At 42.9% G+C, this 140,909-nt stretch overlaps 6 protein-coding genes across 6 annotated transcripts; 2 read left to right on the forward strand and 4 right to left on the reverse strand.

The window, feature by feature from the left end:
* Nucleotides 1-4,247: 4,247 nt before the first annotated feature.
* LOC307262873 (serine/threonine-protein kinase N1-like) lies at nt 4,248-22,423 on the reverse strand. The gene is made up of 22 exons (XM_080043879.1): nt 22,186-22,423; nt 19,657-19,957; nt 19,025-19,170; nt 18,755-18,875; nt 17,355-17,500; nt 16,409-16,622; nt 16,054-16,248; nt 15,299-15,408; nt 14,059-14,202; nt 13,782-13,857; nt 11,950-12,091; nt 11,312-11,402; nt 9,638-9,729; nt 8,697-8,769; nt 8,417-8,508; nt 8,095-8,271; nt 7,875-7,937; nt 7,679-7,755; nt 7,337-7,479; nt 4,818-4,925; nt 4,542-4,622; nt 4,248-4,452 (listed from the first exon to the last, which is right to left on the reverse strand). Exons 1-22 carry the CDS (start codon nt 22,273-22,275, stop codon nt 4,249-4,251), a joined length of 2,886 nt encoding a protein of 961 aa, XP_079900005.1. The 5' UTR covers nt 22,276-22,423; the 3' UTR covers nt 4,248.
* A 23,979-nt stretch (nt 22,424-46,402) lies between these two features.
* prr36b (proline rich 36b) lies at nt 46,403-75,132 on the reverse strand. Its single transcript, XM_080043401.1, has 5 exons — nt 74,887-75,132; nt 59,409-60,136; nt 58,966-59,047; nt 50,738-50,982; nt 46,403-50,257 (listed from the first exon to the last, which is right to left on the reverse strand). The coding sequence occupies exons 2-5, from the start codon at nt 60,025-60,027 to the stop codon at nt 47,496-47,498; spliced, it is 3,708 nt and encodes a 1,235-aa protein (XP_079899527.1). The 5' UTR covers nt 60,028-60,136; nt 74,887-75,132; the 3' UTR covers nt 46,403-47,495.
* Nucleotides 75,133-81,586: 6,454 nt separating this feature from the next.
* Nucleotides 81,587-88,395, reverse strand: mcoln1b (mucolipin TRP cation channel 1b; the record flags this gene model as incomplete). Its single annotated transcript, XM_080044591.1, has 13 exons — nt 81,587-81,718; nt 81,943-82,149; nt 82,960-83,082; nt 83,190-83,291; nt 83,399-83,548; nt 84,682-84,788; nt 84,919-85,018; nt 85,200-85,296; nt 85,432-85,513; nt 86,103-86,259; nt 86,557-86,724; nt 86,885-87,129; nt 88,353-88,395. The coding sequence occupies 13 exons, from the start codon at nt 88,393-88,395 to the stop codon at nt 81,587-81,589; spliced, it is 1,713 nt and encodes a 570-aa protein (XP_079900717.1).
* An 895-nt stretch (nt 88,396-89,290) lies between these two features.
* trappc5 (trafficking protein particle complex subunit 5) lies at nt 89,291-92,863 on the reverse strand. The gene is made up of 3 exons (XM_080043829.1): nt 92,813-92,863; nt 91,046-91,320; nt 89,291-90,403 (listed from the first exon to the last, which is right to left on the reverse strand). Exons 2-3 carry the CDS (start codon nt 91,313-91,315, stop codon nt 90,107-90,109), a joined length of 567 nt encoding a protein of 188 aa, XP_079899955.1. The 5' UTR covers nt 91,316-91,320; nt 92,813-92,863; the 3' UTR covers nt 89,291-90,106.
* Nucleotides 92,864-94,251: 1,388 nt separating this feature from the next.
* On the forward strand, nt 94,252-98,258 carry pglyrp6 (peptidoglycan recognition protein 6; the record flags this gene model as incomplete). Its single annotated transcript, XM_080043625.1, has 5 exons — nt 94,252-94,318; nt 95,561-96,394; nt 96,791-97,001; nt 97,100-97,394; nt 98,166-98,258. The coding sequence occupies 5 exons, from the start codon at nt 94,252-94,254 to the stop codon at nt 98,184-98,186; spliced, it is 1,428 nt and encodes a 475-aa protein (XP_079899751.1). The 3' UTR covers nt 98,187-98,258.
* Nucleotides 98,259-100,646: 2,388 nt separating this feature from the next.
* On the forward strand, nt 100,647-120,846 carry wizb (WIZ zinc finger b; the record flags this gene model as incomplete). The annotated part of the gene is made up of 16 exons (XM_080043358.1): nt 100,647-100,754; nt 101,178-101,382; nt 101,640-101,715; nt 102,428-102,567; nt 102,657-104,321; nt 105,543-105,971; nt 106,644-107,027; nt 109,361-109,495; nt 110,409-110,948; nt 111,488-111,931; nt 112,373-112,888; nt 113,909-114,484; nt 114,576-114,787; nt 117,205-117,451; nt 118,293-118,458; nt 119,356-120,846. The coding sequence occupies 16 exons, from the start codon at nt 100,647-100,649 to the stop codon at nt 119,690-119,692; spliced, it is 6,180 nt and encodes a 2,059-aa protein (XP_079899484.1). The 3' UTR covers nt 119,693-120,846.
* Between the last annotated feature and the right edge of the window lie 20,063 nt (nt 120,847-140,909).

The raw sequence follows: 140,909 nt of genomic DNA on the forward strand, positions 1-140,909 counted from the left end.
AGTGGAGAGAGAGATGGCGAGCAGAGGAATAAAAGCCTCCTAGGAGCGTAGATGGCAACAGGAAGGAACGAGAAGGAGGAGGAGGGTGGACCTCAGGAGTTTGACTGGCAGGTGAAATGTGCACACACACAAACACACACACACACCCACACACACACACACAAACACACACACACACACACACACACACACACACACACACACACACACTGACCCTCCGAGACTTTAATGACACGGATCATATTTTCCATTTGTTCTGCCTTTTGAGTTCAGATGTTGCATTTTGTTTCATTTAGTTCAACATTCTCCTGCTGAGCATCCATTCCCAAAGAAAACAGCGCCATGAGGAGGAAATATGACCAATAAAGCACCAGATTCACATTCACTCCTATTGCATGCCATACACTAGCAGTGCCTACTCTTTTGTGTCATGCATTTATATACAAAATCACATTTGAGTCCATTTTAATTTGATTGGATGGAGGACTATTTCAAATCACACTGTCAAAATGCTACTTTTGAAAAGGGGAACAGCTTTCTGAAAGTCATATAGCCTAGTGATGCCTATATCAAAAGGAATACTCCTTTTAGCTTCTGAATGTGACTGGCTTTTGACTGTTATAGATCGTAAGTATGTTAGATTTGACTTATGTGGTTCAACCAATCATCCGAGCACTTGTATTCATTTTCGCTACTTGCCTTATGTGCAAATAGTGGAAATGAAAACAAGTGTTATGATGGATGCAGGAAAGGGCCTAAAGCTCTCAAGGTGTATTATGGGAAACATAGGATTCAATCCAAACTAGAAGCTAAAAGTAAAGATATCTCATCCTCTACTGAAACGATTTCTGGCAGTAGGCCTACTTCACTTTACTCGCCGGAGTGGCCCCTTTAATGTTTGATAAGGTTCACACAGGATATCCAAGTGCAGTTATGGTGGCTGTACATGGTGGGTGTGCACTGAATTCAATTTATGTTTGTGATTAGTTAGAATTTGGACTTGTTTACTTTCCAAAAATGACGAGGGCTCTTAGAAGTGTTAGATAACCGTTCAGATCGAATTTAGATTTCTTCATATATTTTTGAGACTTTTTGTAACAGCATGTGTATGTCTGTCTCTAGTCTACGTATCCAGTTTCACTCCCACTAAGGGGTTCATTCCAGGAATGTTTTTAATGATGACCGTCAATAAAAGCAGCTGGTCCGCGGCCGGTCTCTATTCATAAGCACCAAACTATTCACCCACTATTACCCAGAGATGGAAAATATCTTTGCCAAACTGCTGCTAAGCCGGTCAGACAATTTTCATCCTCATTTGTCTGAGTGTGTCTGTGACAAACAAAATCCATCTGATCATTTCTGAGTTTGAACATTTGAAAATCAACTGACACAGCTTCAAAAGGCTGTGTTCACCGTCCTGGTGTCAGTGTGACCTGTTAACAAAATGACATGTCCAGCTAACTGCTCCCAGGATACCTTGGTAACTTCTATACAACCTGTCACCATGCTGAACTCATGTCATGTGGATCTATGTGACAAAGAAAAAAGGATCTGAGCATCTTTTTAAGGTGTTAAAATTCTAGTTTTAGTCTGCTGTGAACATCCGTCACTAAAACCCCATAATGCGAAGGGTCTCATAGTCTTTTTGTCTTCCTCTCTGAACATCAAACTGACAATACTCAGGTTGAAAGAAAACAACATCTATTCTCCTCTCAGCTGCTGTGTGATCAGATGCTGTGCTTTGGCCCAGGAGTTGCAAACAGAGAGGAAAGAAAATCATGTAATTTCCTGTTATAAAAGAAGAAATCTCAATTTATACCTAATGGCATTCACAGTAAACCTACTATGCCTACCATTTTGTCAAACAAGAGTTTTCTTTGAGATGTACACACAGACTAGGTCGGGTGTTTACTGCACTCCACTCACTGGCTGCGGTTAGTATAAACAAAAGTTTGACAAACTTTAGCTTGAGATCACTTAGTGTGCTTTTAAAGAAGCTACAATATGGTAAAAGGTCAAGGAGACCGCACAATAGGAAATATCACAGTGACCTTTGACCTACACAAACTTATCAGTTCACCCTCAAGTCCATGTGTAAGTGTGTGCTAAATTTGACAAAAATCCCTCAATGCATTCTTAAAATAATGTTCTCTCAAAATATGAGGTCACAGTGACCTTTCCCTTTGACCTCAAACATGTAATCAGTTTATCCTTGAGTCAAAGTGGACATTTGTGCAAATTATGAAGAAAATCCATCAAATCTTTCTAGAGATATTGCGCTTGACTTCACGTGAGGTCACGGTGACCTTGACCTTTGACTTCCAAAAGAGTGGACAACTTTTTCACCAGCTGGTGGCACTAACTGAAAGGCCGATGTTATTTCAAATCATCTTGACAGGAACATTTCATGACAATCCATAAATATAGTTCCATCTTGTAGTTGTTGAGACATTTTCAGTCTGGACCAAAGTGGTGAACAGACAGACGTTACCATCTGTTGAGCCATACCACTTGTGTGGATTGTAAATAAAATGTGAAATTGCAAAGGGAGATGTGTTCAAATGGTGAACATGGCGACTTCCCCTTTTTCTCAAAAAGTACTGAGAATGTGACAAGAAAAACTGCTAAAGACAATAAATGATCAATGCTTCTGTGTTGTGTTATTCACATCTTTACTGAGTCACGGTTCCAACACATTTCACCATCAAGTGACAGAGAAGGAAACACTGATGGGACCAAGAAATCACAAAAAAAAGAAAAACATTTTCTAAATGTTTTTTTTTGTCATTGAAAAATTATTGTAGTTAAAAATCTGTGTAGTACCGAAAAGATAGTGGAAATAAAAGATGATGGGGATGTGTCCAATGTTAGACTGAGCAGTGAGCACAGAAACACATAGGCTGTGTCTTGATTCAGGGGTTGCGGTCTTGGAACCGGCCTCGTAGGCTGCATTTGAAGACCGATTGCGTCATAGCGGCGCGCAAAGGCTGTCCCATTTGCAAGGCTCCTTGCAAGGCTCCTCATATGCGGTCGTGAAATGCAGCCTTCGTTTCACGGTTTTGAAGCAGTTTTGAAGGCTGCATCAGATGTATCCTTCGTGGCCCAACATATCCCAAGATTCATTGCGTTTTTTTCAGAGATTGCATAAAATAAAATAAAAAATAACAAAACAGCAACGTGTTGCTCCATCTTCTTAACTTTTATCTTCCTTTCTTTTTTTCTTGTACTTTTTTTTCTTTTCGTCTGGTAGACAACTTATTTTTCTTTTTTCCTCCGCTGACAGGGCTGTCTCCGTTGGCAGCAATCAGGGTTGCTAGGCAGCACAGGAGCGGCGAGTCGTCACGCAAGGTAACGGCTTGTTACGTAAACCGGAAATGCTCGTAAACGGAGACCTGCGGAGACCGTCTCGTTTAACAAGGCTCGTTGGCCTTAAAACCGGCCTTAAAATCGGCCTTCATAGGCTATAGCCTTCATAGACCGCGAGACTGCGTCCTACCAAGTGCGTGGTCTCTGAATCAAGACACAGCCATAGAGCAAGACTCCACTCGCTCTCTGTGCCATTTGCTCTTCTTTTCTTTAACACAGAAGGCTTTCTTTCCTCTCACTCCCCCTTGTGTTCATGTAAAGGTTGTGCATGATTGTGGCGGATGTGGATACATTCATGACTGAGGCAGGGACACCGAACACAGCAAAACACACACGTAGAGGCGATAAACAGCAGAGATAAAGGGACGAGAGACCAGAACAAGTTCGGGAACAAATTAAACAAAATGCCTCCTGTCAGAATAATCACTTTTCAATTTGTTTTTTTTGTCTGCTGTCTGAGCACTTCAGTGCTACAGAAACAGTTTTTTATGATCAATGTGTTGCCAGATAGGACGAACAGCAGGATTCATCAGCTCCTCCTCCATTTACATAATCTGGATTATCTTCCATTATCACCGCAACTTCCTCTTCCACTAAAAGCTACGCAGTGTCACAGATTCGGCAGCTAGAGGTCAGCAGATCTGTGACTCTGTGTATCTGTGTGGGACACGCGATCAGACAACGCCGGCCTGACCCCCTGTTCACGCCAGCCAGTCCTTCATGCCGTCACAAACACACACAGACAGACAGAGTGAAAGAGGACAGAGTAAGAGCGGTCATTGTCTCTCTTTGTACGGGGCCAGAGTCAGCCTTCACTTCTCATTCTCCTTTTAGAGTCTTTGGCTGGCAGTGGGCAGCTTCTAACCCTGTGGCCTCTGGACCCTAGCAGAGGTCGGACACATAGTCAAAGTCCTTGAAGAAGTCCTGTTCCCTGCGGGCCAGGGTGCGGCGCTCGCGGGGCGGCGTGAGGGCCGGCGGCTCCGCTGTGAACTCCACGTCAAAGTTGCTGACGTCTTCTTTCCCTGCGATGGTCGGGACGAACGGTGGCCGGGCCTTCCTCTGGAGAAGAGCCTCCCAGTCCACACCCTTAAAACAACATTTACATTTAGTGACTCAACAACACGCGCTCTAGGTAGACCTCAGATTAACATGGAAAAGAAAGAGTTGACACTCACCCTAAAGAAAGGTTGTTTCTTGACATCTTCAGCGTCTTTTTCTCCAGAGCCCAGCCGTCTTTCAGGATTCCTTCTCAACAGCTGGCAGCCCGACAAAAATGAAAATGGAAGAAATACTCATTTATCATATAAATACATAATTCATACAGTAATATCAGTTAGACAAGTGATAAGATGCTAAACATGTATCACGTGTGGAGCTTATATGTGCAAAAACACAGTGGGGGAGTGTGAGTAACGCGGTAGGATTAGGTGACAGGTGAAGAAGAGTCTCACCCGTCTCATGATGCCGATGGCTTCGGTGGAGAGGAAGCGTGGGTAGCGCACTTCATCGTTCACTATGCTGTCGAAGACCTCCTCCTCATCGTCACCTGGGAACGGAGACTGAAGGAAACAGACTCGTTCATTTGCATTGCACTACATATCGTTACCTTTGTTAAATGTGTCTCCAACAGCATCAACCTCATGATATATACATTAAATATCAGTAAATAAAACCAGATTATAAGTAAGATCATAGTGCTCCTCTAACACTGGACAATTAGTGCCAGCGTTTCTATCTATCTATAAAGCAAGAAACGTCTGTCTGTGTGTATGTCTGTCTGTGTGTGTGTCTGTGGCTCGCATATCTCTCTGAGTTTTAGTCAGATCGGCATGAGCTTCTGGATATTGGATACAGCACGAAGGTGTGCATCCTTCATTGTGAAGTTTTTAGAAGTACAAAGGTGTGCAGCCTTCATCCTTCATTGTGAAGTTTTTAGAAGTAGGCTACATGCGCACACTGAAGGCCACAGTGAGAACGGAGCATGAAGTAATCTCAGAATAAACCCCGCCTCCCTCTGAAGAGCGGGACACACACAGGAGTCCGCACACAGCCCATGCACACAGCCTACTCTTACTTCCTCAACAACTCCTCACTCCTCACCTGCTCCACCTGTCCGTTTTAGTGGTAAAGACTGCACTTTACGCTATTTTCACTGTAATAATACAGCACGGGCTCGGATGCTTCCACAAAAGGTTTTATATCCGCCCAAGTCCCACACACACAGCTGACTGCTACTGACACGTTAACTAAACCGAAAGCCGGAGCGCAAGTCTCCCCCCAACACACACACACAGCTGACTGCTACTGACACGTTAACGTTAAAAAAGCTAAACCGAAAGCCCGCAATACCTAACAGTAATGGTAATGGGGTTGACCATGTTGTCATGGCGTGCAGCATAGACTCCTTTTATACACAGTGCAGCCATTTAGGCTACTACATAGGCAACTGATTGTAAGTTTGAGTGCATTGTGCAGTATGGATGGCAGTTTGCAGGGTATCAGATTGTATAGGTAACATATTCTTCTTTACGCTTCAACACTTAATTAATTACCACATTTTGTGTTTCATTTCACTTAACAAATCACATGGAATTAGTTTGTGGTTATCTTTACTGTTACACAATACACTAAGGAATGTTGCCCTACTCTATAGTAAGTTACTGATAATAACCTTTAACAGTGTAAAATTAGCCATCAATGATAGCAGCCAAATGTGCTGTCTAATATCTTTCTTTGTTTACCTGCTAAATACGGGCACTGCACTAGTAGTAAAAAACACATTTAGATTTCCCATAAAGACCATTGCCTCCAGGCCCAAGAAGGACGCTGTCTACCTTTCCTCAACAGATTTTTTTCTTGTTTTCTTTCTTTGCAGACAAAAACAAACATGTTGACACTTTCTTTTCCCTCTAAAGACATTTGTTCCTGAATCTCTGACTGAAGATCAATAGTTCAGATCAGGTTTTGAGCCAGAAAGCAATTTTCTTTTTCTTTTGCTTTACAGGATTAGTTTGACATTTTGGGAAATGTGCTTATTTCCTTTCCTGCACAGAGTTTGATGGGAAGATCGATAGCACTCTCAAATCTGTCCAGTAAACGTTACTTCTAGTTCAATCTGATGGGACATTTTCTTTGCTGGGCCCAGTGACCTCCTGCAGTCTTTGCTGGTCACATGGCAACTGTTCCTAGACAATAAATAGACAGACACATAGCAGTCCCCCCCCCCCCTTCCCCCCTCTCTTATGTTTTGTAGCTTGTTTGTGTAATCCATACAAAAAACCCAATGTGTAATCCATGAGCTTTGGAGGTGCTGGTGGGTGGATTAGCAGTTTCCACTCTTTGTGCTAAACTAAGCTAAACTAACCAGCCTCATATTTTGAGTACAGACATGCGGATGTTATCAATCTTCTCATTCAACACTGAGCAAGAAAGTAAATAAGCGTTAATGTGGTAGATGTCCGAATCTAGGCATGTAGGTTTTTCTTTTTTATTGCTTAGAAGTTTTATTTAGTCTTTGTTTCATTTGAACATGTTCAACACATTTACTATCTATCTATCTATCTATCTATCTATCTATCTATCTATCTATCTATCTATCTATCTATCTATCTATCTATCTATCTATCTATCTATCTATCTATCTATCTATCTATCTATCTATCTATCTATCTATCTATCTATCTATCTATCTATCTATCTATCTATCTAAGCATATTTGCTTGATTTTAAATAATGAGAAAACTACTCTCACTATGTATTCTTTTTTTTCTGGGGGGTGGGGCTTTTTATGCTTTTATTAGACAGTTTGGAGAGACAGAGGTGGAATTGGGCAGAGAGGGGAATGATATGCAGAGAGCGACCACGGGCCGGATTCAAACCCGTGGTCTGCTGCTTCTGAGGACTGAGCCTCAATGCACGGCCATTCTGACCACTACACCACAAGCGCCCCCATCTAACTCTGTGTTCTTACCTCACCGACCAACATCTCATAGACGAGCACCCCGAGGCCCCACCAGTCCACTGCTCTGGTGTACGATGTGTCTGTCAGCACCTCAGGGGCCAGAAACTCAGGGGTCCCACAGAATGTACTGGTCCTGTCACCGTAACCCATTCCTTTGTCAGAGAAACAAGTTTAGAGGAAAGGAAAAGGAGTTGAAAACAGAAAAGTATTGACTGTGATGTAAGCAGACATATGTCAATGCTTGGCAAAATAAGGCAAGTACACAGAGAGTTCATTACATTTAAGTTGGGGAACTTTTCCTCTTCTGGGATTGTAGAGGGCTGATATGATGAGTAATTAATGGACACTCACCTTCTTTGCAGAGCCCAAAGTCTGCTATTTTCACAAAACCCTCGGTGTCAAGCAGCAAGTTGTCCAATTTGAGATCCCTGACAAATGAAAAGAAGGGGATTGATGCCAAATATGCCAAACAGTGTTGTGAAAAGAGATGGAGCGTGTGCTGTACAGTGTAAGTACACTACAGTATGCTGCATGTGGGAAAACTCACCGATACACAATCTTATGGTCATGAAGGAACTGCAGACCCAAGACCACACAAGCTGAATAAAACCTGTCGGACAAACAACAGACATACAGACAAGAGAATAAAATATACACACGCTTATGTTATATAACTATATTTAGAATATATTGACACGTCGTACATTAATAGCTGCATGGACACAGACACAACGTTTGGAACTTTCCACACACAGAGCAGGACTCACACAGCGCGTGGCTCGGTAAAGACGTCGGCATGGATGTGCATCATGAGGTCTCCTCCTGCCGTGTACTCCATGACAAAACACACATGTTCGGGCGTTTGGAAACATGCAAATAAGTTGACCAGGAAGGGGTGGTGGGAGCCGTTGACGGTCTCAAAGATCCGCTTCTCACACATCAGACTGGAGACACACAGAGTGGGGGAGGGTGGTTTGATGACGAGACTGATTAATGCACGAGGTGTAATCATGAGGTGACTGAGCTTATTCTTGTAAATGAGACTTTTTGGTCGAGGTCACAGAGCGCTGTGCAATGAAATACAGCTACCTTTCCACTTCGTCCCTCGCCACGATGTCTCCCTTCTTCAGTGCTTTGATGGCGTATACGCTGCCTGTCCTTTTGTACTCGGACAGCAGCACCTGACAGATAGCAAAGAGTATTTTGCATGAAACATTTACATAAAATATTCTGAATGATGTTATGGTACATTTCTGATATACAGTGGAGGGAGATTTGCCTTTCGGATTAGCATTAGTTATACAGTAGTACTTTGTGAGAAAACAGATTACTTTTGTTGATCCTCTAAGGTCAAATGTTGTTAGAGTACCTTCCCAAAGTGTCCCCTGCCGAGCACCGCCATCATCTTGAAGTCCTGCAGGCAAAGTTGGCCTCTGCTGGGTCTGAGAAAGAGATTACAGGCAGATTATAGACGGTGCATGCCACGAAACATTAGGGGTGACCCCAAATAGTTGTCTTTTTCGAAGATTCAATCAAAGAATCTCACAGTCGAATGGTTGCAAAATGTGGTTATGAAACGAGGATCACTCCATTCAGGCGATATGGAGGTGGTGAATGTCTGATTGGACATAGAATGGCTTTGTCTCTCCCAATAAATCATGATACATCGCCTATCGTTGTATAAATATCAGCCTATTACAGCCCAATCACTTTTAATAAAAAATCTTATTATAAATGATAACTTTATGAACTATTAACAATCCCTTTAGTGTGTGTGAAAAACATCACTATAGTAGATTAAGTTAAAAATAAACTGTATTTGGGTGTTTCAGTCCCTTTGTCTGGGGTGTAAAAATTGAAGCCAATGTCGCAAATGAGAATATGGATCAATGAGCGGAAAAAAAATAATTCGACCAATCAGAAACAACTTTGTAAATTCTTAGTCAGGGAAATCCCTACAAAACATACCACAAGATACTGTCATATTTTAACGTGCATACTGATTCACACTATATGCTAAACCTACTTAGCATCCACAATGTGTTTTGCTATGAACAGCTATTCAAAGAATCCAGCACAGCAAAGCATTTTTCCTATTATTTAGCGACATATGTTGTAATCCACATTAATGATGACTTTGCTTTACTAGCAGGTGCTAAAACAAGTCACAACACAGGACCATATTGCACGTGGGGGTGTGTTTGTGGTGTCAAGCTGTGTTGGCCATATTGCAAAAGGATATGCTCAGGTGTGGTTTCTATGTGCATGTGTGTGTGTTGGAGAGAGATATGTCCCTGTGTGTTTGTGCACCTGTGTAAAGAGTTCTGGGAAAGCGATCTGGTTGGCTGCTCTTGAGCAGGGGCATCTGGCCTGGACAGGGGTTCAATGACCGGCGTCCGTTCCTGTGAAAAATAAAACGCAGAAACGAAAGAGGGACGGAAAAAGTTAGAACACTAGTAAAATGGAATACATCGAGGCAAAAACATCAGAAAAAATAAGAGGACAAAACGGTTCCTAACATCTGTAAGGACCTTCAGTCACAGACAGATAGACACAGACGTGGAAGCTCATCCTGCCCGGTTGCCAGATCCGCTGCTGGCCAGCTTCACTCCTCCCCTCTCCCTGTCCTCTCCACTCCCATCTCACAGCTAATTACTTCACTAAAAAACATCAGAGTAATTAATCTCATAATGCTGCGACCCCGTTGAACACACCATCTGCCACATGTCCCCTCTGACTCACTGTGTGCTCGTCTAATTCTGTGTCGCCTGCTGCTCTGGTCGCTAAAAATTCAAATTTGCTTTTTTTTTGCATTACAAAAATAAAGCACTGTACTGCCAAACCATGACACCCAAGAGCCACTAAGTAATGTAATAATTTAGAATATGAGAAATGTGTTTCTTAAAAGCAAAATAATTGTGGTAATTGTTTGATTTTTTTACATGCTTGGCTGTGTAAAATGATTCTTGCAAATTATTTTGATTTGAACAAACTATCTGCAAGACTAAGTTAATTTTTGCTAATCGCATTAACATATTTGAAAAAGCAAATCTACAGTAAATAAAAGAAGTTAACATATGAGTGATTACAGAATATAATTTATGCTGGAAATCATATCTAAAACAAAGCAAAGATGTCAAAGCTTCATTATACAAGTTGTGCTGTTCCCTTATTCTTCCATTCATTTCTTAATGTGTGGAAATGTACAGGGGTAAGGAGATACAAAATATACACAAATCTTTTTGTATTAATAATGGTGTTTTGTTAGCCCTTCAAGGCTGGGCATATTGTTTATGCATGACTAAATATAATGAAATCAATCATACAACTTAACCCAACGTTTATTAAATTTAATATAGTTCAGAAATATGACGACTGTATTTATTGGAAAATGTGAAGCACACTTTGTAAGTTTAAACATTTTCTTATGTATTTATTTAGTTTTATAAAAAAGGTTAGCAGCACTAAGCTGCAGCTTGAACCTACATTTTTTTAGGGCTTGCATTGTGTTCTGTTGTTGCAACTTTTTTCTCTTTTCTGTTATCCCAAATTTTAAGGTCAGTTTCATCTGACTCAACATTTCCTCCTCTTCTTTCTCACTCTCCCACATTATTGCCCAGATAGCTTTCTTCACACTGGGAAACTAACACAGATTTGGCCTTGATCAAATTAAAGCTCCCCTCCATCCAATTATGTCTCATTAAAGCTGTCTCCCTGAGTTTTCAGTTCTCCATTTCTACTTAATTATCCTCCCCTTTCTCTCTCTCTTTCTCTCTCTCCGGTCAGGCCCCAGCAGCACACAGTGTGGTGGCCTATGACTAGAGCATTGTTTCCAAGCCAAAGGCTGCAGGTAGGAAGTGAGCAGAACAGTAACATGATAGTGTTAAGATGACCATCTTTCCCCCCACCATCTAAAAACCCTGTCTGCTTCCTTTCCTCTTTGGCCTCTGTCCCTCTCCCTCTCTCTCTCTGTCTCTCACTCACCGAGGGAGCGGGTGTGTCCACCACATCGCTCCTGTGATCAGATTTAAGTGGAGAGTCGCCGTCCAGATTCAGCTTTTCCACTGAGATTTCTCTGCAGCGGGCACACAGACAAAAAAAGAAAACACATCTGAAATTCAATGTTGTGTGGGAAAATCATTAGTCTGTGAAAATGTTGCATGAGCAATAATACTTTGTTGAGGTATCAAGCTTTTAAAAGTAAGTAAACAGAACGATTTAACCAAAAACAAGGATGTTTCTTAATTTATATTCAGTGATTTATGTAAAAAAAAAAAAAAATTACAGGGATAACATTTCAGCCAAGATACAGACATTATCCATCACTATATTATATATATATATTATCCATATTGATCTGGTCAAAACATTGATGATTAAATTGTTATCATGGCATATTATGTGAACAGTAAATAGCTGAACAATTAAGAATAAGTATACGACTACTTTTAGCCCCAAACTTGTGAAAGTTTGCCCCTGTGGTTCAATTCTTCACTCACAACCAACTTAATGCCTCTTTTCTAACAAAAATTTACAAAAAAACAATCAACATATAAAAACTAATTATATGCAACAAAAAAAAGTTTAACCAGAGAAGCAGGCTCTATGGAACAGTTACATACCCTGTGCCATGTGTGAGTGTGCTGCTTGTGAAACTGGGTGTGTAGGCAGGTGCGTTGCTTCCACTGGGGATGGCATTCCTCAGCAGGCGGACCCATGTAGCGATGTCTACATTCATCTGACGGGCACGTAGGAAGGCTTTACCTGAGACACAAAGAGTGAAGTATAATTGGGTTGATGAAAATAAAAGCCTAACTTTATTCAGGAAAGGAAATAAAGGCTATCCATTCATGCTAAGCATCTGATGGAGAATGGTATCCTGTAGCTTTAATAATGTGAGACAGCTGAGTTGGTTCAAGGTCAGGCTAGGTTTGTATTTCCTGTAAATGTTTATAATCCCAGTTCCAGAAAATAAGTGCATGGCCATAAACAATTTATCTGCAACGGTGCTTCTCACCCACTTCTGCTTGTAACTCCTTTAAAGGCATCGCTGCAGAATGAGTCATTTTTTGCATGAAGCTCATTTTACTTGTCACAATAACCCCAATAATGTCACAGTGATGTAATCATGGTGAGCTGAGCGTGGAGACTACACATTTGTAACAGACAGGCTGCATTTCAAACTGGAAGAGGCATTTAGGAAATATAAATATCTAATGAAAAACACTGTAGTGGCACTATGGGAAATGTAAGGTTCAGTGATTCTGGACTAAAAGGCAGGATATAATAGCAGGGCTGTACAGTGCGACAGTTTTGATCGCATTTGCTACTGAAATTGATCACGTGCGATGATGAATACAAATCCATTCGCACTCCTGCGACAGGTTGCTAATGAGGAGAGGCTGTCTTTGAAACACAGAGGAGCGCTGCACAACACTGCTTAGAGGGCTCTACATTAACACTGCGGGTAAATGAGTCTTAGGCAAGTATGTTATTGAGTCCACCCTCCACTTTGATATGTGTCCTCGGGATCTGTGCTCGTGCAGCGATTCTAGGTATAAAAACTTCACCTTCGGCAATTACCGGAAGGAGACGGCACATTACCGCAGTTAAGTTAGCGCATGTACAAACAGAACATTTCCTATGCGCCTTCACATTAAAAGCCTGTTAATAGCCAAACGTGAGTTGACTTTTATTTTGAAGCCGGTAAGAACTGGAAGTTAGCGCTTTTTTCTTGCTTGAAAGGCAACTCCTTCAGCTGCAGCGAGCAGTCAACAGTAGCCTAGTCTATTTAAACAGATTTTTATATAGGCCACTAAAAAGCTACTCCCAACACATTCACAACGACCTATTTAATTTATCCTAAATTGTACCAATATGTATACTTATTTATTTAATAGGCTATGTTTAATGTTTTAAAGTTTGGTTTTAATTAACAGAAGGACATTATAATAATAATAATTCTGAATCAGCAAAAAATTGCAATTGGCAGGTTAGATTCTTTTTTCTAAATTGCAATCAGTGCACCCCTATTAATTTTTCCATAATTATTACTGCACACACTAGGATATAATATTAATTGAGAATCTCAAATGAGACCAAGATGACATGCTCAAAGGTAATTAGAGTGAAATGCAAGGGTTAAGGTTATGCAAGTTTTCGATCATACTTTGTGTGCTACCAAATTAATTTTTGTGCTACTGAATTTTTTTGCTTGCTAGCACCAGTGCTACCACCTAAAAAAATAAGCGTACAGCCCTGAATAGGCTCTGTGACTTTGATTTGGACCATTCTTCTAATAATCAGTCCCTTGCAGTGTCCCCATATATGGGCCTGAATTAGACCAGCAATAAACTATTTACCAGTGAATAAAAAAAAGTGTAGTGTATTAGTTCCGTTATAGTGTTTTGCACTTGGGTTAAGTAGCCGGCTGTGTGTGAACAGTTTAACATACTGTGCTGTTTAGAGAAGATGTTCTTCTGCCTCTGGAGTCTTCGGCCTCTCGCTATTACCGGGTTGAAGAAAGTCACCTAAGAAGAAAACAATATGTAAAAACAAACTGCATCTATAGTACGTGTATGTTAGTGTTCCATGTTGGATATTATATATGAACTTTTACATGTCACATGAACCACCATGTTTGTACCGTAGCTAGAAGCAGCACATGTTGGCTTATACTGTATGTGTATGTGTGTTGTGCGTGTTGCCTGTTTTTTGTCTGTGTTCTGCACCTCAGCCAGCAGCAGCCCCTGTGGCTCCAGTTCCAGCTTGACTCTGTGTTTTTGGTTGTCCAGGAACTCTTCTAGCTTCAGGTACTTCAGAGCACACAGGGAGCGGTGATCTCTCCAGTACACCGCAATCTCCATCTCCCTGGACTAAGCACACACACAAATCACCAGGAATGTAACATGATAGTCTGAACGCTGGTCCACCATCATCTCTTTCACAGTAAGATACAGTTCCTGATGTACATAACCCTGAATGGTTAGAAATACTGTATATGAAACTTAGCATTGTTTTTAATATCTATTTAAATTTTTTTTGAATTTGAATAATAAAAAATGGTTGAAATTCTACTTTTAAAAATATAATTTGCAACTTAAACCAAATGTTTTTCAGTAGCCTAATAGCCATACAAAAATGTCCTTTCGGTAATTAACTGTCAATATAGTTGTTTTCATTGTTAGTTGCAGTCCACCTTTCCTCCATTCCACGCATACAAGAAATAATGCAGCATGTAATAGTGTTTTACGGGTATCAGCCTCTCTGTTTACTGTAATATGGTTGCATCAGAGCAGCTGCTAATTATAACTCAACATTTTCTACTGCTGTTGTTTCACAATTCAAGAATTCACCTGGTTAAACACAGGTTGGTTTTTATTGTGGAGCAGTCATGTGAAATGCAATATATTTGTCATTAACGCTGACCGTGATCATTCATCTAAAATGCATCTACAAAATTGTTTGCAGGGAGTAATGGACCAAGAAGAAGCATCCACAGTGCTACTAGATAAGAAGAGCTGCAGGCAACAACATGCACATCTACAACCTCTTAGAAAGGTAAGCAACATTACTTTCAGCCTATTGAAAAACTAATCATTTGTGCTGCACTGAAAACAGACACACTAGTTTTTTATGCTACATTTGAAAAGTAGCCGATCCAATAGTGTTTGTCATATTAAACCCTACTCCAGTAGCCATGATGTGGTGTTGCTTTTTACAGTATATAATCAGCATGTTTGGATTTCCTTTTTTCTTTCTATCACAAACCAGTGTTTAGTTAAATAACTTTTACAGTTAACTAAGTTGATCATTGTCATTTTGCTGCAGAAAAGCCTTGATGTGTGTTAGGACATAAATCCAGCTAAAAAACAGCATGTAGCAGCTTTTCTTTTTGGACCAGTGCAATATGATCGAAAGTTTAGCATGTCAAGTCACGCTGTGACAGGCTGACAGTGTGCTGTGTCTTACTCTCTCCAGCTCTACAGTGAAGCTCTGATCCCAGGCCTGCTCTCCAACTGTTCTCCATACTGTCTGACCCACCACCGTGTTCTCCAGCTTCAGCACTGCGCTCACCTCCGCTGTAAACACACATACTGACATTTAACAAGAGCTACAATCCTTTTTGATTTACTTTCTGTGGTATTCATTATAGCCATAGAAGGTAGGTGTGTGAGGGAGGGGAAATACATTACCAATAAATACCAGAATTGTGTTCTTTAAAGGCAGACTTAGCAACATTTTAATTAAAATATAAATGATGGAGTCACACAAAATGAATCACTCTCAATGATCACTTCTGCCCCACTAGAATATGTGGTGGTTTGTTTATCTGCACAGTCCTCCTCTCTGGCTGTATTTCAAATAGTAACATTTGTTGGTATTGTTTTGTAAACAGAGGACTCAGGTCTAAGCTCCACCCAAGCTCCTCCCTGCTACTTCGCGGGCCCAGAGCACAGAGCCGAAGCCACTCCACTTCCTTGACTGGGGTTAGATTTGGTTAACTCAGTGGCTAACACACTGATATGCACTGTATGTCAAACTGGAAAGTGGTGTCCTCGAACGTGGAGGGACGGCTCCCTGTGACTCTATATTTTAATTGTTAAGTGAAATAATGTGTTTAAAAGGGGTAACAAGTAATACTCAAGTGCATACAGCAGAGGATTCCACACTATACATAAAATACACTTTGAATAACTGTTCAAAATAAGAAGGGAATGACTCACAGGAGAGCTCCTCGGTCTTGCCGGGGATCTTAAGGCTCATGCTGCTGGTGCTGCGGCTGTAGAGGCCGCTCAGTTTGAATGAGGAGCGTCCATCTCCGGGAGAGTGAGAGGGGAGAACCACAGGGTTCCCTCTGCTCCGCCCCGGGACCACCTCCAGCAGCCCCATACAGCCAAGCAGATGCACCTGAAGAGTACCTGGAAGGAAAAAAATGTCTCTTTGATATGAATAACCTTGATTTCTAAAGATCGCTGCCATAAAAAAAAACTCCATAGATTAGATTCTTCCCCTTGACAAGAAACAATGAACTAGTAAAAAAAGCACATTTCAACTATATTTCCACAGATCTGTTTGTACCTGTGAGTGGGGAGGGTTTGCTCATTGTGCTGTATTGGTTATGGACGTAGGGGGTGCTGTGGCGGGAGCTGAAAGCCGAAGAGGAGGCCAGCACCAGCTCCTCTTTGATGAGACAGGCCTTGGGATGATCCTCTGGAAGCTCCAGCAGCCTCTGCTCCAGAGAACACCGGAGGAGGTCCAGGCGCTGGGAGGACTCACTCAGGCCGCACTGAGCCTGTAAACATCAGTCAGTCAATGAGAGTTTTGTTATCTTTCTGTTCTTATTTAGTGGGGAAATTGTTTTTTTTTCAGCAGCAATACTGAAAGGGAAATGGAAAGTACAACCTCACCATTAAAATGTGCTGACATGCAACAATAACGGAGAATATGAGAATTTTACCAAAAAATCTACGAACTAAGAATCTAATTATTTTATACTGATTACTTAAAGGAAAAAATATACATTTTGGGAAACGGTTTATTTGCTTCCTTAAATATGTATTCCCTAAAGAGGTGAACTATTATATTACTATAAATATGCAGCCTATAAGGCTATCAATTGTTTGGTTTAACACAAAACTAAATATAAACATGAGTTTATATACTGTATAAGCTGTATACATGTATGTATGTATACAGAAAAGTGTTATTTGTAAAACCAAATAAATATAAATGGTTGACTTATTACAAAAATATCAATACTATAACATGTGAAACTTAATTTTTTTTTTTACATTTGCAGTCTATGTGCTTTTCTGGTGTGTATTAATGTTTAAAAAATCGTTTTAGAGCATAATTGACACGACACTAGAGCAGTGGATTGAATTTATAATAATAATAATAATAATAATAATAATAATAATAATAATAATAATAATTATTATTATTATTATTATTATTATTATTATTATTATTATTATTATTATTATTATTATTATTATTATTATTATTATTATTATTATCTGACCTCAGCCATGGCTTTTTTGTCTTGGACTTTTCCTGCCCCCAGCAGTCGCAGTATGTTCTTGGCTCCCTCGGCCATGGCGTGCTCCACACGGTAGTGATGCCACAGCTCCTCCACACGCAGCTCCGGTCCACACTCGTACGCCTTACCTGGGACACAGTGACGGTTTTAGTCAAAAACATTTGGTGTAAACAAGCTATATGTGCAAGAGAATTTACTTAAAGTCCTATTTGGAAGTCGTTGGGTGTTCTGCACGGATATATCTACATAGCATCAACATTTGATTAAAATATATTAACTAGGAGGAGAATTGAATGGGTACAATACAAAGAAACTGGTGCTTTGTAACAGTGATCCATCTTAAAGTTTGTTTGTATGGTAGGGAATTTCTTCTTTTTCCTTTCACATAAGTGTGTGTCCCGTTAGAGGGATTCTTCATTGGCTCAAATATTTACTCTTAAACCTGAAAAATAATGTTTCTTTGGCCACTTAGGAGAAGCAAAAACAAGCTGTGTATCACAAGAATGACATGTGTCATTCATATACACTCCATATATGGTGAACTTGTTGCTAACAGTTGCCATGTTTCATGTCTCGCTTTCAGTCGTGTTTCTTGAATTAAAGCTAATGGCCACGCATGGAATGTAAATCCTATACCCACCGTGTTTAGCTCTGTTTTGGTCGTCCCTAACTTATTAGAAAATATTTGCAGCTGAATATTATTCTTAATGAGTATAATGTTTCAACCAGCTTCCTGCTATGGCGGAAAACGACTGTGATGAGATTGGTGAGAATGAACCAAAATCAGAAAAGCAATGAGATGAAAAACACAAAAAATAAAAATAAAAGGCTTAATAAGAGTTGAGAGGAATTACTTTAGCTTTGAAGACAGGACTGAAGAAGAGAGTGAGGTAAACCAGACTCCTATTAGAGGCTTGAGCCTATATCAGTCAGCTCGCTGTGCTTTCTGGGATCACTGTTGCTCTTTCTGCTGCTCTTCCTTAGCTGTGTTTTAACTCCCCTGCTGATTGTCTTTTTGATTTCACTTCTCCCTGTCGTCATCTCTGACTCCGTCCTTTCAGTCTCACTCCCCTCCTGCCTCCTCTCTAACCTCTGTTAAATGAGGCATGGCTTTTAGTTGTTGCACAACATCAAGGGGAAGCAGGAAGATCAATAGGGCTCTAACCTGAGCGAGGGAGAGGGCAGTAATGGACAGCGCGCGCGCGTGTGTGAGTGTGTGTGTGTGTGTGTGTTTGACTGGAAAACTGTTCACAAACGAGGATTGATCCATTACTACCCACATCATAAAAAATGCAGTGTTTATAAGCTGAAAGAGTGCCAGGTGGGATGAAAGAAGAATTGAAAGATTAGAGAGAGGATAAAAACAAAAATAGGACAGGTACATTGGTTGTCCTCAGACTGCTCCGTGGCCTGCATGGCCTTTCGGATCTGCATGCGGATGATGTCGATCTTTGTTTTGCCGTCCTGCAGCATCTGCTGAGCCGACTGGAGCATCTTCTTGTCCTGTGGAGGGACAAAAAGTACAGGAGGAGATCAGGTAAGAGAGTAAAGGGGACACATACTACATTTTAAACAGAGGTGGGCGGCAACGGACACAGTAAAGTAGATACAGTGAATAAGACTTATGGCTGACGGTCGAGCCAGATGAATACCTTGGTACCTCCATTAAGATAGATTGGAATCATGTTCTCTGCTCCCTGTTTGACCTTCAACTCAATGTTTAGCTGTCGCTCCAAAGCTGCGATGCGGTGCTGGTTTGCCGATGTCCGACTGACCGACCCCGGAGACTGGGGAGCATCTGGGCAAGAGGAGATGTTGTTTGGTAAGAGGTATGTGTACTGTTTGTGCAGCTGTTAAAATATCATCTTTGTCCCCCTGGTAGCACAAGAAGTTACATTAACATATAACATATTTGAGGCCATAAACAACCTCCCTCCTCATCTTCCAAAATACATTGTTTCCTGCCCTTGTGGAATACACTGGCTTCATTGTATGCCAGTATGGGACAAAAAAGTCTTGCTTGAGAGGTTACCCATGGTATTGAATATTTTTTTGTTTTTCTCTTCTTTTGGTTTGTATACATTTTTCAAGGCGTTAATTCAGTTGCAAATGGGTTAAACAAGCGTGCAAATACAGGTCTGTATCCCAACCCTTACTGTTGTGTTAAGAAGCGTTATGAGAGAAAAGGTAGTAGTAATGTAAAACATGGTGGGAATTGATAAAGACGGTAATGACATTGATGGCCCATCTGTCTCACCACTTCTCTATGGTAAATATACAATACCTTTGTTGTCATCAGGGCCCTTGACCACAATGTGTGCATCCAGCTCCTGCAGCTGTGCCTGGAGGGACTCCAGCTTGCGGTTGGAGCTGCGGAGCTGCGAGTCCACCTGCTGGGCATTCTTCTTGTCAGTGGTGGCCCTGCGCAGGTTCTCCGCGCCCTCCTTGATCTTCAGCTCTTTGCGGATCTCCCTGCGGATCCTCTCGCGGTGCTCGTCCAGTCGCTGCTGCACGCTGGAGTCTGAGAAGTCAGAGTTCTGGTCCAGACCCAGCTGCTGGAGCACAGGCAGCCCGCCCGGATCACTCTGGACAAGGAGTAAAAAAGAGCAGGGACAGATGGTTAAGGAGAAGGCACAAAAGGAGAAGGATATAGTGGGAAAAGACAAGAGGGATGCAATGTGAACCTGTGACCAGGTGACCTGTGAATAATATGCAACAAATATGGAAAAGGGAAGTTAAACTATTTTTAGCCCACTGTGTATGAGGGGGATTATTCAATTTGAGTTGAAACTGAAACCGATTCAAAGGGTGACATCTCCAGCTGAGAGCCACTGAGCCGAGGTTATGAGGGATAAAGCTGCTAGAAGTCCCCTGCACAGTTCTGATGAAGTGAAGCACTGTGGGATCAATAGTGGTGAAACAGCAGCTGTGAGTGAATCCTCAACATGTGAAAGCAGCAGAGCTGAAAATGTGAGTCAAAGCAAAGGTAGCGCTTATCTGTGTGAAGAGCTGAGTGCTCACATCAGCAGATCAACACTAACCAGATGACAGCAGATGAGAACAGCATTAACACACTAAAATCAATCTGCATCCTGTTTTCTGCTGGATCTGTCACAAGTAAATATACACACAGAGTGCATGTGTATAAAAAAACTAAATTACACAATCTTGGATTATGCAATTTTTGCAATTGTCACACCAGAGCACCCAGATTTCTCAATAACAACAGGTCAGAATTGAACAGATTTCTAACCCAGAATTCATGTCTCTATATATCAAAACGTTGCTGTGATTTCCCTTCTGATAAGTGGCTTGATAGCCTAGACACACACACACACACACACACACACACACACACACACACACACACACACACACACACACACACACACACACACACACACACACACACACACACACACACACACACACACACACACACACACACACACACACAGCCCCATTTCACTGCACAATGCAGCCAGCCATGCAGCTTAGCAGATCTGATTACAACTTCTTAGGTCTCTGTGTCCATCCAGCTACATGCAGGCAGGGGCTACAGCTCTGCTCTCATTAAAGCCATAATCCATCTACAACACAATACGGTGAGGCAAGGCCCGAGCAGCCGCCCAAAACAAATGGCACAGGCCAAGGGCTTGCTGGATTTAAACTAAGGCATTAACGCAAGGTTGTATTGCACAACGTTGAAGCTACGTAACTAAGCATGTTTCACAAACAGGTGTGAAACAAAGTCATGAAGACTAATGACCAGATTCAGGACCAAGTCAAACATAAGTCTAGCATTCAAGTCAAACCAGGCAAGTCCCAAAGTTTGAGTTTTGAGTCATGTAAGTCAAATGTTAAAGAAGGTTGGAAGTTGATGCGCCTGTAACTTTCCATCTACAAGTTTTGCAACATCGCTTTCTGTTGACCACTACACCTGTTTGGTATTAAAATATCTATATTATCTGTAATATTGTTACAACTGCTACTCAGAAAAGCAACGGTAATGGTTCACTCCTGCAACCTGATTGGATGGATGCTGTCAGATTGGTTCAAAGTTCAAACAAAGTGGATCTTGCGAATTAGATGCCACTTTCCTGAAAATGGACAACATTAATTCAAGAATTGAAGGGACATTTAATATTACATACTTTTTAAAGTTTCGGCTTTGGGGAAGGTATTGAATACTTTCAAGTCAAAAGCCTAAAGTGCCAATAGGAGTTTCAAGTCTTAAGTCATCAAACGTATGATTCAAGTCTGACTTGAGTCCACATCACTGCTATTAAAACTGAAAAATTTGTTATTTTGTCAAGGAGTTTGATGTAGAGGAATCACAGAGGCAACATCTTATCTTTTGAACCAATAAAGACACTGACATAAGTGAAAGCACACAGACATGAACATTTTGGAGTAGTGCAGCATACTGTATATTTGTTATGTGTCAGGCCTAAGACGCTGTCGGTACGAGCAGCAGCGGCCACAGCTATTCAAGGCAGAAGAGAAGCAGAGGCAGTAACACACCATGAACGACAGGAAGGGAGAGTTTGTGCTGTGACGCACTCCTGCTCCACACAATACAACTTAATCCCTGGTGTTTTACAACAAAGGGCCTCTGGAGCGAGGTGTAAGACACAGCGGGGCAAAATCACCACAGCAGAATGAAAAATCAAGTGATTTGTTGTCAGACAGGGGTTTTTCTTTACAGGAAGTGAACGAGGAAGCTGACAGAACGAAGAAAGGCAATAGTAATGGATGGAAAGCAAAAAAAAAGGCGGCCATGTTGAGGCCTGATCCGCCCAGAGTTGCCTACCGAAGACTCTGTGTCACTCTGCTCACTGTGTACAGGGGAATCAACCGGTTGATCCCCTGGCAGCTCCTCCAGTACATCCCCACTGTCCATGTTTGGCCTCCTTCTGGCTTGGTTCCCGGCCCCCTACCCGTCACACACACAAACACACACTCAGCACTGACAACAGCGCCAATCAGGCAACACCGAGTGCTATTCCTGCCTCCGCAAACTCCAGGATGTCCTTCCCGCCAGGAATCAAAAGCCAGTCCAAAAACCAGAGCGAGTGAACGAGGCGGAGGAGAGGAAGAGAGAACGGCACAGACCCGAGCCCCACCTCGCTGCTTCCTGTTCTGCTCTTTGCCAGATAGTGACTGAGGCGTCATGCACTTTGTACATACACACACATTCGGGTTGTTTTGTAAGTGAGAGAGCTCACAGCTTCCTGCTACTCCAAAAGCTGAGAGAAAGGCAGTTGTGATAGATTGTGGTCATGTTAAATGGACGATATGGCCACATATACCGTATATTTGAGTGCGTGCACGTGTGAGTCTGTGTGTGTGCTTGCGAAAGTACAATAAAAAAGTGCAGTATTATATCCATTTTCTACATGCAGGTGAATTTAGAATGTAAACAGAGTAAAGGTTAAAGGCCAAAACATTCTGCAGAAAGGGATTCAACATTTAAGCATGAGCTGTACAAAAGGACAGGGCTTCATGATAAGTTATTTAATCAGCTAGCCGATCTCTCTAAACATGAACACCCAAAATACATATTACAAGGGGGATTCACTTCTTAACCAACCTAAATAATCCAAAACATAAGGCATCAGTGCATTGTGTTCTCTTATGCCCTCTCAATATAACGCAGCGCCAAGAGGAGTCAAACTGCTGAGTGGATCTTTTGGAAGCTTCCGCTAAAATGTAAAATTCACAGGGAGAGTGAGGCAACAAGCCGATTGGTCTCCTCATGAAGGAGCAGAGATCACACACACACACGGGCAGTGCTGACTGATGGCAGAGCCCGGCTTGTGTCTGATGGTTACAGACGTTTCCATCGCTGTTTGACTTCTGTCCTCCCCCTGTCAGTCAGAGACACACAGGGTCACAGGCTTATCTGACTCAGACTCTCAGCAGTGCCAGGTCACTGACCCTACGACCCCCCACTGTGTGGCAGATGGCCCTCTCCCTGGCTCCCTATCTCTATCTGTCGTACCACACTTACACAAAAACTTACACAAACACACTGTGACACACACATACACACTGTGACACACAGACACAGTGTGGCATTGAAAGAGGCACCAACACGTCTAGTTCTCCTTATTCTCCCACACTGCCATAGGGGAATAGGAAGTGAAATAACATGAAGTTGAGCCTATGCAAAACACAGACATTTTTTTTGGTTAGCAACACACTGATAAAAGACATGAATGCTCTGTGTCCCATATCAATGAGCAGGTAGGTAGTAAAATATGTCCTTACCGAGCAGCTGTGGCTGTCAGTGCTCCCTCTGTGTTTTGGACCAGTGGCTGCAGAGAAAGTAGCCCCCATGCATCCATACCGTCTCACCTTTCCAAATATGGCTGCACTGTCATTAATAACTCCACAGTAACGAAGCAGAACACGCAAAAACTTTAGAACTATTAAAAAATGGCTGCTACAATGCCTTGCTCACTGTGTCTGTGTAGTAAATGCAGTAACTAAAACTGTGCTGACCACAGTATCAGGAACTAAGATCACAATCGGTTTATATATACGGCTCTTAAAGTTACAGTCTCTCCCTGTTCACCTGCTTAGGATTGACCTGGAAACCAATACCTGGAAGGAACACACATTTGCGTTAATTATTTCCCATTAATCAAGAAAAGCATCGTACGATGTAAAGCTTTAGAGCTTCTATTGCTTAAAACAGCATAAAAAAATCACTGTGATAGAAAATTCAAACTGTACAGTTGTGTGCTATAAAGCTAAACCGATGAGCTGAAAGACGCCAAAGAAATCTGCAGAGCAGAGAGAAACTGACAGAACCCGGTGATAAAACATTGATTACAATTGCTTAAAGGTGCTCTGAGGAACTTTACATTCTTGTTCATTCTTGCACCCCCTTTGGACAAAAGCGGTAGTCTTTTTACTACGCCAGCTGTAGTTCCTGGGTGAGCGTACCAATGAAAAAGGCATAAAGAAAAACTATATCAAAATAACATTGTTTGCACTGATGGTCTAGTTCGCTGTTACATGTATTTTATGATTTTCAGAGGAAAATTTGACTGTTTCAGAAATATTCAAAAGTTCCTCGTAGCACCTTTAACTATAAACTGGAGTTCAACTAAATTTTTGTCTAATTTCTCCATAAATAAATTAATGGAAAAAGTAGAGCAATAATACTAAACTTTCTCTTTTTTCAGTTGGTCAGAGTTTACGGCTTTGCTACCTGTCTCTGTTTTATGTCAGTGTTAACGTAATATCTTTGAACTTAAGACCGCCTGACCATCCGATAACCTGGCCTAGCCTAGAGCCTAAAGCCGTCTAAACTGATAACAAAGAACATGAACGATCTGTATTGTTGGCCTAACGTTAAAGATTCACAGCTATAGTAGGCTACAGCAGTCTTATTCTCATATTGGTCACAGAATGTTTGTGAGAAACCAATCTGGCTCAAACACAGGACTGTGATCCGACCGTTATGAACAAAAACAATTTCCGGTGTCAATGATATTGTCTAGATTTCTATTCTTACATCTCTACAGCCCTTCTTATTCTCTCATCTCCTTTTATTGGTCCCTCCTTCCTATTTATCTTCAATCTGTCATACTCGGTCCTCTGTCCCATATTTTGGTAAGCTGATTTCTGCCCTGTGCTGCCGGTGGGAGACAGAAAGCCATCACTCTGATTAAGTTTTAATGTCCAGCCCTGTCAGCTCCTCTGTGTCTATATATAGAGATGAGGTGTCCACTTTGCTGGGGTGGAGGCAGTGGGGGACCTCTCCAGTTGCCAGCCCAAACTCTGTCATTTTACTACACATTCATGCACTTACTCACTAACACCTCAATGCGTAATTCACACGCAACAATTATAATTATGATGGGGCTTTGGACTGGACCTTTAACCCAATTGTTATAATGTTGTGTTGCCAAAAATAACAATCATTTATTAAATGTTCCCTAAGCCAGATATTGCATGGATGGATGTTTTTGTAGGGGAAGGGGGATTACCAGGATGTGGTACTGGTGATGAAAAGTTGTTTTATTAGGAAGAAGGGGATTAAACAGCAGAACAAAAGGTCAGGATGATTCCTTTTTTTAAATACAGTCTATATACATATGTGTCCTTGAAGATGCTGCAAGTGTCCAATGTTCGAAGCAACAGAGGCATACAAAGAAAAGGAAAACTTGGCTTTAGTGGGCCAAACTGAACACTAACTTATTCACTACTTGAAAAGATGAGCTATAAGGAAAGTGAAGAAAAAAGTTGAGGTCAGATTTCTCTTAATAGTGCCATGCCATGTGTGTGTCCGTGTCGCACACTAATACACTGCATCTGAATGAGAAAGTGAGACAGACGGAATTTGGGAGACGGACACGCAACTTTAAATTCTCCTCACATCCTGATGTCTGCACACAGCCTCTTTCAGCAGGCAGTGGATGGGATTTGGGTTAAAAGGGGGTGGGGTGGGGGGGTTGTTTGGAGGCTGGGTGAAGCAGGGGGGTGGGGGGTAACAGAGAATTCCAATTAATCCGTATAAAGAAGCGCACGCACACACACACACACACACACACACACACACACACACACACACACACACACACACACACACACACACACACACACACACACGTATCTATGCCACTGCACAGCAGATAAAGTAAAGCAATGGATACCAAATGAATGCTATAAATAATTTGCTCGGACGGAGTAAAAGCTTGAGCACGAAGACACATTAACACTTGTATTGTACGTAGATCGGGCACGCACACACCACTAATGTACTGTAACCGGTCTGTAATGAATAAAACAGCATAGTAAGGCAATGTCAGCTGGATGAGGAGAGCACTAACAGGAGGAAATGTTGCTCCTCATTATGTCAACACAGCAGTTCAGAGGGAAGTCTGCGTACAACAGACTGCAGAGTTAACTTCAGGACAGAGCTACACTCAGTGAGCAACAGACCAAGCTCTGATGTGGGTAACTGGGCCAATTTGACTGTAGAGCAGCAGAAGCATGACCTGTGTATTGTTGGTTTCAACAATTCATATTTTGTTACACTTGGAGCTAAGCAGGCTAGCCGTTTCCCATCCGGATGATATAATCAAGAGTGATCTCAGATTTGATTTACAGATAGTTCGTGTTAACAGAGAGCCAAGGTTCAAAGATTTGGTGTTTGAAGTTTCAAGATGTGAGAATTGAACAGAAAATTAGAGTCTAACGTAAAATGCTTTCAGGTTGCATTATGGGAAGTGTAGGCTCCAGGGGGTTAGGATATCTATGACTCTACTTTTTTTTATTTGTCTTATGCAGTAAACAGACTTTAAGTGTAATACTGAATCCCTGCAGTTCCCCTTTAAGACCTGGAGGACACAAAATTCAAAATAACCATAACCAAATTTCCAGCTAATGTCTAGTCTACTATTACGATTTCAACTCTGGCCCTCTATGAATGAGTAAAGCGCTTACAGAATGTACCTTGGACTGAGTGTGTGTTGCCCGTTAATCCTTAAAATCCTTCATATTTCAGGTCTGTTGCCAAATCTCTTTTTAACCGTTTTACACTCCAACATGGCTGTACGCATATCTGCTGCACTGCCAGAACTTGATGAAGACATCATGTGCATGAGCGGAGAGGACTCTCCCACTCTGGGTTAACAGGAGAAAGACTGTGCAGAAGAAGGTTGGGCGAGAAAGTGTGTCTTGTTTGTGTGTCGGTGCACATCTGTCTATGTGTGAGTGTATGTGTGAGTGTATGTGTGTGTGTGTGTGTGTGTGTGTGTGTGTGTGTGTGTGTGTGTGTGTGTGTGTGTATGGGTGTGTGTGTGTGTGTGTTTGTGTGTGTGATGCAGCAGCGTCCGCTCCACAGCTGAGGAGGAGCAGATCAGCATGAATGGCATCTTTGTGAAAAGGTTGATCTTCTCAAGAGACTTCAGTAAATGCTATGTGTTTGTGTACCCGGCTTTGTGCATTGTGAACTCAGACGCAACAAACAGTCACTCTGTTCAGGCTCTAAGGAATAAGGCAGCGTAAATCTCCAATAAGAAAAGCCCTGCAGTCCACTTACTTAATCTGCTTCTGTCATGCATGTGCAAACAGCAGCTTGAGAAAAATTAGACAGGTGAAACACTGAAAAAAGCTATGAAAAGCAAATGTTTCTGGATAGTAAACTTAACGAGAAAGCATTTAGCCTGGTATATTCAGGCTGAAATGTCTCTTGTTGAAAAGAAACAGCAAGGGGCAGGCACTGGCTAGCTCAAAGGTAAAAATGTATTTGTCATGTACAAAAAATGCAGCAAAGTCGGCCTACAACAGTCAACCTGGATGAGGATATTTCTTAGAGAAGTAACAAGACTCTGCATGGCGTCAAATGGATGGCTCTTCTTAAATATCTGGTCACATTTCCAATTTCTTCCATGGTTTTCTAGAAACAAGGGGTGACACTACTTCCCCACTGGCACAACTCAATCCAATGAAGCGTGAAAATAGGGAAGTCCTCTTTGGAGAACTGTAATCTGAACATGTCGTTAAATGTTTAATTCAGTGAGTTTTCATATTTGGTTTCTACCAGGTTCAGCGTAAGGCTTGCACAGTGCAGTGTGACGAGGCCATGATGCCTGATGAGTGATGGATGGAGCCACGCACTGACACAGTCTGATGTGGGTATTTGCTGAAGCCATCCACTCCAGCCATCCCTATTAACTGAATATGTCCTACACTTTCTTCTTCTAGTGACATGAGCCCAGCACAGGGATAGAGTGAGCGTTAGAGATGGTGTCCGGCCAAGCTTATTCATTTTTCACTCTATAGTGAAATAGACGTGTACATAAACATGCACACAGGTACCCGGGAGTCAGCAAAGTGGTGAGTAAAAAGACATAAAGTGCTGCACCATGACTGGCTAAACATAGATTTTCCCGTGTTGTATTCAACCCTGGATGTTCCATAATTCAGCATCTTACAGGCCTGAAATCTCACAGGAATCCGACAGCCAGAAACATGAATGAATACAACTTCAACCAGATTTAATGCATTGGCATTAGCATGTCTTTGGGATTAATCCAAATTGAGATGTTGTGTAAAATCATCCACCATCCATAGGAGATCTTTTTATCCCAGAAAATCAAACACATCTAAATCTGCGGTTACTAAGATTTCCTCCCACTGTGATGTCTTACTCTTGAATCTGGGAAATAGCAGGTCAACTGACATGCTTGATGACGGATGATATATTCTTAATGCAATATTCTCCCAAAGTCACCTACATTGGTTTAACAGAGGACACAGGAAGCGCAAAAAGCCCCTCTGTGAAATGGAATGGTAGAGCATGCAGGCAGGATGGTAATGGACATGGAAAGCAGATTAAAGATGATTATGGCAGAAGAGCTGAGGGGGATAAGAGGTCCATTCCATAATGCAGATGATTATCCTCTTTAGTGATGCAGTTGATTACGACAACATGTCCCTCATAAACACAGGACCAGAGGGAAAAAACACACAAGCAGCAGCACAAATGCTTACAGACCTGCATTATTTGAATTACAGTATTAATGACATAAAACAAAACTCCAATACTAAGTTCACTGTAGTTTAGAGCCTGACTGTAGTGGCTTATTCTGCAAGTACCAAGTTATTTTTTGTTTTTTTATTAGTTCAGCTTCTCATTTAGGTTCACGCAACTGTAGGTATACTGTATTTCAAGTGTTTCGTCTGGAATTATTCTATATTTTTCTTATTGTTGACAAATTCAGTAAAAAGCAGCATGTTAGCATGGTCATTGTCGGCATGATAGCATGCTGATGTAGGCTTTTAGCCAACAGCATGGCTGTATTTATTGAACGTTCTATGGTTCAGAGAAATAAGCTTATTTAGGTTTAACTACACGGACGATACTTGTGAAAGGATCAATTCATTATTAGTTTTGTTGTTCTCATTGGATTTGTTAAAAATATAGACGCCTTAGTTACCCATAATAACTAAGAAAGGAGTTGAACCTTCATGAAGCAAATATAAAAAGCTGAAATTGTATGACGAGCCTAAAGATCCAGAAGAGGATCAAGTCAGTGTTCATAAAACTGCTACACTGCCCGTGACAAATCACAAGGCAGCAGCTGCAAAGATGACACACTTTGCAGTTGAGTGGGAAAACTACCAGCCACACGGCTCTTCAGAACTTTCTCCTTTCTGTCTCTTCTCTGGACTTTCCCTCAGTAGACGGTGCTTCACCCTATTCATTTAAGACTATTTATACTCCTCCAGTTACAACGCTCATAATCTCCTGTGTATTGTTGGCGGTGGTAAAAAAAAAGAGGCAAACTCACAATGGCACCTGGCTGCTATTTGGGACTCAGTATCCCACTGTTCCCGCAATTCAGCCTCAGAGACTTTAGTAACAACAATGGCTACAGTTTGGGTTACAACGTGAAGGGTAGGCTTGTTGTTTTGGGCTACCCTCTGTCTCTCCCTCTCAAGAAGGTAATAATAGCAGTATTTCTCCCCTGTGTGTCTGACCTGTATGGCCTCCGGGCTGACAGAACAGACAGTCCACTGTTGCGGACGAGCCCATCGCTGCACCTATGGAGCCTCGGGTCTGTGCTCCCCTTAAACCCAACACCACAACACACAGGCTATCACATGACCCCGGCACAGTGCTGGGATAACTCATCCCGTTTGCCTCAGGTGTCATCACAACCAGGTCGCACAGCGCAGGCTCCCCTTTTTCTCTCTACTTCAGTTTCTACTCAAACAGCATGGCTAACCTCATAATTTCTTCCTCATACATCATTTTACTGCATACGTTTTTAAAGGCTTGGTGAAGCAGTGACTTCTGACCGAGCTACTTGGGTGAGCTACTGTACCTGGTAAGCTCAGATCTAACATGTTATGTTAGACAGTCAAAATAAGTTCCCTATCTTAATTTAAGTTTGTCTGCACTTTGCCGATTAATCCCTTGGCATTTTTTGTTGTCAGGATGGAACATCATCTTTTTCAATTACAAGTTTTATAGAGAAGCAGGAAAAGCTCTCAGGACTACCAAGCTCGCTCACTGCTTGCTGCTTGTTAGCTCGATGGGTAACTGTACAATACAAAGTACATCACAGTTTATTCAGAAGACATGTCTGTACCATTGGCCTCTGTGTTTTAACAGAAGTTAAACAAGATTGTATGATTTGAGCTCTCCAGCTCTCTATTCCACCAATGTTTTTAAATGATACAATTTCCGTGTGTTTCTTGTATTTTTTAGCCGAGTTAAACTTGTCTGCTGAATGGTTTCATCTACTGTATTTGACAATCAAACCTAAACTACCACGTTTTATTATTTGAGGTTCAAGGTTCATCCTTGACTTTGGAAACTGTCAAGGAAAAATCTATCTCCTGATCACAAGATATGATGAAGAGCTCGACCAGATCAGCCACTTAATGAACCTTAGGTTGAGATTGTTTGATTATTTTCTAATAGTCTAGTAGTTTATTACCTATCCCGATTTGTAATGAATTGTTTCAAGGCATCAACAACATCCAACAAAATAATATGACATTTTCAGTTAAAGTCACTAAGCACAAACATCATGTTTGATATCTTCACTCTCATATAGCTCTACTTTTATTCTATTCTTTGATTCAGTATACAACCTCTTGTTGTTAGTCCCTTTTACCTTCATTCAGCGACAAACCCAGGTCAGACACCACAGCGTAAGCTATTTCACAAGCACCACTGAGCCTGAGTGCCCACTGGCATTACAAAACTGCTTTTGGAACCAATCAATGCTCAGTTCCCAGGCGAACACATGGCTCCTAAATGGCTACTTTCCTTTGTGCCCTTCCGACTCACACTGAGAGAAATATAATTTCCAGATTGAAATCCCGATATGTTGCCTCTGACAACGTAACACTATTTATCTAACTCAGATTCTTAAATCCTGTAATAGCACAATGCCTTAAAGCCATTAAATACTCTCACAACCAGCTTAGTGACTAAAATAACTAGCACTTTCACTTTGTCTATCCTTCACCAGTTCCCCTGTTGTATTTTGTTTGTTATTTTCTTCCCTCTCTTGGCTTGGTATCAATGATAACTAATCCTCTGGAAACCTGGTGGATGGCTGGCCTTTAGCAATAACAGCTGGCATTGACTGTCAACGTAATGGAAATGGGCCCGGTGAAGGGTCAATAGAAGCGGTCTGATATTGGAACACAGGGAATCATGCACTAGCTCTAGCTGGTGCATGATTTTTGTATTAACACATTGGCATTTAAGATATCAGCATTCCACCCTGGCATGAATAGTGACTGCTAAAATGCATCATATTGATGAGCTATAGCTTGGGTCTAGACCAGTGGTTCTCAACCTTTTTTGAGCAAACGCCCCCCTAACCTTACCGAGATACTCTAGCGTGTAATTGTAATTTTTTAAGTGATTTTTAAAACCTATACTCTTACTTTTACTTTGAGTATGTTTATTGTGAAGTATTGTACTTCGCTACATTTTATATCACCTGCGTTACTGAGTAAAAAAATAGATAGGGAAAGGAGAGAAAAGAAAAGAAATATCGCGGGGGGCTTTTATTTTTACGGCACAATACCGGAAACTAACACAGTGAATGATCGACAGGAGGAGTTAACACATTGCGACTACATGATAACAACAAACATTGCTTTCCTTTATCATTAAAACAAAATAATCCTAGTTAAACTATCATTGTACCGCACGTGAAGACGTGAAGGCTTTTAAATGCTGCAAACCTATCATCCAGCCGTGCGATCGGCCCCTCCCTCACCTGATAGTTTAGCTTTCAGTTTACAGTGCAGAGTGGGATGGAGACGGTGCGTGTTGCCAGGGCTGCTGTACAGGGCTTCAGTGAGCCTCTCGCGGTGCACAGCGTTTAGTATATCGTCCCTCTCCAACATATGAGGGTTGTGTCTTTAACATGGTTCTGCTTGTGTGTTAGTTAACTCCATGCTTTGGCTGATTACTCTGTGTTTTCTCCACCTCAGAGACAATAGTTAGTTTAAAGGTGCAGTGTGTAATATGACATCATCAAGAAAGTTCTAGAAAGTTCTTGAATGCAACGCTCCCTGGGTAACCCCACCCCTTTAGAATAATAACAGAAGCTACAGTGGCCTTCAAGGACAAGAACAATTCTAAATTTTAAACAATGCACCTGATGACATTCCAACTATGACACTTTCAAGATGGCGGCACTAGGCCTTGGTCCAAGATATGCAGAAATATGGACATATATGAGACCCTTTCTAAGGAAAAAAATAATAATTCAAAAAATGTTTTTCAGCTGTTATGCACTAAATTAAATGTGCTTATGGATATTATAATTACTTTCTACAAAATCTGCTAGGAAATAAAACCCAAAATTCTACACACTGCAGGTTTAAGTTTGAATCTCGCTGCGCTAGCATTAGCATTAGCAATATCAGTAAACGTCATTATACTAGTCTGTGATTGGCTGATTCCTCTGCCGCTAAGGCTTTGATTGGCTGGTTGTTCTGACTCAAAGACCTCTGATTGGCTGTCTGCAGAGCCTTCTCTTTTCTAAGGCTGTGACAGTCAGCAGACCGCAAAACATTGGAGAGAATAGTTAAAAAGAGGTCGAGGGGTTAGAAACATGAAAAGTTAAAATAGGCTGTTTATTTCAGGTAACCTATTTTTGCAGTCCCCGTACCGCCCCCGTTGAGAAACCCTGGTCTAGACGGACCCATGGGTTTTATTGTTGAATGCCATTAAGATGACCCATAAATGGATCAAAGCTGTACTGCAACAGTTATAAGCTTGTCTACTGGTGTGTCTGGAAGAGAGACAGATTTCTGCACAGTGTGTAATCCTGGATGTTGGGGGTGGATGGGGGGGGGGGGGGTGTATATGCCTGTGTGCGAGTCTGTGTGGGTGACTGTGGGCACTAATGCCAACCTCCAAGGAGGTTAGAGACACAGTCAAGTCCACAGTGTCTTAATCCTATTATCCAGAGCAGTGGCAGCTGGAGACACACATTATGCTGTGTGTGATGCAGCCGGACTTCACTGTGTCATGTTACACATGTGAGACCATTGAAAGACCTCGGCCAGTGGCGCTTTTTTTTTACGCGGTGAGTAGGCTCAAAAGTCTTCAGATGTTATTAAAGAAATGGACACAAAGTTGCCTCCACTCTCTTGGACAATCAATAAAAAAAAGTAATTTAGTCTGGAACTGGAAGCCGTTTTTCCTCACAAATGAGAGAAGAGGCAGTAGCTCCTCTGACTTGTGAAACCGATAATGACGACAGGAAACCAACAGAAATAAAGAATTCATGAGAGGGCAGCTGCAGAGTAAATAGCCACCTCACATCCCATGTTATGTTATCAGCTCAGTGCAGACTGATTCTTGATTTACATTCTTTAAAGCCATCTGAAGGAGAAGGTGGGCCAATATTAATGCAGCAGTGAACAAGACAGAGGCAGGAGAAAAGCACTAATAGTTAGGCTACACTTTACACTAATGGACCGCCTTTGGTGCATATGAGGATTGTGTGTTTTTAACAGAGTGAGGAGGGGGGAGAGGAAGAGGATAAATACAGGGTCATTTCAGTTGTTTTCCTCTGTGAGCCGTGACCTCCAATAGGATGAGGCTAGATAACAGCCCTGATGAGGTATTCAGGAGAAATAAAGGGAAGAGAGCGATCAAGCCTGCTCAATCACCCCCCTGCTGCTGTGACACCGTCCACTCTGACAGGGACAGCCTATTATCATTAGCAACACGGCACCTTGATCTCAATCAGCCTGTCTGCTGGTCTGTGGTGATGATGACTGAACCCTTGTCATCATTGCAAAAGGAGGCGGAATTAATCTCACCAGGCAAGAACTGCTGAACGGTTCCCCAGGTGTTATAGGTTCAGTAATTCAGCTATAAACAAGGAGTAAATGTGTCATCAACACAGCATGGCCGAGCTACTTCAATGTTCTAGTGATGTACAATATAATGGTGAGGTTATAGATTATGGTTAGGAGACAACAAATGAATATCTGAAAACCTGCATTACAGACTGGTGCATGGTTTTTGAGAGGCGTGCATTTACCAAAAGATGCTTTTGAGTTGCATTTTGGGTAATTCACTTTAATTCTGAAGCGTTCTTTTGTGTCACCCAATGCTTGTGGAAGTGCAGCGTTTTTCAAGGATCAACCTGCCGGAAACAATGTAAACAGTGGTCATGGTGGAATGTGGCCCATATTTAGCTGTTGCTGATGATCCCTGAACCCACATAGGCAGCGCAGCTTTTCCAATAAATACTTCTCATTCAAGGAAACGACTTAATGTCAAGGAAGAAGCCTTTTTTAGCTCACAACAAATGATTCAGCAGTGTCAGAGTGTCAGATATATTGTGCACAGGAAGAAGAAGTGAGTAAGCTGATTTCTGAGGAAATGGGAATTACTTGACTGACTGTGCCTTACTTGTTGCTCACGGGCTGCGGGAACTGACTGCCACACAGGTTTATGCGTGTAGATAGAAAGCGGTTTGCGGTTGTAACGCAGTCACACATCAATCAAATCTATCTATAACACATTGCCATACCAAACTACTTCAAATTAAACTAAACCTGTGCAGTTCCAGTTCTGGCCATGCGTGCTTCTACTTTGCGCTGTTACGGTTGCAATGGAATCTCGTTGTGCTTTTTGGCCATTCCAAGCACCAGTACTGTAACAACCCCTCTATAACAGGCCTGAAGCTCTGACACCACATTGCCCCCCATGATTAATCCCTGACTCCCCCTGAGGGCAACAACTAATGGGTCACAAATGGGAAGTCATTGCATTTAAATTGGGAAATGTAATTTGTGCCAAGGCTGTAGTGGAAGTAGCAGTGTTTTTTTTATCTGAGAAATCTGAGAAAAGTGTTGGGAAGAATTTTATTTAAGTTCATCCTAGTGTTGCTGTTTCTATTTGTTGATCTCTAATGGTTTTAGCACAGACGTTCAGAAAGGCTGCAGCACTCTTTTTCTTTTGCAGCCCTATTACTCTTCTTTACACATTCCATTTATAATAAACTAAAAAAAAAAAAGAAAAAAAGATGGCTCTCACTGGCTTTATACTTCTGCTCCACTTACTGTACACATTTGGGTCTAGGGCGATTGCCAGAGCCCTCCCTCCCACACCTGGTGTGGAGGCAGGTTGTTAAGAAGATGGTGGGCTTATTTTCTCGGTTCGTCTGAGTCATGTTTTCATCTTACGTGAACAGCAAACAGCAGGCTGCCTGGCTGGTGCCATTAGTCCCCAAAGGAAAGGAAGGTTATTAAAGACGCCATCAATGAAGATCAGCTGGTTCCAGTGAGGATTTGCTGCTTGTCTCTGTTTAACATCATTATTTATGAACTGAATCATTTTCATGGATGTTTGAAGACTGGGAGGTTTTCACAGATAATGTACACAATTGCGTTTACCATTTTATATTCAATAGCCAATTATACCAGCAGTAGTCAAATATAATGGCAATTTAAACGTATCATGTGTTTAGCATTTGAAACTTTACCCATTCAATGGTCTGAAAGCCAGATTATCTCAGCTTGATTGAATTTTTCAACTTTTTTTATTTGTCCATTGCCTAAACCTTAATGAGGTGAAATACTGAATGGCTGGATGAGTTTTTTTCAACACTATCCCTCAACAGACATAAAAACAAAGTGAGTATTTCCAGCAAAGACATTCTAACATCACTGAAGAAATCATCAAGACTACATTCAAAACATCTTCTGTGTGTGTGTGTGTGTGTGTGTGTGTGTGTGTGTGTGTGTGTGTGTGTGTGTGTGTGTGTGTGTGTGTGTGTGTGTGTGTGTTTGTTTGTGTGTGTGTGTGTGTGTGTGTGTGTGTGTGTGTGTGTGTGTGCGGTGTGTGTGCGTGTGCGCGTGCGTGTGTCAGTTTGTGTAGCGAAGAAAAAGCAAAAGTTGTGAAACTCACTTGTAGCTCGTTGTTATTGGCCATCATGTGCCGCGCAGACATCCAATTAGAAAGCGACGCCAAGTGAAGTATTAATGTTTGTCTCACTGTATAGGCGTCAGATCATTGTAGAAACAACAGTTGAGCTCCACCGGTGGTTAAATAGGCTTAAAAACAGCCCAGCGTGGGATGTCCTGCAAAATAATAATAGAAATAGAAAAATCACTCAATAGTCCCAGCGGAGTCGCAGTTTGATGTAGCCTACCGAGTTGCACAAATGAATACAATATTTACGTGATGACGTATGGATGCGCAGGTGAGCAGAGAGTGGGAGACCATCACCTCCTGGTAGCAGGATGTCAACTCTTAGACCCCGGTCTGTCTGCATCCCGCAGCGCAGTCTGTCCGGTAGTAGAATGAGAGCGACCGCTGCTTATGGCTCTCATCCTCAGGGGGGGAAAACACTGTGAGGAAACCCGAAACCTGCCGGGATCACCACCGCCGCCGCACTCCGCTCTGCTTATTGGAGGAAAGTGAGTCCATCATGCCCGCGTCGGAACTGCCTGCTGCTGATCGGCTCTGCGGAGAGTTGCGAGCCGGCGAGTGATGCTGGTGAGGACGAGGGAACAACTGTTAAGTTAGTTAAACATTAGATGTGACTTCCGGTTTCAACCTCCAAAATAAAACGTGCATTGAATGATGTTTCGCAACTAAAAGGGGGACGCAAGACGAAACCTAAATAAATAATTAAAATACACCGTTGTATTTACGACTACTTTGGTTCATATGAAAAAGTTACTGTAGTTTAGCTATACGAGAAAACGTATGAAAAGCTACTCAAGCTCATGTAGGTCTAAACAATTAAGCTAGCAGTCACCGAGCTAATTAGACTACTCACACATGGACCAAATAAAAGCACGGCACACAGCTAAAAGTCAGAGAAGCATTTCAGGTAGGCGGCAGGCCTAGTATTCGGAAGTTCCTACAAAACGCAAATAAAACTTTGAAGAAACAAATTTATAAACAAAAAAACTACTGACGAATTTTGGCAGCTTAAATGCCACCCTGGTGACAGAGTTTGGGGTGCACCACTCCGGTCTGCAGGGGCTACCTCTGCCAGAGTGCGCTCGCTCGGCTTGGTTATATATTTTTTTTTACAGTCTGCACACACATTAGGCTGACTATTCAAGAGAGTAACCTACCATATTACATTACATTATAAAATGGACAGTTTAGGCAATGGTGGGTTGCTCATATGGTTGCTCCTGGTCGGTCCTCCAGTCCAGAAGAAGTGGGCAAGACATCTTTTTTTCTGAATGGAAGTTCACTTTTAAAGTCTCTGTATAGATGCATAGCCTACTTAATATCATTTTACCTGAACTCTATAGGCTATTCCAAGTTAAATTGGCATTAAAATCATTGACTCCTCTGGTGGGTTTTAAACAGAAATTTCCCTATTGCACAAACGGACACTGGGTAAACCTGTTTTTTTTTAAATGGCAGGAGAGATTTGTGCGCTTTTATTTTGAAACCGCCCTTCCTGTGTTCCTGTGTTTCTGCTGTGACTGTCGGTGTCTGTGTGCAGCTTGACGCAGCTGTGGACGGGCGCAGGCGCAGACCTCTGCGTCAGCCGCGCGCCTTCTTCCATCAACCTGAGACCTGTTGATCACATTTTTGAACATGACAGAAGAAGGCTCCAGGTTAATGACCCAAGATGCAGACTCTAAATATCATGGCCAGAATAAACTACCCGGGGTGCCCCATGCGAGGCGCCTTCATGTGTAAAATCATCTCCATTAACTCTGATAATGAGGTATTGTGTTCAAAAGCACTTCAGCAGAGCAGAGGACATTGTTGTTAACTCATGGCAGACACTGCTGTCATATCAAATATAGCCTTTTGTAGCCTATATGTCACATTTGTTCTCTCTTGCAGTGTCAGATGGCCCTCATCTGCTGTCAGCTAATCAGTACAGAGAGGAAACCCGAGCAGCTTGCATGGCACATTACAGCAGATGGATGAATGAAGGCCTTATTGCCACTGGAAGAATTTGCCATGCTTAAGACGGCTGCAGCAACAATATGACCACTGTATCACTGAATTCTCTCACAGGCGAAAGGAAGAAACGCCCCGAAACGTAAGCGTGCAGACTACTCACTCACTATTTATCACGCTATCAAAATCCATGTGTTTTTTTTATGCTGTTAAAGTTTTTCTGCTGTGGTATGTTGTGTGTAATTTTAGTTTTATGCTGTCTACAAGCTACATTTCTATAAAGGTGAAGTAAGCGGTTTATTTATGTTAATATAAGTGTTAAATAGCTCTTTATTCATACATACAGTGATCACTTTCATAATGTGCGCGTGTCATAAAGCCGATTTCTCAGTCCGCTGCTCTGCATGTAATCGGCTAATAAACTTTTCGGGGGATCCCAAAATTAATATCCAATCACAAGAGAGAACAGTACAAACCGACACCCGTCTCACTCATGGTCTCACTGCCGGTGGACGCCAGAGCGACAGATGGGTGAATTTATGCGCCTACAATGGCGGAGCAGGTACAAATCCTTCCCAATGTCGGTTTTGATGGTTTTTATCATGTTTTTATGACACTTATGGATCTGAGATGATGCTAGATAACTTGCTGCTTGAAGACCGCAGTGCATTAATGTGTCGACGTAGGGACGAGCGAGTGGGGACTGCTAACTGCAGTAACTGACAGGAAGTTAGCTAAAAGAACCATTCCGCTTACAGCACCTTTAAAGAGACAACGCATCAAACTGATTTCATCCTGGATTTCATGTCCACCTTAGGTGGATTCAATAAACTACCATCTATTATTTTTTATAGTCGTCATAAGTTACCACTAAAACATGACGTATGATCGCTGTATTTCTTTAGGATAATTGAAAGTCACATCTGCGTAAAAAAAAAATATGTTTTTCGTTTCAGTTCATTCTTCCCTGAGAAGTGTAGGATATCATCATGATCAGCTAGTATGTGCGTAAAGCTTTAATAAATCCAGTGGTAGAAGAAGTAGCCTAATCACATCCTTTACTTACTAAGTAATTAAGTAATAATTAAAAAAAAGCCAATGGCCAATGCAATGATCTAAAAACACTCCATTACAAGTAAGAACACCACATTCAAATTCCTACTTGAGTAAAAAAGTGGAAATATTATCAGCCAAATGTGCATGCCTCCTCTATCAAAGTATCAAAAAAGTCTATAAAAAAGGAAGTTTACAGAAAATGACCCCTGTGATTAACCTATTATATCTGATAGGCCCTAAATTAATTGGCTAAATTAAAGCCCAAGTAGGCCTACCTTGAATTTTTGCTTAACTTAAATATAGTCCTACTTAAGAAAAATGAATAGAAGGTGTTGTTATGCATCTTTAAAAGGCCAGTTTGTAGCTTAAATGTTCGCTTACGTCCATACCACCCTGAACATGCCTGATCTAGTCTGATCGGGCCTGATTAGAACTTGGATGGGAAACTGTCTGGAAACAGTCTACCAGGCTAGGCCTAAGGTTTTTCTGGACAAACAGTAGAGGGCGCTGCTGCTTGTTTACTGGAGATACAGCTTAGAAAAACAGAGCAGCTTGCTGTTTGGAAAGACAAATGAAAATGCTTGAGTGAAACAGATGAACGATAAAGAGCGTCTGTTGCAGGGGTGGAATGTGACTAAGTACTGGAGCATTTGACCTTTACTTCAGTCAAATAAGCAAAACCACACAGTGAAAATCCACTGCAAGTAAAAATTTGTGCACTCAAAATTCTCTGAAATTACTAAACAATTACTAATGTATACTTATATATGTTTCAAGTATAAATCAGAATCACCGTCACTCATTCACATTTGAGTATATCTCTCGCTTTTTCAAAAGTCTTAATCTTTTCAGTACTATTCTCTGTGTGGAAATAGGCATGGCAGAAGGAGAAGCATGTGGACTGATAAAATGCGTTGAATTCCTTCCCTTTCATTTCTTCTCTTTCTCTCTTATTTTTGTCCATGTAAAGTGCGCTGGAAAAACATAAGCGGACATAAGCAATGCAACACAAGCATGGATAACAAATTTCAAGCAACTTTTATTGGGAGCGGTGATTTCTTTTCACATTTCATATTGAAATTCATTTTGGCTACTGGCACAAGATCACAAAGAGTTCCTGCGATACAAAAGAAGACATTGGCAAACATTCACAGAAATAAATACTTTACTATTAAATATGTAAACACATATAAGACAATTAATTGCAAAAGTACACAAAAATATCAATGTAAAGGGACTTGAGGCACTGTAGTTTTATCATTATAACAATAGGTGCACATATGGGTCCACTCTCATGAGTGCATGCATTATTATAAGTTAGTTGTTCTTGCTCGTAAATATTCGATTAAAAGTCTTGATAAACTAGTAAAAACTCTTAGATATGACAATATATAGCTAGTCTTCATATTTTTTTTTTACACAAACTTAAGTTAAAAAACATGCATAGTTTGGCTGTAGCATAAATAGTTAGAATATTTAGAAAACTATATTCTGTACATGCTGCCTCCAAATGTCATAAATATTAATTTGGGGTCCAAAGAAGTCCTCGGAATCATATAAAATGGTGGATTGTGCTCATAGTAGCAGTGCATAAAAGCAAAGGGTAATAGGACAGATCTGAATACAAAACACAGATGATGTATTGGGATTCAACATCACAGGGACGTGCAGACGAGTTGTGCAGCCAACAGGTGGCGGTGTTGTTTTACTTTTTTTTTTCCAGACTGACCTCACCTACCTCGTTCAGACACAAAGAGGAAGAAGACAGGTGCTTTTTTTCTCTCTCTGCACTCCAGACATTTCAGAATCACAGTAATATATATGAGATGTTCTGATAAGTTCTGATGAGCTGATTTTGCATTCGTCATAAGCATGTTCCAAAGCCTACTGTATATAGGTAATTGTACAAATCACAAAGCAGAGTGAAACAAACAGTAGGCCTATAATGAAATGTAGAGGGGAAAAAAAACTGTATTATGTTACAGTGAACAGATGATAAATATAAAGCATGGAGTGGTACTCAACCCCTCTCCCACCACCATCCCCATCCTCCCTTCAACCCCCTCCTGCTCCCCACTGGTTGCCTTTCCAGAGTGGTGCATTGTCTCATCTCCCTCCAAAACCATGACATCACCGGTAGCCTCGGAGACTCCCTGAATAGCTGGTGGATGCAGGAAATGAGGTTACAACTTTGGTATGTGAAAGAAAAGACAACAGCTATGCCCCCCTTACCTCCCATCCCCCTTCTACTCCCACCGCCAGCACCCTCACCAGTCCAGCACCCTGCTATCCTTCCCTCCCCATCGCAGCCGAACAAGGAGGGCCTTCTTCTCTCCCACGCCCCCTCTTCCTCCATGACTGACGCCTCTATTAAGTCCATGAAAACCTGGTTGTCCAAGTGGAGGGTTAGGGTGGGTGGACGGTTATATCACAGCATCATCTACACATAAGCCTTTGAACACTACACTATTAGACGCACATAATAGGATTTTTAAAAACATCTTACTTTGAGGATATGTCTGAAGTCCACAAACACATAAATACATGAACATAAATCTGCCACTTACCCATATAAATAATTTGGCCTACACAATAAATGAAGAGAAAATAAATAAAATAGTGCAATTTGTCATAGCTGAATCTCTCATTTGAGAGGATGACCAATATTTGGCCTTGGTATATTTTGTCACGCATATAAAAAAAAAGCTATACAATGGAGCGCAGCCCCACAAAAAAAACGACAACAGTGTTTCCGAAGCAGTTACAGTGCATTTCAGAGTTAGACAGCTGATGTTGAGTTATTTTGGTAAGGAAACATGCTCTAATACTGTGAGTGTGCAGTGTGCAATAGCCGTATCAGGGTGACAGATATCAGTGACATGGTGCATCTACAGCAGGTTTGTTCTAATGAGAATAAGGATGTCGATGTGAAGTCGATTTGAGGTCAAGCTTGAATGGTCATATGACCGGTGAAGGGATTAATTATGTGTGAACACTCATCTCATCCTTAAAATCCCTGTATGGCTTCAGATATGACTGCAGTGTGTGATATGTTTTACAGTAAAATGACCTTCTTCCAATAAAAATACCGGTACATATATGTCAGTCTTATGGTGAATTGCATATGCATGAATTAAGGAATACTTTGGAATACTGGAATATCTGGAAATAAGGTTATTCTCTCCTTGGTGGAGAGTTAGATGAGAAGATGGATGTCTGTCTATTAAATATAAAGCCAAAGCCAGCATTTGGTTAGCATAGCCTAAAGACCGTAAACAGGTGAAAACAACTAGCCTAGCTCTGCCCAAAGTTTAAAAAAAGAATCCACCTTCCAGAACCTCAAAAGCAAATCAATTAACATCCAAAGTGTAAAAAACGTCACTAGTTTTGGACAAGGACTTTGCTGGACTTTTTTCTTGGCTATGAAAAGTGAATCTCTGTTCAACTGCTCATTAACCATTCGCAGTGAAGCAGAATTTTTGAACTTCACTTCAGTTTTACTATGGATAAAAAAATTAAAAAAATAATTATAACAAAAAGAATACAGAGGTTTTATGTGTGAGCTTTAAAGGTACATTTGACAGAACCAGACACTCTGTGCTAAGCTAAGCTGCTGGCTCTGGCTTCACATTGACTGTACAAACATATCAGTGAAATCATTCCTCTCTACTTGCTAATTCTCTGACAGCGACTATGTATGTTTCCATAAACGTGAGACAACTCCTTTAATTGACCTATTCATTGGTCTGATCAACTTGTTGGTGAGTTGTCTTTAGTGCTGGGTCTCCACCTCCACCACGGTCCAGTCTCCGGGCGGGGAGCTGCCCTGGCTGTCGGGGGAGTAGCTGCTGACTGAGGTGACGGTAGCGGACGGAGGGCTGAACAGAGGCAGCAGGTTGGGCCACATGCTGCTCTCCAGGGGGCTTAGGGTGCCCCCTGACCCAACAGGGAGGAGCAGGAGAGGAGGGCAGCCTCCATCTCCAGACAGCATCAAGGTCTGGTTGATGAGCTGCTGCACCATGTCCACCTTCTTGTTCCATTCCAGCTCCTGTGGAGGCGTCGGACGCTGGGAGCACAACACCCTCTTCTCTACCGGCTGTGCGTTCCTGTTCTGGTGCTGTCCCCTAGCCTCGTCCTCCTCGTCGCTGGTCTCCATGGCTTCGTAGATGGTGCAGAGCCCCGAGGATGGGGAGAGCATGATTCCAGTGGGGCTCCTCCTGAGCTGTTGCTGTTGTTGGATTTGTTTTTGTTGCATGCGGTACTGCTGCTCCAGTTCTAGCTGCCACTGCAGAACCTGCCTGCGCTGCCGGTGCTCCTGCTGCTGCTGCTGGAGCTGCAGTTGGAGGAGCTCCCTGCGCTGTTTCTCCAGCTGCTTCTGCTGCTCCAGCCTGAGCCGCTCCTCCTCCAGCCACTGCCTCTTCTGCCTCTCCTGCTCCTGACGGTGCTGCATCTCTCTCAGCTTCTCTTGGTGCTGCTCAAGCCTCCTCAACTGGTCCCCGCAGTTACGGGCGTCAACGCAGGTTTCTATTAAAGGCGGAGAGGTCGCGATCTCTGCAAAGTGTTCCGCAAGAGTCGGATCAATGGGCCTCCTGTTTCCTGGGACCAGTGCCAAGTAGTGGCCATTTGCTATAGGGACGGCGGTAGTGTGGTTTTGGTTCTGGTTGTCTTCCTGCGAGTGTGTTTGAAGCTTGTGATCTTCATCGGCTTCATCCGTCTTCTCGTCTCCTGTGAGACAGTCAAGATCACTTGGTGCATCCATTAGAGATGCATGCATAGAACGGGTGGTGCAATGACAAGGATCAGGAAGAAGATGCCGGGCGAGACAACCCTGATCGTGCATGTGCTTCGCATTTGTTTCTCTCCTGCAGATCAGTCTGGCCTTTCTCCAATTTCCTTGGTGAGGAGCCAAGCAGCCAACCCGGCCTGTGTTAGTGGAAGGCATCTTCTGATTGGTTCATGTAGTTGTCAGTCAAGCCTTGCAACACCAGCTGTATCCCACAAGCTTATTCTGATCCATGTTGTCTACAACTAAGAAACAAAGGCTGTGTTCAAAAAGGCATACTAACGTCCTCCCTCCTACATACTCAACATGTATATATACTCCATACTGTCTACTTAATGATCAATTGTGTATGCGAGGTTGGTCGGACCGTTTACACTGAAGTATACAGAAGCAATAAAGAATTTTAAAAAATGACGTTTGAAAAGACGCAATGCATTGTGGGGCGGTTGAGTAGGAAAAGTATCCTATCGATCCATACACACAATCTTCCCGGAATTTAGTACTCATCCGGGCATTTCTCATCCTACACAAACTCGCATACTCAAATTGACGTCAAAATGAGTATGAGTAGGAGGTTAGTATGGCTTTTCGAACACAGCCAGGGGCTGCCTTCTCCTTACGGGCAGAAAGTGGGGAGGGCCCCGTTTGACTGCAGGCTAGATTGACGGCTACATAAACCAATCAGGGGCTTCCTTCCACTAACAGACAGGCCCGGCTCCTCCCCGCAGAGGCCGGAGAAATTCCAAACTGACCTATGGGAGATACAAATTTGAAGCTTGCCAGAAATCAGGCTGTTCTCTCCAGGCTAGAAAGAAGAGGGTTCAGGAGAGATTTGACAAGAGGGTGAAGGTGTAATAGGAAAAAAAAGGGGGGGCTCTCAAAATAAAGTGACAATAATGACAGGAATAATTTGTACTGTAGCTACAAAGCAGGAAACGGGAACAAATCATAGGGTAGTAACTGCATGAGGTTTTCTCTGAAGTTGATTGATTTTATAATGAAAAGAACTGTGTACCAGACTCATTAGCGCTGCTTTGTCCTCTTTGAATATATTGGTTACATGCAAGACAGCAGGCTACACAGTACAATACAGACGAGATGTACTTAAAGACACAAATGCAAACATGGGGATTTAAACAGAAAAAAACCATAAAGACAGACTGCTAAAGAAATGTATGATACGTGAAAATATAATAAATGAACTTGTCTTTGTCCATACATAAAACCATGCAAGGAAAAGTATGTTAAATGCAGCTTCATCACATTTTAAGTTCTATGTATCTGTATATTTTCTAAACAAAAGCAGTGGTGTCCCAAAACAAAGGTAGAAAAGGACTTTCAGAGTCTATGGAATACATTAACCATTCACAAAGCTATCAAAGTGGGGTGTGCAAGACTGACACAGGTCTGGAGTGGCTTTTCCATGTCAGGAATTTTAATTGGTGGGAGCGAGCAGGTCAGAGGAAAAAGGCTTGCGAGGGAGAAAATGTGTTTGGTCTTCTTGAGCTTCATTATTCAAGATATATTCAAATGGTTTGTATAGAGAGCAGTTGTTCATGTACATGTGTGTGATGAATGTGTGAATGGCGGTTTCCTGAGGAGGCAGGCAGATTTGAGTAGGATTCACTCTGTCCAAGTGTTTAAAGCACAAAAAAAACTTGATATGTGTATATCCTGCCAAATTGCTCTTAAAGGCACCCCGTGATAGTTTTTGTAGTGGTATGGCATTTTGTATTCAATAGTAGGTCTATGTTGTCATTGTGCGAGGCTGATCCGACAGTTGACGGGGATGATACACCTATCAACACAGCAATGCACCAAGCTAGCAACCATGGATGTAAACATTTTAGGATTTACTTTGAACTTTCGGCATCGCAAATCTAAGACAAGGAAGGAAATGTGGTGAAAAACCCAGACTGTATGTGTTTTTTTTACAAGAAACCTACACAGGTTACCTTTAAGTGAGCACCAGAAGCAACTGATGTGGTCTACTGTTGACTCTGAAAATGTCACGGAGGCATAAGCATGCTGGAGAACAGGGCACTAGGACACCATTTGGATTTCCTATGTAAATTTGTGCAAAATTCCATTTTAGCTACAACACCATTGTACAATGTTGCATCACTTCCTGTTTACCAGTCATTCCCATGGGGGAGGAGTAGGAGATGCCATGGGAAATTAGTTACGTAAACATACAAATACACAGTGACTCAAACACGGACACACAAGTCAGTTCAGGCATGCTGGATCCATAGGGAAAATAAGAAACAGGAACAATATCTTGCAATGATGTTTTAATGGAATTTTGAAAGATAACCTAGTGTGAACCATTCATTTATGAACATGTCTAGTGTAGAATTGTTTCAAAGTCAAGGTAGTACACAGTCCTTTATGTTAAACATGCAATATACTGTTGAAATAGTAAACCAAACGCCCACTATGAAAACGTTTCAGCAAGTGTAAAGCTGTGATAGTGATGTAGGACATTGATGGGTCTCATCACAAATAGTAGGCTAACATTAATCTCTTTTGAAACACAAATGATCAGCTAACTGAGGCTTGAAGCTTAGCCACTTAACCAAATGCCTGAAACACATACTGTACGTGACTGCACCACGTGATATACCTTAACCTATGCAGAGCGTAGAACCTCTTAAAGCACACATTAAAAACTTCAACTGCAATCTAACACTCCCATACCTACGGCAACAAAACTGTCAGGGCCAAACAGCCATGTTAATATCTAGCCTTTATTTTGATAGCTACAAAGTCTTGAACCAAGAACACAAACTTTTAAAAAGGGAGCATTTGACTATCGCTATGGTGCTGTTGAACATGAAGTGTGTGTACACAGGGTAGGGAGGACCAGGTTTCAACAGAAAAAACAAACAAAAAACAATAAGCAAAGATACAAAACAAAAACAAAATAATTCATTGACATTTATTCGGTAAAAACAGTAGGATAAATACACAATGAGTCCATTTCATTCCATCTGTGTTTTTTTTTCTTTTTTTTTTCTACTTTTCGGTTTAAGAGCTCAGTCACATTAGACCAATCAGTCAATACCCCATCAGGGGCTACAGAATATGCAGTGTTACTTGAAAGGAACATTCTACTAGAAAAATGGTAGTAGCTATTATACATAAAGGAGTTTAAGCCATACACTCATAACCATGACCAGAACAGTATGAAAGAGGGAGGCTTCATTTAAAAATTGCTACAGTCATTTTTTCCCCCATCTCCTTTGTTGATTTTTTTTAAATCCTTTTTTTCCCCCTTCCTTCTAAGCCATCTAACCCAACTGGAGAGAAAACGAACAACAGGTACAGGGGTAGGGTTGCGGGGACAAGGTGCATTCCAGGGGGGAATAGGAGGGACTTATACGTTACCTGCCAGAAAACTATCAGTCTTATCACATATGGTAGAGTAGTAGGGTGGCTGCTGGCTGTCGCCGATGTCTCCAGATTCCTGGGCCCCGAGGTGGTGACTGGGATCCAACGGGTCTACCTCCTCCAGGTGCTCTGCTGCCATCTTTCCTCCCAGCATGTAGTGGTGCTCATCCAGACCGGACTGGCCAAAAGGCATCAGGTCCACGGGTCTGCCCAGCAGCTCCTCTGCGGCTGCAGCAGCGGATGATGGGAAGCTCAGCTCCTTGATGAAGGAGGGATCCTTGGCCTCTTCTGGCAGCTGCTCCTCATTCTCCAGGGAGAAGATGCCCGGGCTCTTCCCGCAGCTCTCCGCCATGGAGTGGGCGTTGGAGTTGGACGTGGTGCAGTCGAAGCCGTAAGACGCCACAGAGTTAGCCGACTGAGGTGTGGCCCCACCTCCATCCTCTTCGCCCTCTCCGGCTGCTGCGTCCGCTGCCTCCTCGTCTTCATTCAGGGCGGGCAAATTACAGGTGGGAGTGGGGCTCTCGAATCCGGCGCTCTCGTCCATCGCCGCCGGTGCTTCTGGGTCGTTAATTTGCATTTCCCCCTCTGTGTCGCTTGCCTCGTCTCCTGAGGTGGAGGGAGAGGACGGGGCGGAGGCCGGAGCAGTTGGAGGTCCGGTTCCTAGCACCTCGTCGGCGGGCAGGGTCTCAGCCTCTTCCTCTTCTCCATCACCTTTCTCCAAGTGAATGCCGAGGTCCTGATCCATGTCGGGCTGGACTGAAGCCGGCACTGGGGTCTGCTGTTTGTCAGAGCGGGACTCCACCCCAGAGCTGCTGTCGTAGTCGCGGAGTTCCTCGGGCGTGCTCGTCTCACTGCTGCTGTGGGCGGCCGGAGTGTCGACAGCGTCCTCGTGGGCTGACTGACAGTGCTCGGGCTCGTGCTCTGAGTGGGGCGAGAACGGGGGAGCTCCGCTGTCCAAATGTGCATGAGCAGGGGACAGGGTAGGGGTTTCAGATTCAACCGCAGCGTGGTCGGAGACTGGGCTGGGGGAGGAGACGGAGAGCAGCGAGGCCGGTTGAGCTCCCCAGGTGTCACCGAAGGGGTTGGTCTGTCCCCAGGAGGCGGCAGGGGGGACGCACGGTGGAGGAGCTGAGCGGTTGAGGTTGTCTACACGCTCCTCCTCGTTAAAGTCGTCTTCGTCCACATTCCCGCAGCTCTCGGTCACTCCTTCACTGTGCATCTCTACGTCTTCATCCTCCTCTTCCTCCCCGAATCCCCGCAGCTGGAACCCTTTGTGATGCTCCTCCACCCTCTCTGAACTCAGGTCCATATCGTCCACACGCTCGTCTTCTTCATCCTCATCTTCCTCCTCGTTGGCCAGGGTTTCCACATTGGGAGAACCCATCATATTGCCGTCACCCTCAGAGCCGCGGAGGCTGGAGTCGACCAGGGCGTCGGAGCTCTGGGTGCCTTCCATTATGGCGGTGTGCTGGGCGCTGCTGAGGTCGGAAACACCATGCTGCCGACTGCTGGTGCAGCTGCTCACGTCTTCAGAGTCCATCCCGGACAGCAGGTCGTCCCCGTGCCAACCGGCGGAGCCAGCGAAGGCAGAGGACTTGGCTTGGAACTCTTCAGAGGCCTGAGACGTGCTCATGTCGGTGGCCAGGGATGAAGGCTGATGGCCTAGTCTCCTCTGTTCCTCGTCTTCATCCTCCTCCTCTTCATCGTCATCCTCGTTTATCTCCTGGTCTGCCTTCTCCACTGCCTCCTCCTTCTCCAGAGGTGAGAGCAGGTCCCTGGAGGTGAAGTCATCCATGAGCGAGTGCGGTTGCTGTGCCTCTGCAGATGGAGCTGTGGAGGTCGGAATACACAAGTTCTCCTTCTCTTCTTCTTCCTCCTCCTCCTCCTCTTCATCCCTTGTCTCCTGTGCCTCAAACTGTTCCTTATGGTATTTTTCCTCTTCGGTCTGGAAGTTCGTCATATTTCCAAAGCTCTGGGGAGCAAAGTCAGACGAAGCCAGCGACTGGTTCCTGTCCCAGGGATCGGACTGGACGTGCATGTCCAGCAGAGAAGAGGCGTTCTGTGGCTCCCTGACAGGAGAAACAGGGCCTGGGGGTGAACACGGAGGAGACATGACAGTGGTTCCCAGGGAAGGAACTGTGTCGTGGGCAGACTCCTCAAATTTGAAAAGGTCCAGCTGGGCTGACAGATTGGAGACTGGTTCAGCTGCAAAGTCTGGCTCTCGTACAGGTTCTGGTGTAAGTTCCCGTATTGGCTCTGGTGTCGGTTCTCGCACTGGTGCAGAGACTGCTTCTGGTGTGGTGTCTAAAGTCTTTTCTTGCACTGATTCATGCTGGCTGGACATCAGTTCCGGTTCCTCTGACGCGGCCATAACGGCTGCCGCAGATGCGATGGCTGCAGCGGCGGCTACAGCAGCAGCTATTTCAGGTTCGGAAACAGCCGCCGATTTGGGACCACGTTTAACAGGAGTTGGAGTGCTGCTGCCCACTGTTTTCTTGGGGCTGGAGGCCTTGGTTGCGGCAGGTTTGGAGCTCTTGGAAGGTGCAGGTTTGCTTTCTTGTGTTCTGGGTCGGGCGGTTGTCTTTGTGTCCGCAGACTTGCTGGCCAGAGGCTTTTTGGCAGTGGCGTCTGATTTCGAGGCTGATTTGGGGGCCTCGGGTTTTGCCGACTTTGTTGTAGAGGAAGGGCGAGTGAGGGGGGAGTCTGCAGGCTTTCTGGATGCTGGGGAGGCTGCTGGTTTGGTGACATCTAGGGAGGGTGACATAGCACAGAGAATAGTTGAATAGTGATTATGATTAAATGTTAAACTAAACTACGACATGTTATAATGCACAGGAAGACCCCCAAACTAAATACTTGCGCTTTCTGTAGTTATATGACACTGTACTCAAAATACATGAAACATTTAAACAGTTTTAGCATAAACAGATTTAAAAAAAATCAACAGCTGGTTGCAGATAAAACAAACTTAAGACGGATTCAGCAGTTTTGAAGAATCCTTCTTGTGAAAATTAGTGAATATCTACTGACCAACTAGAGACTAATTTTGTCTACTTTGGGTAAAAAAAGGCTCCTTTAACTGACAGGTAGCATATAGTGGAGATATTTACTGAATTGACAAGAAGCTTTCTCCAGAATTTCTGACTCCACCTCCACAATTTTGTATAAAAAGAAAACGTTCAGACGTGCATGCTTGTCCACCTCGCCCCTGTCAATATATATTTGTACCTTTTTTCAGAGGGGTTGTGTTCCTGGATGTTAGTGATGCTGGAGCTTTGCCACCAGAGGGGGTCGTGGAGGTTGGTTTGGAGGCAGCAGGCCTGGTAGGGGTGGTGGAGGTTTTCGGGGTTGCAGGTTTGGCTGTAGCTGTGGAGCTCTTGGCTGTACCGGCAGTGGCTGGCCGGCTCGAACCTGTGGCTGGCCGGCTCGAACCTGTGGCTGGCCGAGGTGGCGCTGATGTGCCAGTTGTGGGCCTAAAGAAACAAGACAGAGAAATACTGAGGAGAGGTACTACAGCTTATGTTCTTTTCAACGTATTAAAAGTGATTTCAATAAGATGGTGACTTTCCTATTTAGAAAGGAACAAGAGATGAAGATTTATTCAAGTCGACTCGAGCGTTTTAGTCGTCAGGCCATTCACAGCTAGGGGCAGACATCAGGTCTCTCTTTGACCGAATGCTGGTTATGCCCGTGCTAAAAGTGCCTCAGAATGGTTATGCCAGGGAGCAAGACTTTGACGTCTCACAAGCAGGCAAGGCCCTGACCTAAATAGCCTTTTGCAGATGTGGCATTAGCCCAAATCCTGTACTTGTAAACAGAACACATTACACCCATTTCAAGTCAGTACACTGGTTGCCTTTTACATTTATTGATATATATGTATATTCTTATAAACACTGCCCATTTGTGCTTGCAATGTATGAAGCAGTACAGCCCCTTGGGTCCTCTGGCACGAGGCTTTCGTTTGTGAGTGTAGCACAAGAACATTTAGTGAAGTAGCTTTTAGTTCTTATGCTCTGAGCCTTTGGAACAGTATGTCCTAGGATCGGGGAATAAGATCATTGTATCATGTTATTTATATTATCTTGTCATTTATTCTATTATATTAATCTGTTTTAATCATCTTCATAACCATTTCATTAATTATTTATATAATTTTTGCAGTCTCAAATTGGTTGTAGTTATTTATACTGCCGTATAATCAGCTTGTTCAGTCATATGTAAAGCATATGGAATTGCTTTAACCTGTATGAAAAGGTGCTTCACAAAGTTTGATGGTTTGGTTATAAACATATATACCAAGTCATGAGAAATTAGCATGAGTTAAATTATACTTCTGTTTGCAACCATCAGCCTCTGAAACCCTGGTAACAACAGGCCCAGTCCCAGTTTACTCTTCCACAGCCCAATGACAAACTCCCCTTGGGAGTTTGGAAATTCGGCATTTTGTGAGGTGAGTCACAACGGACCCCAGGGGACGTCCAAACCCCAGTTAACCCTGTCCTGTATCTCTCTCGTCTATTGCCTAACCCCACAGGGGAATGACACTTTTACTTGGGGCAGTATGCGTCAGCCTGCCTGGCCCAGAAGCTGGCTTCTATGTCACGTCTGAGCGCAGTAACCTACATCTAGTAGTCCTGACAAGGCTGTGGTGTGCAATCTCCAGGGCCAACGCTACACTAACTGCCTGATTCTAAATAAAGAATTGCGCTAGTACTGACAGAAAGAGAACAGGGAAGCACAGGGAGAGTGAAGATGGCTGGGACCATGTTAATCTTTAATACTGAAAGGAACAAAAATAACTTCTTCAAATCCCCCCAGCTGGAACCTAAGGTTGTGTTAAAAGCACACGCACTGTGTTGGAGAGATGAAGAATAGGGTAATAACCACAAGCAAATGGAATGGAAAATCGTTAGGGAACATGAAATGAGATTAGAGCCACATAAAATGAGTCTTTGGGGTAGTGAAAGGTGTGTTAATGATACAAAGGTTGTTGGATCATGCCAAGGAAGTTTTACAAATAAGAAACCCTTCTGGCTATGCATAACCACTAATAGACTCACTAGTGACACATTGATTTACTGTGTTTGGAGCTGACCGTATTTACTTGAAGAATGCAAAAGGTTCAAAACTGTTTATGAGGAAATTTGCTAGCTAATGTATAAGTGTTCTTGTAGCAAAGCAAAAATCTTTCTCATAATTTTGTGACATATGAAACAAACTGGCACAACGGTGACATGTAGGTGGCACCAAATGCTTGGCTGTACCGCAGTGATGGCTAAGCCAAAAACTTGTTAATCGCACAAAGAAGCGGACTATTAGCAGTGACCACGACCTAAGGAAAATCTTAATCTTTTGGGCCATAAGCACCCTTTATCATAAGTATCATGACCAAGAATATGCAAGAAACTGCATCTGTTCAGAAGACAGAATAACAATGACTTGAAGGAAATAGTTCATTCTCGTAAAAGAACGACTTTTATTCTCGTAAGATAACAGACTTTTCTCCGCGTAGAAATGAGTGTAAGCTCTTGAAAAATAAATAAAAAGAGACTGAGTCTGCGGTGCCTGAATTAGGGAGTGAAAGAAAAGGAAAGAATTACAGGCAAACGAGAATGGGGGAGAATGAAAAGATACAGAACCTGGCATTAGAGATGAAGCATGCTGAGAGAGCACTCGCAATAATCTTGTCTGATAAAAAAGGAATATAGATCATCCAGAAAAACAGGACTACATTTTTTATAGAGCACTGGAAATTAACCAGGCCACTGATAAGAAAGTAAGATGAGTGAAATAAGAGGCCAAGGGAGATAGAGGGAGGGGGGTAGGTACTATTAATCCAATTAATCATCTTATATCAAAGTTGTCTTCTTACTTACTAAAGAACGAAAATCTATTACAGTATTTAAGAGACCAGTAAAATAACGACTCAGAAATTGTTTAACAACATTGTGAAGTTGCCTGTATAAAAAGGGATGCATTGATGCTTCCAATTGTTGTGTAATAAGCACTGTCAGCTGTCTGACAAATAAAGCTGTGAGTAGTTGTAGTCTTTAAATTATGATAATTTGCATTTCATTTGAACTAAATGGGCAGCTGGAGGAGGAAGAAGCTGCCATATTGTTTTCACGGCCTTGCTGAGAGAAAGACGATAATTTGGGGCGAAAGGAATTGTTGAACGGAAAGCCCAGAAAGGCGCTGGAGCTGAAATAACTGATGACTCTGACCGTTAGTGGCTATAGGCGCACAGAGGGACACGGCAAAATACTAAAAAGTTGACTTAGGTCGCCTGAAGATCATGAATAACATTTGAGCTTTATCGCAACCACACATTTACTCATCAATTGGAGAGGACACAGGATTGCTGTGTGTAGGAAAAAACATGGTTGGCTGCTGGTGCTACTTTAATACAATGAAACAAGAGACAGGCTTTAATTTGATTTGAATAATCAGATGCATCGGAAAAGGGGCAAATGAGTAACCATGAGCGGAAGCAGGCAGTCTTCCCTGGAGCAAAGGCGACCAAGTGTGGAGGACTGACCTCCCTCCTCTCAAGATGAGCAGCAAATTAAAGAGAATCCTATGTTAATTAAGCACCACAAATACAAAGGCAAGATCTTCAACCTGGTTAAAATGCTTCAGCCGAAGGATACAGTCAAGTGAATGCGTCCACTTGGGAATTTGGCTGGTAAATGAACCTGATCAGAGCGCTCCTCTCTGGCTGTGAGCATGATTATAGTTCTCCCTTTCGTGCTATTATGTCACAATGGGAGCCTGCTGGAGCTCACTGTGGTAGCCATGAGCTACAATGTTGTCTGCCTGACTTCTTAACGCCCTGCTCTGCAGGAAGTGCAGACCCTGGAGCTGGCGTTCTATAATTTAAGTTATTAATGAAATATATTCAAGTGATAATGTTTGGTAGAATAAAACAAAGGAAAAAAAGAAGGTAATATCAGCAGAGTCATCTCTCTAGACTGTACAACATATTATGTGCACAATAATGGTGCTAATCTAGGTGTAGCCAGTATTGCATTAACGCGACATCAATCACATAGGTAAATGCAATGAAGTCAGTTAGGTAGAGAAGAAAGGGTTTGTTCAAAAGGGATGACAACTTAATATCATTGAGTATTGTTTTTGTATCTTCCACTTTAAAAAAAAAACTGTGCTTTTCACCAAGTGTTTTTCTCCAATATTTATTACATTCGTCACATATCTGCAGAATGAGGGAACACACCCACAAACGCACCCTTGCCCACTCAAACCTTTGTCTCACACACACACACACACACACACACACACACACTTCTGTCCCTCTTTCCTTTCCTCCCTCCGACTGATTCCCACCTCATCCATTTGGTAATTGGCTCTGCGGCTGTAAAATAATGGCAGTGGGAGGCTGCATCACGGAGTCATCGGCCACACCCAAAGGAGAACGGAAGATTTACAGCATGCGCAACATGACGTCTACATCAGCCAATCTTAAGTGTCTGGGGCAATAACCCTGACGACTAACGCTGGCCAAACACCAGTGCTGGACCATTACATCAGCATTCATTTGTTTAGATCATGATGAGGAGGGTTGGGTCCAGACCACTGCAATAAAAATGGATCATCCCTGAGGGGCCATCAATGAGGAAAACAGCATGACTAATTTGGGAACACGGGTGGCTGAATGGATGGCGGCAAAGTGACTGCAAAAATGGGAAAACAAACAAATTAAACAGCAGCGAAGCGGTTCCTTTTCCTCCTCATACTATGTACAATACCCTTGCCCTGTCCTTTGATCTACTATAGGGCAATACATCCCTCTGTTTCACGCAGAGATACCCTCTGCTCCTCAGCTTCCTCTTCCAACCTCTCACACACAAATGTATGCACACAACTCACTCTCTGCATGTGCAATGCTCACACTATGTATCTCTGGCAGCAGTGATGGGAGCTCAACAGGGACGCATGACTTATTCAGCCGTGTAGCTTCCACACTCCACTGCCACCACTTTTGTTTTACTTCCCTCTGCTGCATCTGCAGACAGCGGGCAGGCAAGCTGAAGCAGCTCAGCGGCACGTGCACACGTACCACGTGGTCTGCAAGCAAGCAGCACGTACGCCGCCCTTCCCCCTTTACCTCCACATCAAACTGAGTAATATACTGGCAAAAGAGAACATTCTCTGCATCCTAATCACGTGTCACTGCTACCATGACTGTGAAGGTTTACGCGCGCACACACACACACTGAAGCACCTACATGTCGCATGCAGGCATGTCGCATGCTGAATACTGGTCCCAAATGATCAAAGCATAACTGCACGAGTCATCTTCGCAGCTGCCCAATAAGCTAATAATTGGTATTGCACATATTGATGCACCCAAGATGACACATAGACTGTTAGCGTGCATCCCAAAACACACATCTACATCAGGTTCAAAGATACCCTAATTATTGCTGCTTTCTGCGTAGGCACGCAATCAGGCTCAGCGATTCCTGTCACAAGCTGCTTGCTGTGGGCATTCAGCTTCAAACAGCAGGTACCCAAACACACACATATGCTGTTCTATACTTATAAACACGAAGGCGTTCTTAATTGTTAAACACACACTGCACTACACACAGTCATAATGAATGGTGGATAAACAATATATTACATCCACTCTTGACCCTCACTGACCGCAAGTTCATTTTTTACAACTAAAAGTGATTTTTTTTTTTTATAAACATGGGCTTCCCGTCACACCATTAAATAGTTTGCTTTCAAAACACAGCCACTGGCAGCAGCAAATAACAAAAGCTAATTTAATTTAGCTAAAACCTCTAGCCGAGTAGGAGGAGCAAAACACTTAAATTAGATTGATGTAACCAAGTGAACGTGCATTTGCTCTGCACTTTTACTTCCCTCTGAAAACTGGAACCTGCTACAGATGGAATTAAATCAATTGAGCCCTAGGGTACACACACTAAGTAAATTCAGAGACCCACTGCGGGGCTGTGTGATGTGCATGGGTTTGTTTGTGTGTGTGTGTGTGTGTGTGACAGCAAACAGGGGAAGCAGGGTGTGTCTGATGTGGAAGGTAATAGCTCTCTCTGCCACTCCGCTGATAGCAGGCCGGAACTAAGGACTGAGTGAGTTAGGAGGAAGAGGACAAAATGGAATTAAAGCAGAAATGTATGGCCCTGTCAATGCAAATCACACATACAAATACTGACGTGCACAAACACACTTAAAGTAATGCCTACAGGGGTTCATGAGGCTGTCACAGGAGCCTGTCAGCAGTGTAATGGTTATATCGTGGGGATTCATATGTAGGTCTACTCATCCACTGTGTTTAAAACTCATCACTAACAACAACATACTGCATCTCCAATCAAATCTGATTCCAACTTGATTACAATATGATAAAATATAATATTTTAGCTCAAATTTGGATGTCACCTACTATGCTCATTAACTTTGTATTTGAAAACATAGCTAGTGACTCACTGAGATTTCTGAGTGAAACGTGGGAGTATGGACTTGAAAAGGCATACCAAGCTATTTTAATCCAGAACACTGTCAAAATCATCTTATATCTTTTATTCGCTACCTGTCCATTGTGTGTGCACGCTTAAAAAAAAAAGAAGTCTTGAGTTGTTTACACACAGCCGTGGAGAGAGCCAGCAGCTGCCTAGAATGTAGTGGAGCGATATTTCGGGGGAAAAGCCCGGGCCAGGCCACTCGCCGAAAAGTCGATCCCTGATGTACTGGCCGCCGTTAGTTTAAACAGCGGCGACATGAACGTACACAGGTCCAACATAGGTCGAAAGGGATAGGTGTGCAGCTTAAGTTACACGTCACAAATTTTGGCATGACCTTTTGGGTATTCTGTCCAAAATATTGAAATATTTGGTGTTCCTGAGGACTGAAATCCATTCAAACCCAAACCGTTTGATTTCAGGTAAAACTAACACTAGATTTTGTATTTTTAACTCTGTGGCGTTAACTCGTATTAACCCCTTCATATTGTTGGTCTTGACTGACAGTTATCCTTTGTGTTTGCCGATTGTGCTGTAGTATGTCATATTAAAAAAAAAAATCAGATTTATGATGTCACAAAACTGGGTTGAACATGGTTATGGGTATGAATGAAATCCCTGTGACAGTTCATAACAATGGCACAATGAGCGCTCTGTACTGCCGTGGTGATTACAATCGTTATTTAATGCTTTTTAATGAGCTGTGTGCACATCAACCATTGTATAAAGCTGTAATCTGAGGGTAATCTCCAAAATCCAACTGTTCCCCCCCATGGCACGCGGAGATCTTCCTGGGATTGCTTGCAGTGTATGGGCTCCACATTTGTCCTGACATGTGTGCTTCAAAACGGTCCACACGGTTTGACGCTAAAGTGTTAAACAATGTGTCCACGCACAGACATACCAACACAGTGACGCAACACATCATACGCCACATGCCACGATGGTAGAACACGAAAAGGATAAAAGAGGCTATTGCTCTAACAAACAAACAAACAAACAAATAAACAAGAAGAAGTGGATAATCCCCTATTGAAAGAACAGTGGGACACCCAAAGGCTCTATCTGATTATGAGCGTCACTGTCTCGTCTCATACAAAGGTCTTATTCAGCCTCCTTTCCTGGTCTGCGGCTAAGTCACCTCAGGACCCAACCCCATGCATGCAGTGTGACTCAGGTGAGGAACACATGTCGACCTCGATTGCACAAAAACAGACACATGTTTGCATGTGTACACAGCAAAACACAAGAACTCACTCTGAAGAAACAAAAAAACCTTAAGAGCCTTCTCTCGTTCTCAGCTCTCCCAAATCCTCCCTCCTTCCTCCAAAACTGCACTTCTTACCACAACTTGTTTCATTAATAATGCTGCTGTATAATGCGTGTTCTGCTGAAACCCTGTGAGGCATTCCCAGAGGGCTTGTTCTGACATTGGCTGGTGGCTGGCCTATTTCGACCCGACCTTTCCAAGCCTCTATGGGGGACCATTGTCCCTCATTCCTCCAGGGTGTTCTCTCTTAAACAGTGTTTTCTTTGAACCTGTAGCCAAGTGAGACATTTTGAACCAACTGCTCCTCACTTGGCCACAGAATCCCACAGGGTACCTCCAGGGATCTTAATACCTTTTAAATTAAACTTGAAATGAATTTGAATGCCATCGTCTTGGCCATACTGGCAAAAGTGGAAAAAATATAATAAAAAATCTGCACGCATTTTATAGTCATTTTAGTAAAGTTGGCTGAAAGGCTTTTAATAATAAAAAGGGGCCCAATTAGAACATCTCTGCTTGGAGGATGTCTGAGAAGGGGGCTAATTATGGGCAGCTGTCTGTGCTTTCTACACAGAGAAAATCTCTCTTTCCGACACGCGTTTGTCTACTATATATGCACAGACACACGCTCCTGCAAGGGTGAGGCTTTAATATTACACAAATGTCACACCTACCTGGTTGTCTTGGAAGCAGGGGGCTTGGGCGAGGCCGCAGAGGTGGGCTTGGTGGTGGTACTCGCAGAGGCAGGCCTGGGAGCTGGAGGAGAGAAGAGAGAAACAAGTAAGGAAATATGTAGCGAGCCATAAAAACCGTATAACATAGTATTATATAATATATGGTCACACAAGATATAGGTCAGGCAGATGTATCTTTCACACATTACGCTACAAGGATCTAGGGCAAAGGCATTTCTAGCTAAGCGGCAGCCACTCTTCCATGTCTAACATGTGTGCTAAATCCATTTTATGAGCGTCTATCTGCATGTCATCACATTACAATGAACATCCTCATTAGAGCTGGAACTGTGAAAACATTCCACGCTAGACCTACTTTGAATGAGTTTCCCCAAACAACCCATATATCATATTCTTTATTTTGTGTTGACATTTTCACCAACCTGGGGGCCTTTTAGCAGCAGCGGCGGTGCTACTTTTGACACCGTTAGTAGTTGTGGTCGGTGTCTTCTTGGCCGCAGTTGTTCCGGTCATCGACTTTGCGCCATTGGTGGTGGGGACAGCCCCCGTGGGTTTCTTCTCACCCACTTTCGTCTTGGGGGCGGTGACAGTGACAATTGTTTTTTTGGTGGGAGCTGGAGCTGGGGCGCTCTTCTTTAGCGCAGCAGCTGGGGTTTTCTTAGCCACTCCATTGGTCTGGGGCTTAGACACGCCATTTGCGACACGGCTCTGGGCTGTGTTGGGCCGTGAGCCTGCTGTGGTCTTGGTTGGGTTGGCGGTGCCAGGTTTTGTTTTGGGCACGGCCTTGGTGGTGGTCGTCTTGGCTTTGGAGTCTCCTGAGGTCTTGGCAGCTGTGGTGTCCTTGGCCGGGTCTGGCTGGGGTTCCCCCTTGCCCGTGTCTCCTTCAGGCTCCTGCTGCGGCATGGCCTCCTCAGCTGGACTGGCTGCCTGGTCACCGTGGTCCAGCTCCTGTGCCGCGGCCGGTGCCGCCTCATTCATTGGGTTGGACTCCAACGCTTCCATTGGCTCCAGCGCTGCCGTGGCAACCCCATCCGGCTTCATCTCCCCTGTGACTGGTAGTGGTCCGTCTCTGCAGTGTAGGGCTGACTGCCTTCAATCTCACAGGATGGCCACAGGTCTACAAGGCTTTCTGGAGACAACAAGGTCCAGTCTGCAGAGAGAAAAAGGGAGGAACACGGTTATTCAACAGCAAGATGGGACATGAAAAGCAGTCTGTTGTCTCTCCTATCAGAGCCCCAGGAATGTTGTCAGGCCTAAGAATCAGATAAAGCGACGGCTTAGCATCACAGACAGACACCCACACACAAATATTTTTTATGTAACCAAGAGTCCAAGAGTTAACAGGCACATTGGACTGAAATGGAACAGAATGCGTCATAATGCTGTGAAGGAGAACGAACTGTTGCACATTTCCAGGAGAGGACTGAAGCATATCTAGGACAATGTAACACACAGGAGGGCAGCCTTGCAAAATGAAATGGCAGCTTCCTAACCATAAGGTCAGCAGCCCATTATAGGAACAGTTGAACGTGTGCATGTTTTATCTCTGGGAGCAACAGAGGAGGACACGACTACTGCCGAAACAACACATTCTACAAATAGCCTTCATTAATTCCAATGCCAAATGCAGTAGAGCAGCAAATGGTCCCCTTTGCGACACTGAAAAGCTCAGTGACATACTTGGCTAGAATAGCTGCGGTGGGTCGGGGTCACCACTGTTTTTTTCTTCAGAACTAAATGGCATCAGAGTCACCAGTGTGGAAGACTCGTTTTCTGGGATAGTACGCTTGAGGGAGGGCAAACAGCTTTAGCATGCGAAACGAACACACGTACGTGTAGGCCTGCTAATAATGTTGAGACACGCAACTTTGTAATCTGCACATCGATGAGAAAAAGCTAAGAAAGCCTGCCTCACACTACTGGGCTAAAAAAAAAGAGTTATAAAAAGGTAGGGTGAGGTGGGAGAAAGGCTTGGATGCATTCCCTAAGTGGGTCAAGGGAGGCACGTCCAATAAACCCAGAGATAGACAGTTTGACTCACGGGGCGCAAACAGAGCAGTGAGCAACCGAGAACAAGAAGTGGGACGTGAAGCATTGAGGGCCAGTTCAAAGTGCTTCCATCTGTAACACGAGCTGTCTTACACTGTGTGCAACCATATGTGGACAACTGTCTCTTCGTTTGTTTCCGTGGCTACTTTGAAATGGAAGGATGAGAGGAGGAAAAGGATGGGTATTTTTACAAGTTTGAGTGAAGCAGAGAAGGAAGTGTGGTTAGAGAGCCAGGCGGGGGGAGTAGCAGGAAACTGGCCTGTCAAGAGTTTACAAACAGAGCGAGGAGCCGGCTGTGCAGGAGGCGTGAACACTTTAGACGGAACTCTGAGGCAACAACACAGAGGCCAGCCCAGAGGAAGAGGTTTGGCCCATGGAGCATGGGAACACAGAGAGAAGGTTGGACAGGGAGAGAAAGAGGGATAAGGCAGACAGGGGAAAAAACAAGCTGTAAAATGAGCTCACTATTGGCTGATGTCTGCCTGTCCTACTCTAAAATCCAGACATCACCACTAGTCATCCTAGTTTCCACTGACCTAAAACTAGTACGCACACACTCATTGGTCCTATTTCTAGAAGAAGCGGACAGACTTCATCATTGATGCCGCGAGCTTCCTGGAAACAATCGCCGCACACTCTTCCTCGTCTTTCTTTCCCCTCTTCCGTCATCCTTTTGCTCATCTTCTTCTGAACTTAACCCACCTCCCCCCCACACCAAAAGGCCTTCTTTCATTCTCCTTTATTTCTTTCCCCTTCCTCTATTTCTTTCCTTACCCCCCACCACCACTCTCCCTCCATCCCCTCTGTTCTCTGTTTGCCTTTTTGCACAGATGGCCGGAGCAGCTGAGCATGGCCAGAGGGGGAGAGAGATAGAGAGAAACAGAAAAGAAAAAAATACTCATGTATCACACTAACACATAAGAGCTAGTGCAACAGGCCGCCACCCAATGCAACCCGAAAGAAGAGGCCAAGAGGAGGGTGACTGGTAGCCGCTTGAAGTGATTCATGCCGCACCCTTTTTCGGTCACAAGGGCTTTTCAAATGCCAGTGACAGTGATGCTGCAAAATGTGAACAGTTGGCTTAATTATTTTAACAACCCCAACCGGTCACCGCCTTAAGAAGGAAGGGTGAACAGGACACTGGTGTGAGCGAGGAGGGGTGTTACAGGCAGGGAGATGGAGAGTAAAAGATAAGTGTAAGTCCAATATTGTTTTCAATTTAGTTTCAGAACAACCTGTGGTACAGACTTTAGTTTCTTATGATAATTAAGCTGATGTTTATTGCCGACTTTCCTATCTTTTTTAGCTAACTCATTGTAGAATAAGAACGTTGATGACTACAGTACATACCTACATGATATCAGGTTCAAAGACAGACTAAAGCTACCAGTTGATGATTCAAGTAGAAGCCAGGAAATATTGTTTCAACAAACTTGCTCGGCTGCATGGCTTGCATCCTTATGTGTATTGTCACACCAAATGTTTTAGTGCCAACATTACAAAAGAAAGGGCTTTTACAAATACAGACAAATAGCTGAGCTTTTTTTGCAAACACACTGCTATCTCAGGTAGAGAGCATTGGTTGGGGTTTGCTAGAGTGAGTAGAGTAGAGTAGAGGGTACACTTACTTAAATCTAAAAGGGAGATGGACAGAGCTGCTAACGTTACGCTAAATGAACAAGCACCAAACAGTGCTGAAAATACTACACAGTGGATGTGCTACTTGTGACCAGGTCTTTTCTTACTTAACCTGCAACCCTCCACAATGGATGTGCTCCATTGCCCAGTAAGGAAGAGTTGCTTACTACTACGGTTGTTTTGGATCCTTCTCGAGGCTGTAAGCTACTTAGCCAGCGATGCAAAACATTGACAGCTAATCCATTCATTAAACTTTTGTGCTGTTGTTTCTGGCCTGGTTACAGTTGCTTTGATATGATTGGACGGAGGGGTTTAGAGAGCGATAAATGACTCAACCTTGGTCTCTCATACTGCTACAGCCAGCAACGGGTCACAGGAAGTTGACTTAAATACCTTCCTGCACAGGATGCATTGGGCTTACTGCATCAGGTCTATTCACATTTACTGCCAACTATGTTGCAGTAGTGACAAATGCATGTAGGCCTCAAAGTATTGGCACATCAAACTTCATACTTCAATCTCCAACACAACGATAATTGACTTAAACCCGGTATAGCTACCATACCGTCACTGTTATCCATTTCAACAAAACAAATATGTCCTGTCCAATCACCATTCGCTCCTCTCTTCAGACTCTAGGGCTCTGCTATTCCCACAGTAGACTAAAGCATCTGGCCTCCTGGCTACTCATTTCACTTCCTCTATAAAAGTACCCAACACTACTGCATGCATGTGACAGAGAGAAAGTGATAAATCCTGATTGCACGGCTGCACTTTTTCTCCTGCGAGTCTCCAGACAGCTGTGAGATTGCACTTCTCCGTCTGACTATCGCTCACTCACTCGAGTTGGAACTGCGTCATTAGGAACATCAGTCAGGGCTAAGCATAAACAGGCAAGAAACCAGGGCAGGGACGTTCTATTTTAGTTTAGTTTTTTATATTAATCTCCGCTCCACAGAAACTAGAGGTATGAGCGTGTGATTCATCGAGACACCTTCGCAAATAAACAGAAATGACAGTTAAAAATTTGTGGAAGGATTGCTGCCAAAGTGGATTTTCTACCCTGGCACTCAACCTTTGCCAGGGTAGACGCACCACCGACCCTGCAAATACATTTCTAATGATTTTACCTTTCTTATAGCATCTTCCTTACCACTGTCCTACTTAAACATTAAACATTTTGTTTTCAGTAATTGCGACTTATGTAAATAAATATTAACTTATTTATGGTAAGGCTTTCATACTTATAAATTGTGTGTTCCAACGGCTTTATATCATGTTGAATTCCCTTCCTAATAACTGCAGCACTCCCAATGGAAAGACCATGAATGCTATTACTGGTTTTCATATAACCTAATTGGAAGAGAGTAATGCACTTTCAAACAGTGAGATGTTGCTACAAGGTATAGCAGTTTGGTGAGAGCTGAACATTATAACTTAGCCTGTTTAACAGCTGTACAATGGCAACGATACTTAACACAGTCAAGTTGAACTGTGTTTTCAACTGGTTTCGAGAGTAATTTACCAACAAACTTTCTCAATAAATATTTTATTCTACAAGCGATGCATTATTTACTGCAGTGCTGACAAGCAACTTTTCTTCTTTTCTACCCCCCGCTTGCTTCAAATTGGACTCATGGACTATAGAACTATTATGTTAGAACTCTGGTTTCCTCTGTCCATTATGGACTAAGCAGCAAAGCAACTGGGGATTAAACGTGTTGCTGGTTCATTGAAACCTCAGCTACAGCTGCTGCTGATGGTGGATTTATGTTTCTCAAGGGGGTTACAATGGGATTATATTACCATACGTTACATTACATAATGCTACATTGGGATCCTTGCACTATTAAGTCCTCTCCTCTCCAAGGATATAGTTATGATGGCCTTTAAGTAATAGGACCACGCCTTTCTGCAGTAGTATTCCAATTTGATATGAATAAAACCTTTAATATACGAGGCAGAATAAAAGCTCTGGCTGTGGTATTTAGCCATGTGGCTATGCTATGTTTTCACCCTACGTATATCCGTCTCAGTTCTTAGGCTCTCCTCCAAAAGCCAAGGGAAAACCCGGCTTGCCTGCGGGAAATCCTCTCCGACACCGTCTTGGGTCCCGCCAAGGCTGTGATACACAAGCCGGCATTTTCAACCCATGAGGGACAGAATGTATGCAATGACCCGATACATAACGGCTTGTGAGCTCGAGCACATTTCCAGCAGATTCCGGGCAGATGGCTATGTCAACTACATCAGGGTCAATTTCAAAACATTTAGGAGCAGCTCACAGTGTGCAACATAAAATGGCCTCATCTGAAGAGTATTTCTGCTCAGGCTACATCAGACCAGGCAGTCAGTCAGCTGTCCTCATGACCTCCTGTGGCCTTAAGTCTCACACAAAAGCATACAACGGATCCGGAGAAAAAAAAACTAGTCTACTTGGCTGCAGTTGTTATCCTCAAGTGTTCATCTGAAAACAATAGCTGGAGAACTGTAGTGGTACTGACATATGTGGAGTGGGAGTCTCATGCTGGCAACCTCTAGTCAGATTGTTTTTAACAGTAAAACTCTAAATGTAATTGACTTTGCAAAAATGTGTTTGTTGCCCTTCACAATGTGTCCAAGTCATGTGGCTGCAGCTTCCAAGCAGCATCCCACTCCAAATTCCCCGCAAGCCTCAATGGTGAGCTAAACACTCAGTGAGAACAAAGAAAAGCCCCACAAACACCAGGGCCAGTGGTCAGTCAAAGCCAGGGATCAGGAAGGACCAGTGAAGGACTTGTGTTCCTTGCAGTCTTCACACACACAAGCCGGTTTTCATTCTTGTATGATAATTAATTAGAAACATGCATGGTATGAGCATTATCTATGGCTGGTCCATTCTCTTAACTTAATTCTTAAATTTGTAAAGGGGATATTTTGTTTAAGACATTTGGCAAAGTTTTGCTAAAATGCCATCAAGATGATTTTTTGTCATTATTATTACACTTAATTGGGCTCAAGCAGTGAGCTAATGATGGGCGAGCCAGCTCTGCAAGGTGAGATCATCCTCCTAGGCATCATTCCTTTTCTACCACCCACGCTGGGACGTTAAACAAAATGTGTGTGCTAGCACTTGTGCATGTATCCGAGACACACAGTAGTGTTTGTGCCTTTACTCAATTACTGGAAGGCATCCAACTCTGCGGATGGTTCTAAGCTTATCTAGACCGTCTAGACATAAAACATGCCGTTCATGAATAATCAGGTCATTAGCATATTTAAAGAGAAAACTGGTACTTTGACCCCATTTTTGTATCAAGTACAATCTACCACTGTGTGTGTGTGCAGGGGGGTGCACATGCACCAAACATGCCTGTTTAAATTACAGCAGGACATTTTATCTGAAGAACTGCCCCACAGCACAGGACCATTTCTGAATTCTAAAAACAAACTGTGCAAAAGGGTAGCTGTGAATATGTAGATTAAAATGAAGAAGCTAAGCTACTGTGTGGGTAATGAGGCGCTCACGGGCAGTGGTGTATGCTCATGACTAATCACAAACATTGTCGGTTAGAAACAGGAGACCCTTCGCCTTCCCTAAACAAAAGGCCTAAATCTATCCAAGTGCCCCTGCTCATTCCCTTACTTAAGGCAACCAACCATCCACGTCTGTGTATGAATCTCTGTGGTAGAAAGTCCGCTCTGCATTCACAGTACACAACTCTGCACACACATGCACACGCGCGTTTCTGTGAGCCTTCTTCTATCCCCGGGGCCTACTCTAAATAGAAGTCAAAGAGAGGGATTGTGGGGGAAGGCTGCAGCGGTGGTGGGGGTGGGGAGGCGCAGACGGTAGAAAAGATGCAAAAAGAAAGTGAGCTTTTGTCTCCGACGTAAGCCTTTTCAAATGCTGATAGATTGACCCAAGACGTAAACTAATGCTACCGTCAGAGGATAGACGGTAACAGCAAAGATGTCGGAAGTCAAGTTAGAGGATGTCAGTGGGTTGGCTCTGGTCTTTGAAGGTGTTTTTAACGAGTTTTGGTTGACCTCGGAACCCTGTAATTGAGATGCTTTTTCATCTCCACAAGCTGCAAACAGAAGACACTAGGATGCTGCGTTTGCTCTTTGACACTGCTCATAAACCATCCTCTTGCCTCTGACACAGCCAGGCTTGGGATTACAAAGCACATTTCGTGATGTCAAGTCACAAACGTCAAAATAGGAAAACTCACTTATTTCGAAAACTATCAAGAATAAAATAAATTGTCATTATCATTGGACATCCATATATTTGACAGTCTAACCTTTCAGTTACTCCTTTCTTGTTCGTGTAAAATTTCACAATGGTTTGAAACTTGTCTCTTCGAGGAGCACAACTGCAAGATTTAAGTAGAACCGCTTCAATAATTTACTGCGTTCTTGCTTACGGCATCGCTGCACATGGGCTGCTGCAAGTAGCAGCAGATTTGACGCAGTTTTACTTGACCAAGTGCATCAAAGTCTTCTGAGCCACAAATTATCAAATACGGTGGAATGTGAGTATGTTAGTGTGTGTGTCACTCCATCTTCTTTGCAAGGGGGAGAATGTCAGATTCAAGACGCCACATGCTGGCATGGGGCCTGAGATTGTCCATTCAACCTACTCTTAGTCTATCACAACAGTAGGCTCTGTCAACTCTCCGCCCCATTTAGAGCTACTTAAACCCAGGGCCTCCAAAGTATAAATGACTGAAATTGGATATTACGTCATCCACAGTAAATCATTTTCTTGTCAAAACTTCATAAACCCTATAGATGAAAACAAATGATCGATTTCAAATTCTATTTGATTCTCTAATGTGAGATGCATTGCTTATAACTGCACTCACCAGGGTTAGGTGGGTTTAAGATCACGATATCATTCATAAATGGTGATGGGGAAGATCGCCAGTGGAGCGCCAGATCCATCTTCTCCTCTTAGAGATAACGTTCCATCCCTTAATTCCTTATTTACTCTCAGCTGCAACATCACTCATTGGCCTAAACCGCCTGATCAGGCAGAAAAACATATTTCAAATAAAGCCATCCCGTCAATAAAGTAAGCCTTTTCATTAGCACCATGTCATTGTAACAAGGGAGTTATGTAACAGCAAGCCATGATCATCACAGCAAACCACTTTGTGAGCCAACGCCACTTCTACCCAGCATCACTGCAACCCCTGACTCTCTCCATCATGACACTAAGTGGGATGGCTTCTCTGCACACCACCGCCTCTTCTTCAGCTTCAACACACATCAATACGTCTGACTGTTGATCTCTGGAGGACACTGAAGCCTCTAAGAGCCAATAATGAGAGCAAGAGGCTGATCAAACCACACACATCCCTGATGAGGAATAGAAATGAGATGATGGGTGCTGTGTGTGTCAGTGAGATGCAGGGTGCTGAAGGCTCATGACACGCAGTTAAATCCAGCTGGGGGTCACCAGCGCCACCGCTGCCTCCATCAACATGATGCTAATCACAGCTCACACATTCCCCCTCCCAACACCCAGACCCGAGGTCAGGAAAACGCCTCCGTCCTGCACACAAATAAACTCCAAACAAAGCCGGCTGCTCTCCATGGCATTCCCCCGCAGACTGTGGGAGGCTTGAGTGAGCAGGCAATTCATTCAAATGTTGCGCAAAGAGAAAATGTCAAATAAATGGCATATTGGTCAATAACGCCATGTCCTTTTTTTCCCCCACACTCTGACTGTTGCACCTTCTGTTTAGATTGTTCTATAACATCAAGGTACATTATTGCTGCTCCATCTACTTTCTTCTGTATTTTTAAGGGTACAGATTTTGTTACATTTACATTTTAAAAAAATCTAGAAAATAAGAAATGGAGGAAACCGGTTCTTTTAATTGTGGTAAAACTAAAAATAAAGATATTCACATGTTTTGTCAATGAACTAACCCTACATAAAATCAAATTAAGTTTATTGAAAAAAGGGGATTTATAAATGATATAGGTTGTATATGCATCTCGACTATTAAGGGTTATGGTATGCATGTTCTATTTTAGCCTTATTTTTAGGAGAATACTTACTGTAAAGAAGCAAACTGTTGCTTTTGCCCCCTGTAAAACAAGCAGAGGAGTTGGGATAATTTCACAGCCCTGAGTAGGGTCTGTGAGTCTTCCCTTCAAGCTCCATAAAGCACCATCAATCTCCACCCGTAAAAAGGTAGGGCAACCTGTATAGCCATAGAGGCAAAACCACCAAAAGCACTCTCTGCACCACTCGCTGACAGCATTAAAAAGAGACTCGTCAATTGTTATCTATTTAGATCTTCTCAAATCAACCTGAAAGAATAAACATTTATAGGAAAGAAATAGGTTATATAAAAAGTTAAGTGGGCTGGGCATATCTCAAAAATAGTGATAATTTAGATTTTCTCAAATTAAATTACATGAAAAAACGGATTAATTTAGGAATGAAGACTTGAAGATAAAGAAAGAAAATGATGCCACTAGTTGTAAATACCTTCTGCAGACAGTGGGGCCACAACAAACAAACTCAGCAGTCTTGCCACGACCTGCTGATTGTCAAGTGAACTCCTTAATGCAGTACACTACCGTCATTCCGAACGATTGATTTCCAGTGGGTCACTGGGCTGCTCGATAAAGACACACTGGGCCAGAACAAAGGCCCTGCTGAGGAGGACGGAACAGGTCTTTTCCTGCCTCCTTGTTTACTCGGAGCTGATGGCGTGTTTGAGAAAAGAGCAGCAGATTGAGTGACAGACAGACACCTGGATCACAGCAACATGTGATCAGAGAGGCTGGCACTAATCCTTAGAACTCTCTGGAGCTCCACACTATGAGAAATATCCTCAGGTGAAAGCCAAATAGCGAGTAGGTTTTACAAGTCTACAAGCTATCCTTATTTGTGTTATACATTCTTGAGTAAAATAGAATAACAATAAAAACAAATCACCAATAAGTCGAGTATGACCGACGCCTGCAAATGGCAGAGAATACCGACGCTCAGAGTTTAGGGGCCGTACATTGTGTGTGTGTGTGTGTGTGTTCACACCGCCCCCCTCCTTCCTACAAATACCAAACGAGCTGATGCACACAACACGCACTCACAGCCCATCCTTCCTATGATGCGTCCACGCTGGGAGAAACTCGGCCCCCTGGGGACAGGCAGATTAACACATGACAGAGCTTGTTAACCGTGGACAAAGAGAGATGGTAATCTTTTACAGTCGTCCCTACACAGTACACAGACAGACACAGCTACAGTGGCATGGAGAGAGGGACAGACAAAAAGCCCTAGGAAGACAAGAAAGGACAAGGGACCTTTGCGCGGCAGCAGCAAGAGAGGCGTCAGTCTGTCCCAGAAACTAGACAATACTGTGGGGAGGCAGGGCTACGGGGTCCATCACCCCCCAAAACAATAGGGGCAGAGACACAGAGCCCCACTGCAAACAAGGCCACAACAGTGAGGGCGCTACTGTACACTGGATGGGCTCCACCGCCTGCAGGGAGGGAGCAGCAGCTAGGCAGTGCACACAGCTCCACTGTGGGGACATCGATCGCACAGGAGGGAAGACAGGCTAGCAGCTCCACAGATGGGAAGGACAGAGGAAGAGACTGACAGAGGAAGTGCATCAGTAGTAGGCAGTCTCCTGTGATGCCGTTAGCCCTGCCTCCTGGGATATAGCAGTGAGTGACAAGGTTTTAAGGCGAGACACTGCAGGCATTTTTTTTTTTCCTTCAAGCACTGGTCAATTTTTTTTTGTTATGCTATTTCTTTCCATAACATGTCGTCTTTCATACTACTTTAAAAAGTCAAAAATGTACATTTGGGTGTTTATTTGACTTGAATGTAAGCGCCTGCATATTCTCCTCTACAGCCATCTTTTCAAGCCATTATCTCACAACATTCTTATTTTTCAATACTACAAAATATAGTCTGTACATAATCATTCTTGGCACTATTCTGAAGGTTATTTCAGAAAGGTTTGTTCATACAGTAGGTTGTTAATGGTCTGATTTATGATACATTTTCCTCCTTAAAAACAAGCCAAAAATGTATTTTTTTAAACAATCTGTACATAGTATTTTTGATTTATTAAAAAGGAAAAAAGGATCCAAAATCTGCTCAGTAAAAACTTGACATAAATATGTTGTAAAATTTAAATTTTCAGAGATTTTATCCAACATCCAGATTTTAGTTTTTTTAAAAGAGATGTTTTATGCATAAATAGTTAGACATTGCCAATTTGGAATATTCAAACATTTCTTAAACAATAATACAAAAAATTATTGTTTTGATTTAAGAAAACTGGAAACGTTTCACGGGGATATCTAAAATCATACTACTGTATATTCACCTGCGTCTTTGAAAAAGGAGGACATGACAAAGAGAGGAGGGGTTAAAATAAAGGGACAGAGGTACCCGACAGAGTGGTAACAGAAAAACTAAGGCTAATTTGTAACTTGAAGAGCTGCTGGGTCATCTCCGTAATGGGCCGTCTGCCCACAAACAAGCTCCAGTGTGGGAGTAAATGAGATCAGGCCAGTCCAGGAGCAGCTGGTGGCCTGGATCAATGACGCCACATAGAGCAGATAGAGAGAGCAGAGAGAGAGCGACAGAGGAGGAGGACAGGACCAAGGCATCTGGACAGGACGGCAGGAAGGAGGAACACACCCCAGAGGCTTCAGTGTTCTCTCCAGATTTCGCATGGGGAGACATACGTACACACGCAAAGTACAAGTGGATCTACTGTGTCCATAAGAGGATTATGTCCTCCTGTTTGAAGTGGAGTGAGGCACGTTCCAGATGGAATCCAACCACTCGCGGGACGACAGGCAGGTCAGGGTGGTTGACCAGATAAGCACCGATTCACTTCAGCTTTCTAAGAACCAAAAAAAAAAAAACGCACACGGAAACACCACAACATCTGCCAGTGCCTTCCAACGGCCACAAACTCCTCCTTTTACCTAATCCACTGCAACCATACATTTAAGACTTAACAGACAGTTGACGGTGCATCATTTTGACAGCAAGTAAATACACTGAGAAAGGGCACGCACGGCCAAATATCAATGTCAACAGGGGAAATTGATATGACAGGGAAATGAATGTGCCCATACAGCTGCTTATGGTAAAGTGGGGTCAATCATTCTGTCAGCGCCGGTGTCTGGCAAAAATGCCTGTCATTCCACACATGGCTATGGTGAGGGCAGGCTGGCTCGCCTCTTACATAATCTTGACCACACATCAGCTGCTGGGCCAGAGAAGCGAACGTCCAGCAACGTCAACAGGGACCTGTTGACAAACATATCAGTGACTGACGGAGCAACCGCTGTTTTTTGGCCTCATTCATCACATCTCCAAGGCTGCATCACACCAAACAACCAGGACCTACTATCACAATGTGTGCCATGAAAATAAATTTGGTCTGGAAGCCTAGCAACAGGGCTGCCAACCATGTCCATTATCCATCCTCCCACCAAAGGAATTCAGAGCGTCCAAACACAGCAAATTACCGCAGCTGCTGGCAAATACAGCTTCGTGGAGAAGAGAAAAAAAACGCACCGCCAGTTGCCAACTGCGTGCCCCGACAACTGTGACATCCGAGGCTGCTATCATCCTGACTGGGGACTGCACTGGCGACAGCAGAGTTTATCTCTGCTACATCCTTTGTGCAGGTCCCTCTGTCAGTTTCCTCAAGTCCTAATCAACCCGAAAACAGAGACAAACATACAGTTTCTGTGCTCTTTTGATAATCTCTGAACAACAAACTATTGTGCTGCTGTTGCCATGGATTTAAGGGCTAGAGATGATACTGCTTGTTTAAAATGACGCCAAGAGGTGCAAAGGGGTCGCAAGGGTCACAGGCTGGTTCTGAATAAGAAGCCCGGCGACCAGAGGCACAGGCTTGCCCTTGTCCTCAATGAGAGGTTCAGAGCTGGAGGGGGATTTCATTGTGAGTCACACACCCACCCAGCAGCAGTCCTTAGGCCGAGGGCAAGCTGACACACAAGTCTATTAAAGGGACAATCAGCTAGCCTCTCAGGACGGTGGCATGGGTCGAGAGGACAGCTGGGGGCAAAATAGGTTATTTGAATTTAAATTGCCCTAAAATCAATCTCATGAAAGATATTCTGTATATTCTCTTCTGTGACAATTGTCAAAGCAGGTCTTGCACAGAAAGATTGCATGGAAGAGGCATATTACTGTAGTGGATTTCCTTATTGTATTGCTGTTAAAGTAACAGCTAAGTGTTGTCATCATCATTAGCAAATTATTATTATTATTTTCATAATCTATTAATCTGCCAACCGGTCTCTCAATGATTTAGGCAATTGTTTTGTTTAGAAAATATCTGAGAAATGCTGCCCAGAATCCAAGGAGGCATAGTCAAAAAGCTCTCAACACAAGTGGTCCAAAATCCAAAGATGTTTTATTTTCCCATCTTGGACAACACAGAAAAGCAGCAAATAGTCACATTTTAGGATGTGGAACCGTATCTAAACGATAGAAAAGACTAGCAGTAAAACTCCCCCTTGATTATTGCGTATCCACCAGATCTGAAAAGCGATACACCCTAATAATAAACATAAAAGAAAATATGTATAGTAAGTAAGTATAGTTTCTGATAAATCCTCCCCACCTCATCACAAAATGCCTCTGGCAGTAACCCACATCCGCCGACCAATAATCTTTTTAAAACCAGATTAAATAACTACATAAAGTAACAGCGGTTTTAAATGGCAACTAAATGTAATTTCAGATGATTGCATTAGGCTGCCCGTCTGTCCTCCATTTCCCCGCCTCATCCACCAACACTGTGAGTCAGCCATTCTCTCATCCCCGCACTGAAGAGGAGGAGGGGAGAGGGGTGGGGGGGTTTCAGCCATGGACTAGCTGATGGCTTAGCCCACCTCTGACTTTCCTGGAGTGTCTCCAAGCCTCTGCGTGGCCCCTAGCTTTTAAAGTGCTCATATGAGTCGCCACGGGATGCCATTTATTCAGGATGACATCAATACCTCACACTGTATGGTCACACGTTATTGACCCAGCCGTGCCCACTGTGCTGGCCACAAAGATTGAGACAATTCATGCCGATGTCTGCAGCCACTTCAGGGGGAGGAACATGGCTTAGGAATTAGGATAAAGATTTTTTAATACTCGCATGTTTTGCACTTTATTAAATGCTTTTGGCCAGGCTTTTTGGTGCTGGCAGCGTTTTCTCCTCGCCCATTGTTGAACAAAAGGGAGTGTAATCTGTCTTGTTGCACTCACACTCACCAGAAAGAGTCAGTGAGGGAGCAGCTATGGGGCCCTGCTCCAGCCCGTAACTCTCACAGCACAATAGCTGATGATCACTTTTCTTTTTGGTGGGGTGACATTAATCACATCTGATTACATGCCAGCTCGAGTCTGTAAGCCTGTACAGCCACTATCAAAAGAGATACTTCAGCTTTTACACACTCCCTCCAAGGTCTGAGAAAATCAACATCGCTTTAACTGGCCACAAACGCCCCTCAGATATTTAGTCGATGTGAAAACGGAGTGGGCATCTGCTATTTTAGTATTAGATCATTTGCCTCTTTTTCCCTTTGCCCCCTCTGGCATGGAGGAGAGTTAAACATTTCTCAGCACTCCCCAACACTTGGCCCATCACAGAACAATGGCCATCCATGATGGAGGATGATGAAGAAGGAAGGAAGATAAGGATGGGGGGAAGTTGTTCACACAATATAGGAAAGATGTATGTAAATGAACAAAAAAAAAACCACAAATGTAAACATTAATCTGTTTTTAAGTTGTTTTAACAGCAGGTCTCTTGGGTAGCCTTGCCTACTTCTACCACCATGCAGCCCGCTGCCACCGCCCCATCAGTCCCATTCAACAGGGCTCAATCTGAAACACAACGTCTCACCGGCTAAAAGACAAGGTGACACTAAAACGCAACCTTTCGGACATTTTCAACGGTGTATTTAACAGAAATGTTCATTCACACAAAGAGCCACATCAATTCCGATGCACTGTTTAGCATAAAAACGAGGAAGCACAACTAATAGCACAATGAGTAGCCTACAACTGAGGCTCTAAAAACGTGTGTAACGGACGACATAGCGTTCATTTTTAAAATATTATTTTCGCAGGAACGTTAATTAGCCTGGCGGTAGGCTACTTACAAACTGACGGAATATGCTTGCTAAAGCTAAAACAATTTCGCTCCTTACCAGTCAGTGCAGCGGCGAGCTAGCAGGAAAAAAGAAATCCTCTCCAGCTACGCCCTGTGTTAGCAACAGCAGCAGCAGCACACACCGGCTGAATCCTCGAGTCAGAAAGAAAAAAAGAACCTTTCTCTCACAAACAAAGTGAGGTTGGAGATAAAAGACGAAGAAGAAACGGAGGAATTATCGCGGGAGAGAGTGAAGCCGAGCCGACGGACAAGAAACTTCTGAGTCTCAAGCGTTTTGTCGAGTGATGCGTGTTCACTGAGAGGAAGAAAGAAGGAGGAGGAGGAGGAGGAGGACGCTCCAGTCCGCGCACACCCTTTATAATAGGTCCGTGGTGCACACAGATACACACACACACACACACACACACACACACACACACACACACACACACACACACACACACACACACACACACACACACACACACACACACACACACACACACACACACACACACACACACACAATAGTAGACCGGGTGAGTGGATGGATGGACAGGCGGAGGAGAGGACAGGGCTGCCGCTGCCTTTAGGTTACAGATTCGAGACTATAGACCGGAGAGATGCTCGTCATTTTAAGCTGTTGTAGAAGTAAAACAGCGACATTGCCGTATCGTAGAGGTAAAAAAAAATAATAATAAAAAAAAGCAATAATTCCATCTGCAGGAAAAAACAGGCTGAATTCTATCTTATATTTGATCAGAAAGCTTGGTAACGAATAGCTCAACATTTAGGGCAATATATCTAGGCCTATTCGTTTTATTGGCTAGGAGATGATAATATTGTCATAGAAGCTGCAGACCGCATTTAGTTAGCTTAGTAGGCTACCATAATGATGACAGCTAGCCTGACTGTTCAATGTTAAGAAAACCCACCCACCAGCACCTATAACGCTCATTAGCCTACTGGCTAACTAACAGGTTGACAATTTTGCCATAATTAGCTTTTTATGAGGGAGAAGACTATTTCTTGGCACGCCCCTTTAATTGCAATTTTTTTCAGATACTAAAGCACAGTAAACCTATCCAGTTTAAAATTAATCTGCACATGAGCAACAGAGCTGGCGAAGCTTTTGGCAAAGTAAAATGATGATGCCCTGTGTAGGCTACTACAGCAATGCACTCCATGGTAGAACCATGGATTATTTAGAACAGGTTGTTAGAGGGCCCTGAGATCATAGCAATTTAATAGCTACCAGCCATGCCCACATAGTCACTCACTGGCATATCCAAATGGCATGCAGTGGTTAGTAAATAATGAAACACCTGTTTGACAAGTGTGAATTTCCGCCATGGAGTCGGGATGGGTGTGACAAGACAGTAAAAATAAACAAAATGAAATAGGCTACAGCAGCACTGGGAAAAAACTATTTTTTCAGTCCTTTTGTTAGTCCTAATTTTATTTAGTTGTGCCATATTTCCTTTATCTCTGTACTACCTGCTGGTTAAGTGGAAAGCAAATAAATAGAGGATGGAGTGGTTGTTTGGCTGAGTATTTGTAGAGAACACGAAGGACATTCCAAAGTGATTTGTATTTGGCTAATTTAATCCTGGTGTCACTGCGTTCTTATATGGCTCATTCCAGATGTACACACAACATAATACCACTTGATTTAGTGATGTTTCTGCTATCAAAGTAAATTAGTTTTATTTCAGAATGATTAAAATATTTTTTGCAACATCCAACCTCAGAAATAGGAGGTTACTACGAGTCCCTGAAGACAGCATTCACCGGGACAGCGCGCCATGCTGAAATTGAAAGGGCTGAATGGGGAATGGCAGGGGAACTCTGCTTTCTCTAAGCGCGGCCAATCACCACCCAGACTTGGGGATTATTCAAATTAAGGATGATGTCACCTCTTGCAAGTCACCCTACTCTCTCCTGCCCCGGGTTTCTCCCGGTTGTCTGTTGCCCTCCCTCTTAGGCCCCTGCACCCCCTATTCTCTCCTCTTCAAACCCTTTTCTTCCTTTCTCCATGCCCCACTGCACACACACACACACACACACACACACACACACACACACACACACACACACACATACACACACACACACACAGACACACACACACACAGATACACACACAAACACACACACTTTAACGGTGCATTACTGCTGCACCACATGCCTGCATTGTCTGCCTTCATTTTGACTGTTGCATCAAGAATTTAACATTTCTGAACACATTTCAGACCTGTTGATTGTAGAATAGTAATTTATATTATTTGAATATGATTCCAGGATTTAAAAAAATGAAGATCTCACACAAATGATTGCAAAGTAAGATGTGATCACACTACTAATACTTAGAGATTTTCTTTTACAACTTGCAAATACAATAGATATTTATATATCTTTAAAAGTAAAATGTCCTATCATCAACAGACCTCATATATTGTCATGAGTGGATGCAGCTTAACATTGTGCACCTGCCTGCCAATTCAGTCTGTGAACAGCGGAAATTGCAGGGAAACTAATTGAAAAGGGCGAGCTCAAGAGCAAGACAGAAAGCCAGGGAGGAGCAGCAGATACAGCCTGCCTTGCTTTTACGCTGTGCGTTTTCTCTCAGCCACAGTCAGACATGGAAGGGCGTTGTTTCTTGGCTCGCAAGCTTTTGTTTTTGTGTGCCGTGCTCCTCAACTGAACAGGGCTTTTCATCAGACGCCGGCTGGGTGGGCACGCCGCCTTGGCTGTCTGTCTGCCTGTCAGTGTGTCTGTCTGTTGCGCTGCTGCTCAGCTCCCGGCAGCCGCCTGCCTCATGTCTACATGCGCCCGGCTTTTGTGTACTTGCTCTGTTCTGGTTGGGGCTTCTTCTTTTCATGTTGAGCCTGTGGTGCGCTCCTCTTCTCTTTCCATGCCCTGGAGAGGGGAGATTTGGGCCTGTGCGTTGCTTGTTTGAGCTTGGGGTGGAAGCGTACAGTACAAGACTGGAAACATGCACCTGATTGCACAAAAACATGTTTTCCCCTCGGCCTCTCTCTTCCTCTAACTCTGTCAGATTTCCAGAGGAAGTTTTGTTTGTGTTCCTGTGAAGTGGATCGGCCCATCGGCTTGTAGGGCTGCACTTCTTCTTGTTAAGTTTCTGCTCATTATTGCTTATGCCCATTGTCTCGTTGTTCAATCTTAATAAAGCTAAAGTTTTTTTTAGGAATCATGTAGGTTACATCTCAACAACAAATCCAATAGAGAATGAGACTTTAAGTTTAAATCTAAATTAAACCTGGGGCGCCCTTAGCTCAGTTGGTAGGGCCGGGCCCAGCAGCAGACCCAGGTTCGATTCCCGCCCGCGGCCGTTCTCTGCATGTCACTCCCCTCTCTGCCACATTTCACCTCTGTCTCTTAACACTATCAATAAAGCATGAAAAATGACAAGAAATATTTTTCCAAAAAATAAAATCTAAATGAAACCATGAATCTAAATATTAACAGTGGGATATCCCCGGCACCCCCCAAAATCTACATATGTGTGCAGGTGTGTGTGCCAGAATATAAAAGACCTGGAAGTAGACCCGGAAGAGGGTGGGGACTCTAGGGGGCTTGGATGCCTGCTGGCTTGATGCTGATGGACGTATTGGCATGGTCAACCAGGCGCAACAAAGAGAGGAAGGTGTTTTTTTTTCACACAGGCGGTGGTTGTGTGGCAGCGGAGACAGGAAGAGGCAGGGCCGTGTACCCCGCCGCACAGTTCCCGTGTATTTTATCTCATTGTTTGGGTGTGTGTGTGTCTGCGTGAATGGATACCACGCAGACACAGGTCAACACCAGCACAAGCAGAAGTGGCTGCTGTTCTCCGTGCACTGCCAGCACAGTGTATCATTGGCATGCACAATGCCAACACACTCACATGACAGGCAACACGTGAAGAAGAACTACAGGCAACATGAAAGAGCCTGGGTGAATCTCATGAATGGACAGTCATCATATATCATGAATGTTCTTCTGCAGCGTGAGGGCCAGGCACAGTATAGATACACATATTATATAATGAACCCTGGTAACCTATGTCCTGATTCTCGCTGTTTAAAGGAAAAAATTCTAATATTTATTTTCGGAGTCGTAATGTGAATGCAGAACTAGGATGGAAAACCAGTTGCAAGCCTCTGCACTGCTGTATATTTCCTTCATTGGACTATTTAATCAGCTTTAATCATCTGAAACCTGATAATGTTCAGAGCAGGTCGGCCAGTTTCTCTCCTGTCTGATTCTAAGTGCCTTGTCTCAGCCCTGGCAGCGTCCTCGAGTAAATAATGCATGGGTGTACTAAGGATATTGGACGGGCTATACCACTCCCCCAGCACTAAGAGGAGTGACTGTGCACATATCGGCATGGATCCCTTTGTCTGTCCCATATTCTCCCTCATTTTGGCCCTTTTGCATCTTCAGTGCATTTTCTCTGGCTGACCCTGACTCAGCGTCCATTTGTCTCGTGCTGAAATGTAGTTCATGATAATGGTAGACTTAACGGCTAAGTACTTTACACATACAATCAGCATTTTTGTTTTTTTAAAGTACCTTTAATGAAGGCAAGAAGGCCCCTCCCTTACCTAATGTTCCCTTTGAATATCCTCCTTAGCTGGGGTTTAGCTCGCTGTCATTTCTTTATTGCTAGTGAAATCCTCTGATTGGTTGTTTGGTGGCGATTGCACACAGAGCATGCTCTCTCCCTCTAGTGGTGCCAGACTACCATAACAGTGTAGTTTCCTCAGCCTCATGCAATCCAAGCGTTGTATTGTGTTTATCATTTTATATAGCAGCACATCCCAGCACAAGGACTTATCTGATGCCACCAGTGACCAGCAGGTAATTCCCCCCCCCCCCCTTATTCAGGGTAATACCAATATTAACTGGATTGGCACACATTTGTACATTGATATTATTTGGTTGCAGTTGACTGACCCATTGACTTCTCCTGTAGCATCACCGTTTGCATGACATTTGAGGTCTTGAGTGAAATATCTGTTGGATTTGTTCGATTTTTTTTTTTTTTTTTTTTTACAGACACTCGTCCTTTCTGTGGGATAAATAGTGTAGCTTTGGTGACCTCTTTAACTTCCCATTGCCCACAACAGTCAGGTCAAGTCTGGGTGGCAACAGGCCAGGGCTATTAAGAAAAGCATTTGTACACTTTTAATTTAATTGAACATGCTTGTATCAACGTGACATTGTATTGGGAATATTGTAGACTAGATCATGGAACTTCAAGAATTTGACCTCCTGACTTTGAAAACTGGACACATCATGTGTCTTCTGTGGGACAGACAACATACAAAGAATAAAAAATACAAAACAATTTTATTTTATTTTTTTTTTGTTTATTTTGCTCACATGTACTTTAATTCAGAATGCATCATCTTCACAGAAAATATTCAGTACAAATGCAGATAACTTGTCAATTATCTAGTTAAAAAAAACATAATTAAAACAGCATAAGCTTTAGGAAACAAATGTGATGACCAATAACACCGTTACACTTAAATTAAAATAGGGAGTAAAAAAAAACCTTCCAGCAAGTGTCATCACCCCTATTTGTATTGTGTTGTGATATAGGATTATACATAGAATTGACTTGACTAGCAAATGAGCTCATTTCATAATACAGAAGTTCAGTGTTGAAATGTGATTTTCGGTTTCATCTAAAAAGGACAGTGACATTGATAAAATTAAGGATTAAGTATGTATATATGTCTTATACAGTTTGGCTAAAAGCCTTCAAACCTTTTTTTCTCAACTCCACAGTTTCTGCAAAAAACTGCTCTCTCCCTTTGTAAGGCAGCATACTCAAGCACAATGTACAGCTCTATATACACAAACCTTTCTTGACATCGTTTGATTCCTGCGACTCTATAGGAAAATTGAATTTAAAGGTTTGCAGAGAGCATTTTAACGCACATAGTAAAAGGCTCTGTCCTGCATGCATTAGCCCACACGGTCACCAGGCTCTTTACAGCAGAAAAAGAGTTCATACATATTGATGACTGACTGGTTGGCTGCAGGGCACATCCTTCTGAGGAAGGCCGTCATGTTCCTCAGAGGCAGACATGAACAAAAGGAGGATAAGGACTCGGAGCGAAGAATAAGATGGGGAGAGGAGGAATGGCCTTGACTGAAAATGTAACAGAAGCTAATGGATACAGTACATAGAGCAGTTAATGACCATTCATTTAAAAGTTGCCTGGCTTTCACTTTTGTCTATTGTACCTCTGCTATGACAAATCAGAGGACATACATATATTTACATAATCAAGAGTCACAGAAGTCTTGTCACCTGGGTAGCCATGGCCACAATAAAATATTGTTAAAAATCTGTACATAGTGGATCACTGAAGTGAAAATGTGCATCCATTTTACTCAGTGGACACGGTGTCCAGTCTTCAGCAATGAATATGTTTACTGCCATTTTGCGTCAAGTCATCAAAGCCTAACAAACTGACATTTCATAAAGTGGCGATAAATTATTCATACATACAGTACAAAAGATAAAGCAGCATTCAAAACACAGAGAGGACAGCGTGGTCCAAGGTCAGATCGTCTACCCCAAAGGCATTCCATCGCCCCTGATGGGAATCTGGGAAAAGGAGTGCCACTGCAGACGCCAATCACTGAGGTGGAAATACAGTGCTTTAAAGAGAGAGAGAAAAAAAACTCCCTTTCCCTTCCACACACATACACTCTTACATGGACTCTGTGAATCCACCTCCTCAGTCGCAGCAGCAGAGGAAGGAGCATGACGATCGCTCAGGCCCTCGGAACTTGCCGGACTTGGGCGTGTCCGCACACTCTGCAATGAAAGCATGCAGATCGTTGACTCGTACCTGCTCCTGTGTCTGGGCCTGTAAGGGAGACAACATGAGGATGAACCTTCACACATTTACACTCAGGTTTCTGTATCGAGTTTAATTGGACATTTTGTGAGTGGAACTTCCAGGTAAATGCAAATCTAGCATGCTAAGCTGCTCACAATGACAATGCTTATCCGATGTTCATACCGTGTTCACCATCTTAGTTTAGCATGTAAAATGCACAGAAACAACAGCGCGACTAAGCAGAAGCATACCATAATGGAGTCGTGGGCTCCGGTGATGAGTGCGATGAAGAGGGACAGCACCATGTATATGAAGAGGGAGGTAAAGGTGTAAAGGTAAATCTGGCTGAATATCCACACCAGTGTGCTGCTTTGCTCCATTTCAGAGAATGTTTCAAACATGTCATCCCCGTTGATCAGTGAGAACAGGCACTCCGACACCATGGACAGGGAGCGAAACTGTACACAGAGAAAAGTTAGTGTAAAAGGAATAATAGCACAATACACACTACGGCGTGTTAAGATATGTTCATTCGCATTATTGCCATGAGTTAGATGTCAAAATTGTTACCACTTTCAAAGAAGCACAATTACATACCAGCTAAGCTCTGCTAACTGACTAGCTACCATATAAATGTTAGCTGAGGTCATCCCAATGTTTCCATGGCTCAATGTGTTTCTCTATTTTTTTACATATATTTTCAACCATACAAGGCACTAAAAGTCAGGATTCCTCAACCTATGCGGCTTTTTTATTATATATATATATAATCTGTCTCTCGTAAACTACCCAAATTTATGGACGTGCAGTACTAATTCGCCCTTTAATCTTTATGAAGGCTGCAAATTTGAGCATGTTTCCTTGTTAAAATTAAAAAGTTTAACAAATAATTATTAGTTATAAATAATATTAGCAGTGTGAATTTGTTGTACAAAAAGGTGCACCTTTTCAAAAATAAAATCTATGATTGTCTATTTCTTGCATATGTGAAGCTTTGCCAGCTGCTAATTGTAAGATTGTTTGATCATCCTTTCTACCCGAACACACTCGACCAACATTTAAAACTAAATATCCAAAGAATGTTGTCATGATTGATTTTTAATTCATGTCATTTTTCTGCCCTCATTAATTATAAATAGCTACAAATATGACATGCTGCAGGGCATTTTATAATAATAATTAGGTTGTTCTGACATGTAGTTTCTGGTGGGAATGACTCATGCCTGCTCATTCATGGCTGGAGGAACTACAGAGTGTGTGCGCAGTACCTTGGTGTGATAGGGCCCCAGCACAATCCATCCACAGAACATATATCCCATATAAATGACAGCTGAACAACAGCAGAAACGGATGACGTTTGGAAAAGCAGCTTGCAGAGTCACAATCAAGATCTGGGAGATAAGGAGAGACGGAAATGCATTTATCCTTCGAAGACAAAACAGAACCCTCCTTACTCTGTGTGTGTGTGTGTGTGTGTGTCTGTCTGTCTTTCACCTACATTGTACTTCTGGAAGAAGCTGAAGTAGCGGATGATTCCCACCCACACCAGCAGGGTGGAGGTTCCAAGCAGGATCCCGCATATGTCATATGATGACAAATTCTGCATCACAACAGTGACGTTGTTAATTCCCCCGCAAAACAATTGCACTACAGAGCTGAATAAACACTTCAGCTGGAGATGACCATTTACTTCGTGACAACCATTACCTTGGACTCTATGCCGATCTTGATGAAGCTGCCGACGATGGTGAAGATGTCGCTGACGATGAGCAGAAGGTACCAGCCGTTAATAAACTCCATTCTGTCCCCCCAGCTCACGCTGCGGCCCAGTTTGTGTTTGAAGAACTGCACATACTCCTGGAAAGGGAAGTGGAAGGTGATGAATACTATGGGAAGTCTGAGGGGGAAATTAACCTAATTTGAGTTTCACTCTCTACACTCCGTGCCACAGCATGTCTTAAAGCAGAGCTTATTAGACTAGTTTCTGTTAAATCACCCTTTCACGTGTTTAAAAAAGGAACAGGGTGTAATAAAGCTGTATTTTGGTGGAGATTGTAGATTGCAATGCTCCGTCTCTCCTCCTCCCGTTTGGAGCATTTACAGAAGCTACGATGGCATTGGAGGACGAGGATATAGTTAAGATGTATTAAGTTATTTATTCTATAGTCATTTTCTCTACTAGTCTTCCAACAGCATTTCTAGCAGTCACAGAAACGTGTAAGGCCGCTTAGTTTGTCTGTTCTGTGGCAGTGCAACACGGAAGCACACCACGCTCCTATGTAGATATAAATCATTCTAAGCTAATAAAAAATATTTTAGAGCGATGAAACACTAATTAAATCATACTTATTATTATAATATATTTCTACCAAGTCTGTCCTGAAAAACGCCAACACACTGCACCTCTAAAAAACTAAATGAATTCTTAAAACCAACAATAAACTGATCTGACTACCAAGTATTAACTGCAGCCAAAGCCTGACAATGAGTCACACTGTTGCACTGGGTGACTCGTACCTTCATGACTAAATGAATGCAGCCTCGTCACCCTATTCAGAAACGTTCAAAACTATCTCCTTTGGAAATCTTTTATGAGAAGGAAATTGATTTATACCAGCAGGAAAAGTAAAAATGACCACCTTGTAATGTCTGCGTATTGAAACAGCCAAAATACACTGGTTGCTGTCTGATAACATTTAAAGAAAAAAAAAGAATGGTACACTCAGCTCAAGATGCACATTTTGCAAAAAATCTGCTGTTAATACACAGCCTAGGCTCTGTAAACTGGTATGTAAACAAAGGGGCCCATCATACCTAGCAACATGCCCATTGGCATTTACAGAGCCTAAGCTGTGTATCAAAGCTTGATTTTTTTTTCAGCACGCACACTGTACGGAAAGATAGTGGATCGTGAAGAGATACTCACTGATTTTGACAACAAGCATTCTCTGGAATCACTGACTCCAGCTTCAATTGCCTTCCTTACTTACGTGCTGCAGGAGGATGCCTCTGAGGATGGAGCGCCCGCACAGTAGCAAGGACAGCAGACAGACGAAGGCCACCAGCACATCAAATGACTCCCGTGCATAGCTCTCCGCTGACACATGAGGAGGGAGGTGGGAGGCAACATACGCAATTGAGAAAAACGTCATGACATTAAAACATTTTAAAAAGAGTGAGATGATCATGTGTCAAGCATTGAAGCTCATCCAGCAATGGTCACTCACCTTGTCCGGACACATTGGGGTCTTTGCACTCCTTTATGGAGGCCTGGTTCTTTAGACGGATCTTAACTTTGCCGCTGTGTGCCCTGTTATCCATGACAATCTGAAAGCAACGAGAAGCATGGTAAATATACAGCCTCGGGGTATGGAAATTATTACGCAACTTAAATGGTCTATCTCAACTCTTATCCCATTTGGCTCAGTTTTAAAAGCACAACTTGGAAAAAGAGTAACCTAAAGTTGTGATTCGAATTTGATCAGAAACAGTGGAAGAGATAGCTCACCGTGATAGTAAAGGTGTAGCAGTCAGGGAGTTCATTGTTTATAATGGTCTGGAGGTTGATAGCCTTCAGCTGGAAATCAATCGTTACGTTGATCAGCCTGGAGACAAGCACACAATGGAGAGACACAGCGAAGTGACCACGAATAGTAGAGCCTTATAGAGAAAACAATTGTTTGTATTGTAAAATCTGTATAAGGATATACTGTAAATATATATAAATCATATCATCTAACTTGTCAAACTTGAGAGTGAAATTCTTGTAGTCATTGTTTCCCGGAGAAGAACTGAAAATCTGTGGAGTCAGTCCAATGCATTCTGGAAACAAGTCAGAAAATAGTATTAGAGGAACCAAAAAAATACATCACATGGGGACGTTTTAATAGCAGACAAAACCTTTTTTCCACATCATGTGAAACACAAAACCACACTCCTACGCTTCCTTTAAGCACTTACATGCAGAATCGATCCCACCCTCCTCCTTCAGTAGCTTAACATCCAGTTTTACTGTGAGTTAGTCTAATTTTACCACAAGATTTATGGTGCATGGTCAGAAGTCCTCTCTTGCCAAATCAGCAGGTGAGTGCAAACACTTTATTTCCCAAGGGCAGAGCTAGTGTACTACAACTAAAGTATCTGGAATGAAAAACAAGCTTTAGTGATCCGTTTTGTTTTTGTTCTGTGGTCTGAGGCTATTTTCAAGCCCATTTAAAAGTAGGGCACAGTTGCAGGGCGTCACTTGACATATGTGGAGCAGCAACACGATGACTCACTGACACAGTCATTACCTTCAGGGCCAGAGAAAATACTGGCTCTGAATCAATAACTCCTGGCTGTAGGTGTTCATTTGGAATGCATGAAGACCAAGAAGACCACCCCCTTTTTTTAAGGACAAAGGCGGCCCTACCGGTGACGACGCGGGGATCAATGTCGAAGGTGTCATTGACGGGGTCGATGGTGCCCCTCCTGTAGGAGCGCTGGCAGAGGGAGAGCGCGCTGTCGTTCACACCTACACCCAACACGTACGCGTACCGTCCCAGTGAGATCTGGGGTAAAGCCATGTACTGAAAGGGAAAATGGAGACATACAACCACACCTTATATTAGGCTCATTAGAAAAATGGTTATTGTAATTTTCACCTGAAAACTTCACATAGTTTTAATAACACTAGTTTCTCTTGAATACATGTATTTATTTTTACTATTTTCTTTACTACTACATTATTACTACTATCCACTACATTTTGTTATTCTTATCTATGTGTGTGTGTGTGTGTGTTAGAGAGCAAACAAGTGCAAATGCTTGTTTACTGCACATATGACTATTAATATCTTGAATCTTGAATTGATTATTATGGCTACCTGTTCTATGGCAAAGTAGATGCGGTCGTACAGCTCCTTCTGTGTGTGGACGGCTTGAGGTTGAGGAGCGCCGTCCTCGTAACCTTTCAGGAAAAGCTGTTTGAATACAGACGTGTTTTCCTCTTTAAATGTCACCGCCGTCTGGTTGGTTAGTCCAAACAGCATCAACTGGGAGGCGAGAGTCAAAGGGAACAAAGCACATCAGTAATCATAGAATGTACTGTTTCTGGCTCAACTGGCATAGAGTCAAATAAACAGGATGTCCTCGGATGTGATGTTCTGAAGTGTAATAATCTGCATGCTCAAATCAGCACAAAGCTGCGCCCACCTGCACGGTCACAATGATGATTTTAAGCAGCTGCAGGCCCAGCTTGAAAGGCTTGCGTCCCTTGGCGTGATACTTGTCACAAGGGCTCATGAAGAAGTACTTGAGCTGCCTCCTCAGGGCCTCCTCCTCTTCCTCCTGCTTGTGTTGGGGCTCAGAGCCCAGCAGAGCAGAGGGGCGAGGGTTCCCACTGCCAACAAGGTCCCGGGACCCATAGCCAGCTGCAGAGGAGAGGAGCCTGTCCTTCTCTATGAAATACAAAGACATCCTTGGTGAGGGGGAGAATGACCTCTAACATAATCAGCAGTAATGAAATCTTAAAAGAGGTCGTGCTGAAGAGATTTAGCAAAGCACTTTCAAAAAGTCAGGGGACCCTTAAGAAAAACAGATTGGTCAACAATGAAGCAGAATAGGCTGGGATATCCTAGTTTTTGGTCCTTGTACGAGTCACAAAATAAATTCTGAAATGCAACTCGGTGCCATCCTCATTCATTGCTTTGTTAATTGGCAGAACATGTATTTGCAGTTATTTCGATGACCAATTAACATTTACACAAGTTATTTTTTCAAGCCAAAACTGACAAACAATGGCTGGTTCCAACTACTCAAATGCCGCTTTATTCATCTTACATTATAGTAAATGTAGGCTACTATCTTCGGACAAACGTTGATTTCTAAGTACACACCTGCAATTTGTAATACAGACTGTTACACATTTCAGGTTTCAAGCCCACTGATGACAGCACCGGGATTATGTTTTTAAGATATATAATTAAACACAAGGCTGGTGAGTATCTTTTTATAATGTGTGAAAAAAGGTGCAATGCCCCTTTAAGCTTTGGTTGACCTGTGCATGTTCATCATTCATTCTATAAATGGAATGGGGCTTTACTCTGCTCTGAAGATGTTTTCAATGAATCCAGTGGATATTTAAACCCACATTAACCGACTAATTTAGGGGTTGGCTATTATGTGCATCACTGAAATCACTTTTAATCCCCCGTAGCAGGATTGGAAATGATATTAATTTCAAAAGGAATCTAGTTGTAGTCCTGCAATATGAGACCCCCTGTTTTTTCAAAATCTCAGTCTGTGACTGAGAACTAATGACTAATTGTTTTCAGGTGTAAGTTGATTGTCTTTAGATGTGAGAGGGTGTCAGTCTTCAGTCTTTTCAAAGTCCTTTAGTGTAAACCCAGCATAAGAATAACCGTCGTAATAATAGGGAATAAAAATCCTGGCGATTACAATAGGGCTTCGCACCACTCGGTGCTCGGACCCTAAAGTATTTCCTTTATGAACCCCGACATGCATCCCATATGGTATAGTGGACACCACTTGACAGTAGTAGAAAGGGGGAGACACCTGATGGAAAATAAAAGCACCAAATGTATTTGAAAGCAGCACAAATTCACTAAGCGACATGAAGCCATAGAGAGGAGCAGGGGATGGCTTGAGGCTGTTGACAAACCTGTGGTGCTGTCGTGGATGCAGGAGTAACTGAGTGGCTTCATGTTGTTGTTAAAGCGCGTCGGCTTTCACCACACGAGGGATGCTGCTCAATGTCGCAGTGTTTGGATTACATAGGTAATCAGCAGGACGCAGTTTCCACCTGCTTTAACACGTGACTCTGCCACGTGACTGATGTCAAAATGCACTGCTGCTAGGACACCAAGCAGGGTGTCTGTGTCATCATTGCTTCATATCTGACATGGTGATGAATCAGACTCACATACAAGGATTTTATAATTACACTTTTATTCAAGATAAACTGACAAATAAACGGTTTTGTCTAGCCCATAACAGTCAATAAGCACATTAAGAGCAGGACCACAGCCAGGATGTAAAGACGCTGAGGTCATGTCCAGGAAACACCCACCACACCCACATAAATAAAGATTTGTTGCTATGGGTGAAATAAGGACATACCACTCTCATATATGTCGGCTATTGTAAATACGAAACCACAGCTTGCATAACATTAAGTTAGGTAAAGTCTGGAAACAAGGGAAAACAGCTAGCTGCAATTAAGCCAAGTTGTTTTTTTTTTTTTTACTTTTTTTGTATGTTATATCTCTACTTGTTATTCAGTGAGCTTTAGGTGTGCTGCTAGGTTCATTTTATTGCATTTGGACAGAGCCAGCTGTTTCCCCCCATTTCCAGTCTTTATGCTAAGCTAACTACAGCTTCATAATTACTGTACAGACATGAAAGTAGTACTAATATTCTCAGCTAACTAGCGCACGCTAATTTTCGGACAATGAAAATAAGAAAATTTCACAAAAGTTCAAACCCTTCCTTTTTTAGGACAGGAAATGAGAGGTGAGAGAGAAGTAGCCCGATGTCATATTGTCATTTAACAAAAATCCCTCCCAGGGCTGGTCAAACCGGAACTAAAGGATAGCTGGGTTTTTTTCTACTTTATTTGATCATAGATTGTTTATTCATTTATGTTTCTAATGCATCACACATGAACGTGCACACGAAGAACAAAATAAAACATAATAAAAATAGTTAGAATATGACCTCAGTGTCGTCATTGGTAGCTACGGTTGATTATGAATCTATTTTTTACAGAGATAGAACAAAACATGCCGCTCTAATTTCACTGGAATGAAACAGAAGAAGAAGAAAAAAAAACTATCACATGAGTCTGGACCTTTCTCTGTAATGATGTAAATTATTTTGAAGTAAACAATGTTTTGTTGTGACACACATTTCTTATGGGACGCTCTTACCGATCGGCCACAGTGTTCAGTCTGGAAAATGACTAAAACAAGTGTAAAAGGACCATCACAATCACAATGAGCCCAATGTGACTTTATTTCATTAAAGGTCTTTCATAAAAAATATGTCAACTTGTTGCGCTTTAAAGTAAGAGAACTGTGGTGAAAGTTTTATCCATTATGTGAGTCTTTTATGAATGATCGTGATGTAAAAATGTGACATCTCAGGACAAATTAAAAGTGAAGTTCAGTGAATGATTTTGTGACACTTCATGGAGGGTAGAACAGGATAGAGATGATCCACCAAAAAAAAAACATGAAAGATTGAACCGACAAGCTGCATGTTGTCCTCTCTCTAGGCGTGGCTCAGTATACTGCAGTCATCCAATCATCCACCACCAGCCACCAAGTCAAGTCAATCGGGGGACAAACACTGGGTTGATTCATCTTTAACCTTTATCGATTTGAACACAACCGGCCACTCTCTCTCCAGTCTTTCTTATCTGCCGTCCAGTGCCTTGTCCCTGGCTATGACTGAGTCGTTGAACTTGATCATGAGCGTGGTGCCTTTGTGCCAGTGGGCTGTCACCTTGGCGGGGAAGCCGCTGTGCGTGAGGATGGCCTCCACTACGCCGGCGGTGAAGGCAGCGCAGTTCAAGCTGCTGTTCTCCTTGGGCACCGAGATGTACGCGTTGATGAGCGGCTCCTTCTCTATGATGTAATACGTCTTGTCGTCGTCGTTGGCCTGCTCCAGCTTGTCTGCCTCCTTCCCGAACAAAGACTTCCACACGTTCACCTAAAAAAAAGATGAAGAAAGCTATTCGTTAAAAAGGTACTTTTTGGTAGTGGCTAAAATTAAACAAAAAGACCTTTGCCACTGTTGCAAGGAGGGAAACGAGGCCGACGTAAGAAGGAAATAATACGTAAAAAAATAAAGGCATTAAAAAATATATGTTTGAAATGCCTTTATGACAGTCTATGGTCTGAACATGGTTGCTCCACGTCACGTATCAATTTGTGTTTGCAGGACAAAATAAAACCTGATCTGCTGAATAGACATAAATTATATAAATATCAAAAAGGTGCTCCAAGGAACTTTCAGCCCTATGTTAATTCTTGCACCTCCTTTGGACAAAAGCAGTCGGGTTTTTACTACGCCAGCTGTGGTTCCTGGGTGAGCGTACTCATGACAAAGGCATTAAGAAAAACAACATAAAAATAGCATTCTTTGCACTGACGGCCTCGTTTGCTGTTACATGTCATTTTTGATCATCGGAGGAGCAATTAGACATGTTTCAGAAATATTTAAAAATTCCTTGTAGCGACTTTAAATAAAATATCAAGTATGATTAATTGCTATTTAAATTACAACAAGATGCGAACATAAACTTCTCTATGGCTCCAACAATAATCAAAAAAAATAAAATATTCTGCTCACCTTGACGAACAGTAGCATGTTCAGCACTTTGGTCTCCCGCTTGCCATTCTTCTCCCTCAGCACCAGCACGTCCAGCATGCTAGCGCCCACACTCTGACCCATGTCTGCCAGCCGCGTCTGCAGCTCAGAGACAGAGTACACCCGGCTCTGACAGTACTGCACCATCTCAGAGAACAGCAGGGCAAAGGCGCTGACACTGACCTCCGTCTTGGGTCGTGTCAGGGGTCGCTCCAAGATGTTGGATTTCCCTCGAGTGAACCGCGTGTCCATTTTTACTGTTGGAGAGATAGAGAGGAAAAATATTCACAGCATACACAGGTTAGTATCTATTCTATACACACACACACACACACACACACACACACACACACACACACACACACACACACACACACACACACACACACACACACACACACACACACACACACACACACACACACACACACACACACGCAGATTATTAATCACTTATTAGTGTTGTCTACCAGCAGCAAAGACACATTTTTAATCTGAGTATTTCTTTCAAAGAACATTTTTTTGATCAAAATTAAAACACTAGCTATGGCAAAAATCTATCTGCATAATTCACGGCCTATGGTAGAAAATTAAGTAGCCTAACTTTATTGTGACCGCGAGCTAAATGCTACCATACACATTATAAACCTCTCAACCGACTCAAGCTGCTCTCCTGCTCAAAACACCATTTACCATTGAGGGTGCGTGAAAACAGATTAGCAAGTGAGCAGGTTCAACAGTCTCAATAGTTACCTAAGTAGTAAATAAGCAGAAGAAATAGTTAAAGTAAATGATAACAAGTTAAATGTGGTATAGGCAGCAGGCTTGTTGTGGCAGAAGTACAAATTAAATATTTGCCAAACCTCAATCTAAACATTGACAATCAATTTGCATCAAAAATTATTACTGTTATAATATATGTTAAAGATATAGTGCATAACTTTCATAAATTAATGCCGTTTACAATTAAGCTATCGCCAACTCCACTAAACTCTCTCTGTATTTCTCAGTATTGCAACGTTTACAAACTGGTGTCACCCCCTGACACTAGTGCAGGAGCTCAGAAAAATCCAAAGAAGCGGCCAAGAAATGTTTCAGTTGTTGATTCTACTGCTAAGAAAAAAACTGGTAGGCTACAGCAGAAGGTATAAAATCCATGCACGATCACCGAAGGCTTACCTGATGTAGACCTACTATAGCCTAGATGTGTCTACGTTGTTGTTGTTGTTGTTGTAATTACTCAGAATTCCTCATGGGGGTTACACACTATAGCTTTAAGTAGTTTTAAAATCCACTTTAAAGTCAGTGGAACTGAACAGATGGGGCAGTTTATTAATTTGCAATGGTCAACAGTGCTCTTAAACACCCAGACATATTCGTATTTCGCTTGTTTTATCAAGGATCTGTCCAACACGGGGGTCTGATGTTGTTTTCCATAACAAATACATACGACCTTGTATAAGCTTTTACCAACACTTTCTCTGCTGGTCTGTGTGTGCCACTGTGAGTCTGCTGATGCATAGACAGCGTATTATAAGATCCGAGACTCCTAAATCCAACAACAGCTGATCGACACTAGCATTTAGCTACTTAGCCACGAATGCTAGCTAATACTTCCTCTTAAGAGTGACACCTGCACACGAGCGATGTCTGGAGCAGAAACATACACGCTTTTAAAACACAGATACAAATCAATATCCACCATCCAAGATCGACTTCTATAGGAGAGGTCTTTGATAGATAACGAACCTTGTAGGAGAGAGATCAGCTACTGTCCACTGCTGATCTTTTTCTTCTTCCTCCTCTACGTTTCGATTAGGCTACTCGTGAATTACACCCAGCAATTAAGTTTCACAGCGCCACCTAGTGCACTGGAGTCTGCAGCCCATAGGCCTACACTGGGACATGGATTTTAGAACATGGAGAGAATACATTGATTGTAGGCTACTATATTCCCTATACTTATGCTCATAATTAGTCTATTGTACTTAAAAAAATAAATCAAATCATACACATACATGTTGTTTATTTTAATTGAAGGCTAGGCTATTTATTCATTGACCAATGGGCCTATACATGTTTAAAAAAAGGGAGAAAAAAGTAGCGTAGTTATGAGAATATACCTTAGAAAATGTTCACTTCTCTGACACACCCAAATGTACATAGTGCACCAAGGATATTATGTAATTGAAGGCAGAGCATTTGAATGTTTTAGAATATTTTTACTATAGTTATGGCGTTTTTCTTAATTGAAATATGCTTTAGCTAAAAAAAAGGGTTACAAATATGTCTGAGAGCATTTCAAAACTTGGGTATTAAGCATGTTTCTTATACCCCATGGCATATCTACATGAACATAGCTTACATATATTTATAACAGTATTAAAAACTGGGTCTATCAACCAACTTTAGACACTTCCTCTCTCTAAATGTTACACAAATGACAGTAATCACAGATGTATATATTTGACCCCTGGTATTTACTGTACATCCCAAACCTTCCGCAATGTTTTTTTCCAGTTCAACCACAACATCCACTTCCTGTTCTTGTCCCTGTATGACTGCCATATGCTTATGTGTGATTTTTGGCCTGTTGGCTTCTTCATAGCTGCGTTTTCAACAATAAAGCGGCCATGGAATCAACAAGTGAGTGTGCAGATGTGTTTCTGCCACAATGCACACATGTGTGATTCATGGGACTTCCTCTCTTCTGCAGCACTGGCTCTGTGTTTTCTGAACATTATTGAACACATGATATTGCCTCAGACAGGACTGCCACTGATTGGTGCAGTAGTGGAGAATCTGCCAGATGCCCATTCGTTTTATTCCCACACTGTTTGTTTCACAAGCAGCAGCCCCAAGAACCACACGCACAGGATGACTGACATTTATTACAGAACTTGAGAATTTCTTGAAAAATGCCCATATCAACAGTGTGTGTGTGTGTTGTGTTTTATCCGGTTAGACCTTGAGCGGTAAGGACAAATGAGTCCAAACTCACCCTCATTACAGGTGCCAGTTTCCCACATTGCTCAGCCGGACACACCAACTGATTATATGAAGGCGTATCTACACTATGTATTCAGCTGTTGCATAACTTACTATGCACGTGCACTTCCATAAATGAGAGAGAGGCAACAAGGTAGCAGACATTTGAAGCTTGGAGCTGAAGGTGTTTACAGCTCAGGATGGATAGAGGCTGCTGGACACAGGCCCTGGCCCTTATGCTGGTCTTGGTCAGCACGTATGGAGAAGGTAATGGCATTTGTTTATTTTTTCCACCTTACATACTAACCAACTTTTATCCATTGTGTGAGCTTTAATGCGGGTGCATACTCTACATTATCTACAGCTGTAATGTTAGCCTGTGTAAATCCATTGTCTCCCCCGCATGTATAAATACCAGAATAAACAAGTATACATCTGTAGCTTTAATGAGTAAAGGTGGAGTCAGTGACACAAAGCCTGGGTAAACAGGTATGTAAACAAAGGGTATGTAAGCAAAGTGGGCCCACTGTAGCAAGCAACATGCCTGTTTACAGAGCTTTGGCTGTGTATTAACACTGGATTTTCAGTGCTCACACAGTAACTTCAAGTTGCAGAGTTATTCAATAATTTTGACAAAAATTGACTTTTACACATTTAAGGAAGTCTGCACAATCTGAAACATCAGCATATCTCGGACTACTATTTTCAACATATTGTAAATACTGTGTGAAGATTTACTGTAAAATAACTAATAAATAAATAATTATTTCTGTCACAGTTTTAATTTTTTCCCCAGAGCATAAGGCAGAAGTGGAAAGTGAGCTCCCTCTGGTCCCTATGCTGAGAAAGGATTACTGTTATAATCAGTTTTTCTAATTGCAGATATAGGATGGCTTTGTTTCCAACAGGGTCTCGCCCAGTTTGTTACACCATAGGAGTAGCCTGATAAAACTTCAGAAACGTAAAGCCCTGATAAATATAAATTCAAAAATGTTATCAACAATTTTAAAAAGGAAAGTGCGATTAGAACGTGCTTTGGCTTTCAAACTTGACAGGCTGGGACTGAAGCTCACGGATTGTGAACTGAATTTGCCATGTTTCCTCTGATTTGCTATGCTTGATGGAAGCAGAACTTTCCATACTTATATCTTTCTAATTTTAATATATACTGTATCATTGTTATTTTGTGTCTGACATGACAATAGTGCATGGTGTGTGTTGCTTGAAGTATTGCAACTCCCGTTATTGGATCCATCATCACATGTAACATGTTCTTGGTTCACTTTATACTGTATGTGTTTGCCTTGTCATTTTTTCTCTACTATACTCTGATGAGGACACGGCATTTTTGAAATGTGCCTTTTGCACCATTGAAGGCCACTGAAGGTTTATTTGCATCCGGAACAACAACACTGCCCTTAAACTGGTGACAAGACTGTGTGTGTGTGTGTGTGTTTGTTTTATGCCCGTATGAAAAGACATTCATGTGTTATCTGCTCACATCTTCAGCTTCATTTTCCTGGCACATGGATGACTTCATCAACGCGGTGAAGCAGGTAGAAGACTCGGACCCCGGTTCACAGCCAGTCACCGTGCTGAGGAGGCTGCGCAGGGCAGCTGGCCTTAACGACGCATTCACTCAGCACTTCCTCGGTAACACTGACCCTGGTGGCCCTGCATTGGACACTAACCTCTCGGCCTACATCAGCAAAGCGGTGCATCACCGGGTGACCGGGGACGGCAAAGAGGAAGGTGTGGTCCTGACTTCCGATGGCACCACTGTCGCCCTCATGCCGCTCCTCCTCGGGATGGAGGCTGGATTCCTGTCCAAGTCTAACAAGGGCTCTGTTCGGGGCCTGTACCAGCTCACTCTGGCCAAAGACCTAGGCCACTCTTTCAGACACGGCTCTCCCCTCACACTGAAGGCTCTGGGTCCTGATGGCTGCTGGGATAATCTAACCTCTCCTCAAGTCTTCACTCTCCTGGACGGGCCCACGACGCTCACCAACGCCCAGCTCAACGGAGGCATGGACGGGGTGGTGCTGGGGTCGGAGGTCTCTGATGAATCCAGACGTCCTCAGAAGCTCAGCAGCCTACTGACAGAGTACTACTGCCACCGGCTGGAGAGCGGGGGAATGGACACCGCCCCGCGCCTCATAGGCAGGCGTCGCAGGGAGAACTTCAGAGGCCTGATGGTCCCTCAGGTGCTGAGCAGACAGGCGGTGAAGTCGCTAGAGCTGCAAAGGAGACTGAAGGGCCGCTCCAAGATGAATGTGAAGGAGAAGAAGCAACCGATGGCTACGGTTAAAGATGGAATGAAAGAGTTCGTCCATAAGTTCATGGGTGAGTGTGTGAGATGGGACACATGATTCTGAAAACAATTGTTGTCTTTCAAATTAAGGATAACCCATCCATGTGATGGGGTCGAGTCGACGATTCTGGACGACTCTTGTTGTCAAAATCACTTTGTCAAAATCAGTAAATATTTCCCCCAGTCCTCTAGCTGTACGTAGTAGTGTGTGTGTATGTAAAAATGCAACTAGCCTTTCTAAAGCGCCTGGGGCTATACCACTGGATTTATTTTCAGCTCACACACAGTACAGACAGCAGGTAACACATCGTGGAGGAGATATTCACTGATTTTGACCAAAAGTAATTTTGACAACATTCTCCAGAATCCTAGATACACACCATTATTGATCTGTGATAATTGATGATTTTATCTGTGATCCGTTTCAGATTGTCCAGCCATCATCCCTCGCTGCATGTGGCGTGCTGAACCGTACAGAGGAACCCCCACCAACCTGTCCCTTCCCCTGTCCTTCATGTACATCCACCACACTCACTCACCGGGTCAGCCATGTCTGACCTTTCAGCAGTGCTCTGCTGACATGCGCTCCATGCAACGCTTCCACCAGGAGGACAGAGGCTGGGACGACATAGGATACAGGTATAGAAGCATTCCTTAGCTTTTTTGGTCAAATAGCCTACATTTCGCTGTCAACTCAAGGTGTCCTAAGATTGATTCCCTGTGCCCCCCCTCCACAGCTTTGTCGCAGGGTCTGACGGGTACATCTACGAGGGCAGGGGCTGGCACTGGCGAGGAGCTCACACCCTCGGACACAACTCTATAGGCTATGGCGTCTCCTTCATTGGGGACTACGCAGCCAGCCTGCCTTCGAAGCACTCCATGGGGCTGGTGAGAGACCAGCTAGCATCCTGCGCTATCGACGGCGGTCGACTGGCATCCGACTTCATTGTGCAGGGCCACAGGCAGGTGGTGAACACTTCCTGTCCTGGAGAGGCTTTCTATAAAGAGATCACAGCCTGGGAACGCTTTGGGGTATGTAGGCTACACAGGAGTGGTGATTTACATCAACAGGTGCTACATGGGTGTAGAAACAGAAAGGTTAAAACCACGTAAATGATGGCGCAAGACTCAGGAGCCTTTTATCATTAGGGTGCGTCATCCCTTGTCTTTTAGCCCTCCTGATTGAAACGTCAAGGCCATAGGTAGTTTTAGTGGCACTCTATTCTGTTTTCAAGTTAAAGTCTGTATAAGATGGGAAATAAATACTACACACTACTTTTAAATTGTTATATATTATACATATATCTACAAATTATAGTTATGGCTTTCACAGTATTTTTGACATAAGATTCTTTATTTCTTCTGTGGATATGTGTCAGAGCAATTAGTAGCTAGTAACTATGTAGCCTATATTATTTACCCAATTACTGAACTTAGGTAGGCTATAGCCACATCTCTAGCTAATTGTATTATTATTTCAGTATTATACTGTATGCAACTTCATAGTTCTACTCCACTACAGAGTGGAGAAAAGTAATGTACTACTTCACTATATTTAGCCTATCTGACAGATAGAAGTGACTTTCCCAACCTTTTTGGCATCTGACGTCTTGTTGAGACTGTCAGGAAATAAACTAAACTCATCTTATTACTATTACTTTCAGCCTATATAATTTATGCATGAATATCAGAAACTCTAGAATTTTAACATTGTTGATTTGCTTTCACCTAGCCCTACATTTTAAACAAACAACAAGCTCATACTGTTTCCCTTATTTGATTTCATATTTTACTTCCTAACAGGAAGTCAAGACAAGGAGATGATTTGCCTGACAAGAGGAAGGACCTTGGATGAAATAAAAGTTAACACAATAAATATTGCCTATTGCCTTACTCATATGTGATTGTTGCCATTCTTTTTAAACAATAGGGCCCTATGACATGTGTTGCATAAAACAATAGTCTATTTGTAATTACTGTGAATAGCATAAGTGGGAACTGAAGTAGCCTAAGTGTGGTGCCTACATTTACTCAAATAAACTTTCCCAGAGTAAAAAAATATTTGGCCTTTTTTAATTTTAATTACATTTTTTTTTTACACATTAACTTTTTTATAGCCTATTTGTAGCCTACACCACTTACTCATCAACAGTTAAGATGGAAATGTGCTTTTTACTCCATCACATTTTACAGATTACAATTTTCAGATCTCTAAAATAAAACGATTTTAAAAGTTGTTCTGTTTGCCTACATACAAAAATGTTGCTGTTAAAATCCTTTTGTTGTTGTTGCTTGTAATAAAGTGTCTTAGTGTTGCATTACTTCTTTGACCGAAGTTAAACACATACCTGTACAATGTTGTACTAGCCTTTGCTTGAGTATTTCCATTTTCAGCTACATTATAGCCTACTTCTAATCCACTTCAATTCAGAGGAAATATTCTATTACATTTATTTTATCATTTGAGTATAGCCTACTTTTAAGATTCAGATTGCTAATCCAAAAGAAATCAAGTAGCCTAATTATTATTATCAACTGATATGTTGATATTATTACAGATAACGATGGGATTGATCCGTGGGTGAAAATTCGCATAATAATCATTAGTAGGCTTTATGACGTAATTAAATTAGATTACATTTAGCCTACTAGCAGCATTCAGCATTATTGCATCAACAGTTAGCCTATATTACATATAATAATAATAGGCTACATGATTATGGAATAGGAAATTCTGCATTATGCGAAGACATTAACCTTTTGTTGGCTTAGGCAACTGTCAATATTTTGAGGAAAATAGGCCTACTAAAAAGCCTCCTTTTTTAATGCTGTGGTAGGTTACTGCCGAGTAGCCTACCTCTTCCACAGCCAGCAGAGGGCGCCAGGTCACCGTGTATTATCCAGTAGTACGGCGTTTATTGATCTCCATCATTTGGGGAATATTTGGTACACACGCTAATTGACAAAGTCAGTATGGCTATCCTACTCCTGCCCTTATCGATGCTTACATGGTATGCTCAGTAAAACACGTTATTGGTTGAAGTGGTGAACATGTGGGACAACATGACATCGCCAACTGTCACTAGTTGGCACAATTGATAATTTATCCTCTACCTGTCCATCTGAAATTATTTCTGACATATAAACGTTATCAGTGTATCGGGTTAGGGCTGCTCAGTCCTGCATTTCGCTGCAGAGCAAAGTGATTAAACCCGCCTGAGAAACAATACATCCTCTCGTGTGCATCCGCGTAACCACACAATACATTGGAATACAATCAGGGACAACTCGTAAAAGTTAAACTTATTCAACTTGGCAGTGCTGTTGGGGTGACTCTAAACCTCTTCCCGTCGCCCTCCCCCGTTGACGTTACGTACGCAGCCGTGGCGTGCCTGCGAGCCAAATAACATGGAGTCCTCCGTCTGGCATCTTCCAGGGATCCATGCGAAGACCTGAGCAAACGAGCGGGCTGGAAAACGGAGCAAGTTTAGGAGGAGCGGTCCCAACGTCTGGCGAGCATCTTGTCGGGGCGTTAAAGGCGTCAGCTCCGTCTTCAAAGTATGACCAGCGCTGCTTAGACAGCCAACCCTTTCCCCTTGCGATCCGCAAAGCAGGCCGATTCCAGTGAGTATTTGCACTTTCAGGGGGTGAAAAAGATGCATCCTATGGGCGTTTTTTATGGAGATGGGGGGTTAAACGGCATCGTGCGTGGATGCATTGTTGTTATACTCACCTGACAGCGACTGGATCGATATGAGCCACGTCCTCAGAGGGCCAGCCCGTGGGACACCTTGAGGTGCCCCGGTGTTTTTGCTACGTTTTGGGAAGGGGGCAGCAGGAGAGGACCGAGAGGACATAGGCCTGCAGTGTATAAAGGCCACTTATTTATAAGCATGTTGGTCGCCCTGTTTCATTCTTAAAGAGCAGACATTTTGTGAAAATGGGTCAGACAGTCCAAAAGCTGCAGCTGGCAAAATAATAAATAAATCCTGAAGAGGGCCAGAGCACGATACATTCTGCAGATTTGTCTTTCCTTTGGTCTGATGTGCTTTCTGTTTCTTCCCTACAAGCTGCCAGCTGTTCTAGCGCAGTCACTATGTGCAGCAGAGGCTGATCCAGCAGTGGTGGGTGTGAAATGGTTGGAACTTTTTGTAAAGCCACTAGATAGAAACTTTCATTTTGTTTTGTGTGTGTCTGTGTGTTGATGTGTCCAGAGGAAGAGGAGACTGCACCATGTAGGCTGGCCTCTCACCAGAGGGACTCCATACTGTTCTCTGGGGGGCCATGGAGCCAGAAGGGCCCCCCCTAACCCCAGGGACCAGCTATGGGCCCCAATCCTTAAACTCAGCACAAGACCCCGTCACCCCTGCCTCCCTCAGCTGCACCTTACAGGTGAGTCACCATCAGAAGGTATCATTGCTACCATCAGTGGCGTGCATAGACTCTGTAAGGGGCAGGGGCAAAACTACCGGGGTGCCCCTATGATAGAAAAAACGCAAAACGCTATAGTACTAGTTCTAAGTAATAACAGCATTGTCAGCGCATGTACATGAGGTAAGCCTTCGATGATAGCGCCTAGATTTTATTCCGCCTGCTGTATGCCCAGGTTTTGTTTTAGCAGTAAAATACACAACTGAAACATTTATTGACCGCACCAGTTCACCAGTTTGTAAACGCTGCCATACTGAGAAATACAGAGAGAGTTCTGTGGAGCTGATCAGCATAATCAACTTTGTGCACACCACTGGCTGCCATTACAATCATCTGACAATAAGAGCTGAGAGTTCACAAGACCTGTAATGTTTTCTCCTCTAGTCCTCATGTCCTCCAACCGTGAGCGACGGCCCGATGTCTGCCTCGTGCTCGTGGGGCCACGCTGGAGATGAAGAGGGCCCCAAGCAGACAGAGGGCCCTCAGCCAGGTGCAGAGCCGGGGAGGAACGCACAGAGGAGATTCAAGTCCTCAGCCTTTCCCTCCTCCCTCAGCTGGGACTCTGACTCTGAGAAAGAAACAATAGACGGTAACACGTGGCTTAATATCTATTGGAAAAAAAACCTGTTGCACAATGGAAGCCTGCAGTAGCAATTACAATCTGCAGCAAAGCTAGAAGCAGTACCGAGTGAGCTTAGCTATTACATGTAATATATCATTGTTGTCCCCTGATTGTTTTAAATGTTACTCAGTCTGCATGTATGTCTCTCATCATTTTCTCTGGATTGTATAACTGTTAAGCCGTGACGTGATGTTGTGTGTGTTTCGTGTGCTGCTGTGTGTCAGAGGAGGAGCTACAGCACTTTTCTAACCCTCACGGTCTGGCTGCTCACAGCCCAGGATCTCCTCCTTCTGGACTCAGGTAAGGAGAAGGAGGAAAGGCTAGTGAACTGATGGAAAGATGGATGGATGGATAGATAGATCGGATGGATGGATGGATGGACGGACGGACGGACGGACGGACGGACGGACGGACGGACGGACGGACGGACAGACAGACAGACAGACAGACAGACAGACAGACAGACAGACATATACTATCACCCATCAGCATCTGTAAAGATCACTGTTGGTAAAATCTGTACAAATTGTTAACTTGTGTTCAGACTGGGAGTGAAGCCAATTATCAATTGAAAAGTCCAAATTATATTATTATTTCCAGGAAACTTACCAAGTGTTTTTTTAAAGAAATTAGAGACCCATTAAATAAGACCCTTTACTGTTTTATTTCTAATTTAGAAGATAAGGCTGTTAACTGCTGTTATAAGGCTCTTTTAGTTTGTTTAGTTTAGTTTTTACACTGCCAGGAATACAATTATGGGGGATAAATACTTATTGCTGTATTTCTTTTTCTATTTAGATGGCCCAACAGGCATCACATATAAATATCAGATGCTGGCATCGGCATGGGACAAATACTTGTTTTTAACTCAACCGCATCAGATGCTAAAAACCAGAAAATATCCAGATAACATAGCGAAAGGCTGACCTCAGTGTCTTCAATGGTAACTATTGCTCTGAGAAAAACTGGTTAGAAACGTCATGAAACGCTCTTCCTTTCCGAATCCATCCAGACTTGATACTGAAGATGACCAAGAACCTGAAAAACTGTGGCAGTCCCACAGCAGCACTGACTCTCCTGCCCCCGTGGAGGGGTCTGACCACAACAACGACAGCACAAGGCCAAATACATCTCAGCTTGGCCCAACAGAATGTAAGTTCCATTTGGAAGAAACAGAATCAGCCTGCACATTTGATATCTTCCCTTTTCATTGATAATTCCTCTGTTTCTTCTCTTCCCAGTGGCAGACAGCAAAGTCTGGAATGTATCTGAGCGAGCCGAGCTGTTTCTGTCCAAGCGAAAACCAAAGGCAGGTTGCCAAATGGAGGAGGAGGAGGAGGAGGAGGAGGCGGTTTATAAAAGTGATTCAGAGAAAAGGCCCAAGGGGAAAGAAATCAAGGAGCCCGAGAGAGACGTGTACAGCTTCCCCGGAGACTCCGACCCTGAGAGTCCCCCTCCGGCCCCCTGGGCTCACTGCACATTTATTCAGCGCTGCAAAAAGAAGAGGGTGCTGCTCAGGCCCTTCTCTGGGCTGGGCTCCTTGAGGCCTGAGACTGACCAGAGGACAGGACTGAGTTCTCAAAAATCCAAACCCACTGAGCCGGCACAGCAGAGTGGAGGAGCAGGAGGGGTTTATGATTTTGATGAGGTCAACTTCGCAGAGGGAGCAGTGAAAGGACCGATAAAGTTCAGGGACAAAAGTGATGACAAAGAGGAAGACGGTGGGTTAGTGCCGGCTAAAGAAATCTTCACCTGTGTGGAATGTAGCATTTATTTCAAGAAACAGGTCCACTTGCAGGAGCACATAGTGGAGCACTGTCAGAGAGGTGCAGGGGGCGGCAGGCGTTCAGGGAAGGGCGGGCGTTTTCGGTGTGCGGAGTGTGGATGGAACCTTTCCAATCGCCTGGCGCTGGCAGACCACCACAGAAGGCACCAGGAGTCCCGTCTAAAGATCCTGGAGGAGATTGAGAAATTGAATGAAAACGGGAGAGAGATTGGGAAACTGGACAGTAAGGTGCTGAAGCGTTTGAGCTCAGAGTCTGACGTCACGCAAGACGCGAGCACCGTCTCAATGTCAGACCCAGAAATAGTCTCCTCTCCTGCTCTTTCCCCAGCCCCAGTTTCAACACCAGACGCACACACAGCACTTCTCCACCCAGACGCAACTCCGCCGAATTCAGCCCGGACTCCAGCTCAGGCCCGAGCTGTTTCTGCCCACCACCACCGCCGTCGCTTTGTCTGCCCCAAGTGTAACTTCAGCACAAGAACGCCCCAGGCACTGGCTAATCACACCAAGACCCACAACAGAAACAAACCCACTCGCCAGACGGACCCTCCATCCCCTAGTTCACCGTCACGTTTGGCATCTGCGTCCCTGGCCTGCGCTCATTGTGCCTTCCTGACCTCAAGTCAAACTGTAATGAGGGAACACCAGAAACTAGTTCACCCAGGACAGGTTTCCAGCAGTGCGGCGCAGGCTGAGGCGACTAGCCAGAGTCTAAAGTCTAATGAGGGAGCGGCTGATAGTTCAAATCCCACAGAGGATTCCGACCATCTCTCTGAGTCTGCATCTGGATCCCTACGAGAAGCAACTCAAGGCAGCATAAGCCAGCAGGGAACCATGGCCTCTGAGGACAGCAGCATAACACCAGACGTTGGCACAGCCCGGCCCACAAGTCAGCTGGTCTTCAAGAGTGTTGGGAACAGGAGATTCAGCCGGAGGGGGAAGAGTTGGACTAATCTGGACAAGTTTCAGCCCAGACCGGGAGACGACAAGCTGCAAGGGAGCGAAGAGGAAGAGCAGGATGGAGATCAGAGTGCAGAGCTTGACGCAGAGTGTTCCAAACAACAAGAGGCACACTCACCTGTTGAAGGGAAACTGCACACCAGAGCTCGCTCGGTCACAGGTGAGAATGGATGTGGAACAAAGAGACTTGACTAGTTGACTTTACTTGATTTCTTCCAAACAAACACAGTTTACATGCTACTTGTTCATTGCTTTGTATGTACTATGTGGCAGAAGACCATATCACACAGACCTAATTAAAGCGGCACCAATCAATTGTTTTCTATAAACAATGGATCAAATGACAATGTGTAAATTGAAAGGTGTGGCTTGTGGTGACAAAGCCACAGAGATGTATCACCCAACCCTTGTAGTGCATCTATGCGCACGGCACGGGGCATTAAAGCAGTTTTAAGCTAATTGTTTTCGGTTTTGCAGACCACCGCTTTACTGTTTTAGTTCACTCTTAACCACAGACATATTTTCTAGGCTGCAGTAGGCAGCTGTTTTCAATGATAAGAAGCTATTAAAAACCCACTGTAGTCTACCTGCCCAGCACCAAACAGCTGAGAGTAAGCGTTTGCATCTAGTTGGTAAACATAGTGGAGGATTTAACTGCTAAAGGGGCAGATATTTCCCCCAGAAAACCAAAACTAGCTTAAAGCACAGTGAATATTGAACTTTTTTTTTTTTGGATTTGCCAGGTGGAAAAAAGTATACGACTACAAGTAACTGCTAATTTCTCCCCATAACAGCTGGAGGTGTAAACCAGCAGCTGTGCCCCTAAACTTAAGCCATTCACAACTTATCGAGGCAAACGTATGTCAGTATAACATATAACCAAACTTTCTTTCTCCAGGGTTTTCATGCATTCTTAAGAGAGAGCTGGTCAATTAAGGGTTTGTATAAAAATATCTGCAGCAGAAAATTTAAGATTTATGGAAAAACTAGATTTGTCCCTGCATGTAAACACAGTGATAGCACTTCAGTGATAGTATTTCCGGCTCTATTGCACTTGTTTGTAGGGTTTGCTGTTGCTCTCCACGATGTCTGCAATTAACTTGGAAGAGTATGATGTGGTTATTACAATTGGGAATGAAACGGTCAATGGTCGTCACAGAACTACCACATTGAAAGCCAAGTTATAATAAACCAGAATTATACTTTTAAAGTGTAATTTGACATTTTAGAGTGTAACTCTGAGGTCAAACTATAAATATTTTTGTTATGTTATGTTATGCTTCTGTTAAGAAGCCAGTCAAACCCAAGCTGCACATACAGTATACATGAGTACTTGCCTGCTTGTCTGCTTGTTAAACATTGACTTTTTCTCTCTGGTCAGATGGCGCTACATTATCGCTCCCCCCTAAGAAGAGTGTGGAGGACGGAGCAGACAAGCTGGAAGTGGAGAGAGACGGAAAGGTTTTCTTCCTGAGGCGGAGCAGCCGGGTGACTGCTGCCATGACAGGCGTAGACAGTGACGATGAAGACGAGGAGGAAGACACTGACGAAGAGCGAGTGAGGCGCTTCCTGTCCGAGGGCATCTGGGGCGAGGAGGACAGAGACGAGACGGACGAGGACGCACTCAAGAGTGTGGAGAGGAAATGCCCTTACTGCCCCGATCGCTTTCACAACGGCATCGGGCTGGCCAATCACGTGAGAGGCCACCTGAACCGAGTGGGCGTCAGCTACAACGTGCGTCACTTCATATCCCCCGAGGAGGTCAACGCCATCGAGAAGAAGTTCGCCTATCAGAAGAAGAAAAAGAAAGGTCTGCGGCTTGTTTACATGTGTTAATGTAGGAGATTCTCAAGATTTTTTGTCTTTGTTTTCAATTTGTTTTTGCACACATGACCCTGATATGTGCCACATTATGTGACCTGCTATTTAAAGTGGTCACTATACGCTTGAAAAATGTCCAAATTCCAAATTTAACCAGATAGTGGTGCTAAATAAACAGTTAAGAAGCCACCAAAGTGATGACAATTCATCTCCAGGGGAAAGTGATTAATCTGGATCAAATTAAATGGCCATCTATCCAGTGTTTGAGACATTTCACCCCAAATCACAAATGTTATTCTGCTTTTGGCGCGAGAGGAAAAGACAGGAGGTCAGGGTTAGGGTTAGTCAATAGGATGCATTCTCTGGGGACTATTAAAGTCTGTACAAAATTTGCATGGTTATCCATCCAGCAGTTGTTGAGATAAAGTGACGGACTGACAGGCCGACATTACCATCATGAGGCTATATTGTTAGTGAAAAATCCCCCCCGTAATTGAACTCACAAGTTCGGCTGGTAAATCAAAGCCATCAAGGACATCCCTATGATTCAAGGGATCACAACAGCTTAGGAACCCAACAACACATCTGAAAAGTGTCACACTGCACATTCGCTCGGATGTCTAAACTGCCACTACTTCTTATTGCCTGTCGTCTCCCACAGTCGCCAACTTTGACCCGGGCACATTCAGCGTGATGCACTGCGAGTTCTGCAGCGCCGGCTTCGACACCCGGGCCGGCCTGTCCAGCCACGCCCGGGCACACCTACGCGACTTTGGCATCGTCAACTGGGACGTCACCATCTCGCCCATCCACATCCTGAGGGAGCTGTTCTCCAGCAGGCCCGACCTGGTCCTCCCCACAGCCCCCCCACGGAGCCAGGAAGAGTGGGATGAAATGGAGGAGGAGGAGGAGGAAGAGGAGGGGGAGGGAATGGTGGAGGTGAAGGTGGAGGGGGAGACCAGTGAGAGGGCGGTTTCTGATGAAGCACAGCCTCCGGCATCTCCTCAACACTGCAAGAAGGAGGACAGTGTGGGAGAGAGTGGGGGTAAGTCTTCCATTATGGACCCACACCTTAAATCAAGTAAAATATTTATTTATATAGCCCCAATATCACAAATAGCAGTTTGCCTCAGTGGGCTTCACAATCCCTACAGCCAGTCAGTGGTGTTCTCAGAAGGGGTGCAGAGTGCCTTAATGCCCTTTTTTTAAATGTTTATTCAAATAAATGTATTTGACCTGCAGGCTATAGACCTCCACACTTTCCCTAAGGTCATAAAAGGGGCAATTAAGTTGCTCAAAAATGATCCCTCCCCCAATAAAATGTTGATGCGGGAAAAAATGGAAGAAACCTCAGGGAGAGCAAGAGAGGAGGGATCCCTCTCCCAGGATGATGGGAAGATGTGCAATATCATAAAAAAGTAGTAGTGCTGTTCTGAATACACTTTGTTTGGTTTTACTGTTTGTTGCTGTTGTGTTTGATGGTTATTACCTGGTGGTGACCCTGTCAGTGTTTGCCCTTTGAACTTGATGCAGGGTTTAGCTCAGTAATGAGACCCTGAGGGATGATGTGGATGAGGCCTATTACAAACGCACAAAGCAAGTGGGAAGTGTCAGTTCCGATGGTGTTATTGTGTTGGTGTTATTGCATCTGATATGTCTGTTTGCCTTATGTGCGCTGTGTGAAGTGTTTGAGTCAGGATGGTGGCTGTCGAGAAAATCAGAGAGAGAGCGAGAGAGAGAGAGCGTGTGTGTGTGTGTGTGTGTGTTTGTGAGAGTTAAAGAGAAAGAGAGAGAAGAAGAGAGAGAGTCCCTGATGCCCGTGGTTGATGTGGCACTCGGTGCATTTATCCCAACCTCCGCCTCCACTCGATTGGTCACGCCTTAGTTTAGCGGTGCATATGGGGGCAAAATGGCTGCTTCCACCTCCCCGTAGACCCAAACAATAGCGGAAAAAACTGTCTGGCCTCAGCTGCCGGGGAGTCCGATGCACTGCGGTTGCGGACCGGTGAGTAACGCGCGCTGTAGCCTAATGCCAGTGCCCCTCGGATCGCGCGGCGGCGTCGCACACCGTCTCTCGCCGCATCTTTCTGTCACATTTGGTGCCAGACGAGAGACATAAAAAAAGAGAGTAAAAAAAGTCAGTTATCATTTGAGAACGTGTGGAAAGAAAATCAATGTCGCGCGCGGCCATGCAGGTAGCCCCATGACATGCATGTCAAAAGCTCGTAAAGCGGTCCATTGGCACTGTTTCGGGTGTTTCCGTTGTGCACGCGCGGATCAATTGCGATGATTTGTCGCTGTAGTGATGTTGTTGTAACTCTTTGTGTTTTCTTAGTGTCTGTGTGTGTTTTTTTTTATTGTGCACGTCTGGGATGACGTTCAGTATTTGCAATGCTGCAGGATCTCTAAAATTACCTACAGTTGCCCAATCCTCGCCATTTTACTTTGCTTTGATTTTTGATACTAGAGGACACGCTGTGCTCTCAAGTGCACGCATTTGTGCATGTTTGTGAATAATAAACTAAGAAGTAGGCTACGATCGCCCGGGGTAACGCGGTAACTTTGTGGACTGCAGGCGGTCGTAGGCAGTAATCTTATTACAACTTATCCCGATCCACCAAGTATAAAAGTAGCACTTTTACTTGGAAGTGTCGGGTTGCTCGGTGTGTTACTCCTCAGCCTGGATGGTCACAAAGTCAAGTTAGCGGGGTCACTCGCTAGGCTACTTGTGCCGTTATTGTTTTTACTCCAAATAAATCCTAAGGCTGATGATTTGGCATTGTCTTCCTTATTATAACAGGCGGCGTTATAACGCTGCGCTCCGAGGTGTCACACTCACATCGCCGCTCCTTTACAGTCAAGAGATGAACTGACAAGCGCAGAGCCGCCCACCAGACAAAAAGCATTGTCTGTCTCCACGACGTCTCTTTTGATTTACCGATTTGTCGCAGAAAATGGCACTTTTGTCCCAGGAATGCATGACTGCGGGGGAAACCGAGACTGCCATGTTTGTTTCATACAGATCAGCAATTATCACTTATTTTTCCGAATTTGAATGCTTGCTTAGCAGAAGACGTTATGCGCTGTTATAACAAGGACTGGTAAATTATAGGCAATGATCTCTCCAGACTGAAATTATTTTTCTGCTCTCAGCTCTCTGCATCTCATAATTATTCCCCTTGAGGCGTTTACACAAATGTTTTAAATGCTTTAAAAGGCAGACTTATCTTAGAGGCATTTTCAGAATCAGTCAGTGATGAGGTGGATTTTTATTAGGCGATATACATTTTTTTAAAGTGATTTATTGTCATTTTAGTTGGCCTCATTAACGTGGCATTTATGCACTCACGGTGGATATGGTCTGTATCATTGCTTTAGGTGAGGAGGAGGAAGCAGCTGAAGAAGAGGATGAGCTGCGGAGGCTTCCAGATGTGGACGGTCTGCGCCTGAGCCCTGGGAGCAACAGCGTGGACTCAGACGGCCTCTCCCCCGGGCACAATGCAGATTCCCAGGGTGAGAGAGAGAGAAATGTGGCAAGGCTGACCCCAGAGTGTTGACAAGGGATCTGATTTGCTACGGCAAAGCAAAGCCCTATCGTAGCTGTCGTTGGTGGGGAAATGTAAAAACTGACCTTGGGTCAGCGTCAGGGGGTGGTCCCCAGGGGAAATCCTGAGTAGACAAATGCATTTAGGAGCTAATGAGAGCACCTCACACTTGGCTGGTGTTGCAGGGTGACAGGAAGGGTAAGTGAGGTGACGCGTCCTCTGGGATTTCTGTGGCCTCTAAAAGAACCTCAGCCACCTGCTGTTGTTCTGCAAACTTTGTGTTAGCGCTGCACCTGGTTTAAATAATGAAAGACTACATGAACAGTTTGTTAGGACGGTTACACGCCTGCTTGTTCGGTTCTCTTTCACACCTATTGTTTCCTCTGGTCCGAATCAGTGGGTGAAGGGAACCAAAATGCAGCAGCAAAAGCAACAGTAGAAAGTACTTTTCACTCATTGGTCAGAGGTGGCAGGAGCAATAATGTTGTTCCTGAACCACTTTACAATTGGTCAGAATGTTCATACTTGAAAACCCCAAAAAGAAATTACAGGAAGTACATTGTCTTCCTAATCCTATAATGCACAGCGTAGCTTGCTTACGGGAGCTTGTTTAGTGCAAACATATTCTATCTACTATACTATATACTATGCTTAGTACAGTTGTGTTGGACTCGCACCACAAACAAACTGCCCCAAAAGTTTGTTTGGAAGCGTAGATCGAGATCACCTTTCGACAAGGTCAAGGTCCTCTTTTGCACAAATGAACCACAGCGAAGTTGGAAAAACAAACCAGAGTTTTGTTTCAATCCAACCAAACTAGGCTTGTGTGAAACCACCCTTTAGAAAATAATGTCTCCTCTGTTCTCGCCTCTTTGTTCCAGTCCAAGACTTAAAGTGCGCGTTGTGTGGAGCTCAGTTTGAGACCCGGCGGGGCCTGTCCAGCCACGCCCGCTCCCACCTGCGCCAACTGGGCATCAGCGTCTCGGAGAGCAGCGGGGCGCCCATCCATCTCCTTTACCAGATCACCAAGGAGCGAGACGCAGACGGCCACATAAGCTCCCCTCTTCCACAGCCAGCTCAGAAAGATGAGGAGGATCTAGGAGACATGGACCTGGACCAGAAACCCATCCCTCTGTCCGCCCTGGCCAGAGCGGTGAAAGCGGTGCCCCTGTCTCCCTCACGCACGCCCACCCCTTCCCCCGGTGCCTCTCCGGCCGCGCCCCGCTCCGTCTCCCCTCCCTCGGTGGTGAGGAAAGCCCCCATCTCCTCCCTGCTGCCCGTGTCTTCGCCCCTGCGCTCACCGGAGCACAAGGCACAAGGGGGATTGAAAAGCCTGACCTCCAGTTTCTCGGCCACTTCCACCCTCTCAACGTCCAAACCCCTCTGGGCACCGCAGGAGAATGACGCTCCACTCAACCTCAGTAAGTGTCAATGCCTTAAGAAAGTTACATTGTTGGCAGGGCTGGCTCGAGTCATTTGAATATACTACTATACGTCAGTTAGGTATTCAAGGCATTCCAGTATGCGGAAACTTTTTTTTTTTTTTTTTACAAAACTTTTTGCAAAAGTAGATTAAACAACAATACATTTTGTCAGCACATTACTTATTTACATTTTTATATTTATTTTTATAGATATAGCCGTTATTAATACATAATGAATATGGAAAATAGAAATGTAAAGCTTATTCAGGATAAAACATCATCAACTGGCGCAGTGCATCCACGTGACCTTATCTAAGGTTGAATAGACCAGCTGAAGATGCTGAAGATATCTACATTGAAGATATCTATATTGGATTATTTTAAATTGTAACAGGACAAAAAAAAATTGCAGGATGTGTGGCCCAGGCCTAATTACGTGTATGCTCATTGGGATTCATAATGTTGTTTTTAACTGTTTCTTTGTTCATAGTTCTAATTAGTCTAAGGCAGTTATTTTCTTCTTCTTTCGGGTGCAGCCCTGGAGGTGGACCCCAACAAGGACATCGTTTGTCAGCTGTGTGGCGCCTGGTTCGAGACGCGGAAGGGCTTGTCCAGCCACGCTCGAGCCCACCTGCGGCACTTTGGGGTGGAGTACTCTGAGTCCAAGGGCTCCCCCATCGACCTGCTCAACCAGCTCATCGACACGGACGACTTCAAGCACAAAGCCGGCGCCATGCAGCCAGACGGCCACGCGGAACGCTCGGGCTACTCCACCACAACACTCCACTCCCTGAAGCAGTCTCCCCTGCTCAGCCTCTCCTCTCCATCCCTCCTCTATAAGGTGACCACGGCCAGGGGCGGCTCCACTTCCAAAGCTACCTCTTCCTCCTCTCTACTTGGCCCGCCCGCCAAGCGTCACAAGTCTTCTTCCATGCGGGTCTTCCGCCTGAGTAGCGGGGAGCTCATGGCCCTTCCACACAGTGAGTATTGATTGCTTTGCCAGGACTGATGGTGGATTAGATCTTTTCTGATGAGTCAGTGATTCTGTAGAAAGCTTGATGTCAAAATCACTTTTTAGTCAAAATCACTGAATATCTTCTCACGATCCACTACCTGTTCGCACTGTGTGTGTGCACCGCAAAACAATCTCATGTTTAAACACAACCTAGGTTCTGTTAATAACTGGTTGGTAAACAAAGGGTATGTCAACACAGGGGGCTCACCGTTGCTAGCAACATGCCCGTTTGAACAGAGCATAGGTTGTGTATGAACATTTGATTTTGTTTTCAGCCGTGTGCACAGTACGAACAGGCAGCGGATCGTGAGGAAAATAGTCACTGATGATTTTGACAACAACTATTCTCCAAAAAATCGCTGACTCCCCTTTAAAAAATGCTCATTCCCCTTCTCTACTCTACCAGGTGAACCGCCAAAGGAAATCGGCTGCGAGTTCTGCGGCGAGTATTTTGAGAATCGTAAAGGCCTCTCCAGCCACGCCCGCTCCCACCTGCGACAGATGGGCATCACCGAGTGGTCCGTCAACGGCTCTCCCATCGACACCCTGAGGGAGGTCATCACCCGACGGGGCCTGCCCTGCGCTCTCCCTCTCAAGCCTCTCAAACCTCCTCCTCCACCGTCCTCCCCGGGACCCCCTCGCTCGCCTCTGTCCACCTCCTCCTCCTCCTCTCCTTCGGCCATGCTCCTCAGTCGTCTGCCCTTTGCCTTCGCCCGGCCCTCCAGCCCCGCTCAGCCCGCCTCAATGGCTAAGTCCAGCACAACGTCTTCTCCGAGCGGGCTGATCCTCAAGCTTAAGCCTGAGCCGCTGCAGCTGGAGATCACCGCGCCCGCCGCAGCTGTTACGGGGAGATCGTCCTCCGGCTTCTCCAGTGAACCTCTCAACTGGAGCAGCTCTGACAGCGTGTTCCCCCTCAATCTGGGTAACTGTAGCAGTCCTCAGTTTTTGTCTGCAAGGCTTCGTTAGCAATCTTAAGAAGCTATAATGCGTAGCTTTTTCATGTGAAACGATTGTCGGTTACATTCAAGCCATTGCCAAATTAGTTCAAATCAGCTCCACAAAACTCTCTCTTTGTTTCTCAGTATGGCAGCGTTTACGAACTGGTGTCGCCCGGCCTAGAATTGTTTAATTTGTTGATTCTACTGCTAAAAACATGGACGTACAGCACCAGGGATAAAATCCATACTCGATCATCGAGGGCTAACCTTGTGTAAATTCGCAGACAGTGTTGTGGTAATAACTTAGAATTCCTCATGGGGGCGACAGAAGTTACGCACTATAGCTTTAAAGGTGCAGTCTGTAAATGGAATTGGCATTTTTCAGAATAAACTTGGTATGAATTGAATATAATGTTGGCAAGTGTTTAATCACTTTTTATTTCCTTTGAATAAACATTTTATAGTAAGCTCTTTGAGTGTGAGAGAAGCGCTATATAAATGAAAGATATTATTATTTTTATTACATAAGAGTGGGGCACATTTCCGTGTTGCACTGCCATTTTTTTTTATAGTGGGTTTCTGCTGGAAATGCATGAAATGCTGTACATGCCAAACTTTCTTGAACTTCTTTGGCCAGGACCCCTTGTCAGGCAACCGGCAGAGACTACAGGAAGTGGCTGAGAATTGACAGAGTAGCCTACATGATTTTTGCAGTAACTTTAAAAAAAAATGTTTTACTACTTGTAAACAAACTAGATATAACGTGGTATTTTCTTAGCCTTATAGTAGTGCTAGTACAAGGATTTTGTCATCTTTGAACAAGCTCGCTGTTTCCCCGTTTCCATCAGTTACCATATGCTAAGCTAAACAACCGATTGTCTGCACGTATCTATCTCTCAACAAGAAAGCAAATAAGTGTATCTCAAAATTAGAACTTTTTTTCTAAGTAAACTTGCAAAAAATACAATCTTGCCATGAACTTTCTCCCTCTGCTGTCTTTGCAGCCATGGCGCATGAAGTGGAGCCTTTAAGAGATATCCGCTGTGAGTTCTGTGGGGAGTATTTCGAGAACCGTAAAGGCCTCTCCAGCCACGCCCGCTCCCACCTGCGACAGATGGGCATCACCGAGTGGTCCGTCAACGGCTCTCCCATCGACACCCTGAGGGAGGTCATGCACAAGAGAGGGCTGGGCTCCTCCTCTCGCTCTGACCAGGCTGTGAAGAAGGAGTCGGGCCACGGAGCAAGCAGTCCCCTATGGGAGAACACAGGGGGGCCCTTCAGCACAGAGGGGTTGGGCTTTTCCAGCTACCAGTCCTCCAAATACCGTAAATCTCCCCTCAGCCTGCTGCAGTCGGGGTCTAGGCTCCATAAGCAGGGCCTGGGGTCCGTGGGCGCTTCTGCAACCCCACCTGCAGGGAAGTATTTCAGGATGTCTCCACTGGGCAAAAGGCCTCTGTCTGAGGACGCCCAATCAGCAGAGACTGGACACTCGTCTCCACTTCAGCTCAAGACTTACTCATCTCTGCCACAGGATTTCTCCTTCAAAAGAAAACCCTCCCCAGAAAAGCACGGACACCAGGGTAAGTCATTGTGAGGTGTTTGTGCTGCTGAACCTTATTCTTTAAAACAAGGCCCCCAGCTTCACTATTATATTTGACCGTATCCCTACAGATCCCAGTTGTGAGCTGTGCGGCTTCTACTTTGAGAACCGTAAGGCTCTGGCCAGTCATGCGCGTGCCCACCTGAGGCAGTTTGGTGTGACCGAGTGGTGTGTGAATGGATCCCCCATAGAGACGCTTAGCGCCTGGATGCGCAGCAGGCCGCAGAAGGTGTTGGAGATGCACCGGAGTTACATGCAGGGCAGCCGCACCACCCTCAAGAAGGTAAGGAGAGGCTTCCGGCCAGAAAGCTTGTTATTCTCTTCAATGTAAAGCCTTGTTTCAAGCGAGCGGCACCGCACGGCTCGGCACGCATTTATTTGCATTTCCACAGCCAAAAGTTGGAAATGGTACAATTATAAGCAAACCACGCGGCACCTTTTTTTGTCATCCTTTATGTGCCAAGTCGTCCCAAAGGTTCCCAGAAGGGTAGAGCTACACACTGCTCTCCGATGGTCGACAGAATCATATTTTCCATGCAAAAGATAAACCGCTGTGTGTAGTCACCTTGGCAAGAAGTCTTGTGTTGTGTCAGCAGGCTACACTGTGTCCCGCTGCTACGATGTCACAATAGTAACATAGCTTCAGTGAAGTGAAGTCTATTCATTATGGGTGTGATTTCTCCTTGATAGCAAACATTTTAAATATCATTGGAAGAACTTGTGTCTCCCACAAAGCTAAGCTGCTATACAGTACAACATAGTAACCCACTGTGCTCCCTTTGTGACACACTCGCCCTCCTCCAGGTGCCTTTGAATAGGCGTCATGCCTGGAGATCTAACGGGCCTCGGCTGGTGGCGCGACAGACATTTTGTGTCTTGGAAACGCTTCAGACGTGTTGTCTAGCAGCTTTGAGCCTTACTGTAGATCCTGTGTCTTAACACCCTGCGAAAATCACTGCGGGGACAGATGCCAGAACAACTCAGCTATTGACTCGATAGTTGCCATAGTAACCAGGGTGCCTGGCAGCTTATGTTTCATCCTCAGATAAATTATGGCATGCTGTTGATAGGAGAAAACGTACGCTTTTCTTCTTTTCTTTTTTCTCTTTCTTTCCTTTTCTCCCTCCTGAATTAGTTTCTGGTGCATTTGCGTCACTCTCTCTCTCCCTCTCCCTCTCCCTGAGCTGTGATGTGACACACATACAGAATGGATCACCTGTCTAAATGTCCTTGTGATCATATTGCAAAGGTTTTTTTCATTAGGAATGAACTAAGCTGTGTGTTGTTGCACCCGTATTGTTAGGCTTGAATCGGAAGGCCGAGTAGTGACTGATGGAATGATTTGAAATAGACTTAAACATACAGACCATTCTTTGATTAAATGATTGCCTGGAAATTGAAAAATGTTGTTATGTGGTAATCATGAGGCCATTTTTACAAGCAAAGATGTTTAACGTGACCTAGTTCCAGTTGCTTATAGGGAAAGGATGTGCTACTTTCTTATGCGGCCTTATTAGGTCGTAAACTCAATGTGTTGTATGCAAGTAACCCGTCACATTGGGCTGAAGGAAATTGTGATAGGAAATATGGGGGGAAATGACGATCATAATTTTTCCAGAGTCCATTGGTGATGTCTTTAAAAAGGTCTTGTTTTTTCTGAACATTCCATTAACCAAAAAAGATAATAAGCCAACAATGATTTTGAACAGAGAAAAGCAGAAATGATTCACAAATGTCATAGTCTGAAACCAGAGAATGTAGTTGAGTAGTTGACAGTTCATTTCCTGTTGATCGCAGTAATCTGCCAGTCAGCACAGACACGATGCATAGTTTAGTATTCTAGTTACATGGCAGTATTAATACCTAAAAAACAGTATTTTGGATTTTTATTTGCAAAATGGTGACTTACTTGCTTATTTACATGCATGTGATCGTAATTGGTCTCTTAATAAATGCTTTTATAATGACTGGTGCACTTTAATGGTTATCAGTTATCTTAAAGCACAGGGATGCTGTGCTAAATTAATTGTAAAACAACAAATAACAAAACAGAATGTTTTCTGTCACTGCTGTCTAAATGATTATCATTTCCAATTAGAGATCAATTCCAGATACATTAGTCTGACTCACATACTATCTTCTAAATATATATTTTAAATATACAGGTACCTATTAGATCTCCATATTGCTTTGCTCATATATGGAAAAGTCAATCTAAAAAAATAATACGTTTATACAAAGACCAATTAACCAACTATTATTGTATAGATAACATTATACTCTACAGAGCTGTGTGTGTTTTTGTTATCTTTGGACAGAGACAAGCTAGCCGTTTCCCTCTTTATCCGGTCTTTATGCTAAGCTACGCTAACAAGCTGCTGGCTGTTGCTTCACATTTACTGCACAGATATGTGAGTGGAGTGGTATCAATCTTCTCATCTAACTCACAGCAATAAAGTGAATGTCCCAACATGTCTAACTATTCCTTTAAGATTCCATTAATTCTATCAGTATTTTATGATTTATTTTTTTGAGAGAGATTAAGCATTATTTTGAGCCTTTTTATGACCTTGTTAGTCCAACTACCCTTGTATGATGTTATATGATAATAACACCTGGCCAGGCTGCTCATGCATCCCTCGTTGGTACAATGCTGATGAGAATTCTAATCGTATAATTCTATCCATCTCCATATCGCAGAAGGCCTCCTCTTCCTCCTCCTCTTCCTCCTCCTGGTCTTCTTCCCTGGCTGTGAGCCTGGTGCGTCCGCTGAGTCGTGAGGTCAGCCAGGGATCTTCCAGGTCAGCAGAGTGTGAGGCTGGTACCCACCCACAGGGGGCTCCCCTCAGGCCAGGTCGCAGCAGTCCCTGCCCCACACGGCTCACCGGCAGCCTCCCGCTCCAAGCACAGGTGGCACGCAGCGAGCTCAACGTACGCCTGCCCAGAGGTACACGCCACGCATATGCTCATGCTTTCATGTTTTATTGCCTCAGCTTTGGACAGATCGCTTTAAAAAAAATGTAATTGTTCTTTTATTGAGTCCATTTTTACATTGGGAAAGATCCGTCGGTTCGGCAACCCTAGTATTGGTGACAAAAAAATGCTTGGAAAAATGTTCCTGCTTTGCCAGAAGACCATTGACCTTGACCTGGATAACCTTGGACATATTTACTAAGTGAGAGCCTTCGAAAGGCAAAGGCCATTCTGTCTGACCCTCAGCATCCTCTCCATGTAGAGTTTGACTTTATGGTACTGTTTTTATTACTGAATGCAGAACAAATTGCACCTCGGGGACAATAGATATGTATCAAATCAAATCAAATCATGCACTCGGACAGAGTACATTTGCCTGCATGTAATATCACATACTGACGACTTGTCAATTGAATGTATTCTGGTTGAGGTAGTGCTAGCCTTACTAGTTTATTTCAAATATTTGACTCATCCTACATGTCTACTGATATTTGCTAAGGTTGCTAAGCTGTTTTTAGCCACGCTTTAGCATGCCAACATCGAGGTTCTGGGATGGTTAGTGACAGTGAGTTGCCTTTCATCTTTATTTGTTGATGTTGAGTCGGCTCGCTTTATGTCTTTGAAAAGAACTGATGCGGTCCCATGTGAACATCAGATCTATTGAAGAATATATGAACAAAATGAATTGAGAAAAAAAGAGATGTATTGTAATTTATGCATCTGCTGGGTTAAGGAAGAAAATCCTCCTCATTGGCTTTCAACAAAATGACTTTTTGCACTAACCCTGTTTGTCTCTTCCCTCTCTTCTCACTAAGGTTTTGAGCGTCGGCCCTTGAAGCACCCGTCTTTCCCGGATGGAACTGAGAGGGACAGCGGCTCCCCTAAGCCCCCCCGCACAGGCACCATCCCTGCCCTGGTGCCCAAACCCCCCTCCTACCCACTGGTCAAACTGGTGGGCAAGTTCTACACCCTCAAGTGCCGGTAAGTGCAACCTGTGTGTCTGCCCTTAACATTAGATATTTGGAGACAGCATCATTAATACAACTGTGTGTATGATTTTTAAATAGTCCTTTAAACCCAAGCAGTAATCTCCACCCCCACAGATTTCTCCACGTTTAATTGCTAATGCACTATATTGAGAATAGGGAATCATTTGAGATTTTGTGGAAACATGAGTGAGCGAAGTGAAAAACTGAGTTGTTCAGTGTTTCTTCACACATGTTTGGATATTTGGTGTCCTTACCAGCCCATAATAGAAGTTTATTTTGGGCTGTTTGTGTCAGAAAAGGTGTAAATCCACATGCTGTTCAAATGAGTTGCGGAATGTGATCCAACACTATTAAGCTCATTAGCATATTACACCCCCCATGTGTAGCTCCAAATTGCACACCAGAGACTCTGCAGCTCATCAACATATCATACTTCCCATAGGTAGTCCATACATAAGGCCCCAGAGGTACATTTACTTAGTGTTAAAGCAGTGAAAAATCCTACATGATTTGGCTTATCAGGGCAGACTGGGCGTTTTTTTTTACAAGGGGGGATTTGGTGCTAACAATAACTGTTTTAGAAAGAGGGTGAAAAGGGCTGGAAATAGACGATGAAGATTGTGTGATTGTGGCAAAGTGAGAAAAATTATGCTTTTTTTGAACAATAAACAAAAAAAAACTGCTTCTAGTACACTTCAAAAATACACTTTGAATCAAGACAAATTATATGTCCCCTTTAAGTTGTAATACAACTGCAGTTCAAATATTTTACAAACTTTTGCTTTGTGTTTTATTTTATTTTGTGTGTACTGGTGCCACAAGGTGTACGTGGTCCATTGTTAAGCTGCACAATAATTCCCATCTTTTAACTCATTTGTCTTGTCTGAAGGTTCTGCGAGGTGGAGTTTCACGGTCCGCTGTCGGTGCAGGAGGACTGGATCAGACACCTCCAGCAGCACATCCTCAAGATGAACTACAACAAGCCCAAAGCTGAGCCCGCCGCCCCCCCTGCCCCGGGCCAGGCAAAGGCTCCAGCCTCCACCTCTACCTCCAGCACAACCTCTTCCACCACCACACCTGCCATCTCCCCTCTCCCCACCCGCACTACAGCTCCCAGCAGCCCCGAGTGCGCTCCTCCTGTCACTGCCACCGAGATAGTTAAGGCCTCAGAGGAGCAGCCTAAAACGTCTCCGGCTCCCATTCCCCTGCCCGCCCAGACAGTGTAAGCTCAAATTCGTCGTCACTGTCCTTTGACCATCTTTTTGTGTTTTCCTGCGTTTTTCCCTTTTTCCTCCATCCGTTTCTGTCCCTTGGCCTTCACAGAGTGTTCCCCCTCCAAACAGCCCTCTGAGCACCTTTTTGGAAGCAACTTTCTAGACTGTTACTAATTCCCCTGGGTTACCATGGGAACAAAGCTCCCGTGGCTTATCTGTGCACCGGGCGATGGACGCTTGTGGGAAGTGTCCGAGGTGAACCAGTGTTTTGGGGCTTTGCCTTGTCCAAATTGAATGTCCGGGCATTGACGTGGACCGTTGCTGTACCTCTGCTGCTGTTCACTGGCTGACGTAGGGGCTAATGTAGCCCTTTATCAACCTGCCCCGTATTAACAGTGCATTACTGAGACCGCTGAGTATTTGACCATTTCTATCAGCACGCTGGTAGCGCTGGCCTCAGCCTCTCACCTAAAAACGTTCCTGACTGAGATTAACTGACATTCATAATCATGCTAGTCTCGTGGTCGAGACTTCAAACATGTCGTAACACTTAGTGTTAAAAAAACAGGCACTTTTAATGTTGACATTGTCACTGAGCACTTACTGAGACGCCCATTTAAAATGGGTGGAATCTGTCAAAGACTTAATTCCGATTGGTTAAAAAGGAGCAAGAAGTGGAAGCACACCCAAAAAAAAGGGAAGATCCCTCCTCCCAAGTTAACTTTATAATGTAATACTGACCCCAAAATATACATTTAGTTTGAATGTAGCTTAAAGCACCTATTCATACTTTATATGCGCACATTCATACACAATCAAATATTTGTCCCTGTGTTATTATTACACCATTGACGGTTTGACCTTTCATGATGTAACTACTCCACAGAAGCAGGGTCATAGAAAACCTTTAAGGTTACACTTTTCAATGTTATTTTTTCCATTGGCAGTTTTGCCATGTTCTTCCTGCCTTTTTTTCAACCCAAATTATTATTTATTTATTATTATGCATCTGAATGTGCTAAGTTAGATAATTTTAAAGCTTAAGTAAAACTTTGGAATGTTTGGTAATAGGTCAGCGGTGCACTTTTACACAAGTGCAAAGTGTGTGTGTGTGTGTGTGTGTGTGTGTGTGTGTGTGTGTGTGTGTGTGTGTGTGTGTGTGTGTATGTGTACATACTACATGGCAAATGTGCATTTAGTTTTTCCATTTTAAAGAGATAGACATAGAAGTAAAACTGCTTGATAGGAAGACACCTCCTTGGCTCAAAGTGAACTAAGCCTGTGGGAGCCTGTCCGTTCTGCTCTGATGGGGACTTGGATGCATCCGTCGTCATGTCACGATGTGCCAAAGAGTCAGTTCACTTCCTGGTCTTGCCTCTGTAAAAAGCTGTTTACATTGGACCTGATGGTGGAGGAAACTCTGCACAGCTATCGAGTTCCCCCAGGGCTCCACACTGAACAAAGGACTCAACCAACGGTGATCTGCATCCACCACAAAGTCCCCTCCCCCCTCCTGTTTGAAAGACTCTGGCTTCTGGAGTGACTACATGGCACTCTTGTTTGTTACCATAGGGTTCTGTTCTTCATATTAAACATGAACACAAACCAAACTTGAGAAGGGTCAGCCCCCTTAGTCCGAACACAGATCCACGTCTGACCTCGGGGCGTCTGCGGCCTGTTTTCTTTCCACATTGCTTCAGTGTGCGTCCATATCGACCCATGACTGAAGCTATAACTAAAGGGTCCATCAAGTCCTAGTAGGAACTTTTAAAGTTTTTGCTCCAGTGTTGCCCATGTTCGAATCCAAGCGATACCCAAACCCTTTTATGGAGTATAGATACCTACTATATAACTACATGTACTTAAGCAACTGCTGATGCTAGTAGAGCTATCAGCAGTTCTATTAGCGAGGTAGTTCAAAAAATAAGAAGTGATCTTAATTCCTCTATGGTGATTTGATTTAAACCTTTGATGCTATGTATTTTTTATTGCTCTGTGCATTTCTGTATTTGCAGTCCTGCAAGGTGAAACTTAGAGTATTTTTTAATTTGTATCTGTTTAGTCTCTCCAAGCTGAAACTCTGGTGCTGGTGAGAGTGTCGAAGGTTTAGGACTGGCGAGTGACTGTGTGTGTGTGTGTGTGTGTGTGTGTGTGGAACAGATTTCAGTGTGATTGTCAAAGCAGGCCTCAAAGGGGTGTACTTTGCATGTTGAGATGTGATCCTCTCTGCATACACAGAGAATTAGATTGGCTGTGTGTGTGTGTGTGTGTGTGTGTGTGTGTGTGTGTGTGTGTGTGTGTGTGTGTGTGTGTGTGTGTGTGTGTGTGAGAGAGAGAGAGAGAGAAAGAAAGAAAGGAGTGAATGAGTAAAAAGAAAATGAAGTGACAATGGAGACCAAGATTAAAAAAAGATGCAGTCGAGGAAGGAACTGTACTGTACTCAAAGGGTTAAGTTTTAGGTGAATCAATTCCAGAACAAACAATAAATGTGATTTCAATTTCAAACTCTGAATCTTTCGCCTTTATTAAATCATTACAGAGCCCATAAGTCACCAACCTTTGCACTCTGGCCCGTTGGGTGTGGTGTCCAGTGCTCTGTACAAACTCTATGGTTGTAATGGCTTTTGGCCACTAGGGGGTGATACAACATTAATTCCTGTTTTAATCGCAAGCAGAGCTGAGTTGAACCCTTGAACTACAGGGAAAAGCAGACATGAGTAAGGAACCTACAGTGATTGACCACAATCTGGAAAATGTTTTTGTGTTAACCACACATCATGCATATAAAAACCAAACAATAGCCTACAGTTCACTGAGGACAGCCGTTGAGGACAAAACGTCAACACAGGAGTTTTAATAGTGCACAGTTTTTCAACCTTCACTGCGAAGCAAGAGTAGACAAAACATTCTGGCCACATGGTCTGTTGATGGGATGCAGTCACTATAAGGAGTTTGGGGGAGACTTTGCTGTGGGAAGAAGTCGCCTTGTATTGTTGCAGAAGGGGCCAGAAGAAAAAGGAAATGTCTCCACATATCTAAATGCTAACATGAAAAACAAAAAATCCTTTCGATTGTACGCTCAACTAAGATTTTTATTTCTTTAGTTGCACGCCAGACAGCCCTTTATTTTTGTATCACTCCGCCAATCATCAGCCTCACGAGTCACGACTCAGAGCTTCTGCGGATTATTCAAGAGACACACCAAAACAAAACAAAAAATGTCTGGGTTACGGCAAGCTTAAGATGTTGATACAATCTCAGTTCAGCGTAGGCCTACAATTGAAAGGATTTTCAGGTTTTAGTTAAGCATTTATATATTGGGAGAAAAAAATATTTTTCTTCTGGCCTTATCTACAACAATACAAAGCTGACATCTGCTACAGTGACACCTTTCTCAAACTCCTAAAATTAATGTGCTGACCCCCATCTCCATGAGTACAACCCCACTTCAAAAATACTGAACTATCCCTTTAAGTTGTTGCCTGGAGCTTTGGATATCGTAGTTTTTAAGCCGACATGGATAAAATCTAAAACTTTAAACTAGCCTACAATATGACGACTGGCAGACAAGGTTAGCAACTAGCTGGTGAACACAGCAGACCGTTGAGAAGCTACAGCAAGAGTCAAATATTTTTCCCCAGGAATGGGTGGGGTGGCCAAAACAGAGCTAAAAAGGAGAGCTTATGTTGGACAGTTCAGTGTTTCCCCTACCATTATACAGGCCTGGCGGGCCCGCCAGGCCAACGGGACCCCCCGCCAGGCCAACAGCTGCCCAAAAAAAAAAAAAAAAAAAAAGTAAAAAAAAAAAAAAAATATATATTAATCTTTTTTTTTTTTTTGTCTGCGCTACGCCGCGCGATGCACGTGTGCATTCGGAGCGCACATGTCAAACAGGTTAACTGACGAGAAAGAACCTTCCTTTATAGGTCCATGGCATAGGCTACACTGGAGATATTTAGGACTCAGTAACAGGGAGTTGAACAGGAAAAAGTGATGAGCAAAACTTAGAAAGTTAAAGTTGCTACGTCGCCATGGCAACCAATCTGTATCAACAGCTGAGACAGCGCAGCAAGTTATCTTGAAAACAGCAGGCTATAGTAGCCCTAAAAGCTTTATTTTTTGGTATTTTCAATGCTACTTTATTTTTATGTTTTAAATTGAGAACTAGGCTACATGAAATATAATGGGTCAGAATACAAAATGTTGCTTATTTTGTACATTTTGATTGATAGGCTAATCATGATGTGTAGCCTAGGTTAATTCATTTATTTTAAATTAATATTTGATAAATTAAAGAAAATGTTTCATGATCCAGATTATTCCAGAAATTAATACTAGACAGGATATACCTGTCTATATTAGGTCTTCGTGTTTATTGTATTTTATTTTCATATCTATGTGTTTTTCTTCAATAGTTTATATGGCTTGTGTCTCCAAATTATTCCATAAAATTGTTTTAGGCAGGACATATGACAGCTGTTTACAGAGCAAAAAAATAAAATCAGATTTAGCTTCTCAAAGTGCACCAGTTTGATGCATTTAACTTTAAAAAGGTAAAGGTTTTCTTCCGCAGGGGCATGCCCCAAGACCCCACTAGAAGGTCCATTCTCCCCCAGCAGTCTCAAAAAATCCTGAGGGAAACACAAAATGTACAAACGTACCGAATGTGAAGGCATAACCCTATGCCCTGATTTGTAGCGGGCTGTCAAAAGAGGCTCATCCATAATACAGTTAGTTTTGGTCAATTTCTACTACAAATTTGGTACGCACGCCGCGCGCATACTCTTTATCAGCTTTTACCACCGGGCCTAAAAACAATTCTAGGGGAAACACTGCAGTTGGTTGTAACAATGTCTGTCTTTACCTACATTCATTTCAGCCATTACTAAAGGGAATTTGGGCTACATGAATGAAAAATATACAGTCTGTTTAAATGTCTCCCTCACATACCAGGCCTACATCACATCACCAACATAGCCTACTTTCGTTAGCAAAAGGTGCTATAATGGTACCTCAAGGTTCTCCTGTGTTTATAGCTACCATCTGTAAGCCCCCCCCCCCCCCTTTTTTACCAACACACTCTGTGGTCTGTTCAAATAACAGTAGGCCTACAAGAACCTTTTAAATTGCATGAAAAGCTAAACCAAAATCAATAAATCAAACTCTAGCATAATATTTAGTCTGTTGGAAATGTCTAACTATAAATAAACCCAGATCTGGATGATGTGTGGTCTTAGCTTTTACACACCCACACAGTTTCTGTGTATTGTTGGCAGCTTCTTATCACCACCTCGGATTGGAAAAAACTGAAGCTGAATTAGAGGTTTACTGGCTTTCCTAGTAGCCTATTAACAAAATCTTCCCCTAAGATATTTAGGTATAGGCATTTAACGACTAATACAGAGGTTAAAAAACCAACAGGAAAAGTTGTTCTTTAAACCCGTAAAAAAGGTCTTTGTTTGGCCACTTGGGGGCAGAACAGTTCGAGTTACAATGGCGAACTGGTCGGCTAAAACAAAGTTGCCTATTTACACATTCAGCTGTTCAAGAGCAACACAATGGTTGATTTAACTATGGGATGAAAAAACAAAACATTGAGCTGAAAGATGGTAAAAAAATAAAATAAAACCTCTTTAGGCCTGCTAGAGCTGAGGGGAACCACAGAGTTGGGTCATGATTCTTCTTGGGTTCGTCACTAAATCACAAGTATTCATGCGATCCATTTAAAATATTGATTGCAGCTGCTTTAAAGGTACAGTTTGTAGAATTTTGAGATATTTTTTGGGATATTTTGTAAATATCCATAATTGGGATCAGAGGTCACCTACATAGTATTCCTTTGAGTTAGACTGCTGAATTTGAGGTGAGACGACTGTTTGTGTTTTTCATGTCAAATTGAAAATATTTAGCTCCTCAGTATTTTTCTTCTAGGCTTTTACACAATGGGTTTATAACAAAACACTTGTTACCCATACAAAGTGTGAAGGGTAAGCTATAGTTTAGATTGTTTTTAGAAAGCTAATTGGTTGTCAGATGGTTGTTGGCCTTGATGCTAGCAAGAAATTCAAGTTGGGGTTTGTCATCATATTTTTTGGGGGGTTGGTTGTCACATGTTATCTCAAGGCTGCAGCCAGAAAAGGAACCCAATAACAAAAGAAATTGTCAAGCTGTATCCTCACTGACACTCCAGAGAAGGAAAGAATAGAGCAGGAAAAGGCAGCTAGCATGCAAAAGAAAAAAGGGCAACAAAATCAAAACAACCCAGTTCATCCCAAACTAGACCAGCTGCCAAGGCTACATTAAGTTATGTAGGCCTATTTGTCAACTTGACAATGCAATTAAACTTACAAATTTAGTTCTACTTTCTTGGCTTTTTAAGATTATTCCCATTAAGATAACATTGTGACAAACAACCCCATAGTGTTTGGCAACCGACCCCTTAATGGGGTTGGTTGTCACAATGTGTAAGGGTGTCTTTGATGATTAATTTCTTCTTTATTGCAATAAGTTAGAAAAAGTGAGGGGTACACATTTCAAGCCAACACCTTAAGCTTCAATTTAATGTAGGAATGACTATTGAAAGATGTTTAGGTGATAAGCAATTCTCACTAGAGTAAAAAGTGTGACTACTTACCCCGTTCTCCCCTACTATATAATAAATAACTAAATGCATCTTTACATCAACACTTGATATTTGACATGAGGCAGCGGTGGATGATGTCATCTTTAGTAACTGGCTTCTTGTCCTTGAAGGCCACCGTAGCTTCTGTAAATTCTCCAAAAGTGAGGGGTTAGCATGGGAGCGTTCCAATTTAGAATCTCTTCACTAGATGACGCTACATTCTCCGATGTTATGCACTTTAGGAGCAGCCTCCTTTAAGATCGTTTGCTCATAACCTTAGAGAGGAGACGTACTGTATAAAGCTGCATGCCAGACAGACCATAATGACTTGGTGTAATGTTTTATGACACTAATTCCCTTACCCTGGAACCCGGAATGCCACTTTATAGATCAATTTTTATTAACCTCACTTGTGCTTTCAAGTAAAAGCAATAACTATGATCAATGCTGAAGTTAATTAGTCGTCTCCACAACGTTGTATGTCTGAAGACCTATGGTTATCTGTAAAATTCCAATTATTCTTCAGTCTTTGTTTACTGATGTCAGTGGACAAACCATTTAAGTTAATCAATATGGGGGCCTACAGTATATTGTCTGTCCACATACATTTGAATTGGGATTATTACTACTTGCGTAAATTGTTCCTGTGAAGGAAAACCAGGGACCTAAAAAGTGCTTTTCTCCACTTTGTTTTACTTGGACTTGCTGCTCCCAAACTTATCTAAATTGACATGATGCTGCTGCCCTTGCGATCCTGAAAACATCTGTGTGGATAACATTGTTTTCATATTCCCTTTGGTTCATTCAGTAATGGAAAAAACTCACAAAGATAACAGTGTGGGGGAAGAGTTTAGAGGCTCCACAAGAACTGGGTTCATGACTGGAACAAAAGACAGAGGCGGTTCATTGTTGCAACATCCAAGATGTTGTGTACCTGTCTGACAAAATGGATTCACGACTTGTCACCTTTTTCTCTTTATCTCTGCTGCTTCAGGGATTGGAATATTAACCACCCCGTCATGCTTTATATTTTAAATTTAAAAAAAATATGGTCACTCTCACTGTAAGTAGTTGTTTGGACTGGACTTAAACTTAAAGAGAATGAGTTGCACCATGTCCGTGCAGCTGCAGATTTTACACTGACCTTGACCGCCTGCCAATAGAAAAACACCATGAGCACACACACACACATGTGAAGGAACTGGGGTTTGAATCCAAATAAGACACAAGGCTGCAATGTAAGAAAGTGGAATAGCATCCAATTAAATGACACACAGATGGTACCAATAAAGGAGGACTTTTTTGGTCTTCATTGTGAGGCAAGGCAAGGCAAGCTTAGTAAGCATTTCAGAAACGAGGTAATTTAAAGTGCTTTACTTATAACTAGGGCTGTCAAATTAACGCGTTCATTTCGATTAATTAATCACAGAAAAATTAACGCGATTAAAAAAATTAACGCTGATTAATCGCACTTCTATATTGCCCTTTGACCCAGTGCAAAAGAGGTGAGTCGATAGCGGAGCTGCACCTGTAGCTTGCTGACACGGCCCGCACGGGATTAAAGAGTAAAGAAAGAAGCAGGGGAAAGAGGCCGAGGGCTTTATGGATGTGTTATGGGCTGCTCCGGGCAAATAATCATGAAGGTAGGAATACGTCTTATGTTATTCTCCGCAGTGTCTGTGCATTATTGATTTAGTGGGTGCCTAATTAACAATGTAGGTTCATAACAGTATCTCTCAATCTTCCTCCGTGTCTCTGTTTGCTAGCTGCGATCGTCTCCCACAAACGGACACCCGCCCCCTCTCACTCTTCCTAGCTGGCATATGCCTGTCTTTTTTCCTCCTTTGTGTGTGTGTGCGTGTGTGTGTGTGTGTGTGTGTGTGTGTGTGTGTGTGTGTGTGTGTGTGTGTCTCAATATTTTTGGCTATGAGTAGGACGGTGAATGAGTCGGCGGGCATAGGCTATGCGCACCGCACCTGTGGCAGTGCAGCGCTGTCTGTTGTGTGGAAGATAGACAGTCGTCATTTAGCAAGAAGCAGAAGTTACGAGAGACGGGGGGGAGAGAGAGAGAGAGAGTAGCCTATACAGTTGTTTATAAACAGGCATACAAGTGTCATATAAGTATGCGATTAATTTAGATTAATTAATCACAGAGCCTGTAATTTATTACATACATTTTTTTAATCGCACAGCGACAGCCCTACTTATAACATGGAATAAACATATGGTAACATAAAAGCAGCCATTAAAGTGTCAAGAGAATTGGAAATAAAAAACAAGACATTGACAGGTATAAGAGTTACAGAGCAGTGGACTTGCAGTTTCCTTGGAGTTTGTTTCCGATATTTTGTGCACAACAACTGCATTCTGCTTCTCCTGGTTTAGTTTTAACTCTGAGGACCAAAAGCAGACCTGTCCAAGGCGACCTGCGCTGTCTGGATGGTCCATAATGCAGCCAAATATCATTTAATATGATTTGGCTTGAACTATTCAGTCCTTTATGAACCAACAGTCGTATATTATAGGAAAGGAAGCCAGTGTAAAGACCTCAGAACTGGACTGGTGACATTCAATTTCTTGGTGAGAACTCTCATTCATCTGCAGCAGCTGTCTGATGGATTTGTTAGGGCTGTAAAACAACCATTACAGTAGTAGTACTCTCTTGAGATAAATGCTTGGACCAAATCAAATCAATTGATTTTATTGATATTACCCAATATCAAGTAGGCCTATAATAATTTGCCTTAGTGGGCTTTACAATCTGTACAGCAAACGTCACCCTCTTTCCTGGACCCTCAAATCAGATAAGGAACAACTCCCCCAAATAAAACCCCTTAACAGGGGAAAAAAATGGAAGAAACAAAAGTTGTTTTCAAATCCCGTTAAGTCCTTCAATCTTTAATATAATTTTAAAGTGATGGTAGGCTGACTTTGTGATTGTCTTAATTTGGCTTTTGAATTTTGCAAAATCCAAGACTTCACCAGGTTTATTTTTAACATTGAAGCACATTGAAGCAGAGCACCGACTTTAATCTTTCTTCTTAGGCTCCAAACAACTGCTCCGTTTTTTCTTTGTTTATTGGAAGTGAAGAAAAGCCAATGACTCTCTTGGATTCAGATTCCAATGCGAGGACATGCTATGTGCCCTGTAATGTGTCAAAAGAAATGGAATGTGAGGACACATTTTAGCAAATCATGTATCTGCTGACATCTGACACACGCTGTTAAACAAACAGGACATGAATTAAGATAAAAGCAGGAATCGTACAAATTAAGGAAAAATATGTTTAAAGTCTTATCTGAAGATGGCAGAACCAAACTGGTCTTTTTTTGATGAGCTACAGCTTCCTGATTATCATGATGTTAATCAACGTGTGACGGAAGAAGTGGCTCCAGCTGTTCCCTAAATCCCCGGGCCTCTTATCGAATGCCCAGCAGGCAGCAATGTTATCTATCACTTTGAATATACAAATGTGGTACTAGATGTCTGACTGGTAAGAGGATATAAATGAAGCAAAACTTGTAAGATACATCATTTATTTGGATGGATGGTTTTCCACACAAACACACACCCACACGTGCACCCATGCATGCATGCATGCACGCACGCACGCACGCAAACACACACACACACACACACACACACACACACACACACACACACACACACACACACACTAAACAGAGCTGCTGAAAACAAGTTGTGTCTTCAGTTTACACAAAATACCGAATGACCTAAAGTCTGTTCAAAATGTGTTTACACTGAAATTCACTCACTATAGCTAACTGCTGAAAAGCCAGCACAAGAGTCAATTTTCGTACCGAGCTAGCATGTATGTAATAGGTTTACAACAAAACAAAATTTAAAAAAATCTTCTTGCCAAGACAAACACAATTTTAGCCCGCTATCAAGTAATCCAATGCTTACAGGCAGTCAACAAAGGGTTAAATGCTCCGTTATACTTCCTTAATTCTTAGACATAAACACACTCAATGAAGTTACAACAACTAGCCCGGCAGCATCTGCTTCTTTGGCAGACTGGCTCCAACAACATGATAGCATGGCCTGTATTTTGTGACTAAAATGATCTTAATGGGTAAACAGATCCTAGATGGGTCCCCCGATTATGTTTTGAGAATGACTGGGCGTTGGCTCTTTATAAGTGTCCAGGCTGTGGTGTGTGAGGTTGGATTTTGTCTGTGACTATTATCACAGTCAAACACAATGTAATAATAATAATATTATAATAATAAAAAAATAACAGGTTACTTCTCCAGGTAAAACTGCATTGAATGAATACAAGTTGCATCAAACGTGGAGAAGAGAAGTGTGAAGTCAATCCACTGTGGTTAACTATGCTCTCCTTTCATTTCACATCCATTTTTGGTGTGAGCGATGAGAGATAAACCCACCTTTAAACTGTTTTTTTTCTGTTTCGCACGCAAACCAGTGACCTGCGTCAAGTGGATTAAGTGTCCGGACCAATGGATCCAAATATTTTAATAAGTTAATCTGTATCGAGATACACTCTGTTCCCCTCTCTGACCTCCTTTATCTCGATACTTCCACATTTTCTCTTTGACATTTGCTTTTGGAATCTTCGAAGAGACGAATTCTGATGGGAACTGAGGTTGTAAACAGGAAAGGTCTCTCTTTGGAGATACTCTGACCCCTGAGGTGCGAAATGAATGCTCCGACTGGACCCATTGTTAGTCTACACAGTGTCACACACGAACAACATAAGATACACAGAATGCCCACACAATTGCACAAGAGGCAAAAGAAAAATAAGTATTTCAAACAATTTCAAAGTAAACAGACAATACTTTACTGGTGAGACAATCACACACACACACACACACACACACACACACACACACACACACACACACACACACACACACACACACACACACACACACACACACAAAAAGATCACAAAACATGTATAGGCTCACAGAAGTATCCTCTTTCTCCTCCAAGTACAGAGAACATAAATCTGTACTTGTTTACCGGTATCTTTCCTAGTTGTTGAAAATCCATCAGTACAACATGTCAGCTGAAGCCTCGTCAGGCGAAGACACGAGGGGGTTTGTTGACAGATGAATGTGATGGGATGGATAATCGTGGAAGAAAAGCTTTGTTTCAGCATTGTTCAGAGCTCACAGTTAGCACAGTGTTGTCGGCACACACCCTGGAATCTGAATATAGGGCCAGGTTTCATCATTCCCGCCAGAATTTAATTCTCCCTGCACATCAAGAGCTTTTACTTTTATGAGACATGACTCATAGTTTAGAGTTCAACTGGGTTTTCAGCAATGCTTGCAGAATGCGGTCCAGACTGGAACATCCCAACACTGACAGGCCCATTAGCAGCTGTATACTTTGTGTTTAGTGCTAATTAAACAGGCTAGATTAGAACATTAAAGTCAATTTTGCAAATTTTCATGTTCGAAATTGTAAATTGGATTTCTACTAGAAACTTTTTTCATGGCTTCTCCCCTGTGACATCATAATGGGGGGGGGGGGGATCTGACTGGGGTTTAGGTGGAGGTGGAGGTCTGAAATCACTGCATTTATAATGGACTAAATTTACCATGCACTACTTATTCACATTTTTGTTTGATTGTGAATGTTTTTAGTGTAAAAATTCAATAATTCCCACAATGAAATGAAAAATATGTCCTCTAAAATAACTTAATGCAATATCTCAATGTGTAAGGATATCGAAATTGTGTGGTTTTATATTCACTGTTAAACAGGAAAAATCAATTAGACACACAAAATCCCACCACATGCTTGGTACATCAGCGTTACTTCAAAAGTGATTATGTGATGACACAAAATTATGAATATTAATACTTCAGAAACCTCAATGTATTGCTCATTAACCACTGAGTGTATATTATATACTGCAGGGAGAGGGGAATGAGTGAATTAGAGAGTGAATTTGGATATCTCCATGGTCTAGTACAGTTCATTACTACCTTTATATGACCATTTTCATCGCAGAGAACTTGAACATATGAATTGTTTCACCCATCCCATTCTCTGCTGTCTCCAAAAGCCCCAAAAACATTTTGGCAGTGCGCCTTACTTGACTTACTTAATCCTCAAACAAAAACAGTTTTTGAGTTGTGTTTAAGGTCTGTGTGCCAGGAAAATGCCTTTTGTTAACGTCTCAACATTTGCACTCCATATGTATGGCACTCTACTCCACATGGAAGATATCGTTGGCTTGGCGGAGGAAAAGAAAATACACATTTCCATTTTTTTCAGTTGTTCCATATCTCTCTGTGTGCTGCTTTGGGACATAACTTTAAACTAATTCACCCATGTTAAATGCCATGTATCATTAAAAGAACATTTCCCCGACAACACATCGAAAGGCCACTTTATACCAGGCAAGGTTTCTTTTTTCTTTCTTTTTATAGATCTGAAGCTCAGCCGGTTAGTATCTGCATGTGTTGGGCTGGTGAATGTGATGGACAGGATGATTATGAAGCTGTTATGTTTATATAAAAGTGTTTATTTATACTTGAGATTTGAACTGTGCAACCAAATGACAATATTGAAACTGTAACTGAAAAAGCCTCCAACTTATTGTCCAGTGTTTTGTACTGACACTGATGATCAGAGTTGTCATTGTTGTTCAGTCTACAGGGTAATTTATATTAACAGTATTGGTAATCTTTCCAACGAGTGTCTAATATTGGGTTAAGACTTGAAAAACTGAAACTGAATAGATTCCCATCGTCCTTTAAGATTATCTTGGCAAAATGATTGAAATTAACAATGTGACTAGTCATGTGATTACTATTGAAGTCTTGTCTGATTGTAAATAGAAATGTAAAATAATAACTTTAAATGCTATAATTATCTAATTGCTTAATATTTGGGGTAATTTGCTCCTTTCTATTTTCCACTAATGTGGCACACTTTAGGTGACTATTACCAGTCTCATTTAGGAGTTCTGTTGAAAAATGAGTCATTTTTCAACAGAACTCCTAAAGTGACAGCCAGATAGGGTAGCTTAGCATAAAGACTGGACACAAAGAGTAAACAACGAGCATGGCTCTGTCCAATTGCAAAAACATACACTTCCAAACACGTACAAAGCTCACCATTAACTCTTCTGACTTGTCAGATCCATAGAAGTTAAAGTAGAAGTCCATCTAAGTATAAAAACATAGGCTATAAAAACGACTAGCTCATTTCTTGAACAGGAGATAATTCTCAAAATGTCAAACTATTTCTCTACTCTAATGTATTATTTAAACCGAGCAAGAATGAGATGTCCTGACTGCTAGCAGGTCAAATGGATAAAACACCGAAGCTACTTTGGATAAACAGTTTTTTTGGGAAGAGACAAAATAGCTATTTTTAGTTTTTTTAGCTCCTTGTTTATGGCCTGATGTGTCATCTCTTAATTTTTACGGACTCCGGGGATAGTGAGACACTGAGCAGAAAGGGATTAGCAGTCTGGCATCATTCCCCATCGAGGATACCATTCATCATCATGAACTATGAGAGTGTGATGTAACCCAAAGCTCCTCTGTCTCTCCAGCATGACCAGCTGAAGACTGATAGTTGCCCCGAGATGAAACGCCTATAGGCCTACTTTCTGCCAGATTCCCTGTGCCATTGATTTGATTTCACCACCCTATAGGCAATAATGAATTATACAATATTGTTTAGATGTAGGCCCTACACACAACAAATAAGTCTCCTTGTAAAACCTATACCTGTGAGCTTTGATTTCTTATCTATAAATGTATTTTCTAAACAGTCTGTAGTAGTAGTGTTTCTGTCTTGCGTTATAGAAGTGTCAGGGGGCATTGTTTATCTTGGCTCTCCCGCTGCATCTGTGACTCCATGCCTCAAACACCACTTTTGTTCACAGAGAAACACGCTACTGTGAAAATGTTTGTGTTTCACGTCCCTCGGGAGTATAGATATGTTTACAGAGGACATTTTCAAGTCCTAAACAAAGTTGACCACAAAAAAACAGATCCTAAATTTACGCGCGCTGCTTCCTCACTTTGTCCCGATTCCCGTGTAAACAGAGCAGAGTGAAATTCCTTCTGCAGCCAAAGAGCATCTCCGGGTGCAGGTGCATTTTTTTTAGGCTCCCTGGAGATGGGGAATGTTTCGGAGATTAATTTCTATGGAAAAATTTGAACTGCTTTTAGAAAATTGGCAAAACATTTCAATGTTGAACTTCCGGTGAAACAGAGTAAACACATATAGGCCTATGGTTTGTAGCTGTAAGGAAATGGACTGCACCATATGAGGGCCGATACATTTTTAATATGAAAATCTGAAGTAAAACGCATTCCCTGCCTACAATTCTAGAAATAATACTTTTGCTTCATCCTGTGCCTGGCATCACTGAAAGAGACTAGGGGAGAGTGGCCTAAGTTGTGCCACTTTTTACTCAAAGTGACTTTAAAGTGAGGCCTTAACAGTAAAGTCTCCAACTCAAATATATACATATATTTCAGGGTGTTGTGCATCCCTGGCAATAAAAACTTTGGATCTGGAATAAACTGTTGAAGAAATATAGCTGTCGGAAAAAAAGTTGTCCTGTGTGGTGTAAGTTGTGCCATTGGAGAAAATACCATGGGGTAAATTGTGCCATTGATATATATCTCATAAACTGTAGTACAAGACAAATCCATTAGACAATCACTTATTTAAGGTTTATTTAAAGTAAATAAAGTAAATATTTTACAAAGATTGAAGGTCAATTTTCTTAAACAAGGCCTAGCAGATCTAGGTGGTTTTGCCTGCAAAGCTAACAATGACAAAGTCACCATCATCATCTTTCTGGCCATCTGAACTCTTGTCAGTGGTGTCGTTAAGTGGAATTGAGATGTCAGTCTCTTCTGAGCTACTGTAGACAATCGCTTTCTTTTGGTGACCAGCGTATACAGCCATACCAATGGCACAACTCTCAGAAATGTACTTTGCACTACCTGCTCCGCCCTTGTAGAACCAACTGCCACCTGGCATATGCAATTCCCTCTCCATTTCTGCCTTTAAATTATGGCTCAAAACCCATCTGTACACACTGGTTTTTCCTCCCCATTAACTATCTTACCTCTGCACTACTATCTTTGTGCATATGTGGATGTTTGGGCTTTATGTCTTTTATTTTGGTTATTGTTATTTTACCTTAATTTTTTACCTACTGAATGCACTATGTAAAGCACTTTGGACAGTGCACTGCAAACTGTTATAAATGTGCTTTTATAAATACATTTTACTTACTTACTTACTTACTTATAACTCACCTAGGCCCTCTGGCACAAATCACCCCATACCCAGAATTTTGGATAATAAGCATGATGCAGCAGTTTAGGGCTGACATCGTGCTAACTATATAGACACTAAGTGTAGCATACTAAAGCACTAAAACATGTGTCAAATGTTTTCAAACATGTCTACAATTGTTCAGACACAGTAATCAAAAAACCTTGATCATGGAAATTTTACTTTGATAGATAAAAATCAGTTTTTTTAGCTTAAATGTGCTTATATCTTATTCCATGTTTCTCCCTTCTTTACAGGATGAGTTTAATGGATGGCTCTTCTTTAATATGTGGTCACATTTCCAATTTCTTCTATGGTTTTCTAGAAACAAGGGGTGGCACAACTTGCCCACCGGCACAACTTAGGCCACTCTCCCCTATGTACATTTTTAAGAAACAGTCAAAATGTTTTAATCAGATGATCAGTAGCATAGTGGCCTATTGGGTTTTTACTCGCTCATTAGACTTTTACTGTCTTTTAGTCTATGCCATGCACCTACTAGGTGGGCCTTCCTCAAACACTGTCATGTGAACAAATGTTACTAGGACGTTTAAAGAAAATTGGAGATGATGTTTTTATGTCCGGGAATGTAACAATGTAGCCAATATAGTATTGACAACACATGTTCCAGCGATGTACTAGGTTTCAGCCTAGTGTTATTGATACAAATTATGGTCATCTTTTTCACATTCTGTTTTTATCTCTCTTTATAGTAGTTTCCACAGTTTGTCGCAGGGTCACCAGTCTCACACTGGATGCCAATTGCCTTGAGATTGACATGCAACGATGCATGCTGTTTGTAACACGTCAAGTTTACTTTTCACTCTCCCATGTCTCGTCTGTGTTGGAGCTGTATTAAGTTGCTGCATAAAATCATGTTGACCCAAAGAAATGTCTTTGCCACAGAGGTTAGCGCTGACATAACAAATGCATCACTGTGACAAGACATGGTCATTTTCAGCATTTCTTGGCAGCGGATGAATTAAATGTGATTAATGGAATAAGAAGAAGCAGCCATGGCGAGCCGTCAGATGATGCAGGCAACAACTAAAGAGTGACACACTTTATTATGCACTTCTGTTTTGTGAGAAGACACTTGCGGTGTGCGCGGTATGAGATCAGATCTGGTTGCTCATGGGCCGGCCTTACGGGAAAAGGATGATTATCGCCTGACTTCTTCGTGACAATAGCTGGAGTTTGTCTGGCTGCAAGATAAACAGATGTAGCCTACCAGTTGTCCTTGTGTTTTATTTTGGATAAATTGGCTTTCTGTTACAATCAGAATCCACAGGTGTAGCCCAAGTAATGAGGAGTAATTTAACATCCAGTTGACCTACAGTGGAATTTACTCATCTTTGCTTCACCTGCTGTGACCACAGTCAGGTGTTTGCTTTGTTAAACCTCTAACCACCCCCAACAGTGATGTCACGGCAACACACCCTACAACTAAATGCAACCTCTTAGGCAACACATTTAAAGAATCAACTGGCAATAATGATTACAAAATGTTTTTTTTAAACTAGTAGCGGTAATTTTTTCATTTTTAAAATAATCACAGCATATCATCCAGTCTCTCCAGCACTTTCAGATGTTGCCTGGGTCGCCACTAAGTCTAAAGCGTGCACATAGAGAAATAATGCCCCCCCCCCCCTTTGGTTAAGCCAGTGGTTCTCAATTATTTTCTGTCATGCCCCCCCTAGGGGACAGATTTCTTTTCGCGCCCCCCCCCCCCCCCCCCTGCCCCCCCCCCAGAGATGAAATGCTACTGAGAACCTGCTAATATTTATTTATTTATCTGTACAAAACCACTGTATGAGTTTCTGGCACGAGCATTCTGCATACAATCACCTTATTATCAAATTAGCTAACAAAAATTAGCTGATATAACTTCTGCAGCAAAAACATTCAACGTGCAGTTTATTAGCTCAATTTGTAACATTTAAACAAGACTGCTCAGTCTGTTTGAATCTCAGGACAGAGAAACAAGAGCAAATGATTCACTGAGGTTTGCATTTAATTCAAAACATGTTTCAACTGTAAACATAGTTATGGTGGTGTTTTTTTTTATTATTATAGGCCAATATGCCTTCTGTGATGCGATAACCTATAATTCAATTATCATTAGTCTACTTGCTTGATTTCTTTTTAAATAGCCTACAGAGACACTTGGAGACACATTTATTTACTGCAAATCGCGGCCTTTCACGCGGACCATACACAAGCACACATCGCGCTTGCTAGCACTTAAAAAAAAATAAAAAGTCAGTTGGAAATCAAGGTAGCCCGCGCCCCACCATTTGAGAAGCACTGGGTTAAGCTAAGTGGGTCCCCGTCCAGGTTGCCAAGGAAATATAACCACCATCTGGAGAGGTTAATGCTGGTTGACTGCAGCCCCAAAGATCCAAAGTCTGCAATCCCACTCAAGCAATGATGATGAGGAAGTGCATTAATATCTCATCGCCTGCTTTTTTAACGGCTCAGTTCATGTCACTTGTTGCACAAAGACTGAGTACCTATCAATGAGACGAAAAAAAACGTCTTTCTCGTAACTCTGAGTCACCGTGTGGCCCTTGCTCAAGTTGAGCGTGAAGTTGGGGATTGTCAGCTGGAGATATGTCCCGTTTATGTCGGCTCTATTTTAAGAACCAGACGACTTTCAGGATCCAGGGTTTAGGAATTTGAAATCATCATCATCATCATGTCCTCTGCAGCCCAGCCCCTTAGCCCAGCTGGGTTTAACTTGTCATTTAGTTTTAAAGTCGGTTTGCTGAGCTGATTAACATATATTTAAAAGAAGGTCAATTATAAAGAAAAGGCAGAATTTTCAACAAAAAAAAAGATTTTTCACCCATCTGTAGAGATCCCCCATTTAATCACTGTCCTCTGACATCATGCTCATTGATTTTTGACTCTGCAATATACGGTCAAAATGTCATACTTTGAATATGATAATGTTTCAATACTGTTGAAACCCTTATAGGTATTGGATATTTTAACTGACAGGCCAAAGTGTGCCTTCACAAATATTTTGAAACACAAACTAAGTGATATGATATGACCTATCACTAGGTTGACAACACCGCTGTTCTGAATGTGGCCGTGAATCTCTATGAAGGGGTTTGACTCGACGGTAATCATAAAAAGAGGTACAGTGATGGACCACACCACAAATTCTCTGGATGTATTGGCGGTTATCCTTCATGCCACACTTGTAGCCTGTTGGATTTTTTTTTGTTGCAAAAACATTCAGTCAATCAAAATTATGAATGCTTTACAAAAAATCCCAAGGTCTTTAGGTTCATTATACACTGACACACTGCAGCCCATCCAGTTTCAACAGTGTGGGCGAAATGAGTGGGGCGAAAAGCTATTTCCGCGGTGTGTAGAGACCTGTGATCTCACGACAAGCTTTCAGCAGGGCTGGCCAATATCGATCGGTGTGGATGCTCTCTGAAGTCTGGGGATGCATTAAGAAGAGGAGACGTCCAAGAGCCACTCTCCGCGGATCAGAAAGCAAACACAGGGAAATGTTAATTAGGCCCCAGAAGACTGTGTGGATGAAATAATATCATCAGCTCATCAATTTTCGATGGGTAGAGTGCATCATTATGTAAGCAAAACTTTCTGCTGGAACACTCACTTAGGGTCAGTTAGGAAAATTGTGGTGTGAATTTTCCTGTTATTACAGTTTCGTCATGTGTGGATGGGCCCTTTAACTACACGGACAAATGCATAATTAATATTAATGGTTATTGCATGACTTCATTCAATGGCTTACATCCTGGAACCAACATATTGCCAAATGGTTAGAAATTGGACTCCTTATTGATCGTAAGCCAGCTTTGTCAAATATTCAGTAAAAGTTCATTCAGGTTTATTGCAAAGTGGGTATAGTTGTGGTGGATAACTCTTTATTATGTACACTTATCTACTTGGATCTAGGGCGGCAACATTGCTAAAACAAAGTCTGAAAAAAAAACAAGTGGTCAGACGATCAGACGGATTGAAAATAAAGGCAACTGTGCAGGTTATTTCAATCATCTCATTTAAATTTGAAACCCTTGTAACAAGTGCATCCAAACATGTGAATAATACTCCCTCCTTGCAGAAGAGAACTGTGGGCTGCATTTACTGTCAGTACAGTGTTGAACCAGGAAGTCTGGCCTGTAAACTGAGTTACAGTAAATCTTTAAAGCAGACAGTTTGAGTAATTTAGCATTTTAGAAAAAAGTCCTCCCCACGGCATTCCTGTCATGCTTTTAGGGCTGTTTTAAATGGGAGAGCATACACATTGGACGTTTGTTTTTTTATGATCATTATTAGGCCTACTATTCAGTCCAAAATCAGAAGTGTAATGGAAGAGTTCAGAATCTAAGTGTTTAGATGATCTGCTCTTACGTTAGCATGTATGACTAGGTAGCCTACCGCCTATAGGCCTAACGTTAACTTAACCAAGGCCAATGGCATTAAATGCTTACTTATTTTCTGAGGGAAAAAGCTTACATTAAAAATAAAATACCTTCAAGACTAGCATATTCAGTGTGTTTCCATTGTGTTGGCGCTAACAGTAGGTATTGTGTGAATCTAACGCCTGTCTTGCTTGTCCAAGTATGTGAGCTGAACAACAATTTGTGAAGCTAACATACGTAACTATAAGCTCGTTAGCTACAGCTGCTCAACTCTGAGTTAGCCACAATTGACACTTGAATCAATAAGTGATGGCTAGAAATGGGAAGGCAGCTTTTGCCTACCTACTAATTACAACTTAGTCTATCTTTTCATCCACATAACAGCTCCTTCATAACTCTGAGGCTTGTATGGCAGCAGAATGGCTGATTGATTCTGCGTTTGTATGCAATAAACATAACATTACTATACAGGCATAAGACGAGCAAGAGTTATTCCTTACATGCATATGAAACTAGACACCAAACATGGTCTGGTTTTAAATATTTTTCTAGAAACTTCCAAATTGCCCCGCTGGCTTATTTTGGGAGAGCCTGGGACAGGTTACTTGCCCAGTTGTGGGTCTAATGTTTTCCTGTTCATAACTTTTTTTTCTTCTATGATTAGTTTTCCGTCTGTAAAGTCGTTATTCAAACTTAATGACATCTTGTTACTTTATAACCCACTGTATATGGCCTTCATCAATTCAATTACATTTAAAGAGGTTAATTGCCATGAAAGTTGAAGGTAAAGTAAGCAATTTAATTATGTTAATATATACATGTTAAATCGCTCTATATTCATAAAGTGATCACTTAGTGTGCACGTTTCATAACTCCGATCTC

This window comes from Ammodytes marinus (assembly GCF_949987685.1).
Source record: "Ammodytes marinus genome assembly, chromosome: 16".
Taxonomy (NCBI): Eukaryota; Metazoa; Chordata; class Actinopteri; order Uranoscopiformes; family Ammodytidae; genus Ammodytes; species Ammodytes marinus.

Coding starts and splice junctions, on each gene's coding strand:
- LOC307262873 (XM_080043879.1), bottom strand. CDS start 22,275: ATGGACAGTGGGGATGTACTGGAGGAGCTGCCAGGGGATCAACCGGTT. Junction 15,409..16,053: donor CAAGACCGAGGAGCTCTCCT/GTGAGTCATTCC, acceptor GTGTGTTTACAG/CGGAGGTGAGCGCAGTGCTG. Junction 4,926..7,336: donor ATGAGATGTTGGTCGGTGAG/GTAAGAACACAG, acceptor TGTTTCCTTCAG/TCTCCGTTCCCAGGTGACGA.
- prr36b (XM_080043401.1), bottom strand. CDS start 60,027: ATGAAGCCGGATGGGGTTGCCACGGCAGCGCTGGAGCCAATGGAAGCG. Junction 59,048..59,408: donor TGCTGCTAAAAGGCCCCCAG/GTTGGTGAAAAT, acceptor TCTCTCCTCCAG/CTCCCAGGCCTGCCTCTGCG. Junction 50,258..50,737: donor CACAACCCCTCTGAAAAAAG/GTACAAATATAT, acceptor CACCCTCCCTAG/ATGTCACCAAACCAGCAGCC.
- trappc5 (XM_080043829.1), bottom strand. CDS start 91,315: ATGGACACGCGGTTCACTCGAGGGAAATCCAACATCTTGGAGCGACCC. Junction 90,404..91,045: donor ACATGCTACTGTTCGTCAAG/GTGAGCAGAATA, acceptor TCTTTTTTTTAG/GTGAACGTGTGGAAGTCTTT.